This window comes from Ursus arctos, unplaced genomic scaffold, assembly GCF_023065955.2.
Source record: "Ursus arctos isolate Adak ecotype North America unplaced genomic scaffold, UrsArc2.0 scaffold_16, whole genome shotgun sequence".
NCBI lineage: Eukaryota > Metazoa > Chordata > Mammalia > Carnivora > Ursidae > Ursus > Ursus arctos.
Genome location: NW_026622830.1, coordinates 1,266,502 through 1,385,279, shown reverse-complemented (window position 1 = coordinate 1,385,279; position 118,778 = coordinate 1,266,502). Strand labels below are relative to the sequence as shown.

At 61.6% G+C, this 118,778-nt stretch overlaps 2 protein-coding genes across 2 annotated transcripts; both read left to right on the top strand.

Annotated features, from left to right (window-relative positions):
- Positions 1 to 14,948: 14,948 nt before the first annotated feature.
- On the top strand, positions 14,949 to 38,871 carry SLCO4A1 (solute carrier organic anion transporter family member 4A1). The gene is made up of 13 exons (XM_026503871.4): positions 14,949 to 15,008; positions 24,651 to 24,751; positions 25,432 to 26,315; positions 27,235 to 27,325; positions 28,038 to 28,159; positions 28,573 to 28,684; positions 31,831 to 31,985; positions 33,453 to 33,648; positions 34,656 to 34,821; positions 34,917 to 35,089; positions 35,354 to 35,418; positions 35,849 to 35,997; positions 37,721 to 38,871. The coding sequence occupies exons 2-13, from the start codon at positions 24,654 to 24,656 to the stop codon at positions 37,883 to 37,885; spliced, it is 2,376 nt and encodes a 791-aa protein (XP_026359656.3). The 5' UTR covers positions 14,949 to 15,008; positions 24,651 to 24,653; the 3' UTR covers positions 37,886 to 38,871.
- A 19,705-nt stretch (positions 38,872 to 58,576) lies between these two features.
- Positions 58,577 to 102,140, top strand: NTSR1 (neurotensin receptor 1). The gene is made up of 4 exons (XM_026502876.4): positions 58,577 to 59,290; positions 96,443 to 96,644; positions 98,311 to 98,401; positions 99,830 to 102,140. Exons 1-4 carry the CDS (start codon positions 58,577 to 58,579, stop codon positions 100,077 to 100,079), a joined length of 1,257 nt encoding a protein of 418 aa, XP_026358661.1. The 3' UTR covers positions 100,080 to 102,140.
- Positions 102,141 to 118,778: the final 16,638 nt, after the last annotated feature.

Sequence of the window (118,778 nt, the reverse complement as noted above, 5' to 3'; positions counted from 1 at the left end):
CACAGGTTGGGGACCGGCGGTGACAGAAACCCCACCAGCGTGCACCCACGTGGGCGAGCTTGTGAACAAGACAGGCCTCTGCCCACCGGGGCGCACGACCCACGTGCCAGAGGGAGGTGCCAGGAAAAGTGAGGGGAAAGCCGCCTTCTTTCTCATTTACCGGGTGTTGGGGCTGTGGGAAAGGCCGCCGGTGCCTCCCCGGGGCTTCCAGGGGCCAGCTGGCCTCCAGGGGGAGGCAGGGGGGCCGTGGCACCTCAGCGGACCCAGGACACGGGCACCATGTCCCGCACCAGCGCGTCCTGGCCGCTCTCTGGACGTGGCTCAGCCCTCACCCCTGGGTCCTCTTGCAGACTGTTCACTTGGAGCCTGTTCCAAGCCCAGGACAGCAGGCCCCATGCCTCAGTGTCCCCATCTGCCCCTGCCTGGCCACAGGCTGATGGGGTCAGAGGCCAGAGGTCTGACTATATGGCCGCCCCGCCAAGACCAGAGAGTTTCCCAGGAAAAGATTCACGGCTTATCAAATGTTTCCACTCCAGCTCCTGGTGACAGTCACGGTGAAACCACGGTGACCCCACATGACCTGCTGTTTCCTGAGCACAAAGGCATGCGCTCTGAGTCATGCTGGGGTCATGGTGCCCCCGGAAGTGGCCTTGATGTGAGGGCGACAAGGCCAAGCCCAGTTCCTTCCCCCGGCCCAGGGCCCACGTGGCACGGCCATGCCCCCCCGGAATTGCCCCACATGGTGGGGGGTGCTGCTGGCCCTGCAGGGGTGGCCCCCCACGCAGACTGGCCTTCCTGCCTCCCTGCGCTTGCCGGGCCACAAAGGAGGGGTTGGGGAAGTCCCCTCCACGCCAACTAGCCCCGGTCATGCCAGCCTTGCTGTTTACCTGGAATTCTCTTCGGGGTTTCGGGGTTTGAGGAAAGGCCTGCGGCCCCCCCCCCCCCAGGACCCACGGCCGCACTCGCACACAGACACGCGGACCGGCCAGCAAAGGCCACACGCTTCCACCAGGTGGCGCAGGAACGCCTCCAGGGTCGGGTTTAGTCTCCACAGTTTGGGGCGCCTGGAGTAGCCCCGGCCAATAAAAATAGAATGGAGCCAGGCGTGTTATTTTACATGAAATAGGCAAGATTAATCTCGAAAATACGTTCTATTTAATCCAGTATAGCCAAAATGTATCACTTTGCACGTCATCCACGTGAGGCATCGTTGATGAGATCCTTTCCGTTTCTCTGCTGTCTTCAAACTCCCGTGTCACACGCGCAGCACGCCTCAACTCACCCACTAAATTTATCTCAGAAATCATTGATTGTGCTTAAAGTTCATAAAACTTCAAGTCCGAAAAGGACAGTCCTTTACCTAAGTTCTTCCAAACGTTTTAAACGTTTTCAATAACTGAACTGAGTGGCATTAAAATTTTTTAAATCTAACTTAATTCAGGTTGGATTAAAGCACCTGTGGCTGCTGAATGGGACCAGGGTGTCAAGGCCATGTGGCCAACCCCCGCCTACAGGCAGCCCACCTGGGTTAACAGCCATGAGGTGACACTACTGGTGTTCTGAAGGATGAGCAAAGACACCAAGGCCTAGGAGACCTACTCTGATGGGGTGCCAAAGGACCTGACAAGTCCTGCAGGGAGGGGGCACGGCAGTCCAAGCCCCACCTGGCCCCAGGAGCCAGATTCTTCTCTTCTTTCTTCATCTCCTCTGCTTCTGTGGAGCATGACCCCACCCCAGGCCTCTGCCCCCAGACAAGGAAAGCGGCACCCCCAGGAGCCGGGACAGACAAGGACCTGGGTTCTCCCCCGGAGCCTCCAGTGGGGCCCCATCCTGTGGACACCTGCAGCCGGTGAGGCCCGGGCTGGACTTTGGCCCTGGGACGGTACGATGATGAGTGTGAGTCACTTTCAGCCCTGGGCTCGTGCTGATTCGTCACAACGGCAAGAGGACCCACCCACAGCCTCGCGGAGAGAAGTGTGGGTGCTCGGTGCGCCAAGGTCACCGGGACCGTGGAGCATTTGAAGCAGGGAAGAGATAACCGTCTAGCTGGTGCTCCCTAACTGAGCACACGCTGGGACGGTGGCCTCAGGGCAACCCAGGGCGCGCACGGCCCCAGCATGTGGTGGCACGGCTCTCACCGCGGCGCAGCTGGGCCCCATTTTACAGACGGGCAGACTGAGGCCCAGAGCGCCTCCTGCCTGCTGGCCCTTGGGGCGGGTGCCAGATCACTGAGCGGCACAGGCGTGGACGTGTCACCGCGTGGGCATACGCAGGAGCCGTGCGTGCCTCTGTCGGCAGTCGTGTTCTTTCAGGGGTCAAACTGGGCCGCGAAGCCCCTCGCTCGGGGTGGACCGGTAGGCCCGGGTGTCCGCAGCTCTGCTCAATCCACGCGCTCCGTCAGAGCTGAGCCACGCATGACTGGCTCTCTGGAGCGTTTGGAGCCTTCCCTGGCACCGCGTGCCGGTGACACCCACGTAGGCGGGACTGACACCCCAACCAGGACAGAGGGAGCTGGGTGGGGAGTAACGTTCCCTCCTTCATCAGAGAGAAGGAAGGGGGGGCCACGCATGTCCAGATCAGAGGTCCCTACAGACACGGATGGCATCACCCGTGCAGCCTGGCGCCCTGGGCAGTTCTGGGCCTGCCCCTCCCGGCACCTGCAGCCTGACCCGGGCTGCTCGGCAACTGCGGCTTCTGTTCCAATGATTGACCTCGTGTTCACCTGTCACCGATGTGTTCCCGACTTTCAGGTGCTTTCAGAAAGAAGTTTACCCAGGGAAGGGCTGGTCGGGGATGGGGCTCGGTGCGCGTTTCACTCATTTCAGGCAGTCACTGGGGTTTCCCAGGCTTTCTGGAAGGAGTCCGTGTATCTCTGAATACACGGCTTAGAGTCTCCACGTCTCACAAAACATGGAGTTTCGCCTGCACAAACTGGCCAGTGCCCACGAGGACAGTCTGGGACGCAGCCTTCCCGGCTACCAGCCAATAAGAAATTGATTCTAATAAAGTCACCAGCAGTCAATGCTTCTCCCCGTGGGCTGAGACCAGCCCGGGAAACTTCTCGCTCAGACTGCCCGGGGCAGAAACTTCCCTCGCTTCCTGGCCTGGTAATTTTCCAAAGCTGAAACTTTCCTGTCAAGAGGCAGGAAGGACATTCAGCCACTGACAACTCAACCAGAAACATTTCTGCCGGACCAGAAGTCACCACCGCCCAGCGCGGGATCCAGGACGTGACTCAGCAGCGTGAGGGAAGCCGGCAGAGCAGGGGCGGACGCAGCCCTCGATGCGGGGGGGCGGGGGGGGGCAGGGGGGACATGAGCTGCTGGAGTCACCAGCCCAGGTGCCTCTAGAGCCCTGGTGGGCAGGGTGCTGGGCGGTCTGGCCGTCCCCCACCTTCAGACCACGTGCATCCCTGGCCACACGTGAGCGTCCCTGACCAGGGACCGAACGTTCAGGGAGGAGGCCCAAGCGACCGAGGACTTAGGACCCTGGTCGAAGGTGGGCAAGAGGACAGCTGGATGTAACTCGTTCCCAGTTCCCAGTTGGTGGGAAGATCCAGGGGAAACAAGTGTCAGATGATACGGGATCTTTTCAGCCCGAAGGTCTCGGGACTCCAGCTCACTGTGCACGTTGGCAGGGGCCGTGTGGCTGAGCTCTGCCCCCGCCCCACACCAGACCAGGGCAGGTACGGTGTGCTAAGTGAGGTCATCCTTCTCTACCTTCAGACACGTGGCAGGTGGTCGCCTCCTGCCTGCGGTGGGAGGGCCCACGGGGAGAGGGACAGGAAGTGACAGTCTCTGGTTCAGGTGGCAGACCTCAGGACCCAGGGCGTGTAGCTCCTGGGCTGCTCTTCCTCCGGCCTGGCAGCCGGCAAGCTCAGCTTCCGCATGGCACCCACAGGGGCTGCCGGGCACGAAGCCTGGGCCCTGGCACCTGGGCGCTCAGGCCTGTGCTGAGCGCCCCACCTCAGAAGTAGGCTCAGCCCCAGAGGCGCCCCGAAGCGACCTTCCTCTTCTGTGAGACCTCCTGGCGAAGCTGTATTTGGATATTTCTTGTTTTGCATTTGGATATTTTTAAGGGAAGATCTTTATTATTATCCGAATAGGTCACTATCAAAAAAGGGAAATGCCCATCCAAACCACACTGTTTCTTTCCGGTTTCACCAGAAAGAGCAGATGGTGCCAGGACTGGGGTGGGGAGGGCACAGCGAGCCCTCACTCCAAATACGAGAAGAGCCTGTCCTCCTGCCCCCCGGAGACGGGCACGACGGCTCGCAGCCGCAACACGAGAGAGCAGGGCAGACTGCGTGCCGCCCCCCCGCTGAAAGCTACCAGCGGGTCTGCTCAGAATCCCATGGGCTCCACGTGGCTCAGCAGGGCCTGGGCACATGCTTGGGGTCACACATGTGGAGGCCCCAGCCTTTACTTCCTCCCCAGAAATGAGGTCACAGAACATTTAATGCAAATCCCATTGTATGAGCTCCGTTTTCCCATTTCCAGGTAACCGCCTGTGATACGGAGCAGAAATACAGAAGGCACATTCGTGGTGTGCACCCCATCCCGCGTGTGGAGCAGAGCCAGGCCATTGTCTGGGACCAGTGAGGGAGAGCAGGCCAGTCACTGAGGGGCAGTGACTAGGGCCAGCGAGCATTTGCCGCTCCACCATGCACAATGGAATCCCACTGTTTTCATCCTTCGGTTTACAGCTTAGCGTTCCCCTAAACCAAGACAGAACAAAACACAACAGTGAAAAGTCCGTCCTGGGGGGGCCACTTCCTGCCTACCCAGCCGCAGTGCCCAGGACGACAGCTGCTGGAATGCGTCTCTTTGTGCGGACTCTCCTGGCAAGGGTGTGGCTGGCACAGGAAAGCAGCGCCAAGGAAGGGAAGGAGGACCCCGGCCACCCTGCAGTGACGAGGCATACATGCGGCCAAGGGCACTCCAGGCTTGAGACACAGGATCATGAAGAGACTAGAAAGCCCATGTTGCAGACACCACGTCCTTCCCAGTCTCCTCCCTGCCATCCCCACACGGAGGGACCCCAGCCCTGGTCTCAGATAAACACTACCTAATTATCACAGGTAACATCCCATTTTTCACCTCCAGGCCTGACTATCCCCAAAACCCAGAGCTGTATGTTCAGCTTCTGACCTACCATCATCACCACCATCACCACCATCATCATCATCACCACCATCACCACCATCATCATCACCATCACCACCATCACCTTCATCACCATCACCACCACCATCATCATCGCCACCATCACCACCTTCATCACCATCACCATCATCATCACCACTACCATCACCTTCATCACCATCACCACCATCATCATCATCATCACCATCACCACCTTCATCACCATCACCACCATCACCATCACCATCACCATCATCATCGCCACCATCACCACCTTCACCATCACCACCTTCGCCATCACCAACTTCACCATCACCATCACCACCACCATCATCATCATAGTTTGTAAAGTGAGGGAGCATCTCCCTACAAGTAGGACCCAGGAAGCAGAGACATCCCCAGACAGTGTTTCTGTCCCTGTGGGTGAGACCTGGACAGAAGGAAATCAACATCTCCCAGGCCATGTAGAGACACAATTAATGAAGTGTATAAGGAAAATATTTATTAACACTCTTGGGGTTTTTCCATTTCCCTGATCTGAGGCAACCAGCTGTGAGTCACTCATCACTAGAAGTTGAGTTAAGCAGGCTGGGCAGCCCCAACCTCACTCAGCCAAGTATGCAGCCTGCCACCTGGAACCCCACCCAGCGCCACTGCCCCTTCCAGCTCCGAAGCCTGACTATCACACTGCATGGACATACACATCTTGTTCGTCCATATCCATCTGAGGATAGACTCTTGGGCCGCTTCCACCCGTGGGCTGCTGTGAATGGTACTGCTGTGAACGTGGGCATGCGAACATCTCTCTGAGCCCCTGCTTTCAGTTCTTTGGGGGACATACCCACAAATGGCAGTGCCAGGTCATATGGTAATTCCATTTCTAGTTTTCTGAGCAACCGCCATGTTATTTTCCACAGCAGCTGCACCATGTTACAGTCTTACTGACGGTGCTTGTGGTGTATTTTTCAGAAGCCCCTGGAGGTTAGAGGAGGGGTGGGTGTGCTCCTGAGAAATGCTGACACACAGCCTGAAAAACCAAGTCCGAGCAAAGGCAGTCCCCCGAGCAGCTCTGGCTGCTGCAGGAGCCAGGCTCCGCGGCACCCGCTCACGTGGACAGAACACCCCATAAGAGCAGGAGGCGAAGAATAAACCAGGATTCCACCTTGCCGGGGAAGGGCCTTCCAGGTGAAGGGGTTGACTCCTAGCACACCGGGGCAGCCAGGAGAAGGGGGCTTGTCCATGAAGAGCTGAGCCCAAAACGCCTGGTGGGCAGGCATCAGCCTCTCTGCACTCTCAACATGAAAGCTGGGGCCCCCAGCCCATCCGCTGATTTCCTTCCTAAAACCATGCTCTGTGTGAATTGAGCCTGACTGCCCACCTGGGGCAGCCCCTTTCCTGGGACTTATGCCTCCACCCATCCAGAAGCTGCCAGGGCCTTCCATAGGGGATGGGGTAAAGTGGGCACCTTCTCTGGGGATTCTTGGCCTGGGACTCAGGGAGGAGGGAGTACCCTCCTGGGGATGCAAAGGGGGACATCATGCAGCCTGTGTTGGAGTCGAGATGGCGGGAACATGTTCGAGGCTGTGGTCACGGGACATCAGGAGGCCTGAGCTGGGAGATAGAGATGTGGGTGGGGGTGGGGCACCAGCACACCTGGGGCAGAGCTCAAGTGACCCAGGTAAGGAGCCCTGTAGAGGGAGGGAGGAGGGAGGAGGAAGAGAAGAGGAAAGGTGGAGGACGGAGGGAGGGAGGAAGAGAGGTGGAGGAGGGAAGGAGGAGGGAGGTGGGATGAGCAGCTGGTTTGAGGAAGGGGCTAGAAGGAGGACGCCAGCCCCCCTCCCTCGTGGGTGGTGTGTTGACTGTGGACAGCGGCTGGCATAGCTCAGGACGGAGATGTGTGGGAGGGACTGAGGTGGTAATTGCTGGGTGCAAGGGGCCACCCAGGGAGCTGGCGCCAAGGTGGGGGACGGAGCCCACCCTCCGAAGCACAGTTTCACTGGCCTGGGCCGGGTGCCCTCCTGAGCTCAGCGGTTCACCAAGTTCCTTTCTCCTGGCTGCTCCCCGTGCGCCAGATTCGGGGCAGTTGGCTGGGGTGCCTGGGCCCCCAGCGCATTTCTTAAGACAAAGGAATACGTGCTCCGTGGACCAAGGTAGGGGTGTCCAGGAAAAGCCAGCACTTGCCCCTCTCCCTGCCACCTGCAGCCCCCAGTGCTGACGGCAGGCGCCCTTCCCCACCTCTCACTAAAGCACCTGCCATGTCGGAGGATGCAGCTGCCAGGCACCGTGCCCTCTAAGCATCAGCACACGAGGGGACCCTCGGGTGACAAAGACCTGGCTCCCGTGTGACGGCTGCGGGCCGCTGTCCCGTTATCTCCCTGTGCTCCTCTGTGCTGCGTCAGTCCAGGCCTCGGGAAGCGAGCTCCGCCGGGCCGGTCCCCCCACGGCTGTGGCAGGGAACCCACGGCCAGTGCTGATGTCCCCTGTGCCAGCTCCTTCGGGGACAGAGCAAAGCAGGTGACTGTGTGCGGTCTCTGCATCGACCAGCCTGGGACGACGGCCCAGCCCCTGTCTACACAGGCGTGAGGCCATCAGCGGGAGGATGGTGACAGCGCTGGGGACGAGGAGGGGTCAGCGTGGAAGATGTGGACACAGTGTGAGGAGAGGGTCCCGCTTGAGCTGTGCATCGCCCGTGACGTTGCCGGCCAAGGCCAGGAGGAAACAAAAAGTAGGGAAAGGCGCCACTGGGCTCAGGTTGTGGGGCTGGGAGCAAACTTTTCTCCTTTAAACATTTCCTGTAACGCTGTTGTAACATTGCTTTTGCAATAAATAAAATTCCTAAGCCAAAAGGAGGAGGCAGAGAGAGAGAGTTAGAAACAGAGATGGAGACACAGAGAGACAGAGACGGAGAAAGACAGAGAGACTGAGATGGAGAGAGACAGACAGACAGAGAGCAAGTCACAGAAGAAGGGGAGAAGGAAGCCTGGCAGGGAGGAAGGGAGGTGGGACCTGGGAGGGGGCAAACAGGGCTGGCCCTAAGGAGGCTGTGGGGTCTCCAAGGAGCCGTGGAGGTGGGACGCGGGGAAGGGACACAGACACGACCATGCACAAGGTGGGGACACGGCGCAGAGAGCAGTTGATCACCCTTCCCGACACGCTGAGGCGCGCAGGGGACTGTCTGCACGGGTGCCTAGCACGGCCCCTTGGACCAACATCGGGAAGGCGGGCGTTGCGCAAATACACAAAGATCCCCCAGGGGACCAGCGGGACAGCAGCGGGTGGGGGTGACAGGACATGGGGGACGTGCACAGGTGGGCCCACAGGTCATTGTGAAAGACGGGGACACTGGGAGGGAGCACGTCAGGGTCCAAGGAGGCGGCCCTGGGCCATGGCTGCGGTCGGGGTCTGGCAGGAAAGACCCACGTGGAGGCCTCCCGGGGGAACGTGGGGAGGCCAGTCGTGGGTCTTGGAAGGCAGAGCTGGGAGGACGCCCGGGGCAGACCCAGGTCTGGAGCCAGGGCCACAGTAAGCCTGCCTCACAGGCGGAGGGGACAGAGGGAGCAGAGGACATCAGGCGTGTCAGGTCTCGGGGGGCAGGGGGTTCCGTGTTCCCAGGAGGGGCAGGGATCAGCTCGGGGAGGGGCGGGGGGAGCCTGAGGGGTGGGGGCCAGGTTCAGAGGTGACCTCAGCGGGTCTGCTGGCCCAGCCCGGAGCCTGTGGGAGGGTTTGTGGGAAGCACGTCTGGGCAAGGTGGCCGGTGTGACCGCAGAGAGGGGTCCTGCAGGCCTGGCCTGGGGGGCTGGGAGGGAAGAGGAGCCGCCAGGGGAGGGGCGGGACCAGCGAGGGAGGCAGGGCACCCCTGGGGGCCGTGCAGAGCCTCAGGCCACCCACTTCCTGTGAGGGGACAAGCCGTCTAGGATCCGGAAATTAAGCCAGCTCTTCAAAGCCCCTCGGGGTCTCTGTGTTCCTGGGGTTGAAGAGAACATCCAGGCCTCTCGGCGAGCCAGAGACTGGTGTTTCTACCCCGGGATGGGGAAAGAGCTCAGCGGCTCTGCAGGGCCCTGGCCACCGGCCACCGAGTCTGGAATCTCGGAGACTCGGGAAGGATCTCCTCACCACTAAGTGGGCTCAGGAGTTGTCGCTCAGCTTCCCCGAGGACTCACGGAGCCCACCCAGCCCCCTGGTCCGGCCTGTCCGGGGTCAGGGCAAGAAGACACGAGCTGTCAGGGTCCTGCTGGACACCAGGGTGCTGGGGGAGGAAACTTGGGGACCAGAAGGCTCCCTCCCTACTTCCCCCCAGGGTCCTTCCAGGGGCCTCTCTGCTCACAGCCAGGCTGCTGGGAGAGGGCCACTGAGGCCACCGGTCCCTCTGCTCCCACGCGAGGGTCTCCTGGGACACACGTCCCCTCAGGAGGAGTCCCAAAGTCGGCTCGTCCCACGAGGCCCGAGGGTCGCTCTGGGCTGGAGGCCCCCCCTCGGGGTCTTCTCTCTGCCTACAGCACTTGCTCTCCTGGACTCAGGTCCAGCCAGCGCCAGACTCCACGGCCCTGTCTCCTTGCAAAGCTTGGCTCTCCGCTGTGTGACTGCAGCCCCTCCGCCCCTCCTCCACAGGGACCGCCCGGTTCCCACGGACAACTGCCTGCCGTCAGCCACCTGCGGTCACCCTGGCTCTCCCACCCGCCCCTGCCTGCTTTGCCCTTTCCCCAGCTCCCCCAGAGCCGTCTCACAGTGGGGCTGCAGGCTCCCCCCGCCGATGTGGCATCTCCCTCCTACCAACCTCTCAGCACGTGTGAGAACCACTGGTGGCAGCCGGCCGCCACCTTGTCGCCACTCCATCACTAAGTTACAGGCCCCTGGAGGTCGGCTTCTCTGCTGGGAGTTTGTCCCTCATTTTCCAGGAGGGTTGGTGGCCTCGCCGCTTACTTCAGGGAAGGGGCCTCTCGGGCCCCCGCAGCTCCTCTGCTGAGATGGAGTGTGTGGTCCGGGATGAAGTTTGAGAAGGTCACGGGTGGGGGAGGAAGGCAGCCCGAGGGCTCCGGTCACTGACTACCCTGGCTCAGGCAGACCCATGTCCTGGTGACTCAGTGAACAGAATCCCCGGCCGGAAGTAGTTCTGGGACCACGATGAGGCTGTGGTAAGCAGAGGGACCCTGGGGCTGGCACGTCCAGCATGTCTCCCAGGACTGGGGAAACTGAGGCAGCCCCATGCAATCATGTCTCATGAACATGTGTCCCCTCTTTCTCACCCCCGGTGCCTTGCTCTCAGCCCGGGGTGTCAGATGCTGGATGGCCAGATTGCTGGAAGTTTCTCCAGGGAGCATGCAACCTGGCAGGCACCAGGGCGAGGACAATGCCCACAGACAAAGACCTACAGAGCTCAGAGATCTGGCTTCCAGGGTCAGAGAGAGAGACATGGTCCTTGAGGACTTCCTGGAGGAGGTGGGATGGAGATGTTCATAGTCAGCAAAGAACACTGCAGTGTGTAAGGCATAGGAGCGGGACAACCGCGGGGTGTTTGTGGGGCAGGCGGGTCCCGGCTGGCTCAGAGAGGGCAGGGAGCCGGGTGCCAGGCAGGCGGTATGAGCTCCAGCCCAGGCCGGTGGGAGACACAGGACGAGGACACTGGACGAGGGAGGGCCAGGGCCAGAAGGGCATGGGGGCCTCCGGAGGCATGGGCACGGACCCCCCAGCTCCACGACAGACGTGGAGGCCCTGCCACCCTGCGTCCTGTGTCTTTCCCTTCCTCGGGTCTTTTGCTCCTTTTTGTTGATCGTCCGGAGGGGCAGCCAAGGCTTGAGTGGCTCAGGGATAAAGAGGCCAAAGGCAGGGCCTCGGAGTCCGGGAAAGCTCCCGCCCGCTCCGTTTGCGGCGGTTCCCAACAAAATAAAACACGAAGGAACACCCAAGCGGGCCTACAAATAATTGTCGATAATTTGAATGTTTGCTTTTAATGTTTGCAACACAAAAGCACCTTCGATGCAAACTAATCTTGCCAGTCAAGGCGAGGACCGGACCCCCCTGGGTGGGGGCGAGAGCAAGCTGGAAGGCCTGACCCTCCCGGGCCTCATCCTGGGGCCCCGCGTGCATGACTGTGAAGCTACCCACAATTGAGCTAACATGACGTCATTCCGGAACGGGAGGCCTCTGCCAGCTGGACCTTCCGACCCCATCTCCACCCCAGCCCGGCAGGGCAGGCCTGGGCAGTCCCGGGCAGTCCCGGATGCCCTCCAGCTGGCAAACACACTTGTGTTTTTAGAGAAGCCAGTGCAGAAAGACCACACAAGTGGATGCCCATGAAACTCAAACGATCCTTCCAGGGAACTGCTGGGCAGCCGGGCCCCGGGTCTGGATGAGGGCCAGGCTCTGCGGGCCCCGGGGGCCTGGCCCCTGTCTCCCCACAGCTCCGGAAACGCCTGAGTTATGGAGTGGCCGGCACAGAGGGGTCCCCCCACTCTGCAGGGTCTGCCGTTCCTGGAACTTAGGGTGCCGCACGTGTCCACAGCTGAGGTCCTCGGAGCTCAGGGCTGTGTGGTCCCTCTTTCTCCACCCAGACGCTCGTCTCTGTCGCCAGTCTCTGAGCAGTAACGGGTTTGTTGGCGGCTTCTGGAACATGGTGCCTCACCGGTCTGCCCGTGGCGTTCCAAACGTCCAGTCTGGCCATTAACTTGTCCCAAGACCTGGAGAAAGTTTCTCTCTCTCATCACTTAGCTTCTGATCTTGGGAGGAGATGTCTCTCCCGGACGTGGACGTGCGTCAAGTCATCGGACGTCCACGGAGAAAGGGTGTGTCAGCAGAAGCCTGCACATTTCAGGGTTTTGGGCTGCCTCGAGAGATGATGGCAGAGGAGAATGACTGACCATAAACATGCAACTGGCCTGTTCAGAGTCTCCCGGAGGTGGCCTGACACACGGCTGTGCGCCCTCCACGGGACCCCAGGGGAGCCGGCGGAACTTGGCTTCTTTCTTTCTTTTCCTTTTAAGTATTTCCTCTCCAGACAAAACCCTGCCAGGATAGACGTTATTGAGTTCAGAATGTTCCAGGACACAGTACCAGGCTGCCCTTGTTCTCAAAGGCTGCTGGGCTCCGTGGGTGACCTCTTGCCCCCTCCTCCCTGCCTCTCCTAATCCCTCCGCCACAGGACGAAGGGTTGGGGTGGCTGGTGGAGAGCAGGCCACAGCCCGCTCCCACAGCGCTAGGGCCTGGAGTCTGGGCCAGCACTTTCATCCCCCTGGACACCCACCCCAAGGCACCACCCCGTCCCTATGGGCAGTCTGCCCAGGGTGGGGTCTCGGGCACCAGTGCTCCCAGGGGCCTCTGGAGGTGCCTAGACACCGGTTAGCTTCTGAGAACCAACGCCCGCAGTTTGCATTAATCCGCCTGGAACGTTTGCTCCTGATTTACCTTTCAAATTGCGCCTGTCGATGAGCGCCTCCGAAGGATCCCCGGTGGAGAGCCTGTCCGGTGTGCCGCTCGGTCTGGTGGTGCCGACGGGGAAGGGCCGTGACCCCAAGCTCGGTGGGAGCCTGTGTTTCCCTGAGGTGGACGAGGGCCCTGTGGCATGGGTGATGGATGGCGACAGGACCCAAACAAAACCGCTCACGGCTTTGAATCACAGTGGGAGCCGGTCCTTTCCTCCAGGAGATGCGCTCCTGTCCGTTAGGAAGAGCCCATTCTCAACGCCTGTCTGACGCCAGCCCTTTGGCAAACAAAGAGGGAGCAGGTTCAAGGCTCAGAGCTCTCAGGGACGGTAGCGTTTGGCTAGAAGTGAACACCACTTTCTCTCTTCCTTTATCCATGTTGATGCTAGCCTCTCTAGGATAAAGACGCGGATTTACCTTTTTAAAAAGAAATGTACGGCTTTAGTTAATACATGAATTGTCAAAGGAAAAACACTGTGTAGATAACAGTCTCAGGGAATAAAATCCAAAAGGACGTTTGGAAACAGCAAGTCCAATGCTGCTTCTGACACGCAGCTTTCACGCCATCACTACCGGAAGATCAGCTGGCTCTGTTTACACACTTCCCGTGATGGGGGGCTCACTACCTACCAAAGGTCTCTCCGGTCAGCTCCACTGCGAAATGCTGCTCCCAGCGGGCTCCACCCCGAGGCCAGGTCTGCCTGGCAGCTCACCAGCCTCTCCTCAGAAGAGCGTGCTGCCGTCTCCCTCCAGGAGCCTCCTCTTCCAGGCAGACCAGTGAGGTCCTCCTACTGAGAGAGAACGTCTCCGGGGACACTGCTGGTGGTGTTTCCTCTTACATGGTGGGGCCAGGAATGGAGGCCGTGTTCCAGGAGTGGCCAGGCTTTACCCCAGCTTCTCGGTGTGGACGTGTGCATGGAGGGAAGGACAAAACCGGGGACCCCCAGGGCCTGGCACGAGTGGGCAGAAGCCGACCCTCTGAAGGCAGAGTGTTTCATAAATAACCGTGCGAATGTGGACACGTCCATAATCCCCAGCCCCGCGCCTCTCCGTCCCCACAGGAAGAGGTCAGCCCCACGTCCCCTCGGTGGCTGCGTGGGCCTCAGGCTCTCCGTGTGCTCCCGCACCAGCCCCAGGTCATGCTTTGGTCATTTCTCCCTTACCCAACAGACGTCAGGATTCAAACACACACACGGTTGACTTCTGTTGGCTTCTTTCCTTTCCTTTCCTTTTCTTTGTTTCTTCCCTTTGAGAGCAAGCGAGCACAGGCACGTGCACGAGCACGGTGGAGGGGCAGAGGGAGAGGGAGAGCGAATCCCAGGTAGGCTCCATGCTCAGCGAGGGGCCCCACTTGGGGCTTGGTCTCAGGACCCTGAGATCATGACCTTGAGCCGAAATCAAGAGTCTGTCGCTTAACCGCGGGAGCCCCCCGGTCACCCCCTAGACTTCTTTTAAAATGAATTCATTTTGTGGAAACTAAAAAGGAAAAGCTGTGGGGTGTCAGTGTGATCTGCTGTTTCTGTCCTAACCTGGCAGCCCCTGTGAGGCCTTCGAGCGTGGGCCCCATCCCCTCCCCTGGCTCATCCTTACTGCGTTCAAGGACCTCTGAGGAAGTGTTGTCATCACCCCCGTTTTACAGATGATGTAACTAGACTCAGAGAGATGAAGCAATGTGCTCGAGGTCACACAGGGGGGAAGAGTGGTGGAATTCCGACAGGACCTCCTTTTGGTGGCCTCGCAGCCGGTGCGCCCCTCACTCCTGACAGTGCCCACGTCAGAAAGAGGATCATTCTAGCAAGAAGGCTGTAGGCAGGAAAGACTGGATTCCGCAGGCGAGGGTGCTGGCCTCACCAAGAGCCAGGGTGAGGCCCCAGCCGGTGTCCCCCTCCCCAATTCCCCCAGGGGGGCGGAGCAGGAAGGGGGGGAGGTGCACACCGGCCCCCAGCCCAGGCCAAGACCGGCACCCCAGCGCCGCTGCCCGGCCCCCACCGGCCACGGTGGCCTTTCCGAAGGGCTGGGCGGGAAACTTCACTTCCTCTCGCGGCCTCTGCCACAGCCCGTCCCACACGCTGGCGTTCTGAGTCAGAGACCCAGTCGCCACAGGGCTGGGGACTTCACCGCCGGGCTCTGGTTTCCGGCCTGCAGCTTGGGGATGTCGAGTCTCTGGGGGCTGGGGAGGGGTCGTCAGGGGCCGGCGCGCTGCGCTGGGGGGCGACTGCGACCTGGGGAGCCCGAGTGGCACCGCGGTCCCCGCCCCGCCCCGCCCCCGCCGCGCGCTCCCGGGCTGTCACTTCAGGGGGCGGGCCCGGCCCAGCCAGCGCTGCGCAGCCATTGGCCGGGGTAGGTGGCCCCGCGGCCGGGCGGGCCGGGAGGGGATGAATGGAGCCGGAGCCGGCGGCGAGCAGCCGCCAGAGCGCGAGGCGCGGCGCGGCGGCCGGGTGTCGGGAAGGTGAGTGCTCCGGGGGCGGGGGGGGGGGGGCGCGGGCGCGGAGCTCGGGGCGCCATCGCTGGGCGCCGCCCGGGCGCGCCGGCCCCGGCCTGCTGACGTAAGGAGCGCGGCAGGTGCCCGCTGACGCCGGGCGGGGGCCAGCGGGCTCGAGGTGGCGCCGGCGCCAGCGGGGCGGGACGCGGGGCACGGGCGCTGCGCCCCACGGCCCGGCTGCCTCTGGGAAAGCCGAGGGAAACGCGCCCCTGTCGCTGCCAGCTGCCCAGGAGGAGGCGGGCCACGGGGAGGGCAAGGCAGGGAGGGAGCGGCCAGGCTGGTGACCAGGGCAGGTGGCTGGGCGCGCACGCAGGCGCAGGCCCCGCGGGTCAGGGCAGGGGCAGACGCGCCTGCCCCGGGTGCGGAGCGGCGGCCGTCCCTCCACCTGCGGCGGATACGGCTGCGGCTGAGTCCAGGAGGAAATAGTCAAGCGCAGAAGTTTCTCGCGGGCAGCCGGGCTTTGTTCGCGCCACAGCTGCGCCGCAGACACCTCGCGGCGGGGGCGCGGGCGGAGCTTTCCCCGCGCGCGGGGCTTTGGGGCGAGCGCGTGGGGGCCACGCCGGCCGGGCCCTATCCTAGCCCCATCGCAGGCAGCCGGCGCAGAGCGGGGCTGGGGGACCCCGGCGCCCCCTGCGGGCAGACGGCGGGGGAGGATGGAAACGAGGATGCGGACCCGCTTTAGGCGCCGGGTGGGCACACCTGGCCCCAGCCCGGGAAGCCCAAGGCAGATGCCGGGCTTCCACCTGGCCCGCGGGAGCCGGCCCCGCGGACCAGAGTGGAGAGAGGCCGCTGGGGCCCTGCGGGGGTCCGCGGCCCGGGGGCAGAGACAGGCAGCGTGGGTGCGCTCCCTCGTGTGTGGGGAACTCGGTGGCGGGGCCTGTTCTTCTCCGGAGGCGCGGGGGCGCCTCAGTAGTTTTCCACCTCAAGGAACCAGCTTCCTAGTCCCTGCGCCTCTGTGCTTTTTGGAGCCCTGGTTCCCTCCGCCCAATCAGAAACTGGCTCCGCTCGGTGTACCCAGGTTCTGCTGTGGGATTTCTTTCGGTGCAGGGTGGGGCCGGTGGGGTTCAGAGGAGAGGAAGCCTCTGGTTTTAGCGGGTCTGTGTGTGACCCTGAGGGTACCGATAGTAGGAGCAGAGGAGGAGCTGTTCACTGAGCAGGTAGAGCGCCAGGCGCCCGAACCAAGTGCTTTGAGCATTATCTCGGGTAAGCCTGGAGACAACGGGTGAGGTAGCCGCTGTTGTTCCCATTTTACAGGTGAGTAGACCAAGGCACTAAGAGGTTTGGTGACTTGCCCATGGGCACACAGCTAGTATGTGGTGGAGAGGTTTTAATCCAGCTTTGGGTGATTCCAGACATTTTGCAGCTCTGTTCCTGGTGGGAGAAGACAACCCAGGTGAGCCAGGCCTGACACAGAGCAGTGTCCCAACAGGCGGGCCCACGGCTAAGGAGACTGGGGCGGTTGGCAGGGAGAGCCAACGCCTATGGGGTGCAGGGAGAGAGCCCGCACAGCCAGCTTTCCCAGGTGTCCAGCAGCAAGAGGACAGAAGGTCCTCTAGGTCGGACCCCCATGGCGGCTCCTGCCTCTGTCCTGCTTTCCTGCTGGGCAGGGCTGGTGGACACGACCTGGACATTTTTATGGGGCTACTTCCCTCCTGGGTGGCTCTGGCCTAATCCGCCCTGGGTGTGGCCCCTCAAGCCGGTCCCTGAGCAGGTGCCAACCAAGTCCCTCCCCACTCCGTGGTGAGGTTGCTGGGTGCCTGGAGCTTGGGCTTGATGATGGCCGAGTGAATGGAGGTCTGGGGCTGACGTTCTCCTTGTCAGAGCACCCAGTTCTGAGTGACTCCGCTCAGAGAGTCTGGCTCTCCCTGGTCTCCCATGGACCCTTGCCTTGATAAGCCGCCGATGCAGCCTGAGCTCTGGGTCTCCATCTGGCTTCCAAACGATCCAGAACTCTCCGGGAGTGTTAATCCAGTTCCCAGGTCAGCACTGCTGAGCCAGTAGCAATTCATAGCTTTGTGGACTCATGCTTACTGTGGCAGTTTTGGTCCCCAAGGCCTCCCCGTGGTCGTGGGTTGTGGGCAGGACCTGGAGCTCATGGTCGGAAGGGAGTGGGGCAGCTGGCCCAGCAGGTACCCGGAGGGCTCGCCCAACAGTACTTCTGCTTTCTCCTTTGTGGACAGAGACCACAGAACTACTCCCTCCTGAGCCATGTGGCCTCCTGTTTTCAGGCGTGGCAAAGAGCCCATTGTCTGCTTCTGGAAGGGGGTGGACAATAACCCTCAGAAGCTCCCAGCTGCTCTCGTTCTGGGGCACTGAGCTGCTCGTCTGGCCTCAGCGTGAGGGTGGTGGTGGGAGCCCACTTTAGGGCAGGGCCCCGTCTCCACCTTGGCAGGTAATCGGCAGGCCCATCAGGACCCCGCCCCTGTGAGCAGGAAGGAGGCACCAGCTCGGTCTCTGGTCACCAGGGCTCTTGTGTGTGGGTGGACCCTGGGTCCTGTTAGCAGGGGAAGAAACTGGCGGGCTGGACCCCGGTTCACCTCCCCATCTTGGCTGGTCATGGGGACTCTTCGTGCTACAGGCCTTTAGCCTGCTGTCCTCAGACACCCCTCATTTCCCCTTGGTGGCCATGGTGCAGCCCCTTCGCACCAGCACGACACAGAATTAGCCTCTCGAACCACATTTCTGGGGCCAGTGGACTCTTCTCACAAACCACATGCCTTTTGAACAAGCTGCTCACAGTGAGGCCAGGCGAGGCCCACTGAGGACCAAGCACGGGGTCCGGACAGTCACAGCCTCCTGGGCCGGGGGGCTTCTCACACATCCCCTCCACCCAGGGTGTGCACCTTCTCTCAGTGGCTTTTTCTCCAGGAAGCCTGGGGGTACCCAAGGTGTTGTTCCTCGGCCCGACACCTTTTAGGGCTTGGGATCGCTGGGCTGAGTGGCACCCCATTCCCACCCCACGCTTATGTGCGGTCTGAGCGTTTCGTCATGGTGGTCTGCCTCTCCGCAGATGCCCCGGGGCGGTGCTTGGACCCACGGGCCTACCCCGGCAGGCCCATCATGGGGCAGAGCCCGAGCGCTGGCACCTCAAACCCTGTGTGGGCCCTTCTGCAAGGCTGCATTTCCCATGAGCCCCGCGTGGTGCCCAGACCCGCTCGGAGGAGAGGGGCCCCCTCCCTCCTCCCCAGGACGGCACACTTCTGTGGAGTGGAGAAGCGCACGCGCCGAGAGGCCCACCACCTGCCCGAGGTCGGAGCAGCCGCCTGGCTGCAAACACAGCTTCTCTCCGTCCTCTCCATGGATCAAACGTTATGAGTTGGGAAGACGAGTAAACTTGTACTTGCCACACGTCTGCCTGCTGGTGGAGACCGGGTGGGGAGCAGAGAGTCCGTGCAGGACACCCCAAGGGACAGGGCCCCCGGCTCTCTCTCAGACAGTCCTTCATTGTTGGCCTCCACGTAAAGTGGCTGGCTTCCTGCCCACTCACCTCTGTGTGGTCACTAGGTTTGCAAATTCAGGACCCAGGCACTGCGGCAGCCACCCCAGATCCTGCCATCTGGTGTCTGCTCTAGACATGGCTTTGAGCCCCCTCTTCAACAGGTGAAAGTCCCCGCCACTCCCTCCGTCACAGGAAGAGACACCAGGATGGACCTAGGAGGCAAGAGAAGAGGTCTGCCTGAAAGACCTCCACGGGTCACAGAGGGAAGGACCCTGGGTCACGGGGGTTGGGGCAGGACCCAGGGTGTGAGGAGGGCGGGGGCAGGAGAAGGGCCGAGGACAGGGTGGGGACCCGTGGAGCCGGAGCTCAGGCAGGGGCTGACACGTGGGGTGTGGCACATGTCACGGTGACTCGGGCTGTGCCTGTCAACCTCAGAGCGACCAGGTGCAGTGAGAAGAGGACCTAGTGGCTGGAGCATAGAGAGGAAGGAGAAACGAAACCTGTGTGTGCCCCCAGGTGCCACATCCCCCGTGAGCGGGGTTCAGCATGGAGCCTGGGAGCGCCCGGCCCTAACGTGGAAGAGCGCTACTCACCCACCCCGGGCCTCGGGCCCCCCAGGGCATTTGCTGGGCCAGAGCCAGACTCTCCCCAGGGTCTGGCAGAGGAGGACCAGGTGCTGGCGCTGAGGCTTCCAGTACCGCGCTGGGTGACCTGGTGCCCCTCCCCCCGCAAGATCTGCAGACAGCCCTGCGCGAGCAGCTAAGGGGTAGGCACGCGGAGGTGGGCTTGGGAGCACGACTGCAGCCCTGGACTGAGACGAGGCCCGGGCCCTGAGACAGGGCTATGGGAGCCACCCACAGGGGCCGCTGGCTCCTCACACAGAAGCTGTTAGAGCCTATGGGTGGGGGTGGGGGAGGAGGAAGTGGAACCTGGATTTCTTGGAGCCTAGTGGCTCAGACTCTGAGACGTGCGGCTGACAGCCAGGCCAGTGTAGACCTGTGGTCTCGTCCTGAGTGAGCCCGCAGGCGTGCACGCGGACGTGCACACACACACGTGAGTGCTCACACCCACCCCTGCCCCTCCCACCGCAGCCCCAGGTGCGGAGCGTCTGGCCTGAGGCTCCAGGGTACACATTATCCCGCCGCTAATCCTGGGCGCCTAATCCCAAAGGGCTCCTCTCCCCGTGCGAACAGACGGAGGGCTCCTGGCCGTGGTGGGGAGACACCCAAGGACCAGGGACAGGCCTGGAGGGTGAGATAAAGTCCCCACCACAGCGGGCTCCCTGGGAAGGAGCTGGAGGAAGAGGACGTTCGGTCTGCTCCTCTCAGGACTGGAAAGCCATCCAGGGTTTCCACAGAGCAGCTCGCAGCCTCAGATGTTCCCCACGAGGGGGAGGGCAGCAGAGTGCAGGGAGGGGCCACCCGGCGTGTGAGCGGGCACCCCAGACAGAGCCCCCAGTCCATGCTAATCACAGGGGGAGGGGGCTCCTTCCTGCTGCCGGCGCTCCCACGGAGGCTTTGTCCCTCATCCTGGGGCAGCACCCCTGGCTCTGGGGTGGGAGGACCCACCCCTGGGACTGGTGCAAGGCTAAGGGCTCGGCCACGACCAGGCCCACGTAATGCTTATGAACGGTGATGGTGGCAGGCGCCCTGGCCCTGAAGCCCTCCTGGGCCCCCGCAGGCCAGCTCCCAGCTGCATGCCTCTCGCCTCTGCTGGCTCCCCGCCGTCCGTGCTGTTCTCATGTGTAGCTGGGGCCGTTTGTAGCCGGCTCTAATGTGACTTCCCCGGGCATAGGGGGCTGGGAGCTCCTCACGGATAGGACAGTGTCTTGGCAGTCCCCAAACCCCACTGCCCGGCACAGGCCTCGCAGACAGCAGGTGTTGGTGTGAAACTGCCTGCGGTATCACTCAGGATTCTCCAGAGAAACAGCCAAGAGGAGAGAGAAAGATATATTTTTATGTATACCTTTTTATATATTATTTGTATATTATATATGCATATGCATATTTATATATAGACTTAATTATGTTTGTATATTACATATTAGATAAAGATTTATTATTAGAAACTCGGCCCATGCAATTACGGCACTTGGCAAGGCCCGAGTCTGCCGTGGGCGGGCTGGAAACTGGTGAGAGGAGAGGTGGAGGTGTGGTTCTGGCCTGAAGCTGAGGGCCGGCAGGGCAGGCTCAAGGACTAGGAAGAACAACGTCCCAGTTCAAAGGTAGCCAGGCAGGAGAGGTTCAGGGAAGGGCTAGCCCTTTCGCTCTATTCAGGGGTTCAACTGATTGGACGAGGCCCACCAGCCTTGAGTCCACCAATTCAAATACTCGTCTTCTAGAAACACCCTTGCAAACGCGCCTGGGATACTTGGCCGATGGGACACCTGCTGGCCCGCCAGACTGACGGGCGGAACCCGCCGTCATGCTGCATCAGGCAGCAGCTCCGGGTGGAGGAGGGGGAGGGGTCGCCAGGAGTGAGAGGCCCTGGGGATCTCATCGGTGAGGGTACCTGTGGACGGTACCTGGAGCCCCCGAGGGGTGGGGGCAGCCTCTCGGCCTTGTCTCCTGCTAAGTGCTCTCTCTGAGCCTCAGCTCCCCGTCGGCCCGCCTCCTGTCTGCCACGCACTCCTGTCCTCTGCCGTCCAGCTGCGTTGCCCGGCCCCCAGCTCCAGCACCTCAGCGCCAGCTGAACGTGACGTGGGTCCCCACGGAAGGTGCCCACGCCTCAGCTCTGCAGGCAGGCCTCATCAGCAGGTGGAGAGCAGGCACACATTTTGTTCAGACCGGTTCCCGGTGGACAGGCTCACAAGGCTCCAGGAGAAAGCACCGTGGGGCCCGGTCCTCCTCGGAGGGGCCAGTTTGCCTCCACATGGCGTGTCGCTGGGTCCTCCAGCCCCTGGCACCTTCTCCCCAGCTTGCCCGCAGGGGCCCAAGATACAAACAAAAGTCAGTAGCCACAGAGCTACCGGCCTTAATGTGGGTCAGCTGACACCGCCTGGGCCACCGGCATGAAGGGCAGCCGTGAAGTCACCTTCTCCTGGCTGACCACACTGACCACACTCAGCTCTGCCCATCTCGGGAGCAGATCCTGGAAAGAAAGTGCCCATGAGCGACCTGGGTCACACCCCCATATTCCAGCAGCATTGCCCACAAGGGAGCCAATGACCAGGAGAACGAGATGGAGCAGCTCTGTGCCCGTTCGACCTGCACCTCCCATCTGCGCCGCTGGGCCCGGCCACTGTGGCCACGGTGCTCTCGTGCAGTGCTGCTGGCTTCCCTGCAGGCCAGTCGCACTGCAGGCCTCTACAGTGCGATGGTGGGCCTCGGGCACACGTCCAGAGCTGTCTCCGGCACCCCACGCACATACCGGTGCCCAGATCGGCCCGAGATCCTGGTGCAAACTCGGAAATATCCCTTGGAAGTCCCAGGATACTCAGGGCCATCCTGGTGGCTGGAGACTCCAGGTGTCACAGGTCCCCAGACGCACTCAGGCTCCAGCCAGTGGATGGAGGGGACGATTCCAGGCACTTCCCGCTGCTTCCTCACACGGTAGCCCAGCCTCCCCCTGTCTGATCAAGAGCCTTGGTGAGGGTGAGAGCCTTCCAGACAGCGCAGGAAACCTGGGGCAGAACTCCAGGCGTGAGAAAAGTCGGCAGAGGCTCTGTGTCAGCGTGCCCCCTCAGCGCGCGGACAGCAAGGGGCGGCGGGGCGTGCCGCAGCTGGGGGAGGGCTCCCTGGAGGAGGCTCACGGGCCCTCAGCTCGGAGTGCTGCCCTCCAATTCTTATGTGCGGGCGGCGGCCACCAGTGGGTCATCTGGCTAATACCCCAGATTGGATTTTCAATTTGCTAATTTAAATAATGTGATGTGTATGATTTGGCTTGAGCTTCCCATGTTCACGGCCAAGATCCGCAACTGTTGGTTCAGGGAAACCTGCGCCACTGACCTGGAGCTCCATGTTGCTGTTCTCCTGTGGCTTTGGTTTCAAAAGGGAGAGCTCTTCCCTTGTGGCCCCCCCTAATCACAAAAGCTAGCTCTCCCGCCACCTCCTGAGCCAGGCTGTGGGCCTCGTCCTCCGTCACCTGCCCCCGCATCTCTCCTGCAGAGGCCAGGCCCAGGGCTACAGCCCAGCGAGCGAGGCAAGCCCAGAGCTGAGGCAGCAGGTGTCTGATGGCGCCCTGGGTCTTGATCACTTATTGGGGATACCGACCCATGCATCATTCCCGAGGGCCCGATACTGACCTTTCACTCCCCGCAGGCTGCTGGGGGCCTCCCTGAGCTCCCGTGGCCCCCCGGCCCCGTCCCAGCTGGTGGCCCCGCATCGTGTTTGTGCAAAGGTGTGGATGGCTGTGTGTGTACACATGTGCGTGCATCTAGGGGAAAACACACCAGGGCTCCAGTCAGCACACGGCGGCCCCTGGACCTTGGAATTTGGGGTAACGTCGAGCCTTCGTGGCGTTTCTCCGTGCGCCGATTCAGCGGCCTGTCTGAGCTGTGGGGCCGGGAGGTGGAGGCTCACATGGGCGGCTGTCTTCTGCGAGGCTCTGCCGTGGTCCGCGTGCAGGCGTTGCGTGTGCCGGAGGTGGTCTCCGCGACCACTGGCTCCAGCAGCCGGGCCGCCGTGCGTGTGGAGCTGCTGTCCATTCGAGCTCGGGAGCTGGCCCTCCTGGCTCTGCTCGTACTCAAGCCGGGCCTGCTGGCCTCACAGCTCTGTAAATAACGTGCTGGCCCTCGCGGCCGCCACGGGGAAGACTGCAGTGGAATTTTGCGGGACATGCACAGCCTCGGAGCACGGCTGCAGATAGCCTGGGGTACCCGTGTCCACAGTGAGCAGCCAGCTCCGGGCATGAATGACCAGTCACGGTTCTTTCACTACGGTGTTGGCGGGATGGCCGTGAGGCACACACGGGGTCCTTTAACTCAGCGGCCACCTCCCCTCAGGCCTGTGGCCTCCTGGAAACCGGGCCACACGTGACAGCGCCTGGCATCCCCAGGGGCTGCTCACTTTCCCACGGCTGCCTTAACCAATTCCACAAAGCGGGGGCTTAAAGCGACAGAACTTTATTTTCTCCCGGCTCTGCGGGCCACAGTCTGAAATCAGGGTGTCGGCGGGACCGCGCTCCCTCTGGAGACTCTGGCAAGGGTCCTTCCCGCCTCTTCCAGCTCCTGCCCCGTCCCCGGCTTCCTTGTGGCTATGTCTGTGCAGCTCGGCCTCTGTTGTCGCGTGACTTCTCTGTGTCTTGTCTTCTAAGGACACTTGTCACTGGATGAGGACTCACCCCAATCCAGATGACCTCATCTCAAACCATTAATCACATCGGCAAAGACACTTTTTTCCAAATAAGGTCGCAGTGTCTGGGTGCACCTGTCTTTCGGGGAGACCACCATTCGCCCCCCTCCAGGCCCCCAGTGCAGGGCCCAACAAAGCCGGCTCCATACTCGGCGGCTGAAGGAGCCTCTGACAACAGAATCCGACGGCGGGAGCCTCTCCCCGCGTCCACCCGACACCCTCAGCTCCGTGCGTGGGGGGCGGGGGCAGGGCGTCCCTGTGGGCTGGGAACCTGGGTCTGAGGACACTGCAGGGTCCCGAGTCACCACTAACGGGGCCCCAGCCCTGGGTGAGGCCGGCAGGCAGCTCCCCAAGCCTCCGAGCACAAGCCTGTGGTGTTTGCGTGCCTCCCACGGCCTGAGGCTCCCGGAAACCGCCGCACTTCAGACTCCCGGGCCTCGGACTACCAAGCGGCCCAGCCCAAAAGGTGAAGGGCGTGTGTCAGTGCTTGATGGTCTTAGTGCTGGGAGCAGGAAGCCTGAGAGGGAGGTGTGGCTGCGAGGGACGACCTGCTCCAGGCCTCTGTCCTTGCTGGCGGACAGTGTTCTCACGGGCTGCCCGCCTGTGTGAGCCCCTGTGCCCAGGTCTCCCCTTTCTCTACGACCCCAGTCACGGTGAATAGGGGCCCACGCTGACGGCCTCAGTCACCTCTCTAAAGCCGCTGTGTCCTAACACCCTCACGTCTGAGGTGCTGGGGTGACGGCTCCAACACGTCTCCTCTGGGGGCACACAGCTCAGCCCATAACCAGTGGGAAGTGCAGTGGGGTTTGCAGAAGACCCTCGGTGGAGGTGGCCCAGGAGCAGCTCGGCTGCAGTAACGTTGGATGCTTCCTCCCACAGCGCATGCGAGCGTTGATCTCCGGCGGGAGAACCAGCCGCGCGTCCGGTGCCGCCCGGAGTCCCAGCAGCCTGGGGCGTGCGGAAGCAGCCGCGTACCCACAGTAGGTGCTGCGCTTTCGGACGGGGGGGGGGGGCCGGGAGCCTCGCGAAGCAGGATTGCCCGACCCCAGCCCAGCCCCCTTGGGGTCGGGGGGAAGCAAGGGCCCAGGTAGGGACACAGGGCTGGACTGGGGAGCAGCAGACAGAGGGAGTGTTGGCGCTTTTCTTCCTAACTTGCCCACGTTGCTGCACACGTCTCGTGGTGACGTCTTGAAAACCTGCCGTGGCAGCGAGCACAGCGGCACAGAGCAGGCCACGCCAGCATGGCTGCCCTCCTGCAGGGCTCGACCCTGCTCTGACCCCCTCCCTCGCTGCCCTCCAAACACTGGACTAAAATGACTGCTGGGAGGCTGTGAGTTTAAGGAGGAACTGAGGCTGGACAGCGCGGAGACCGTGTCCACACGGGGCGGTCCCTCCAGAGGCAGCACAGCTCACGCCGGCCGAGCAGAGGCCGCGGGGGCAGGGTGGTCAGGGTGGTCCTCGACCATGGCCTCGTCCAGGGGTGTGGGTCCGGCACGCAGGAGGGGGCTGGGCCGGGAGGGTCAGCCCCATCAGACTGGGGAGCGGGCCACAGAGCCATCGGCCGCCCCAAGGGACCAGGCATGGTCAGGGGCATTCTCGCCGAGATGTCAGTGTGTTCGAGGGTCCATGTAAGTTTTCTAACCAGAAGCTCTTCTTGCAGAACGAACCCGCCCCTGGAGTACGGTGCGGCGGCTTCCGTAGCTGCCCCTGGCGCCCCCTGGGCGGCCATGCCTCAGCACTCGGTGGGGGACAAGCCCTTGGTCTCCGTGCCGCAGCTGGTCTTCCCAAGCCCACCCTCGGCCACGGATGGCGGGTGCAGCCACACGCCCTCCAGCAGGCGGGCATCCCTCGGCTCGCCCCTGAGCCATGGCGCCCTGTGTTCCGCCGCACACAGCCCCCTGGACTCCTGCAGCCAGCCGCTGTGCCCACCGCACGCTGAGAAGCATGGCCCCCGGGCCGCCCCCCAGATGCACTACGTGGCAGCCGGGCCACAGAGCGTGGCGTGTGGCTGGCGGGCCTTCGCGCCCAAGTGCCTGCAGGCCTTCAACACGCCCAGGGGCTTCCTGGCCTTCCTGTGCGCGGCGGCCTTCCTGCAGGGCATGACCGTGAACGGCTTCATCAACACGGTCATCACGTCCATCGAGCGCCGCTACGACCTGCACAGCTACCAGAGCGGCCTCATTGCCAGCGCCTACGACGTGGCCGCCTGCCTGTGTCTCACCTTCGTCAGCTACTTCGGGGGCAACGGGCACAAGCCCCGCTGGCTGGGCTGGGGCGTGCTGGTCATGGGCGCGGGCTCGCTGGTGTTCGCACTGCCCCACTTCACCGCGGGCGCCTACGAGGTGGAGGGGGCCGAGGGCGTCGGGACGTGCGGGGCCAACCGCAGCGTGGCGTGCAGGGACAGCGCCTCGGGCCTGTCCGGCTACCGGCTGGTCTTCATGCTGGGCCAGTTCCTCCACGGCGTCGGCGCCACGCCCCTCTACACGTTGGGCGTCACCTTCCTGGACGAGAACGTCAAGTCCAGCTACTCGCCTGTCTACATCGGTGAGTGGGGCCGCCGGGGGCACGGGGCGGGCGTGGCCACGCCCTTCCTCGTTGGCCACTCGTGGTCACGGGCGAGGGCGCAGGTGAGCGCGGGCCTTCCTCCGGGGCTGGGGTCGGCCAGGCGCTGCCCCACTGCCCGCAGGGGCTGGGCTCAAGCCTCATGCTCCCGCTGACATCCCCACGTTTACGGTGCTGAGATTTCTGGGTTTCAACCTCGTGCTCCCCACTTCCCCGCGTCCCTCCTGCCAGGCCAGGCTTTCCCAGGGAAAGGCGCTCAGGGACATTTGAGAGAGACTGGCTGGCGCTCCAGGGCTGGCCGGACCTTGTCCGCTGACTCCGGCCTCCTCCTCTCCACCTTGGGCTCTGTCCCTCTAAGTCGCTCAGTGGTGCCGACCCAGGGCGGCTGGGGTCCCCTCACTCCAGCGAGGCGCCAGTGGGCCCGTGGGGCTGAGTGGAGGCACCCTCATCCCACAAAACGAAGCCCTCGGGATCTTGGCCCTCTCGGGGGAGGAAGAGTCCACATGCTCCTGCGTTTGGCTTTGACCAAAGAACTGTGAAAGCACTCTCAAAACTTGACAGCAGGGGGCCTGGGTGGCTCCGTCGGTTGAGCGCCTGGCTCTTGATCTCAGCTCCGGTGTCGATCGATCTCAGGGTTGTGAGTTCAAGCCCTGCGTCGGCCCCTCACTGGGTGTGGAGCCTGCTTTAAAAAATAAAATAAAATAGAATAAGTAAATAAAGATAAAAAGTTGACAGCAGCCCGATCTCGGACACGGGGGGGCCACGTAGATGCGCTGTGCTGTGGGGGCAGAGGGCACAGAAGTGCGGAGTGGGGGGCTCTTCGCGGGGGGCGACGCGAGCCCCACAGGGCGGCGAGGGGCCAGGTGCGGCCGCGGCTCCACAGCTCCGCCTCTCTCCGCAGCCGTCTTCTACACGGCAGCCATCCTCGGCCCTGCTGCTGGTTACCTGCTCGGAGGAGCCTTGCTCAACATTTACACAGAAGTCGGCCGCCGGTGAGCTCCCGGGCTCCCCCTGCCCCTGGGGAACAGCACGCCACGGCAGGGGCGGGGAGGGGGGGCGACCGGGGTCCTGGGGGGTGGTCCCCTGAGTGCGGGCCTGGGGGCGGGGACAGTGTGCGGGGAGGGGGCAGCTCCCCGGAGCCAGGCGACACCAGGCCACTGTTTCTCTGACGCCCTTTGCGGAACGGACAGCGGATTTTCGTGCTGCCGTGTGGTTCTTGTGTGGGGTTTTCTGCACCAAGGGGGTCTCCGCTGATGCCAGTTGGGTGTCCTAAATTCAACCCAGTTCTGACAGACTTCCCAGCCCCAGGAGACCCCCGAGTCAGACGCCAGCCTCGGGTGCTGGGTCCCCTGCTTCCGTCCTGCCCGGCTACAAATCGGTGGTTCCGCGACCCCGTCCTCGGGCGTGATAACCGCTAGAACGGCTCACAGACCTCGGGAAGGCGCTTCACTCGCTCGATTGCCAGTTTATTAAAAGGATTACGAGCCTGGAGCCGCCGGCTGGAAGAGTCGCGAGGGCAAGCGTGGGAGCGGGTGCGGGTTTCCATGCTGGGCAGCGAGTCACCCCCACACCCCGCAGCCACCGCCTGGAGGCCCTCCAAGCCCCCGGTTAAGGTTTTCACGGACTAGCGTGCAGAAGGACGCCCGGCGTGGGTGCCCTGAATGCGTGTGGACAGGACGCTGACCCCACACGCTCTCCCCGCAGGACGGAGCTGACCACCGAGAGCCCTCTGTGGGTCGGTGCCTGGTGGGTGGGCTTCCTGGGCGCGGGAGCTGCCGCCTTCCTCATCGCCATCCCCATCCTCGGCTACCCCCGGCAGCTGCCAGGTGGGTGCGTCATTCTCTCCTCATCCGGGCTGGGGAGAGCCTGGGAAAGTCTGGGCCCGTCACCTGCTGGGGGGCCCACATCCTGCAGGCCCGGCCTGGCCCCTGTGCTGCTGACACAGGCACCGTCCTGCCCGTGGCTTCTCCCCGTCAGAGGCACGCAGGAGGGGCTTGTGGCAGCCGGAGCGTGCGCCCCTTCTGACTCCTTCCGTTCCCTCAGTCCCACGGTGTGTCCTGCCGCTGGCTCTCCCACCTCCCTCCTCTCTGCCAGCTGGTCAGCGGTCACCGTGCTGCAGCCCCGTACCCCATCTGTCCCCACGCCCTCCATCCAGGGGACCTTCCCACACCTGGGAGTGGGGCGAGGCCTCAAGCAGAGCCCTTGGTCCCTGGCTCTCCTGACATCTGTGTCCTTCCAGGCTCCCAACGCTACGTGGTGATGAGAGTGTCAGAAACACAGCAGCTAAAGGACAGCGGTCACAAGGCGGCCAGCAACCCTGACTTCGGGAAAACCATCAGAGATCTGCCCCTGTAAGGACCTGATGGGGGGTGGTGTGTGCCTCTCGCCTGTGTCCGTGTGTCCTGAGGACCCTTGGGGGTTCCCACACATGCTGCTCCTTGACCCCAAGCTAGGAGAGTCCATGTGGCCCCTCCAGGGCCATGTGGCCAGCGCACAACCCCTCAACCTCCCTCATGACCCAGGTGCTTCAGGTCTCGGCCCCAGAACTAGGAGACTAAGTATCAGCACCCAGAGCCCTTGGGCCTGGAGCTGCGGAGCGCTGGTCGCGATGGAGGGCCAGGACCCCAGCCCCTCCCTCCACTGTGCCCTCTGACCGTTGGACTAAGTGGCACCTGCATGGGCTCCAGGCTCGCGCCTCCTCTGTGCCTCGAGGTCGCTGAGGACCCTGGGAGGAGCGGGATTGTCTCCGGCCCTCTGCCCTCACTGCCCTGCACCAGCCCCTCCTCCTGTGCTCCCCTCTTTCTCCTTGTGTGTGAGCTGGCCTGGCTTTGTGCTCTTTACACAGTATTGGGACGAAAAGATCCCTGGCCTGCTCTGGTCTCAGAGAGCACGACCTCTTCACAGGGACGGGGCATTCCACAGGGGCCTCTGCCGGGAATGGGAAAGGAGACCGCTGGATGGTCGTCAGCCTGGGTCCTCGGCCTCACTGAGCTCCCACCTGCCCCTCCCAGACCCTGGGGCCTGAGCCAGGAATGGCCGTGTCTAACTGGCCTTATGGGGCTGGGAGCTATTAGTGGCGGGAAGGAGTCCCTGTTGCCGGTCTTCACCGCTGGAAGGATGAAGGGGTATCAGGGTCAAAGGTGGCCTCTGGGGAAGCCCCCGGGCCGTCCACTGTCCGTTGCTTTGTTTCCCCATGGAGGGGAAACACGGCTGTCATGCTAAGGGGGGGGGGGGGCGGCCCCCTGACCCATTTAGGGCTCTCTGTTCTCCTGCTTCCCACTTCCTGTGAGACCCCCAAAGCGCTGCCCACTCCTGAGGGTGCCCCCGAAGCAGGCTGAGCCGAACTTCCATTCTGTGCGCGCGCTAGGGACCCAGCACGTCAGCAGCACTGGGGCAGTGGCCGAGAGGAGGGTTGCGTCCGGGCTTAGCTCCCCAAATCCTGGAGCTGTGACCTCTGTTACGAGCACGACCAGTTCTCTGAGCAAATTCAACACAAGGATCTCAGCAGAGCAGCCTACAGCCTGGGATTAAGAAACGCACAAGTCTGCACACCACGGGCGAGGGTGGCCTCCTCTCCAGGCCTAGCCGAGTGCCCCAAGGCCTGGGCGGGTCTGAGCAGGGCCCAGGGAGGGGACCAGCCGGGCCCAGGGCATCTCCCCACCTGAGAGGCCGACAGAGGAGGTCCGGGGGAGGGGCAGGTGCAGAACCCAGCCGAGCGCCCGCCCGTCGGCAGGCACTCAGAGGGCATCGTCTTCCCCTCGTGAACGTGGGACCCGAGTAACGAGCCAAAGAGAATCGTGTTCAGTCTTCAGGCTTGAAAGTCAATTGTGTTGTGAACCAGGGTGGGGAATGGCGCCTGGGAGTCTGAGGCGCCGTGAGCCGAGGGGAGTGTCTGCCTTCTCTCCCTCCCGGCCGCCTGCTCCAGGCCCTGGTGCAGAGGCCGCACTGCACGTTCCGAAGTCCCAAAATCCAGTTTATTGTCGGCCTGTGTCCTCTAACGGCAGAGCATTTGAGTGTCCAGGTGTTGGCAGCTGCTGTGACGTGCTCAGAGATGTGAGCCCCCGGCTGGCGCGGGGATGACCAGCGGCATCTGTGCGAGCTAGGCCTCCGGGGCTGGGGCTCCCGTGTAGACAGCAGCTCTGAGCGGCAGACTGGAGAATGCCAGCCCAGGAGGGCTCTTCACAGCCGCCCCCCACGGCAGTCGGACGGTGGCCCTTTCCTGCCAGCACCTGCTTTCTCACAGGCGCAGGAGGGGGCGGGTCCGTCCTGCCAGGACCTGGGGCTGCCGCGAAAACTCTGCCCCCGGCCCACCCCACTCACCAGCCCCGGGGCCAGGGACAGCCACGGCCCTGAAACCTCGGTGCCCGGTGGCTGGATGGCTGGGGACGGCTCGGGGAATCGGGACACGCAGGCGGTAGAGCCTCACGTGGGGGCGACGGGCTGCCCCACACAGGCTGAGCCTCGTCACCTCCGGACCCCCCGTGGCTGCAGTTCCTGTATGCTTTCCGCTCTGACCCCTCCCGTCAGCAGCCCTGTGAACGCAGTTGGTTCTGTGCCACTCGTGACACTTAGCGGGCAGGTAGGGTCGGGCGTGTAATCAGCACACGGGCACTAGCCGTGCTCGGCCTGAACCCCTAACGAGACGCAGAACCCAGTTCAGCCAGAGCGAGTGGCCCTCAAAGAAACTGCTCATCCCAGTGGCAGGCAGTGTGGGGCAGGCTCGGTGTCCAGCCCGTCCCTCGGCGGAGACACAGGGGGACAGCAGCCAGAGCCCACGCCCGACACCCACAGAGTTGGCCGTAGTGAGACCGGAGGCCAAGTGTCCCCGAGGGCCCTGCAGGGCTCCCACTCCCAGTCCTCAGAGGGGAAGTAAGGCTGGCTTCACTGGGGAATCAGCCGGCCAGGTCCGGTGGGGCCGATGCCAAGACACTCCCTCGGGACCCGGCAGCACCACCCCCGCCAAGTACGCACCCAGAGAAACTGGGGGGCCAGCCACGCCCACCCAGAGCCTCCTTGGAGAGGCCCCCCTGTCCCCCCTTCTCCAGGGCTGGTGGTTGAGAAGGGACCCCACCTCCCGCTGCCCATTCCCCTTCTGTGGGGGCCTGGCCAGTCCTGGGCTTAGGGACAGCACCTTCCCCAGCCCCCGGCTCCTGGTTCAGGCCAGCTGCCCCCCAGGTGACTGAAGGGTGCCATGGGCGCTCAGGGTCTCCCTGTGCTGGAGAGGGGAAGGCTCTGAAAAGGCTCTTCCCCGGTTTACCAGCAGTCTTTCCCGGAGCTTGTTCTCCACCAGCCGAAGCCCAGCCTCACACCCTCTCTTGGTTTCTCTGGGAAGGACATGGAGCGACTGCAACACACCAGTCCACTCCCCATCCCTCCCTCCCCTCTCAGACCTGGGGCTCTGTGTACTCAGGTGGGGGACCGTGGCCCCAGGAACAGCGCTTTTGCATACCCAGCTAGGGCCCACTCTGACCCTCTGTCTCTTCTCTCCCCCATCCAGCTCCATCTGGCTCCTCCTGAAAAACCCCACATTCATCCTGCTCTGTCTGGCCGGGGCCACGGAGGCCACGCTCATCGCCGGCATGTCCACCTTTGGCCCCAAGTTTCTGGAGTCCCAGTTCAGCCTGAGCGCCTCGGAAGCTGCCACCTTGTTTGGTGAGAAAACTCGCTGAATCTTGAGGGTCCTCTGACTTTTTGTGAGTTCTCAGATGAGTGGGGGGTCTTTGGAGTATCTCTGAGACGTCCAAACTGCTGCTGTGCACGTGAGGGTTCGCGGGGCACGTGGTCCCTCAGGGAAGACCCCGGGAACAGGTGTGGGGCTGTTTGTCAATGTCGCGATATGGGTCCGATGCTCCTTGCCGAGAGGTGGGGAGCGCTGACCACAGCGTGCTGGCCAGTTCTCTCGGTGGACCCCTCCTGGTGGGGATGCGCCCTAGCTGGGAGGGTCCGGGTGGGCCCAGCTCCTCTGTGCTGCCTGCTGCCCACCCAGAACCTGGGCCTTCATCATCCCTGGCTTACTGCAGGAAGGGTTTGGGTGGCGGTGCCCCCCTGAGCACCTGGACGCTCGAGCTTGGCCATGCCCGTGAGCCAGGTGGCTGGTGTCCCAGGATTTCATGGGACCATGAGGTTGGGGTCCCTGGGCCTGCCTGACCAGAGCCATTCTGTGGCCAGAGGCGAGTCAGCCCGCTGAGGAGAATGAGGGGGCCCTCCTTGGGCCCTCCTGCTGCTGTCCACACCAGGCAGGAGGGGTGTGTGAGTGGTCACCCGACGTGGGGTCAATGCCAGGCAGGGTCCATGCCAGACGTGGGTGGACCCTAGCTGGAGGGGTCAACGCCGTGTGTGAAAGGTGGGGTGCATCTGGGTGGCACATGGGTCAATGCAGGCTGCGCCCCAGCCCTCAGGGGTCTGTCCCCGGCACGGGGCTTGGGTGTTCGATTAGGTACCCCATCCCCCCTTATCTAATGCCACCAGACACCCCTCCTTGCCTGGCCTCTCAGCTGACCTCCCATGCCCAGGCCTCTATCCACAACTGCCTCCCCTTCCCCAAAGTGGCCCCTCTCCCTGTGCCGACACCCCCCCCCGAAGAGCTGCATCCTCTGGGGCCCCAGGCTTAACCGCAAAGGTGTAAGGGGCCCACGCCAGAACCGGCCTTGGTCAGTGCTGGGAACACCGAGCCCCACGCGCACCTGCACTTTGTCCTGGGACAGCCTGGGAACCCTCATCCCACCTCCATATGAAATGGCCCTGGTCACGGGTTTCTCCAAAAGGGGCTCACAGTTGGACCCAGCAGAAGCCATGGCGGCCCAGGGGAGCACACTGGGGGCCTCCCCATCAGGGGGCAGGGCCATTGACCTCTCCTCCTCCCAGGCCCACCCTGCCCATGCGTCCTTCCACCTCTGGGCAGCCGTGTGTCCTTCCTGAAGGCCCCTGGACCCAGGCTGCCCCAGCAGCCCCCTGACCCATGGCCGAACACTCAGGTCAGAGCCAAGCACTGCCACATGGACAGACAGATGGCTCTGGGCCCCAGTCTCCCACCTGTAGCGTGGAGATGAGAAGACCCAGTGGGTTGCCGGCCCCACCCCTGCGCTCCTAGGGACCGCGCTGAGCCCCTCCCTCTTGCAGGGTACCTGGTGGTGCCGGCGGGCGGCGGGGGAACGTTTCTGGGCGGCTTCCTCGTGAACAAGTTCAAGCTCCGTGGCGCAGGCATCATTAAGTTGTGTCTGCTCTGCACCCTGACCAGCCTGCTGGCCGTCTTCGTGTTCTTCATCCACTGCCCCAACGTGCCCATGGCGGGCGTGACAGCCAACTACAGCGGCAGGTAAGCCGGCGGCGCCTGGATGGACGGGAGACCTCCAGCGCCCCCGTCGGGGGCCCCAGTGGCCCCGGGGATGGGGAAGGTGGGGTTGACCCTCGGTCACTGTCTGGAGAGGGTCGGAGCAGCAAGACACCAGCTCGTGGTCACTCACAGACAGCCCAGTGTCGGCCCTTAAGAAGCCCCAGGCTCCGCTTCAGCCCTGAGCCCAATGTTCTCATCTGGAAAATGAGACCATGATCACCCAGCTCCTCTCCACGTGTGGACGTGGAAAGTGGCCCAGGGTCAGCTCTCACATGTCACTGCATCATGGCGACGTGAGAGCAAAGGCCTCCAATGGCAGGTGGCGAGTGTCTAAGGCAGGTGCCAACCGCCTGCTCCTGGGCCGACAGGGCCCCTCCCGGGGTTCTCCGTGGAGCTGACAGGTCCCGATCCAGAGCTCGAAGATGCCGTGATGGCGCGGTCCTCTGACGGGGTTGGTGGGGAGGGGACAGGCGACGCTGCCGTGGTCCCGCCATGAGGGCTCTGCCACCACGGGCAGGAGGCGGGAGCTGGTCCTGGGGCCGGCTCCAGGCCATTGTGCTGAGGGCGAGCAGGAAGGACCGATGACGGTACAGAGTTTTCCATTTGAGCGGAAAAGAGAAGAGATCGTGTGCGTCTGTGAGCGTTGCCGTGTGGGCACACACGATCCGTGCAAATGTGCGGCCGCAACCTGAGGGGCTGGCGCCCTGGCGGAGGGCTGTGGCCCCCATCCTCTCGGCACTTCTGTGTTCTGAGCCTGTGCACACATTGCCTCTCCAATAACCGAGTCAGGGGAGCATGGCACACACGGTCGGGGAGCAGAACAGGGCGTGCGGTGCGTGGCGTGGGAGTTTCCAACGATCCTGCGAGTGGGAGGCACCTTCCTCGGGTGGAGCAGACGTGGCCGCTGGGGCCGAGTCCTGCGGCTGGGCGCTCCCCCCGCCCCCCGGCGCTGGCCCCGGTCCCACCGCCACCTCGTCTCCGGCCCACAGCCTCCTGCCCGAAGGCCACCTGGAGCTGACGGCCACCTGCAACGCCCAGTGCGCCTGCAGGCCCGAGCAGTACAGCCCCGTGTGCGGCTCCGACGGCCTCACGTACTACTCTCCCTGCCACGCGGGCTGCCACGGGGAGGCTGCGCCTGGCACGGGCGGCCAGAAGGTGAGTGCGGCTGCTGCCCTCGTGCCGTGCGCGCCCTGCACTGGGGGGCCCCCGTCCCTTCCTCCTGTAATCAGCGCTGTCATTGCGCCCCTCAGGTGTACCGAGACTGTAGCTGTGTCCCTCAGAATTTTTCCTCTGGTTCTGGCCATGCTACCGCAGGGAAATGCACTTCAACTTGTCAAAGAAAGCCCCTCCTTCTGGTTTTCATATTCGTTGTAATTCTCTTTACATTCCTCAGCAGCATTCCTGCGCTGACGGCAACGTTACGGTAAGCCCCGGGCCTGGGTTTCGCTCAGGTCCAGCGCCGTCCCTTGCAGCGCGCTGCGGCGGAGCCCTGCAGACCCTGCAGGGTACGTGCTGGGCCCCTGGAGCGCTGCGGCAGCAACGGGCTAACTGCCTCTGTGAGGTGCTTGCCACCTGGGGAGGCGGTGATGCAGCCTGGGGCTTGGCCAGGACCTGGCTGCTGGCGTGGGGTGTGACGTGGCGGACGCCACACTCTCCTGGCCGCTGACGCTGCTGTCTTCCATTTCAGGTGTGTCTGTGACCGGCAGAGATCCTTTGCGCTGGGAATCCAGTGGATTGTGGTTAGGACTCTAGGTACTGTGCCCTGGGTGGCATGGTGGCATGGTACAGTTGTGTAGTATGTTCACTGCACAAGGGCACCCGGCAGAAATCTCACCTGGCTGGTGTGCATCCCGGCACAGCTTGCGCCCGCGTTGGGGAAGGATGCCATTCCTGAACAGTCCACTAGAGGGACCCGTGGTCATTTATTCGCCCAGAGGGTGGCTTTTCCTTGTTAGCACAAAGGGTGTCAGAAGTCACGGAGATTCCCCGGCCTGACGCCAGGTCCCCCCAGAAAGGAACACTGATGTTCACTTTGCACCCCCTGAGATCACCAGTGACCAACACCACCGTTCTGAGAACCCGCACAGTCTGGGTCTTGGCGCTGCCCCTGCTCCCCCCCGCCCTGCCTGCCCTGTGCAGGCCGGGGCACCGTGCCGGGTGCTGACTGAGCCTCTCTCTGCAGGGGGCATCCCAGGGCCCATCGCCTTTGGCTGGGTGATTGACAAGGCGTGCCTGCTCTGGCAGGACCAGTGTGGCCAGCAGGGCTCCTGCTTCGTGTACCAGAACTCGGCCATGAGCCGGTACATGCTTACCTCCGGGCTGGTGTACAAGGTGGGTGAGGCGGCACTTGCCCCGCGCGGGAGGGAGGGAGCCCCAGAGTCGGCTCCGAAAGGCTGAGCATCTTCTCCAGCTAGCTCAGCGGTCCAGGCGCTCCACGGGGGCCCTCACAGCTCAGACCCTCCACTGGACCCTGGTGGCCCAGTGTCCAGGAGCAGCGTCCTTTCCAAGTTAGAGCCGTCGGGGTCGGGCCGGTGATGCTGCGATGGCCTCAGAGCCCCAGGGCCTCCAAGCCCAGCCGCTGGGGGTGCCTCTGGCACCCCGCCTGCCCAGGCCTTCACACTGCAGCTCGGCCGCTGGGCCTGGGGCTCTGGTCAGCTGGGGTTTTGCAGAAATGAAAACCAGCTCCTTTCTGTGAGCGTGGGTTCTGACAGGCCTGTTCCTGTCGGGGCCGGGTCGGCCTGATGGATCCATGCACCAGCAGCACCCTCTTCTTCCAGCCTTGCTGTGCCCAGGGCGCTGCCCCCTCCCCTAGCCCAACCCGTTAGGAGAAACTTCCTGCTGGACCACTTGGCTCACGTTGCGTGGGAAGAAGCACAGTATTTATAGTTTGAATTTTGCCTGATTGGAGGAAAAGGCACAAAACCTTCACAATGACATGAAATCCTGGGGCGTCTGTGAGAGGGTTCTGATTCCCTTCTCTGGGTGGGGTGCTCCGGGATTCCACCTCTTGCCTTGAGTTTTTCTGGAAGGGCCGGAGGTTGGAGGGTCCTCGGCCTGGGTTTACCTCCGCAACGGCTTAGCGTAAAAAGAGCCGGTGTGAGCAGGGATTGGGAGGCCCTGGAGGTCAGCGCCGGTCAGCTGTAGAGACACGCCCTTTCCAGGGCTTCTGTGTCCTACGGTCCCTCTGCCCAGAGCAGCTGGCCCGTGCGGGGACGTCTGTCTGCCCGGACCACCACCCCCGGCGTCGGCACGATGGTTAGGAGCGCGTCTAAGGACACGGTTAGTTTTAGCGGGAGGAGCAGACAGGTTCCAAACGCGTCCCATTCGGTCACCGTCCCGAAGTGGAAACGCTTCGGGCCCGTCAGGCCGGGGGTGTTCCTGCTAACGCAGCATTTACACGTCAAAATGCACGCGTGTCTCCAGAGCCCAGCTGGCGGGCCCAGTGTCCTCCCCGAGGCCGCGTGGGGGCCCTGCGGGCCGTGAGGTCCATGCCGCTGGCTGCGGGGTGCGGCCTCCGTAGCGCCGAGCAAGGACCACAAACCAGGAGGCTTAAAACTGCAGACACTTAGGTTTTCCTCGGCTCTAGACGCCAGAGGCCCCAAATGCACGTGGGGCAGGCCGGTTCCCTCTGGGAGCTCTGCCAGGGGCCTGGGGCCTGCGTCTCCATTGCTGCCGCCGGGTCACATGGCCTCTCCCTGTGTCTCTAAAACTGCTTTCTCCTTGCTCGGGTAAGGACCCCCGGCATGGCAGGACGAGTTCATCTCGAGATCCTTAACTGAGTGACATCTGCAAAGACCTATTTTCAGCTGCAGGTTCTGGGGGTCAGGGCTGGCGTGTCTCTTTTGGGGGGACGCTGTTCAGCCCTGAAGCCCTCCACCTCCCCTGGGGCCTGGTTTTAGTCAAATGGTGTTTTTTGTTCCCTCACAAACAGTATTGGTGTCCACGCTAGGGTTCTGCAGGAAAGAAGGGTCTTCTCGCCGGAGCAGGGGTCCTCAGGGACCGGGGCCGGTGGGCAGCTCTGGGTGTGGTCCAGCGAGCGCCTCTTTCTCCCTAGGTGCTGGGTTTCCTGTTCTTCGCCACCGCCTGCCTCCTGTACAAACCACCCTCGGAGTCTCCCAACGGACTGGAAGCTTCTCTGCCCAGCCAGTCCTCGGCCTCCGACACCCCCATGGACCTCCGGGATGCCCCCACAGCCCTCCAGCTCCAGAGTGACGTCTGACGCCCTTCTGTCCACCCAGGGGCACTTCCTGAGACTCTGTCTGATTTCTCCCCAGAGGGGCTGACCCCTCGCCGGTTGATACCCCCGTGCTGAAGACCCTCCAGAAATCTCCCATTGGATCCGAGGGTCTCGAGCGGGCGGAGGACGCATGTGGGTCTCTGACACCAGGGAGAGAGAAAGCAAGGCACATCGACAATGGGTGCAGCTCCTTCCTGCCCCTGGGGACCAGGGTGATGGTCTCTCCGGCTCAGAGAGCACGAGGCCTAGCTGCCGTTCCCTTCCTGCTTCACACTCCATGAGTGGACATAGCCACACAGCACTGAATTCTCCTCGGGGGCCCCAAGAGCCCTGGACGCGTTAACAGCCGTGCTTTTAAAATGAACTACGCAATCCTGACTGTGCTGTTAGTGCTAGAAAGTGCAAAGCCACCTGCAGGCCTGGGTGTGGGGCCCGCAGCTTCCAGGAGGCCTGTCGGTTACAGTCCTGCCCGGGACCCTGGGGAGGGCCCGCCACCGCCCTCCACGCGCACACAGGTCTTTATGCACGGCCCCGTCGAAACCACTGGATGAAAGCAGAAGGCACTGCCCCCACCACCCCGAGGGGATGTCTGCGGGCCGTGCTTCTGAACGGTTCCGTTCACTGCATCCTGCGGACCAGCCTGCCCTGACTCCCGGTGTTTCCTCTGAGGACGGGAAGCAGGTGTGAGGCGGTCCCCAGGGGCGCGGTCCTGGTGAAGCCGCCTTCTCGGTGTTCAGAGCAGCAGCTGGACGGGAGCCGCGTGCATGAGCAGAATTTATGAATCAGTATGTTGCATAGACTTATTTATAGGATTTGTTTTTTACCCGATAGTGAGGGGCACGTCGTAACACGCTTAGCAAGCACGTGTGACTTGTACCGCGAGGCCAGCGGGACTTCATGGAATGTCTGTCGGCGGGTGTCCTCTGCTAAAATGATGTGTATATAAATATATTTTAATATTTAAAACCTATCTCTCTGTCCAATGTGTTTTGTTTCTATGAATTTGCAGAGTTCGATGGTTTCATACGTCCTTCCTGTGGGTTTCTGAGTTTGAGTCTCAAAGTTTGTGGCAGGCTGGCCCCGGATGAGCACTTTCTTGGCCCTGAACCCGCCTGGGCAGGCATCTCCCCTCCCCCATTGCGACCCCAGAGTCCAGCCCCCGGGTGGGTGGGCCTGAGTCCTCAGCCCAGGGCCCCACTTCCTGCCCTTTCCTGAATGACCCGACGTCAGGACTCAGACCAGGATGGCTGGACACAGAACTGGTGCTGGAGGAATGTGTGTGTGTGTGGGAGGTGGGGAGACCCAGCACTGCCTAGGTCGCTTTGCCCCGGGCGTCCGATCTGATGGAGCAGCGACCACGCTGGGCGATGGCCTGTCTGCGTCGCCCCTGGAGGGCCGGAACTTGGCCACCGTAGTGATCAGCGGACAAATGATCCAGTCCCCGGAGCTCCCAGCTGGAGGTTCTGAGCGGCACCAGGCCCCGAGTCCCTGCAATGCCCAGGGCAGGTGTCCTTCCTATCGGGGCACCTCTGCCTCCTTGTCCTGTGGGGATGGTCTGTGACAGCTGGAGGACCGAGGCCACAGGGGTCCTGGGGTGTGCCCTGCCTTCCCCTGGTTGAATTCAGGCCCCCCAGGCACCAGCTCTGGCTGTGACTTCTGACCCCAACTGCAGCCCCTCCCAGGTGGGCGCCAGGGACCCCAGAGTCCACAACTATGGCCGGTGGGCACCGGGGAGCCAGCTCAGAGGTGTCCTGGGGTCCAAGACCCCAGACAGGGCTCTCTCTTCCTTCCACTCCCACGTTTCTGTGAATGTGAGCAGGACGTCGGTCCCCCCTCGGACCCCGACCCGCCCACTTCCATTTGCCAGGACCAGGGGCCTGGTCCAAGTGCGGAGCAGGAACAAACAGGCTCCCTGGCCGTCGGGACCACACTTGAGAACTGAGCACTGCGGCATGCCAGACGCTGTGCTGAGCGGCAGGGAACAGGGGAGGCGCTGCCCGGAGAGCTCCCGGCAGCAAACCCAGGCCGGCCGGAGGGCAGCAGGGGCCTGGGACGGACAGCTCAGCCAGGGCGCTGGGGTTCACCCCGGGCGGTGCCCCCGATGCCCCCTCCTGGGGGGAGGCCCTCAGACCCCCTTCACGGGGAGGGGCCCCAGGCACCGGCTGCTTTTGGATCCCTTCCATCCTGTCTCTGCCCTTGGAAAGGGTCTAGACGGGAGTGGGTACTTCTTTCAGCTCAAACATTTTTTAAAGCAGCTTTATTGAAATAGGAATCACACCCCACGTCACTCACGCATTTAAAGCGCAACTCAGTGGGTTTTCGTCTATTCAGAGCCATACGACCATCCCTGCGAGCAGCTAGGACGTTTTCATTGTGGCAACAAGAACGCCCCCCTTTGCTGCCACCCCCAGCTCCCCCCCCCGCCCCCGGCAACCACGAATCCACGTTCCTCTCTAGCTGTCCGTTCGGGGCATTTGCTGTAGGGTGGACCATACATGATGTGGTCCTTCCGTGTCTGCTGCAGCCGCTGGGCTCCTCGACGCGGACTCTGTGTCCTGTCTAAGGTGGAAGCTAGTCCGCTGCGTGGGTGGACCCCTTGTGTGGGTTGTATTAGTTAAAGAGGAGACAGAGGTCCTTGGCCCCTCCCAGCCATTCCCAGGCTGAAACACAAAATCTGGACCACTTCGGTGCTGGAATCAGGATGATGTCCTCTAGCAGGACTCTGGCCACGAGCCACACGGCAGCGTTCGGAGGGGACACAGGCACGCTCTGCACACAGCCCCTGAACGCGGGCGGGCCCGACAGCAGCATCCACGCTGGTCCACATCTGCTGCACCCCCAGGCCATGAGGTCCCCAGGAGGGGGTCTGCCGAGCTCACCTATGTGACCCCTGTGCCAAACTGGCCAGGGAAGGGCGTCTGGGGGGCACAGAGTGTGGAGGAGTCAAATTGCAAGGGCAGGTTTGGGGGGCGGGCAGAAGCTCCCGGGGGAGGCGATGTCTGCCCCCATCTCACAGGGGAAGGAGGGAGCAGGGTGCCCAGGAGGTGAGCAGCCACCCGGGACCAAACAGGAGGCAGGGCTTTGGGCTGGAGGTGAGGCTGGCCGCGTCGTGCTGGAGACCCTGGCGTTGTCCAGGCGGCAGGCAAGATGGAGAGGAGAGGCTGGAGGGGCATCGCCAACGCGGGAGCCTCCGGAGGGTCCAGCACTGCCAGGCCAGGCTCTGTGGCCCACCCCTCCCACCCCGTGTTCCCGCAGCCAGCTGTTCAAGAAGCCGGACCGAGGACGGAAGGACAGAGTCGAGGCGGAGGGCAGGAGGTCAGCTGAGTCCACAGGCTCACATCCCATGGTATGAGCCAAGTCCCCGGCCCCACTGCAGAAGGAGGTGGGCAAGCCGGCCGCTTGGAGGTGGGCAGAAGGAGGTGGGCAAGCCTCCCTGCTGGAGGCTACACCAGCCCCTGCCTGAGCCGCGTGGCATCAAAGCTCCTGCGTGTGTCCTGTGAAGGAGGGATGAGTCCCGGGACCCAGGCCTGGCGGGCAGCAGGAAGGAGCTCCTAGGGCGTGGCTGGGGGGAACGAGGGGTGGGGTGAGAGTCAGAAGAAGGGGACAGTGGGGGAACGTGGCACCTGGCTCCCCAGGCTGTGCACACGCACATGGTGCTCAGACTAGTGTCTCCATCTGCTTGGGATTGTCCCTGTTTGATGGATGGGGAGCCTGAGGTCTGGAATCCCCACGACGTTCCTGGGGGCCCCATAGCGATAACGTGGCCGAGGCAAGTGTCGTCAACTGAATGTTGTGCCCCCTCCCCCCGTTCTTATGCTGAAGGCCTGGCCCCAGTGGAACGGTATTTGGAGGTGGGGCCCCTCTCTCCCCACCACGGGAGGACACCACAACAGAGTAGCAGTCTGCAAATCAGGACAACAATCCTCACCAGGACCCGACCACACGGTACCCAGGCCCTGGACTCGCAGCCTCCGGAGCCCGGGGCAATTGGTGCCCGTCATTTCCGGTTACGGCAGATTTCAAGCCCTGTATCCTGGCTCTGAGGAGGGTCCGGGTCCAATGCACACCACACGGCCCACCCGGTCCCTGCAGGGAGAACACAGGGAGGGAGGGACGGGCGCAAATATCAGATGTCCATGCCTGAAATGCCACCAAAGGACGTGGCCGCACAAAGTATGGGGAAAGTGGAAACCTCCCGCTGTCCTTTCACACGGGACCATCAAAAACATCACGATGGAAGTCTCTATAGTGAAAACGTACAAGGTAAGCCTGTGAATGGACAGGGACACCAGCCGCGGACATGAGATGGGTGAGGACGGCAGGTCAGGGCATGTAAAGTAGAGGCCTGGGGGAACGGGGGGCGGGCTCATGGGCCACCAGGGCTGGAGCAGCACCCCGTCTTCCAGGAGGGTCTCCACACTTCCATAGTCACGTTTGGCCACGGCCTGGGAGAGCTGGCACCTCGCAGCACTCTGGGGTCGCCCCATCACCAGCCACGTTGGCCAGAGCTCTAGGCAGGAGAGAAGCTGCCCACAGTGCCCGGTGTGAGCCCTGGGTAGAGGGGAGGCTGCCCGCAGCACCCAGTGTGAGCCCTGGGCAGGGGGGAGGCTGCCCGCAGCACCAGAGAGGGTGGGCAGGGCTCCTGGGTCCTGAGCACGACACCCACCCATCCTTCCCCATATTCTTGACATCCAGCCGGGGGATGGCGGGAAGCTACAGGAGTTGGCAGGACTCAGACCTCTGCTGAAATCCGGGGCCTTATCCCATTGAACGGCATGTATGTTTATGTGCACGTGTGTGCTCACAGGTCTGTGTGCGTGCATGACCGTGCACACGTGTGCACAGACACACACTCACTTCTAAAGTTCTGGCCCCGTGGACGGTGGCCCCCAACCTAATCCTGGTTCCAATCCCAGCTCTGGCACTTACAGGGGGTGTGACCTTGAGCAAGTGATCCCGAGTCCTGCCTCAGTGTTCCCATCTGCAAATGGGGCCCAGATAGGGTCCCGCCTCTCAGAGCGAGGCGAGGAAGAACTGAGCCATCTGGGCAGAGCTCCAGGGACGCCCGGCCACTCCGTGCTGGTTGCTCCTGGACCCCCGGCGGCCCCCTTCTGCTCTGGTCGGAGGCTGGTGGCCGCGGAGGCCTGGCTGCGCTGGCGGCCGGGACTCCTGGCTTCGCGCATCCTGTGCCGTCCCCCGCATCCTGTGCCGTCCCCTGGGGCACAGGCACGACGTGTGGAGAGCAATTACTCCAAGCCGTCATTTACGCTCGGATTTATTTTAATTGGCAGCCCATTAGAAATGCGCGAGCGCTGGCCGTGGACGCCCGTTATGTGTATGATCCGTGGTGTCCGCAGCTGGCTCCGCGGTAATTGCATTCTGCTGTGGTTAATTCCTAGCTCGATTGTTTACTGCACGTCGTCGTGCGGGGCTGCCCCAGGCGTGCGGGGGCTGTGCTGCGGGGGCCGCCCTCTGCCGGGCGAGCGCGGACAGCCCGACTCTGGGCCGGGGCAGAAGCCGGTGCAGGAGGCTTTGGGGGCGGCAGGAACGGCCACGATGGCCACGATGAGGATGGTAATGGCAGTATGACCTCGGCTACATTATTAACCATAATTGAGTGATTCAGCCTGGGACGCATGCGCACTCCTAGCTCCCAGCGCACCGCGAGGCAGGGCTGGCCGCGAAGCGTGAATTAAACGGGTAGCAGGCCTGGGGCAGACCCGGTGCGTTCGGAGAGGTGCGGTCCTGGGGTGTCACTTAACCTTTCCGTGCCCTGGTGTCCCCACCTCTGAATGGGCATGATGCCACTGTATGGGTTTACTGGGGTTTAGGAAGACGAGGGTCCCTGGGTCGGGACTGATCGCAGTGGACGTGTTCATCGGGTGACTGAGGTAGTCCTCATCCTTGCTCAGCGGGTAGCAGTCGGAGCAGGAGAGCTGGATAGCCAGCCCGTGCCAGCCGGGGTCCCCAGAGACAGACGCAAGGGAAGTGGAGGTGGGAGGGGTCCCACGATCCGCCAGCTGCTAGCGCGGGCCCCGGCCCAGGAAGCTGGTAACACCCAGGAGATCGCCAGGTCACACGTGAAGTGAAAGGTCGCACACGCCTGCCCGGCTGTGCCCTTTCTCCCTGGAGCCTCACATCCCCCCAGAACACCTGCCCGCTGAGCCGGGCTTGCGACCCCAACAAGTCCACCAGAGCCAGGTGGGCACCTGCTTTGAAAGGCAGAGCCGCCGCCCTTGCGCCCACTGGCTCCGTGTCTGGGGAGGGTCCAGGCAGCTGGGCTGTCCTCACGGTCGGGCCACCGGTGTGAGGTCTGTCCGTGCCAACCCTGCCCTCAAACTGCCTGAGCCTGACCCAGGAGTCACTCATTTGCACGAGAGCAATGACCGTGGTCAGGCCATCACTGCCCCGGAAGGCACTCATCAGGAGCCTGCTGGGCCCCAGCCACTGTGCTCCACGTGGCCCATCTCGGATTTGTCCTTCTAATGACCAGCCTTCACAACAGACGCAGTCCTGAGGGCCACTCCGTGTATCTACCTCCCGCTTTCCCAGGAAAAGCAAGCTCGGCCCCTGGGGGCCCTGCAGCCCCCTCCAAGGCCAGCGGGTAATCAGGCTGGGGCTCCCAGGTCGGGGCCTCCCCCACCCTGCAACACGCAGGAGCGGATGGTGGAGACCCCTCAGAGGCAGGTGGGGACAGAAGGGGCCCCAGAGGTGGGATGGCGGGCGTGGGGCACCTGGCGGCTCACCCCAGCCTGCTGCCACGGAGATGGCCCGCAGGGCAGCTTCGAACACAGTCCCTCTCTGCCGTCTGCGGTGGCCTCACGCGGGGCGTCATCTTGTTGGGTCGCAAGGACACAGGGAAGGGACTCAGGCAGCCCTGAGACCCAGTGTGCACCTCGCAAATACCTCGACCCTCGAGCCACAGGGGTTTGAAGTGCGCGGGTCCCCTCGTGCACGGGCTTGGACAGGACAGGACCGCGAGTGTGTTTTGTCTCCTTTTGATTTTCTTAATGACATTTTCTTCCGTCCAGCTTCCTTCCTGGTAAGAACACGGGGCCTGGCGCCGTCCCCAGCGGCTGTGAGCAGGGGAGCTCGCGGGAGGCAGAAGTTACCCTCGGATTTTCAGGGTGCAGCAGCTCCTTCGAGGGTCAAGGGGGTCACTGGGATTCCCTCTCCGCGGAGCTGCACCAGGGCGCCAGGGGCGGGGCTTTCCACCTCGCCTTCCCGCACCGGCTCTGGAGGCGATCTGCCTGCCTTCCCCACCAGACATTAATGCCCTTCCTCCACCCCTCACTCTCCGTCACCCCATGCCCAGGGTACAGACACGTGGGGTACAGGCACAGGGGGCGAAGCAGAGTCCTCATCCTGGGAAACCCCAGGACCAGCTTACAGTTAAGGGTTTATGATGAAGCCTGCTCCATCCCAAGGACACAGCCTCCCACAGTTGCAGGGAGGGGTCCTCCAGGACACCCTTCCCCCTCCTCCCCTTCCACCTCCTCCCCCTCCCCACTCCTCCTCCCCTTCCCTTTCTCCTCCACCCCTCCTCTCCTCCTCCCATTCCCTCCTCCCCCTTCTCCCCACCCTTCCATCCCTCCTCCCCTCCTGCCCCCATCCTCTCCCCTCCTCCCCCTCCTCTCCCCTCTACCGTCCCCTTCCCCCTCCACTCCTGCCTATCCCCTCCTCCTCATCCTCCCCTCTCCTCCTCCCTCTCCTCACTTCCCTCCTCCCCCTTCTTTCCACCTTTCCAACCCTCCTCCCCTCCACCTCCCTCACCCTCCCTTCCTCCTCCTCCCTCCTTCCCCTCTTCCCCACCTGCTTCTCCTTCCTCCCTCCCCTTCTTCTGTCCCTGCCTCCCCCACCTCTCCTCCTCCCATTCCCTCCACCCTCCTCCCCTACCCCTACCCCACCACTCCTCCACCCCTCCTCCCCTCCTTTCCCTTCGCCCCTCCCCCCACACACCCTTCTTTCTCTCCCCTCCTCTCCTACCATTTCCTTCCCTCCTCCTTCCTCCTTCCCTCCTCCCCATCTTCCCCCATCCCTTCTCCCCTCCTGCCACCACACCCTCCCCTCCTCCACCTCCTTCTTTCCCTCCTCCCTTCTGCTTCCCCCTCCCCCTTCCTGTCTCCTTCTCCCCCACCTCTCATCCTCCCATTCCCTCCACCCTCCTCCCCAGCCCCTATCCCTCCACCCTTCTTCCCCTCCTCCACTGCCTGCCCCTTCTCCCCACCCTTCCCCCTCTTCCCCTTCCTCTTCCTCTTCCCTCTTTCCCCTCCTTCTCCATCCCTTCCTCTCCTCTCCTCCTCCCTCTCCCCCAGGCTGTAGTTGTGGGGCTGGCAAGCAGGCAGCTGGGCCGCCCCCTTCTTGGCCACCTCCGATCTCTGAGACCGTGCACACACACACATACACACACACACACACACACACACACACACACACACACAATGAGCAGGAACAACTGAGTGAAGACAGAGCCCTGTAGTGGATGGTGTCCTTCAGGCCATCGCCCAGTCAGCTCCACCAAATGCATCTGGCAGAGCGGGCTTTGTGCTTGGGGAGCAGAGTCCCGGCTGAGCGGCTGAGCGGGGAGACAGTGTCCCAGGCTCAGGATGACAGGTGACGCCTGAATAGCTCTTGACTTGACTGATCTCCAAGCACCCAGCTTAAACGGGCCTTTTCGAGCCTTTCCTCTCCTGCAGCTCAGAAGCACGGCAGACGCCTCCCCTGTTGACCACAGACCACAGCTGACTGCGGAGCTTCTTCCTCTTCTGATCTTCTGACGTCCCAGTTGTGACTGAAGTCATGTTCCACAGCCTTAGAATGAGGAAATCTCCGTAGTGCCGGGGGGTGGGGGGTGGAAGAGCTGGTGCCGAGTCCACCAGCTGCCAGATGGACAGACGGACACCAGCTGCCGGAAAAGCAAGCCCCACCCCTGGGCCGTGGGCGCTCCAGCCCGGGCACACCTTCGCTGCCTCCCAGACATCACTCACAAGTTTTTGTGTACTTTTTTTTAAAAAAATACCTTATTAGAAGATAGAAAGGAAAAGGCCACATTAAGCCGTACCAGTCATTTACCCTTTAGTCTGAATTAGTATCAGCTATTCTCCAAGGGCAGCTTTGGATGATGTGGGGGAGGGAGAGGGTGGCCGGGTACACAGGGCCACAGAGGGCGGGCAGGAGGAGAGGTTATCGGCTGCACAAAAAGTCCCCGCAACAGGCTAGGAACCTCTGAAGACAAATGTCTTCATTTTACTTCCTAATCTGGGTGGCCTCGGGCTCAGACTCCCGAGGCTCCAAAGGTCCATGAGGGCGGCTGAAGGCCAGGCAGCCACACAAAGCCGAGTGCCTTGGTGCCCATCGTCATGTGCAAACACCTGCCAAGCCTCCTGCCGAGCCTGGGCTGCTGCTGTGGACAGAGCTGTGGGCAACGCAGGGGGGCCCCGGGCCCCCAGTGGTCCTCCCCCCAACATGGGGTGCATGCGGACACCTGCCGAGAGGGGGGCTGCGGAGGGGGTGCACCGTGGGCATCAGGGGGCCTGTGGAGAACGTGAGTTTGAGCGGAGACCTAGGGAGGAGGCAGCAGGCAAAGGGGGAGCGCAGTGATGGCCGAGGGCCACGACCCCGGTGGGGGTTCATCTAGAGAGCGGCAGGCAGCCCTCCACCATCCATCCTGGGAGCCAGGCCGGGGCAGGCGGCAGACGAGGAGGCAGAGTCAGAACCACGGGCAGACCCGGCAGAAAGGAGGACCCTCCCTCCACCCCAGGCCACACCCTCCGGGACCCTGGGGATGTGGCCGCCTCTCTAGCCAGACTCCGTACCCCAAGGGCAGGCCTGGTCCAAGCCACATGCACCTGGGGGGCACGGAACACGCCTGGGGGCCTGGATCTGAAAGGAGGACACACCAGAGGCTGAGCTGCCATATGGAAGGGCCTACCTGACTGACAGCAATAGCCAGGAAGCCCCCGTGCTCAAAGCCGAAGGGCCCAGCGGAGCAGAGGAGAAACTGCCGGGGTCTTTGGGGAGCCAGGCTGGCAGAGAAAGAGGCCTATAATTTCCTGAGAAACCCGCTCCTTTCAGAAAACCAAAGGAGCCCACAGCTAAGCACGAAAGCACGTCTGCATAGAAGTTCGGAAAATCAGATCCATCACAGGGCATGAAATTCATTTCTCGCGAAGACTTGACTGACTTCCCTCTTGCAGACAGTCCTCGCGGTCCCGTCCAGGCACTGGAGGCCCCCGCTCCTCCCATAAGAGGACCGAGCCTGCCATCAAAAACCAAGCCAGACCCTGGTTCTCTGCAGCTTCAGCCTCTCCCTCCCTGAACCCTGGACGCCTTGGGACTGTGGCTCCCGGGGAGGTCGGCGGGGCGGGGGGACTCACACACCAGCGTCTTCCTTTCCTGTGCAACTTTCGCTTCATTGAAGGAGGGTTTGTAGAGAAGTCCAAACACGGCAGACGCCGTCCTGGGCGCCAAGGATGCCAGCCACGCAGACAGACAGTGGAGGCTCAGAGCACGGGACGTGGTCAAGGGGCTCCCCGGCCCCAACCCCGCAGGGCCAGGCGAGCTGGGGTCCCCGGCTCAGCAGTCACTCTCGAGAAACATCTGCATCCCACACCTTCTGCTCCTCTGGGGTCAAGTCCTCTCCAAAGACTTCCTGGGGTCTTAGAACCCCAGGACTTTGCAGAAAGTCCTGGAAACCCTTGGGAAGTCTCAGAGGCTGAAGAGGGGGAGCTGACACTTGCCCGTCTCAGGGACTCCTGTTGTGCTCCAAGCAGAGCTAGCCTGCACCATCGGCGCCCCAACAGCTGTGTGCAGCCACCTGGCGCGGGCTGGTCAGGTGACGGCACCTTGCGCAGGGGCAGCCCCCCCCCCCCCCCCCCCCCCCGGCCCAGGGAGAGGGCGGAGCTGAAGGACGCCTCCGTGGTGCCATTGCCGAGGTACCTGCATTCCTCCATCACACCACGTGTCCCACTTCCGGTGCTCCCGCCAGTCCTGGAGGGAGAGCTGCTCCAGGCCGATTCACCTGCCGCACAGGTGAAAGCAGGTGTGTGACAGAGGAGTGCAGGTGTCCCGCCTCACCTTTCTGTCCCCCAGCACCGCCTCCTCATCTCCTCCCCCCTACACCCTGCCTGGGACTCCCTGTCCCACATCTGCTTGAGGGTCCCCAACAGCAGCACGACTCCGCGGGCGCCCCGGTGTCTCATCGATTCCCGCCATGGCCCTATGAGGGGCATGGAGCTCAGGAGGGGGTGTTACCTGCTCTGCTCCCGGGCCACCTGCTGGAAAGGCAGGAGCGGACCCCAGGCCATCTGCCCCTCTGTCCCCTCCTCCGCCTGGGAAGGGCTTTGCAGGAGCAGCAAGAGCCCCAACAGGAAGACAGCAAGGGAGGTGCACGCCCTCCAAACGTGACCCGGGATGCCGCCCAGGGACCCTGCATGCTGCCTCCTCGATCCTCACTCCGAGTCACCGCTTGGGTTCACTGCTCATCCCACAGACAGAGAGACTGGTGGGAAACGTGCATCTCCGTGTGGGGGGCTCCCTTGGGTGTATTTCCCGACAGTGGAGAGGACCCACCCTACTGGCGTCCAGCCCAGCGACGGCAGCCGGCCCTTCACAGGCAGAGGACGGCCATTCGATAAACGCTTTTATTTTACCCCAGACTGTTCTGTTCACCTTGTGTAGGAGCAGAGGGAGAACGGTGCGCGACCCCTGTGCACCCCCCGCCCGCCTCCGTGATTTCCAGCACACAGACAATCCCACTTCAACCACTCGGCAGCTCGGCCTCCTGCCCCAAATTCCTTTTTTAACATTTTTCGACAGGGTCAGAAGTCCCTTGTCAATGCACTGGCGGGTTTGGAAGGGGGTGCCTTGCTGGCCTCGGGTGACTCCCCTGCGCTTCCTCAAGGGACATCCGCAGAAGAGCAGACGGCCCGGCGCCGCCCGGCCCCGGAGGACGAGCCTGGCCGGGGAGGACGGCGCCGGGGAGGACGGTGCCCCCCGAGTCCCGGCGGGGAGGACCCGAACCTGGGCCACTCAGGGCCACTCGGAGAGGGCCGCGCGGAGCCGAGGTTCTGGTGCGCTCGGAAAGAAGAAGCAGTAAGGCCCTAGAATTCTGTTTTCTCAAAAACGTGTTTTTCTGCAATAACTTGGCTGTGGAGGCGAATCAGTCCGAGCCGGCGGCGTGCTGTCACGAAGCTAATCATTAGCTGTCACAGGAAGAAGCAAATTATCTCACTGCGCTCTCGGCAGACCGAGGCGTCTCAGGAGCTCACGTCTCTGTCTTCAAGCCTTGAAATTTCTGGAGAAGACGAGAGTCCACCAGGCGTGACGCCGCCAGCGTTTTCCCACTGGGTGCGTGGAACCAGGGGCTTGGTGTGGCGGCATCCCGGCCCCCTCACCGACGTCGCGCATGAAGGACTCAGGAATCAAGGGGCACGAGAACCCGCAAGTGACATCAGAAGTGCCCGTGGGCGTGAAGCTTGGCTGCCGGTGCTGGAAACCGAGTCAAACCTGCTTGAGGAAAACCGGGCTGGGCGGGGCGGGCTGCCGGCACTGTGGGAGTCAGGGCTTCGAGCAAAGCCGCCAGGCCACCTTCCGTCCCCAGCCCTGCCTGGAACCAGCTCAGCCACCAGCGAGCGGGGGTTGTCCGCTCTCCCCAAAAAGTGGGAGGGCTTCTGAGTGTCCACCCTGTGCCTCCAGGGCCGTGGGAAGGGGGTCTCTGGTTTTTCTGGAAGCAGGACAGGGCTGGGCAGCCCTCCCGAGGCCACCCGGTGGGCTCGAGGCCCCGAGACCCCAGTGACTCAGCAGCAGGGGCGGGGCTGGGGCCGGGGATGCGTGGGTCTGGACAAGCAACACCAACAGATGTCCGCTCTGGTCGGCGCCAGCTGTCCACAGCAGAGCCGCACCATTCGCCTGTTGTGAGGACGGACAAAGGGGCGGCAGACTTGCCGTCCAGAGAACCAGCCTGCCACACAAGCGTGGTATTTGAAAACGGATGACAGAAGCCGGACTCTGAGATGTGGACAGCGAGTGTTCCCTCGGTAACATCTAGCAGCCTCAGCCCTTTAAAAAGAAAGAGGGAGCAAGTCCTCCTGTCCCTCGGCCGTCACTCTCAGCCACGGGAGTCCGTGTCAGGGACAGTGTAGGGCTGTGTGTGCGGGCGGGGAGCCGATTTGGCGAGGACGCCAGAACAGCACCTAGAACAAAGCAGGCACGGAGCGTCCTGCAGGGCCGGGCTATCGTGTGTGAGGACAAGAACGCAGTGCACGTGTGTGCGTGTGCACGTGTGTGTGCATGTGTGCGCACCCGTGAGGCCTGCAGAATCAGAGCGTGGTGTCATTGCTCATTACACGAGAACGCATTTCCTTACACACCCTCACACTCCTTTTCTCCCCCAGTGATGATGTTTTAAAACCAGGTTGCAGAACCCTGCTGGTGCGCTAACCAACGAACACATCTTTCGAGGGAAAAACTCGCGGCTGGCCCTCGGAGCCCTGACACCGCACACGCCTCGCGGACTCACACCCACGGGGGATGGACGCGGTCTGCAGAGCCCTCGATCCGGCCGAGGAGAAGCTCCATGCCGCCCCGGCCGGCAGGGATGCCCTCGAGCAGGGACGAGAGTGACCGTGTGTTGCCACTGGCCTGCATGCAGCCCCGGGAGGAAGGGGTGGCTTCGTGCACCTGTGTTCGCTGACTGAGAAAGTACGGCCCCCCCCCCACGCTGTGGTCATGGGTTACGGCAGCCCCTAGATGCTCACGGCCCACGTGAAGAAGAGCCGGAGGTCCACAGTTAACAAGGAAGCCCCCGTGAGCCCCCTGGGCCGGGTGCTGGCCTGAGGACCCTGCGGGCGTCTGCACTGCGCTCTATCTCCGCCTGAAAATCTCCTTAAAATCTTGCAGCTCTTCAGACGTTGTGATTCAAGCCAACAAAACAGTGAATTCCTCACCTCACTCTTGTCACCCCGTGAGTGGGCGCCCGTCATGCCGCTGAGTGAGGCCCCGGGGCAGCTTCCCGGGACCGCCGTGTCTCAGCTCTGGTCCCCAGAAGCAGAGCGCAAGTGGGCGCCCGCAGGGGGCCACTGCCCGGCCCCGCGGGAGCTCGGGGTGCACGTTGCGGCTCAGACGCGGTCTCCTCTTGGGGGACAGGCAGGTCCCAGCCGATCTGCCCCAAGTGCGAGAGCCCCGGGTGCTGGTGCTCTGGGCGCGGGGCCTGCACGGACGGCTCTCTGAAGGCCTCGAGCGGAAACCCTGCATCCGGCCCCTGGAGCTTGTGAGGACACGGGCACACCAGGCGAGGGGGCCTTGCAGACGGGACAAAGGGAGGGTGCCCGTCCCAGACCCTAGGGTGGGCCATCTGGCCAAGGAGTCCTTGAAAGTGGGGAAACGTGCTCTGCCTGCCGTCAGGAAGCGGCACGAGCAGAAGTCGGGAGACAGACATGAGGCGTCGCATAGCGCAGCTGCTGGCTCAGAGGCCTAGGCCTCCGTCGGGGGAACGGGGAGGCCTCCAGGAGCTGGGGTAGCCTGCCTGACCGCCAGCCAGGACTCATGCCGCAGGCCTGCAGCCACAGGGACCCTGCGAGCCAGGAGGCTCTCCCCAGAGCCCCTGTCAAGAGCCTGCGGGCCGACGCCTCGGCCAGCCGACTGGACTTCCTGCCGAGGCTGCTGGCGGCACATGGTAATTCCTGGGCAGCCCTGGGAGTCAGGGAGGCCCGGCCGCCTTCCCTACGGGAGCATGTGGTCCAGCGGGCAAGGCCACCGTGCTCAAACATGTGACACCGGTGACAGGGGCTCACGGGCTGCCTGAGGAGAGTGCCTGGCATCTAAGTGGGGAGGGGGAGAGCAGGGGGGGGTCACCGGGCTGCATCCGGGCCTCCCACACAGCCCCCTCAGGGCTTCTGTCCCTGAGGCTGACCCCACATGGCCCGGGCTGGTTCTGCCCTGCCGGCTCCAGACTCCCCCCACTCAATTTCCCCTGAGAGGGGACTGGTTCCCTCGGTAGCCCCCTCCCAGATCTCCAAGCGCCCTCATCCTGTAGCAGGGGGATAAATGATGAACCGTCTTCTAGGGTCACAGTTGGCTATCCTGGGGCACCTGGGGGAAGTAGCAAAGACCTCTAGGGGGTGTGGGGTCCCAGGGAGGGGGCTTCCCAGGGAGAGGGATTCCAGCACCTTCTCTTTTGCTGCTGGGCATCTCCCCCAAAAGCTTCCGACCCAGGGTCCCACTGCCATGAACCCATGCCGGGCGGTAGAAGCCAGAGGAGGACGTAGCGGGAGTGGGCGCCCCTCTGTGCACACCTGCTGGCCGGAGCACACACCGGCACACCTGCAGGGCAGGCTCACTGTGTCGACAGGGAAGACTCAAGGCAGAGGGATGAGGAACACGGGGAAGCCTGCTGACGCCCCCTCGGCTGGGCCCCCGCAGCCATGGCTCTCCAGCATCCCAGACATGCCGCGGGGGGGCCACACGGGAATCCGCAGGCTGCCCTGCCTGCTGCCGCGCCTCTGTGGGACCCCGGGTTGGGGTCCCTGAGGTCACTTGCCCCAGCCCCCCTGGCTGTGTTTGGCATGGGTGTGCCCTTGAACAGGCCACCGGAGCTCCAAGCCAGAATGACAAGAGAGCCTCTGCTTCAGGGTTTATTTTTGGAACTTGTATGAAGTCACTGGAAGATGAGAGACATTTCTTCTATTTAAATATTTCTAGGCAACTAGAACTCCTGATTACAGACAAAGGGATCGTGCTTCAGATCCGCAGAGAAAGAGCTGGAACCCTCGGCATCATGTTTATGCAAACGCATGTCCTCCCGCCAAGGAGGAGAGAAGTTGGGGAGATGGGGGAAAGAGACACCGAGGCCCACCTGCCCCTGCCCCCCTCGCCCCGGGGCCGCCGGCTCACGGAGGGAGGTGCCTGGGGTGGGAGGCTGTGGGGAGGGGTCCCCACCCCTGCTGTCCAACAGCCAGCACGCTATCGAATCCGAGAACTCCTATTGAGAACTCCCAGTCCCCCTTCTTCCTGGTCCCCCTTCCTCCAGATAATAGATGGAAGCCTCATATTAACCGAAAGGGGCACTATCAACTTTAAATTGCCTGTTATGTTCAGAACCATGCCTGGGAAATTCAACCACAAATTGGTAAATTTATAACAGGCATAAAAACTCTCCGTCTCCTCGGGTGCGAGCTGACAACATACTGCTTTTCTTTGCACACCGAGCAGATGGGATTGTTTGTCCTTCTGTGTTAGACGTGCTGCGTGTGTGTGTGTGTGTGTGTGTGTGTGTGTTTTACCCAAGAGCAAATTAGGGACCCTCCTCCCAGCAAGGCCCGGAGGCATGAGCGGGAGGCAGCAGTCCCACTAGAAGGGTCACTCCGTCCATTGCAAGCCTGGTCCAGAGAAGTCGGTGTGTCGCTTCCGCGGTAATTCTAACAAGCCTCCCCTGTGCCCGTGCCTGACACGACCCCGAAGAAAGCCTTCCCAGGACGCTTACAGGGAACGGGGCTGCAATGAACATGTCTTGGAAGTGGGATTTTCTTTCTCCTTAGGAGATGACCTGACGCGGCCCCTTTCCCCCCAAACACCAGCTTTCTTGCGTGGCTCCTTGCAAACGCCATCAACGTCCCAGATGGGGCTCACGCTGGCGCGGCTCCACCCAGCTCAGCCGCCCGCGTCTGCCGGAAGGGCCAGGAGCTGCCATCAAGACGTTCTGCTTAACAAACCTCCAGGACTGGTTAGGAGGAGGGGCTGGCTTCTGGGTGGGGTGATGACTGAGACGTGGAGGGCAAGGGTCCCAGAGGGACCGGCCCCAGCCTGCAGCCAGAGCACAGCCTTCCCGGCATGACCGGAGGGAATAAACACCCCGGGTCGGGCAGGGAGCTGAGCCCCTCTGGCCTCGCCCCTCCATCCTCGCCTCTGGCCTCGCCCCATGCCGGCCAGGTCCCTCAGCCCGCCTCCCCTCACACCCCATACTCTCCACCTGCAAACACTTCTGCACGCAATGCTCTCCACGCGGTGTGCTGTGAGCCATGGGCAGGCGGCCCCGTGTCCCCAGGTGCTGACCACACTCGGTTGGTGCTGGATAGAGGGACAAATGGACAGCGGATGCAGGGGAAGCCCTAGGGAGAGGGCCTGCGGCTGATGGAAACTAAGTCTCTGCCAGCATTTGTCCGCAGAGATCCAGGGATGAGGGGCCCCGGGGCCCGGGCACAGCCCTTCTCTGAAGGCGTCCACCGCGGCTCTAGCGCACATTGGGCCGAGAACCTGCCCCAATCAAGATTGTCAGCAGCTCCGTGGGAGGGGTGAGGCTGGACGCATGCTCCCCCCTCCCCACTGCACTCACCCAGCCCAGGGGCAGAGGCAGGCGATGGGCTTGCCAGTGAAGATCTCTGAGCCCCTGTGCCCGGGTGCCCAACATACACGTGATGGTTCACACGCACACACGCACACAGACCAGGGAAGGGCGTGCAGGTCACCAGCAGGACGGACAGCAAGGATGAGACAGCGGAACTCCACGGCCCGGAGCAGACCTCTGGGCTCTGCCAACGGCCCGCACGCGCCACGAGCCCGCGGGGGGCCCCAGCAGAGCGAGGCTCTGCCCGCCCCTCCGGCCGCTCACACTCACACTTCACTTACATTTGCACATGTGTTGCTCTATTTTTAAAATTTTCCTTGGAATGCTGTACATTCGGGAACGTGTGCGATTTCCATGGCGTGGATGAGAAAATCCACAGTGAAAACTCTGCAAATATGCATATTACATTTCCTCAATTTACATTCCTCATATTACATTTCCAGATAAGCGCTCACTCCCCCCGCCCCCAGCCTTGCAGGAAACATCATCATGATGTCCTGATACCGGTATTGCTGTTAACTTATTATTTCTGCTACTTTAGGAAGATGTCTCTTGCTGGCAAGAACTGCCCTACAGCGGATGGGACCCAGAGGAAAGAGAGGGACCTCCAGTGCAGAGGGGAGCCCATGGCTCTGCTAACTCCAGGGACTGGATTCCTGCGTCTTCACAACCTGGATCTTCATTCCTGAGATGAGTGAATGCCCCCGACTCCTCCCACAGCTGCAGGGCTGGGGCAGCATGGGGACCAGCCCAGCGGGCTGAATGCATGAAGCTCAGCCTTCAGTGCACGTGGGACGAGCCAGCTCCCCCCACCCCCCCCCCCACACATGCAGCATCTGGAGCCTGGGGTCAGGGCAACAGGTCCTGAGGCTCTCGGGGCAGCCGGAAGCAGCTCACACTCAGGGCTCTACTTCCCCGATGCCGGCCAAGTGCCGAGCTTTGCGTGTCAGTCTGGGGGCTGGGCACCCACCAAGGGCACAGCCCGTCACCCACAGACGCAGCCAGACCCAGGAGCAGTCCTCCCCGCACCTTGCCAACACTTTGTTTAAAGGGTCTCAGCTGTTCAGGACGTGTTCGCGGCAGGGGAAGTCAGAGAGATAAAGAGCCAAACGAGTAGGAAGGTTCTGGCCTCTGCGCCGTCCAGGCTCTCAGGACACAGGAGACAGTTCCAAGTGGGCCGCCAGGGAGCCCCCGACAAGGGCCCACCGCCCACTTTGTAGACCAAGGCCTTCCAAGTGACATTTCCTCCGTGGTTTCAAGCAAATGCCTTGTCCAATATTTGTGCTAAGTTGACTTTTATGATTTTTAAGCTCCTAGGCTAGCTCAGAAAGAAATCTTTGAAAAGAAGACCAGCTTAGCAGAAAGGTCAGGGTTTGAAAACCAAACAGTGAGCTTAAGCAGCTGGGCCAGAGTGCACTTTCACCAGCGTCGTCCCGAGCACCTTCAGCTACCGGCCGACAAAGGGACAGGCCCCTGTGGCCACCGGCTGGTGCCTTCCCCCGGGGAGGGTCCTGAGAGCGGTGACCAGGCACCGCCATCCATGGTAAGACCCAGGGCCACCTGTGAGCCGAGATGGCAGCGAGCCCCTGGGGCTGCGACTTGGCCTGGCACCATCACCCCCTTCCGGCACACCCAGGGCCCCACCCCACGAGCCTTTTACTTACTTGGTGGACTCGCCTTCCAGAGAGCAAGCTGGTCTGATCCGCTGGGGTTTAATGGCACTTTTTTTGGCCTGGGCCTTCACCTTCACACCCGCTGAAGCCGCTGCACAATCCTGCCCGCAAGCGCGCTCCGCAGGTGTTCGCCGAGCGCCTACCACATGCCCACACTGACAGTGTCTGTGACAGCCCTGGCCCCGGGGGCCATCCCTTCAACCACCATGCCCATTTTACAGATGACAAACTGAGGCACAGAGACGCTAAAGCAGTTGCCTAAATGCGAAGCAGCAAGGCCAGGACGAGGCCTTGCCGGTCGCCTCCGAGCCTCTCTGCTGGCTCCCAGCAAAGGGATGTTTGTGTTGTCTTTGAAGGCTGAATTTTTAAGCACATATTTTTCTGTGCTAGGATCCCCTGATGAGCACATCAGGTCTGCGGAACAGTCAAGCCCAAAGCCAGCTGAAAAGAGGAATAAATACGGACCCATTCCAGCCACTCACAGTGAACAGGTCTGGGCCAGGGTCGGGGGTCCGGGCAAGCTTCTTAGGCCTCACCGATTTCTCCAACACCCCCAACCCCCCCTCCCAAGCCTACTCCAGGTTTCTATTCTCAGCACAGCAGGTACAACCAGTCAGGTCCACACTGGGACAAGGCCGGCCCTTGAGGCTGGGACCAGGGCCACCCTTCCCAACCCTGCTGGGCCTGGGCTCTTACGGTGACTTCTGATGATCAAATCCAGGTGATGATAAAGGGGTGGCGTGCCCACTCGCACCCACGGTGGGACAAAGCCGCCACAGGGTGCCAGGTGCAGGAACCCAGCCTGCCTGGGGAGGGGCGCTGCGCTGCTCCCTGCCCCCCCTCATTCACTGTTCCCACCTGGTTGTGCGACAGCCCGCGGGGCACCCAGCTGCTGGCACCATGCGGGCTGTCCAGCCAGCTGGGCAGCACCCCGCCATCCCAACGGGCTTTGGGCCCTGTCCCGCCTTACATCCCTCAGCCCCCTGAGAGCGCTGCCAACGACCTGGGGGCAGTTCCCTTCCTGGGGTGGGTGGGGGGCATGAGAGGTTGGGAAGACCCCGAACGAGGGGCGTGCTCCTGGGAGAGGGTGTGGGGAAAGAACCAATATCCCCTACTCACCCCCGGCAGTGCGCGGGGACCGACCCGCCAGCGCGCGGGGACCGACCCGCCAGCTCTACACTCGGGCTGGGCGGGGACAGAGGCTGGGGCCGCCCCCGCCGCCGCCACCGCCCCCCACGGCTGGGCGCGCCGCGCCGCCGCCAGCTGAGTGGAGGCGCGGAGCCGGGAGCCCGGGAGAGCGCGGGCGCGGCGGGCGGTGTGCGGAGCGGGAGTGCGCGGAGAGCGCGAGGGAGGACAGCGCAGGCGAGGGAGTGAGCGTGCCCAGGCGGCCGTGCGTGCGCTCCGCTGGGCGCCACAGGCTCGCCCCGCGCCGAGTACCCGCGGGGGTCTGAAGCCGGTAGCCCGCACAGCCGCGGAGGCTAGAGATCGGAGGAAGCCGGGCCGGCCGGGAGCCGGCAGCCCCCGGTGAGCACGCCTCGAGCGCTCCGGGGAGGCGCGGGCCGGGTAGGGAGCTCCCCGGCTGGACGGCGCACCCGCTCGCACTGTTGCGCCCTCCCCGCCGGCTCCCTCCGCTAGGTCCCCGCCGGAGCCGCGCCCACCATGCGCCTCAACAGCTCGGCGCCGGGTCCCCGGGGCGCGCCGGGCGCCAAAGCCTTCCCGCTGCCGTCCTCGGGGCTGGAGGCGGCGCTCCTGGTGCCCGGCTTCGGGAACGGCACGGGCAACGAGTCCGAGCGCCTGCGAGGGGCGCCCAGCAGCGACCTGGACGTGAACACGGACATCTACTCCAAGGTGCTGGTGACGGCGGTGTACCTGGCACTCTTCGTGGTGGGCACGGTGGGCAACTCGGTGACAGCGTTCACGCTGGGCCGCAAGAAGTCGCTGCAGAACCTGCAGAGCACGGTGCACTACCACCTGGGCAGCCTGGCGCTGTCCGACCTGCTCACCCTGCTGCTCGCCATGCCCGTGGAGCTGTACAACTTCATCTGGGTGCACCACCCCTGGGCCTTCGGCGACGCCGTCTGCCGCGGCTACTACTTCCTGCGCGACGCCTGCACCTATGCCACGGCCCTCAATGTGGCCAGCCTCAGTGTGGAGCGCTACCTGGCCATCTGCCACCCCTTCAGGGCCAAGACGCTCATGTCTCGCAGCCGCACCAAGAAGTTCATCGGGGCCATCTGGCTGGCCTCAGGCCTCTTGGCCGTGCCCATGCCCTTCACCATGGGCCAGCAGAACCGCAGCGCCGATGGCCATCACCCCGGCGGCCTGGTGTGCACGCCCGTAGTGGGCACCGCCACGATCAAGGTCGTCATCCAGGTGAGCAGCCATGTCCGGGGAGAAGGGCGAGGGAGAAACGGGGACTGGCCCGGGGGCAGGGTCAGCAGACACTCCTAGGGGGCGCCTCCTGCTTCTCTTTCCCTCGCCTCAAAAGTCCTTTCCAGCCTGTGTGCCCTCTGGGACACGGAGCTAGAGGGTGTCACCAGGAAATATTACTCCTGCACAGCCGGGAAGGGCATGAGGGGCAGGCGGCTGGGCGCTCAGGAGCAGCCTGACCCCCTTCTCCCACCTTTCACTCCAGAGCTGCCAGATCTCACCCTCCATCTCATCCCCTCCTACCAAAGGGGGCTGGGCCCTCAGATCAGTGACGTCTCTGAGGGTCCGTAGATGGGCCTCAGCTGTCCCCAAACTCCCTGAGATTTAACGTAAACATGTGTGCTGGAGGCGGCCCCTTTCGTCGGCTTCCCCAAAGGCTTTGTGGTTCCAGGAGGCCAGGTCTGTCTCCTCTGCAGCAGAGCCCCCAGGCCAGCACTGACCTCCCCCAACCACCCAGTGCCTCCTGGCCGCCCTGCCCCCACTCACACTTGGGAGGTGGAACCGAACCTGATGCCGCCTTGGGCTGGTTCCCTAGTTAAGCCTCAGTATTGCCATCTGTGAAGCAGGTAATCACAGCCCCGATCTCAGGTGGTAGAGGGTTCGGGAGAAAGCGCGTGGGAAGTGCTTAAATAGTTCCCGGCACATGGAAACGCTCAGAAGCACTATTTTGGTGGTGGTGATGACAAAGTTGCTTCTGCTGGGAGGATCTTAATGTATTTGGGCATGGTGGCAGGTGGGGGACCTGTGTGAGGCAGTCAGTCAGCCCCGGAGCCGAGTGACCAACAGCCCTCCGAGGGTCTAAGCTAGGTGCTACGGGAGCCCAGGTGGGGGCCCTCCCTGGGAATCGACTAGGATGAGGCGTCCTGGCAGGGTGCAGTACTCTGGCCCGGGCTTCTCAGTCAGGGACCACCTGGGCAAGGGGCCTGAGTGGGAGGAAGTCTACGCAGACATGCCACTTGGGATGGCATCATGGCCCCAGGACCTGGTAGCCATGGAGGTGCAGGGTGAGATGGGAACGAAGGGTCTGGACGGGGCCTGCAGGTGCTCAGCAGAGCCAGAGGAGGGGACCAGGGCGCCCCTGTCCCCATCTGGCTGTCCTTTCACACCTCCCAGCGGGGCTCATGCTGGAATAGGACGGTGTGCTGGGGTGGGGAGGCAGCCATGCGGGGCAGGAGCTGTCGTCTACGCATCACTCCCTGGGCTGTGGCTGACCTTCCACAAGCCACCACCCCGTGGGCCCTGACGCCTGTGCTGAGTGCTTGCGGCTACAGGGTCCCCTGAGTGCCGAGGGACCCCCCGCCCAGCCGCATGCCGCAGGGAGGTCAGTAGGGCCCAGCTGCCTGTCTGCGACGCCGTCCTGCACTGCAGCCAAAGCCACACGGGGTCGTGTGCGATGAACAGTGGGAAACTGTCTTCCCGAGGCCTCAGAGGACCCGCGTTGTCTCCCTAGCTCTTGTCTTTGATCGGCTGTGCCCAGGGCCTCTCCCAGCCTGCGCCGGGGCGCTGGGGGCGTAGCAGCCACGCCGCCTGCCTTCAAAGGAACGATGTGGCAGGTTCGGGTCAGCAGCTCAGGTCGCCAGCACTCACTGCCCACCCGGGAGCCGCCGCCACTCAGACCCCCACCCCTCCCACTCCCAGGGCTCGGCGGGAGCAGGCGGGTTTGAATCATCAAAAACAAGCAGCAGAGCGCGCACAGTCCCCCCGAAGCCGCCTATCCCCACTCCTGCCTCCTCTCCGGTGGCCCTATGCAATCAGATGCCTCGGTGACACCACTCCACCTCCCGAAGGGCCGTTCCCCCGCGTCCCTGTGCTCGGAGGCTGCGACACCTGCACCACCCAGCGCGCGTCCTGGCAGCTGTCTGCTGAGCGTTGGCTGCGGACAGGCCCCCTTCTGTGCCCACAGGCACAGGGCTGCCCCAGCATTCACGAAATGCCTGCTGGCTTCCTGACACCCTCAGGGACTGGACGGTCCGTCTTCCCCTGAAGGCCCCAGACTCCAGGTGCCCTTCCCTCCAAACCGACCGTTACGGTGGCCCCCAGGAGTGTGGCCGGGCCTCGCCGCCATCCCACTCCCTCCCGCACGCCCTGCTCCATCTCAGGACGGTGCCCCGGGCTCGCGTTCCCCGCTCGGGCTTCGGGGCCACTGGGTGGGTCGGGGCGAACATCCGCTGTTTTTAAGCAGTGATGCCTGACGAGGAGGGGCTGGTGCCTGTGTCCGCGTGTCTCCCTCTCACCGGCCATGTTGGAAGCGTGGAGCTGTCGGCCAATCAAATGGACCCTCTTTTCAGAACAGGAAAGCCCGCACGTCTCCGTGAGGCCGCCAGCCCCCCTCATCCACAGGAGCCCATCCTGGGCACTTGCATGCAGCAGTCATAGTTAGAAATGAGGGGGCTTGGGATCAGATTCTGAGCAACTTTGAATAGTCGTTGCTGAACAGCTGGGCATTTTCTGAGTGTGTCACTTGGAGCTGGGCTGAGCGGAGCTCGTTCACAGGGCAGGGCAAGGGCCAGGCCGGCAGAGGCCCCAGACCCTGGGCCCCAAGCTGACAGGGTGGCTGGGAGGAGGAGCCCATAGAGCCTGCTGCTTCCCTAATCCGGTCCCTCCTCTGACCCCAGGAGGGCACGGATTCGGTCTTTCCAACAGCCTGTGGGTCGCAGTGAAGCCTTCCTGCCGTTGAGGGGTCTTCCCACTAGAAAGTCCCCCTAAGAAACAATACCGCCTCCACTGTTCACTCAGTGCACCGTCTCCCGGGGTGCACAGCAGTCCCCACGGGTGCCCTGCCTGTGTGGGTCAGCCCACGTGGGTCATGCCTGAGCCCCCTGCAGTCCTGCCTGGTCCCCTGCTCTGACCTCAGGCACCGTGTGGACCCTGCTGCCCCGGGCTCTCTGGCTGGCTTCGGGAGGGGCACGGCCTATGTCCATCCCTCCAGTCAATGTGCGCTGTGGCCAGGACGGCAGAGACCTGGGGGGTTTGAGGATCTGGTTCAGATCTGACCTGGCCAGGGGCTTGCCCGGTTTCGTGATCCCTGTGGCCCCCCAGCCCTGACCCAGGACTCAGTGGTTAATATGCTGCCTGTCCCAAGGCAGTTGCTAACCTGGGGGCCGGCTCTGGCCCGGTTCCAGCCACAGCTCCCAGACCCATGCCGTCCCCAGGTGTGTTCTCGTCTTCCCAGGTAAAGAAGGAGGGGAGGGGAGGGGCTGACCCCCTCCAGCCCAGTGTTCTAAAGCCTGGGGTCTGTGTCCATGCACACACACAGATGCACACGCAGAAACCCAGACACGGACATACACGTACGAACGTGGAGACACAGAGACACGCGGAGATGGAACACGTGCACGTAGGCACAGGACACACATACGTGTGCACACACAGCCCATGCGAGACCGGGTTCCCATGCAGCATCCATCCATGTTGCAGGCTGTCTCTGCCACTCAGTTCACAGAAGGGGATCTGGGAGGTCGCATCTTTTCCATTGAAAGTACGTTTGTACTGCTCAGGGCATGGGATGTGGAGGACGGACGCATGCAGTGGGCAGGTGACGGAAGCTCGGAGCCCAGACTTCTCAAGCAGGTGCCCTGAGCACTGACCCCCAGATTCAGGGTCACCCCCAGCCCTCGGTGCCAAGGGACATGGCTGGGCAGAATCCCAGGGCCCCACGCTAGTCCTCAAGTGGTGCCCAGTCCTTGGCACACGTCCGCGGGGACAGTAGGGCTTCTCTGCTGAGACCTGGACCTGCCGTTTTCTTAGTAAATTTAGTCTTTGTGATGCTCAAACCAGCAGTAAAGTATTTCTGCGCCAGGAGCACACGAGCTCTGTGAGCAGGGGCAGAGGGACCCTAGGAGCCTCCCCAGGGCAAAACGGCCCCTCCACGCACCAGTGGTGCCCAGGTGAGGGCAGGGGCGGGGGATCCGAGGGCAGGGGCAGGGGAGCCTCAAGCCACCACGAAGGGCAGGAGCTTGGACTGGCAGTAGCTGAAGGCTCTCTGTGCCAACACTTCCTAGTTGCTGATTTCGGGCCCCAAGGGCCTCCCAGCAGCTCCATGGCTGGAGGACCCCACGCCTGGGGCCCCTGCTTCTGTCCACCTTGTCAGACAGAAGTGCTCCTGTTGGGGGCTGGGCCGACCTTGGAGGGAGCTGGCCACCCTGGGTGGGGGTGCGTCCTTTCGCCCTCGGAGCCCAGCTGGATCGTGGGGGTGGGGAGGAGCTGGTGCCCCACGCCCACCTGCCCCGGGTCTGCAGCCTCTGCGACACGTGGCCCGTACAGCCTGGTATGACTCCACAGTGGGGGCAGGGGCAGCAGGACCCGTCTCCACTAAGTGGAGGAAAATTGGTTCCAATAGAGTCAGGCCGTGAGTCATTTTCTCAGGGTTTCCGTCCTGTGGCACCTTGATTCTCTGTTCCTTCCCCTGCGCGGGGAGCGGACTGGCCTCAGTGACGCCGGCACTCGTCAGTAACGCTCGGCGAGGCACAGGGTCCCCACAGAAGTGCCATTTTAGAGGGGAAACATGGCAGCCACGCACTGACCGGCTCCCCGCTGCGCCATTGCGTGTCCCCCGCTCCGCGCCCCGAGGACAGCGTGTCCCTGCCCAGAGCACAGACCCTCCCTCCTGTCCCTTAGCCTCCCAGCTTGAGGGGCCTTCTGAAGTCACGGCGTGCCCTACCCTGAGAGCCGAGCCCATGCGGAGCTGCTCCGTGTCCCGGGGATTAGAGACAGCGCCGAGCAACACGCGTGCTTTCCCGTCAGACGCCCAGAAAGGGAAGTGGCTGTAAAGTCCACGCTTGGGACAGTCACCACACCCGGGCACCGTCCGCGGTGAGACGGTGAGGCTGCACCCCTGCGAGGTGCTGATTTGGACCGTCATGCGGCACCTCTGTCCGAGGACGTCCTCGTCCGCAGCGCGGGGTGGGTCCGGCCTGGCGCCCGTGGGCCGTCCTCCCTCCCAGGGAGAGTCCACGCTCCAGGAGGACGGCGCTGGCCCACAGCACCACGGGACAGGCGGGCCCTGCTGCGGGCCTCGGGGAGCCTTTGTTTCTCTCCGCCAGAGAAAGAGCAGCCAGGCGCCCATCTGGTCTCCTCGTGGTTTGTGTTGGGAACAGAAAAAGGGATCCGAAGCCTTTCTGTCTTGGTGTCTATTGTGGTAAAAGATACATACATGAAATTCACCATTTCAACCATCTTTCAGCTCAACCAACCCCTACCACCTGTCCCCAGAACAGGGCCATCGTTCGTGAAGGGGAGCTCTGTCCCCCATTACACCCTGACTGTCCCTCCCGCCCCCGCCCCTGCACCCACTCCCGCCCCCGTCTAGACTCTTCGCTCTGCCCGGCGGGCTCCCCAGCCTGTCTGCGGTCTTCTCCGAGAGCCGGAGTCCACGAATGAACAGTGCGTGGAGCGAGGGCCGCAGCCTCAGAAGACTGCCCGCGACACACTTGCCCCTGCGGGACATTCCAGAAAAGGCACAGGGACAGGGACAGATGAGAGGCTGACGGGCTGGGGGCGGGGTGGACGTGGGGCGATAAACGTTCGGCGTCTTGACTGGCGGTGCTTACACGGCTGGGCGGTTAGGAAGACTCACGGAGCTGGGGACTGAGGGGTAATTTTAGTGAATGTAAACGATTACGTCCCAGTGAGTCTGTCGGAAACGAGCATGAAGCACCCCGAGGCCTCGTCCTGTAAAGGCTCCGGGGCGCGGCCAGGTCCTCTCTCTGATGGCCTCTGGGCACTGCCCCGTCCTCCTGCAGGCTCGGTGGCCCACAAGGACAAGAGCGGCCCTGGGAACGTTCATGGGGAGCTCAAAGCCCACAGTGCTCTCTCCCCACCACTCACCACCCAGGAGAGGACGATGTTGCTGAGCTCACAGCTGCAGGCTCTGCCCGGCGCCCCGCACCCCTGCTGTTCCCCAGCGGCACCCCGCACTCTGCTTGGCTGAGGCCGGCAGAGTGCAGCCCCCTGGAGGCCGCCAGGAAGCCGCGGCCCAGAGAGGGCAGGGCGCTCGAGCCGCACCCAGTGCCCAGTGGTGGGGCTGCTCCCCTGTAGCCTCCTTCTGCCTGCTTTGGGGACTTCACACGGGAACGCCTGCGGGGCTATGCCACCAGCGCTCCGGGCTGGGGTGGGTCAGGGAAGGCGGCAGGGGCGCTCCCACCCTGCGGGGGAGGGGAAGTGCGGGTTGTGTCATCAGCTGCCGGACCCTGGGCAAGCCTCACGACTCGTGCCCCCCACTTCCTCGCCGGCCAACCGCGGGTAGCAATGACGCTGTGGCTTGGTGACTTAACGCGCCCGACGTGCCTGGCACGGCTCCGGGCGCCCAGTGAGGGCTCTGCGACCCACACACAGGAGTAGTGCGGCCACGTGTGTGGGGACACCCGGCCCTCTGATTTGGGGAACCCCCCTCCTGGGGCTGGGAGCGGTTCCCTGTCATCCATGTGCAGGGTCCTGCAGGAAACCCTTATTTTAAAATTTCTACCTGGTAAAAGTCACTTTTCTCGTGTTGACTTCTGAGTTTTGGCAAACGCGTAGAGCCACGTAACCACCGCCCCAGACGAGATCGAGGCCCGTCTTGTCGCCCCAAAGCTTTGTCTGGTGCTATTGCTTTGGGTCAGCCACGCCCCACCCCGGCCCCTGGAGACCAGGATCTGCTCTCCCGGCCTCGCGCCTTCCCCAGGACGTCGTGTAAGTGGAGGCTCTGGGGTGTCCCCTCCTGAGTCTGGCACGTAGAATTCATCCGTGCTGTTGCCGCGGCAATCGCGTGTGCCTTTGTTCCTGGAGGGCGCCATTGCTGGTTCATCCGTTCGGCAGGTGAGGGGCATTCAGGTGGTTTCCAGTTTTGAGCAATTTACAAATAAAGCTGCTACGAACGTTCAGGTACAGGATTCTGCGAGAACGTGCATTTTCGTGTCTCCCAAGTGAACACTTAGGAGTCGGTTTGCGGGGTCGTACAGAAACATGTTCCGCCTTCTAGGAAACTGCCAAGCCGTTCCAAGGTGGGGTGCCGTGCCGCACGACCACAGCCCACGGAAGGGTGAGCGCTCTGCACCCTGGCCACGCCGGTGCCGGTCAGTTCCAGGTGTGGGTTTACTTTCACTGAGCCGTCCAGGGCGTGTGCCGTGGGATCCTGCCGTGGCTCGATGCGCGTTCCCCCCATGCCTGGTGACGTGGGGCACCTGCCCATATGCTGTTGGCAGCTGTGGACCTTCCTGCCAAACCGTCTGCCTGAGCAGTTGGCCCATTGTTAAACTGACTTGCTTTCTGATGGCTGAATTTTGAGAGTTTTTAAAATGCATTCTGCCTCCGAGTCCTTTGTCCAGATACGTGACCTGCAGATACTTTCCCCCCTTCTGTGACTTCTCTTTGCATTTGCCTGACATTGCACGTCACCGAGCAGACAGCTATGGTTCTGACGGAGTCCAGCCTAGCGGACGTTCTCACGGATCCTGCTTTTGGTGAAATCTAGATTTCACGAAGATCTTCTTTCCTGCTATCTTCCGTCATCTTTATAGTTTCATGTTTCATATTTGGGTTTATGATGTGTTTTGAGTTCATTTTTCTATGGGGTGAGATACGGGTGCCTCTGTTTTTCTGCACATCCCCACGTGGTCAGTACTGCCCATGACAAGATGATCTTCTCCGCACAGAAGTTTTTTGGCATCTTAATCAAAAGTCGCCCGACCTCCGGTGCGGGGCTCTACCCGGAACCCCTCCGTCTGCGTGTCTGCGCCGTCCCTGTCCCCACACCGTCTCCAGCACCGGGGTTTACAGCAAGCGTCCCACACGGCGTGCGTCCTCCAGCTGGGCTCGTTTCCAACGCCGCTTGGCTACTCTCGGCCCTTTGCTTTCTTCGTAAATCTTAGGATCAGCTTTTTAATATCTACAACAAAGCACGAGGTGGTTTTGATTGAAATCAGGTCAATGTGTCAATTGTGATGGGGAGACTTGGTGTCTTCACACGGAGACATCCAGTCCCGAGGACAAAGCATCCCTCCGTGGAGTTGGGTCCCCTTTGCCATCATGAGCGCTGGCTTCCAGCACACAGATCCGAGCGTGTTTTCTTAGATTTAGAGCTAAGTGTTCATGTTCTGGGAATTATTTTCTATTTCCAGTTTTTCGTGGGTAGCACACGGAAGCGTGGTTGGGTTTTGTATGTTGCCGTTGTGTCTTGCGACCGTGATGAGCACACTTAGGAATTCTAGAAATTATTTTGTGGGTTCGCCGGGATCTTCTCTGTAGACAGTCATGTTGTCTGTGAATAGAGAAAGTCGTATTTCTTCCTTTCCAATCTGGATACCTTTAATTCCCTTTTATTGCCTTACTGTGCTGGCTCTGACTTCCAGGACGATATGTAATCAGAGCGGAAGAGAAAACTTCCCGGCCTTGTTCCCCATCTTAGAGAGAAAGTCTTTACACTTTACAATCAAGGACCAGCCTTTAGCTTACTTACGTTTTTAGTAGAGGCCCTTTATCCGATTAAGAAATCATGAATGGATGTTGAATTCCGTTCAGTGCTTTTCCTGCCTCTGGTGGTAGGGTCACGTGGATTTTCTTCCTTAGGTAATATAGTGCATTACATTCATTAATTTTTTTTATTGTGGCAAAATATATAGAGCATGCAGTTTCCCGTTTTAGCCATTTTTCAGGGTGGAGTCAGCGGCACAAGCATGCTCACATCGCTGCGCGACCATCCCCCCACCCGTGGCTGGCACTCCTTCCCCTCCCGGTGGGAATTCTGTCCCCACCAAACAGCCCCTCCCCGGCCCCCTCCCCCTGCCCCGGAGACCACCACTCTGCCTCTGTCTCCGTGGACTTGACGACTCCGGGGACCTGGTACCGGTGGGAAATGTTGCTGGTTTTCACTGTTGAACCAGCCTTGTCTTTCTGCTACGGGCCCCACCTGGCCACACGCTGTCCTTTGTACGTGTGGCTGGACTTGATTTACTATTTTGTGGGGAATTTTTGTGTCTATGCTCATGAGAAATATTGGTCTGTGGTTTTCTTTTCTTGTGCATCTTCGTCTGGTTTCGGTCTCGGGGTCACGTCGGCCTCACAGAATGACTTGGGAAGTACTTGCTCCTCTTCTGTTTTCTGGAAGCGATCGTCTGCTCTTTAAAGGGTCAGTAGAGTTCCTCGGTGACCCCGTCTGGGCCGGGAGTTTTGTCGGATGGTTTCCAGCCACGAATCCCGTCCCTTCCGTGGGCGTAGAGAGAGTCCGGGGTCGCACTTCTGCCTGAGCAAGTTTTGGCGACTGTGTCTTTCAAGGAGTTGGTGCATTTTATCCAAGCTGCACATTTGGGGTGATGGGGCTTGTGGTACTCCTGGCACCTGTACGCGGCCTGCGGGGCCTGTGGCCACCTCGTCCCTCTCACGCCTGGTGCCGCTGACCCATGCACCCTCTTTCCCCTGGTCCGTACGGCTGGGAGTTTATCAATATTATTACTCTTTTTTGAATAACCAGCTTTCAGTTTCATGAATTTTTTCTGTTGTCTTCCTGCTTCCGTTTTTATGTATTAATGCTCCCTTCTTCATTTCCTTTTCATGCTTGGTTTGGATTTAATTTGTTCTGAGCTTTCCTAGATTTCTTAAGGTGGAAGCTTGGATTATTGACTCAGGGCCTTTATTCCTTTGTAGTTTAAACACTGAATGCTATAAATTCCCTCCTAAATGCTGCTTTAGTGCCATTTCAAAATGTTTGAAACGTATTCTAATTCGGTTCGAGATACTCTCTTATTTCTCCTCAGACTCTCCTTCTAGTCTGTGGGCCCTTTAGAGTCGTGTTTAATTTCCAAATGTTGACAACATCTGTCGTTCATCTGTAATTCCATGTGCTTAGACAACATACCCACGTGATTTCAGTTCCCTGAAGGACTTCAGGTTGGTCTGGCGGCCCAGAGTCGCGGTGCTGGTGAATGACACGCGCTCGCTCTGTGGGGTATGTGGCTCCCTGGCGTCAGTTTGGTTAACAGCATTTCATCATTTAGTCTAAGACTTCCATTGGTTCTTCAATGTGGTTTCATCTGTTAAGAACTTGTATCTTTCCATTCGTTTCAAGAGCGTTGCCTGTATCTCAAGGAGCTTGGTGCTTGTACCGCCCCAAAGCCCTCGTCTGGAGGTCCCCCATCTGAGTCTTCCTGAGAGCAGTCTCTACTGTCTCTTCCGTGAGAGTTCGTCATAGTTTCCTGGTTCTTTCCATATCAAGTGCTTGGGGTTACTTTCTGAACACCTTGAACACTGCTGTGCTGTTTTGGGTTCTCTGGAACCCTCTGCAGAATGTCGATGTTTTCGGTGGGTTCTTTCCTTTGCGCAGGGAGCCCAGAGCGGGCAGCTCTGCCTCACCGCGTGTGGCGGTGGCTCCAGCGTCAGTCCCGTTGGCACGCCCTGCACTGCGCTGTCCTGCTCTTCCCCACGAACACACCACTCAGGGTTTCGTCCTTGTTCCAGACGCAAGTTTTGGCGACTTGTGTCTTTCAAGGAATTGGTGCATTTTATCCAAGCTGTGCGAGAAGGACGAGGTGGCCACAGGCCCTGCAGGCCGCGTACGGGTGCCAGGAGTACCACAAGCCCCGTCTGTTTATGTTGCAGTGCAGTTCTCAGATCCTTCCTTTACTCCGGTTCTTTAGGTGTGTTCCACGCATGTGCAGGGCAAGGGTGAGCCCAGGATTTGTGTCAATTCATGCACAGAATTGAGGGGTCCCCTTTCCAGCTCTCTCCTTGCTGAGATTCCCTCCCACACTCACCAGTTCCAGAGATCTTTTTCTTAGTCCTCTGACGGGGAAGCCAGGGTATTCCATTTTATTTCCTCGACTAACATTTTTAGGCATACCTGTCTATTTGTCCTTGGCTGCTCCGGGGCTGTAAACTTGCATCCTTAAGTTACAGAGTCCGATAAGAATTCACATTGTCCCCATTCCCACCTGATATTTCCCACTTCTCATTGCTCACCTGGAGGGCTGTTCTAATTGATTGCTTTTTTTTTTCTTATCAATGGGTCACATTTTCCTGTTTCTTTGCATAGCTAGTAATTTTTTGTTTATACTGAATGTTGTAGATGATGCATTGAAGACACTCTGCGTTCTGTTATCTTCCTTTGAAGAGTGTCGATTCCTGCATTTTAGGCCATTTGTTTGCAGACTCATCATCTGGCTTACACCTCATCCATGCAGCTTTGCAGAAGCCCGAGCCTTCTACTTTGGGAGGACTCAACTCTGGGCTCAGTGTCCCCGTGGACTTCGGGGTTTGTTTGGGGGCTCAGGTAGGTGGGTCTGGAGTAGGCCGCCCTCTAGGGCACAGTGCTCATTCCTCAGGTGTGGGCCTCCCGGCATCTCAGCAGGACACTCGGCGTGTTCATGAGGCCTCTGCCCTCCAGCCCTGCCAGAATGCCAGCCACCGGCCATAAGCCTATCAAGGTTTCAGTCCGTGTACACAGCCCAGCCAGCACAGAGGCCATGGAGAGCCCCTCACAGGCTCTGAGGGCCCCCACCACGGGGGCCCCCCTTTCAAGTGCCTTCTCTGCATGTTCAGACTGCTCTGTGGCCGCAGTCTCTGAGTTCTGCCTCCTCCGCCGGGATAGCCATGCTGTGTCCGGACCCCAGCTCCCAGTGATGCAATCCGGAAAACGTCCGCTAGGAGAGAAACAGGTGATGGTGGGGCTCACTCGTGAGTCTCCCCGCTCTCGGCCACCGCGGTCTTACACTGTAGCTTGTCCCGTGTCTGAGAACAACTGGGTGACGTGCTGTGTACAATTCTGTAGTTGTTTATGACAGGAGAGCTAGTCCAGTACCCCAAGTGGGAGTCAGCCCTGGATTTTAAACACTGCCTACTTTCAAAAATATCTGAGACGGTTTATGATAGAAGACTGGTTCAAAGGAACTATTAAAACAAAGTCGCAACAGAATACCCAACAAAGAAACAGAGCTATCCTAGAAACGGGAAGTCGGAGATAGCCACTGTGTTTGAGTAAATCTTATACTGAAGCTTATGAAAAGCAGTGACATTATTTGGACTTAAACATTTTTAGCTCGTTGTCTGTTAAAAGGTGAATTTACCGTAGAGCTCAGTACCTCTCCCTTGACACAGTTAAAGGTTAAGTGCATTCTTCAGCGAGTTTTGTGTTCTTATGACTAAAAACACTTCCTCTATTAAAAAAGAAAAAAAAAAAAAAAACCACGCCATTTCAACCTCCTGAAGTCCCAAGAGTCCTGGGCTGTTTGGGACTCGCCCCTATTCAGGAGTGACGACGTTGGACTGCTCCCGGCAGGCCGTGGGACGCTGCTGTCCCGAGTCTGATTTCGCTGCTGTTTGGCTGGACCGGGGACCTCCAGCTCGAGAGGGTCCGGCGGGAGTGGAAGTGCATCTGGGTCGTGTCACCCGGGAGCGCCGTGCGCCGGGACATCCAGCACTTGCTGGTACGGAGTCAAAATCAAAGACTGTCCATGTGTAAGTCCATCTGCTTCAGGCCCCGGGCCCAACAGGATGTGCGCGGTCGGAAGCTGCCGAGGGTCACTATTTATTGCCTGGGGCTGAGGGAGAAGCGATCACATCTGTCCCGACTCGGCTCCCAGGATCTCTGGATCTGCAGCACCAGCTGCTCCTGGAAAGCCTGACCAGGAAGGAGCACCGAGTGGGGGCAGGGAGCTTTCCAGCCCAGGGAGAGTCCTGCCCATGCAGCTTAGAGACCCCTTTCCGGACTGTCCTCTGTGTGGGGAGCCCTGTCACCTCCCTGCTTTATCTTCCCCACTCCGGGGAGGGGCCCGGGGGCGGGGGCAGGCCCAGCCACCGAACGGCGTTGACACGTCTGTGAAACCAGCTTCTGGCGCACACTCGCTGTCTGGTGGCTCCAGGAGGTCAGCCCGTCTTCCCGAGACAGCAGGCCGGCAGCACAGGCACCAGGGTCCAGGGCAGGAGACGGGATGGTGAGGCAATGCAGACAGGAGCCCGTGTGAGCAGGGCGTTGAGCCGCTGGGGCTGGCCAGTCCCGTGCGGTGCTTGCTGTGATGCCCACATGAGGCAGGAAGGAAGGTGGTCAGCCCAAAGTCCCCTCTGTCCCCCACAGACTGGCAAATGCCTGGGCCCTAGGCTCTGCCCTGCCCCGAGGCCCGTTGGCTGCAGTGAGCTGTCCTCTGGGGACTCGAGCCCACCTGGGGGACACCTGCTCTGCCTTGGTGCCGGGTGCAGTTTGAGGAGGGAGCAGGGCACTTGCCAGGCCGGGGGCTGGGAAGGGTACAGGTCCCAGGGGGCCCGTTCCACCCTCAGAGGCTCCGAAGACTGGGGAAAGCACGAGCCAGCTGCGGCAGGCTGCCGGACAGATGCTTGAGCGGGGGTCGGGGGTCGGGAAGCGTGCCCCAGCCGCAGGAGGCTTTTCCGGAGCAGCGAGGCGCCTGCGAGGCACCCCCGTCACACTTGCCCGCACACTAGACCCAGATAATTGCAGGGCACTCAGACAAGGTTCACACCCGTTCAACTTCCTGCAGTTCATTTTCCTGACAGCTTGTTTAAAAGACGCCCGTCTCGTGTATTAAAATACCTACATTTATGTCAGATCTGGAGATCCGATTAAAACCGCCGGGCCGACACTCGTGTTTGGAGAAGGCTCTACCCAAGCGCCTCTTCTGCTTCTGTCTGTCGAGAGGGTCTCCTGAGCCCTGGGGCCATGGTAACGAAGGACCACAGACCACGCTACTCACACTGCGGAAGCCTAGCCCCTCACAGCTCTGGAGGCCAGAAGTCTGAAACCAAGGTGTGGGCAGGGCCGCGCTTTCTCGTGGCCCGCCCTAGAGGAGGGTCCTTCCCGCTGCTGCCAGCTTCCCGTGGCCCCGGGCGTCCCTCCGGTCTCTGCCTGTCTTCACGTGGCGTCTCCTCTGTCTGTGTCTCCTCTTCTATTATAAGGACACCTGTCGTTGGATGTAGGGCCACCCTAATTCAGCATGACCTCATCTCGGTGTCCTTAACTGCATCTGTAAAGACCCTTTTTCCAAGTCAGGCTACACTCACATGTTCTGGGGGTGGGACCTGGACATATGTTTTGGTGTAATGACTCCACCAGACCACAGTTCAGGACAGAAGCAGAAGGTGGGACTGGGGCTGCCAGTCCAGGGGACCCTGGTCGGGAGGTTGCTCTGGCTGAGGGCAAGCTGGAAACGGGGGCAACAGGCAGTGAGGCCGGGGTGTGGTCAGGATCCCCGGCTCTCTTCAGCCCGGTGCATACATGCCCCCACCACCCGCCTGAGCTCCCCGCCCCAGGCATGGGAGGGCTTCTGGTGGCTCTGCCTCCAGCCCCAAACCCCTGCCCCATCCCCTGCCTGCGCCCAGTGGTTCCCAAAAGAGCCAAGGGATCTCGTACCCTGTCCCGACCCCAGCGCTTGACCAGGCGGGAGCTGAAAGGAGCCACAGTCCACCAAGTCTCAGCTGGGTCAGCAGCGTGGGGGCTGCGGTCACGGGCAACCTCATCCCAGCCCCAAGGGGGAGCTTCTTAGTTGGCATTTAAAGCATTCAGAACCTCTTCCAGCCCTTTCTGGAGGACCTCCTGCTGAGTTTTAATGGAATCCTTCCCTGACCTTATTAACTAATTCACAAGATAGATGGGGCATCCCTGGGTCAACTGCCCAGCCCCTTCCATGACATTGTGAGCTGGAGTCACCAGGGTTACGACCCAAGCGCATGCCAGGACGCGAGCAGAACGGCTCTCCAGGGGGTCCCAGCAGCTTGGCCCCCACACTCGGGGATTTTCACTTCCATCAGCAGTAAATTAAATGTGTTTTCATTCCTCCTGCCCTAGAGAAACGGCCACTGCGGGAGAGGGGAGCCCAGAAGGACAGGCTCTTTATGAAGGAAACCCTAGAGGTGCCTGGTCTGGGGGGCTGGAGGCGACAGGCCCAGACCACCCCTCACTCTCATCCCGTGTCCCGCCTGCTGTCCCCTGCCACCTGCATGCTGGGCCCTGGAGAGGCCAGCTGTGCCATGCAGTGCGGCCGCTAGAGCCCAGCCAAGTGCTTCCCAAGCGTCGAGAGCTCTCTTCATTGCTATTATTCATTATTGATTACTGATTTGGGGGTCAAGTGGTACCATTCTCCCCCAATAATGGGGCCACCTAAGTGCAGCCAGGAGGCCAGCTTGTCCCTTCCTGCCGAGAGAGGCCGCAGTGCTGCCAGATACCTGTGAGCGGCACAGAGATGGCCTGCAAGCCAGAGGCCATGCGTGGGTCCCTCCCGCCGCTCCTTCGGAGTCCAGACAGGAAACGGTGACGCTGACGGGCTGGAGGGTGGTCTCCGGTGCTCCTGAGGAGTACGTGGCAGGAACAAGGGTCACAGCCTCACCTGTGCTCCCTGGTCCCGGAGGTGCTCCTCGAGTCCCAGAGAGACCATCTGATCTGGTTGGGAAATGAGGTCCGGTCACGTCCTTCCCCTCACGAGGCCCCGTGAAGGCCCCCTGGTCCCCCCACAGCCCCTCAGACTCGTCACTGTGGGCGGGCATCTCTCCATCGGCCACCCCTGGGGTCTCCCCGAGCCGCCCGTCAGCACAGTCCTGGAACGCCAGACGGCAGCGATCAGCAGGGGCTAGGAGGACGGGGTCCAGCCAGCCCCGGCCACGGTTCCAGGAACAGGTAGGTCCGAGTGCCGGAGCACGGTGAGACACCAACGGCTTGCCTCTGCCACCGAAAAGAAACAAGGTTGTCCCTGCCGGGAACCACAGCCTCCCTCCCTGAGACAGAGCCCATCCAGCAGGCAGGTCTGGGGCCAACTTCTGCGCTCTGGGAGGCCACTGGCGCTCAGCGGAAGGGCTCTGATGAGTGTCACCGCTCGTGGCCGCTGGCCCACAGCTCTGAGCCCCGGGCTGGCGCTGGAGAGACTGTTGCAAGCAGCACAGATGGGGCAGCTGCACGTGCATTTCTACAAGGACACGTATCCAGGGAGGCTGGAGGGAGAGGCTTGGGCTAGAAGTAGTGGACCCTGCAAGTCTTCATAGCAAACGGCCCCAGGCCCGGGAATCCACAGCCCCGGGCCTCGGTCTGCAGGAGCTTCCCGAGGGCCACGGTGGAGCTGAGAGGCACCACCCCAGGGCAGGCAGGCATGGGTGCCCAAGAAGCCACCCCAAGTTAATTCTAAAGAGGCCTGGATCCTTCCTCAGGGTCCAAGGAGAGATGTTGCCCGGACCAGCTGGGTCTGGCTCCTGGGCAAGGCCAGCAGTGTGGGCCAGGGGACAGACAGCCACGTTTGTGTCCTGGGCCCCTGGTTCTGTGGCCAGTGCAGGGCAACCCAGCACCCAACCCCCTGTGTTGCTCACTGGGCAGCATCCAGTGGTCCCCGCACAGCCCTGGGGTTGCCCAAAGCCCCCAGCACATAAAGAGCCCACACGGGACCAGTCCGGCTCTTTGCACCCCTCCCAGGGCTCCCTACAAGGACAAGGAAGAGCAACATTGACTTATGAGTGGTGTGAGGTGGAGCAGCAGGGAGAACTTCCTGGAGGAAGGGGTAAGCGGCTTTCAAGTCTGGGAAAGTGGGTGGATCACCGCGCCCTGTATTCTCCCAGTGCCCACACTTTAATCCAGTGGAAAGGAGGTTCGGGCTCCTTAACATTTGTGCTCTCACCTCCCTCTAGATGCCCATGTTCCCCCACTTGCTCAGCTGGGCCCAGAGTCGCCTCGTCCATGAAGCCCTCCATCCGTCAACCTCGCGGCTCCTGTGCACCCATCCCTGTGCTCTGCTCCCTCAGTGAGTCATAAGGGCAGAGCCAGACAAGGCAGCTCTGACTGCCGAGTGGGGTCAGCAAGTTGCCAAAGTTCACCTGGGGGACGGCCCCTCGGACAACCCACCCGCGGGTGAGCGGAGCTTCCGTTTCCAACAGTCCGCTCACAAGTTTTTGCTGTCTGGTTTCTAAAAATGGCAGAGGGCTCATTTCTCAACATCCCCTCTGCAGAGCTGTTTGCATCTCAGTAAGAATTGAAGCCGTTTGTGGCTTTAACTGCCCACCAGTGCTTGGCCGCATTTCCACACTGGGCCGGATGAGAGCCCTGCTGCAGATAACGTTGCTCCTCAGATCGGCTCTGTGTGTGAGCCCGGGGCCGGGGGCGACTCAGGTCAGACGCGGCACGGCCTGCAGGAGGGCTGGCGTGAGCCCTCCGCAGCGGGGAGGCCTCCGCGTCCCCAGGGACCCCTCTGTCCGGGTGCCCACCCAGGCACAGCCCAGGGATCAGGCCCTGCCCAAGTCCAGCCACGGGGAGCAGCGCTCAGCAGCCCGGGCAGAGCTAGGGTGACCAGCCGGGAGACGGGGTGGCCATGCATCCAGGGGGAGGGGGAGGGCAGGTGAGTCAGGGAAGGGATATGTGGTGACGCCTGAGGGAAGGAGAGCACCGCTCACCACGCGAGCGGTCCTGGACACCCTGGCGTCCCAGCCTGTGGGCCTCGAATGTCCAGCCTCCCTGCCCTGGTCCCGTGGATCCGAGGACAAGTGTCGTTGAGGGCCCAAGAGCCTCGAGCGTCCACCCTAGGCCTCAGCCCGGCAGCCAAGCCCTCAGCTTCCTCCCCTATGGGGGGAGGGGCAGTGCTCACGCACCCACTGGGGCCCGGGCCTTGGTGTGAGGCTGGGAGGCTGTGGGGAAGAAGCCACAGGGACAGCTGAAGGGGCCCGAGAGCTCGGCCTGAGGGCACCACTGCCTCGGCCACCTGCACCAAGCTGACGAGCGCTGGGACGTCCGTGAGCCCCGTGTGGGACCTGAGCTCAGCCCGAGGGCCATGCACGGGGCAAGGGCGACAGCGGGAGCTCAGCCCCAGTGGCCTGGAGGAGGGTGACCAGCCCCCCTGGGCCTGGGACTGAGGGCTCCCAGATGTGCATCTCAGACACACTGGGCAGGGGGCCCCCTGAGTGCCAGGTGGGGGGCCCTGGTACTCCCAAACTTATTGAGCAGACATTTAGGGTTTAGGTCCTAGTTGGTTTGGGACCATTTCCCTGGCAGGCTGTGAGGCATGGTGACACAGGCTGAGACCCCCCCCCCAAGGACTGTCCCCAACATCAGGCCCCCACCCTTGGGCCCGGGAGGAGGGCTCCTGGTGATGCTGCGTGCAGGTGTGGGGGCACCGCCTGCCCAGCCCCACTGCCCCCACCCCCGGCGGCTGCTGAGGCCCACACCACAGGACTGTCCCCGTCCTAGGGCCTCGGGGGGCAGGTTCCGCTCCCCCAGCAATGGGCGTCTTTGGGGGAGGTCCCGGTGCTCAGCTTGGGGTGGGTCAGTGTGGGCAGCGGCAGGCAGGGTGAAGGTGAGGCCTCAGGGATGAAGGGTGAGAGCTCTCCGGTGGCTGGCCAGCAGAGGTGAGGGCAGCACCTGCAAGGAGCGGGGTAGGCAGCCTCTCCCGCAACTCGGTCAGAGGCCTCTGGTCCCCTCAGGGGCCTCAGGAACCATTAGCCCAGACACAGCTGATCCTGCACCGTCTGGCCTGGGGCTGCGCCCTGGGGTGGAGGAAGGACCCCTGCCCGCCCCAGGCAGGCGGACGTGGTGGGTAGGGCTGTTCTGCATCACCAGGGAGAGACTGAGCCCAGGTCGAGGGGCTGGGGAGAGGAGCCCTGTGCCCACCGAGGACAGCGGCTCCCGGTGTCTGTCTGGTCAGGGCTGGGCGGGCACACCTGTTCACCAGGGGCAACTGGCAGCTCCTGGCTTAGCTCTTAATCCTCTAATGTGCCCGTTTTAAATGCAACTGGGTGTGTCCTGAGGAGGGTAACCCTGGGGGGGTTAGGACAGCAGTGGGAACGAGGAGCTAAGGCACCCCAGTAGCTGTTTCCAAACATCTGAAGAGTGCGGTGGAGTTGCACCCAGAAGCCAGTCGTGTTTTCACCATTTCCAGAGTCGTGCCAGGATGTCACGGAGTTGGCATCAAGCCGCGTGTGGCCTGTGCAGAGGGTTTCTCTCACTCGCTCATCCCTCCTGGGTTTTCATGAGTGGGCAGCTCATTTCTCGCTAGCCCTGAATAGTGCTCCGCAGTCTGGGGGGTCCACAGTTTACCCTCACCTGCTGACGGGCATCTTGGTTGCTTCTGGGTTTTGGCGATTCTGGAATCAGCTGCCGTAAACACCCGTGGGCAGGTTTTTGTGTGGACGGATGTCGTCTGCGCATCTGGGTGAATAGGAGACGGGTTGCTGGATCGTGTGGTGGCCGTACGTTTCGTTTTGTGAGAAACCACCACACTGCCTTCCGGAGAGGCCGTGCCGTGTGGCGCTCCCGCCAGTGACGCGTGAGAGCACCTGCTGCCCGCGTCCCGGCCTGCGTCTGGTGTCATCGGTTCTTATTTCAGCCACACAGATTATATCTCATTGTTGGGGTTTTTTAATATTTTGTTTATTTATTAGAGAGAGAGCATAAGGCAGGGGGAGCAGGAGAGACAGAGGGAGAAGCGGACTCCCGGCTGAGCAGGGAGCCCGACGTGGGGCTCGATCCCAGGACCCCGAGGCCATGACCCGAGCGGAAGGCAGACGCTTCCCCGCCGGAGCCGCCGGGCGCCGGGTCTCGCTGTCGTTTTAATGAGGGGTCCCCTAACGACGTACGACGTGAAGCCTGTTAATTCTGTCATCTGTTTATCTTCTTTGACGAGGTGTCTGTTCACATCCTTCACCCACTTTTTGAGATATTTGCTTTCTTGTTGGGTTTTAAGAGATCTTCATATATTTTGGAGTTTTCTTCCAATTTTTTAATGTGATAAAATGCACATGAAAGTTACCCTCTTAACCGTCCTTAAGAGCGCAGTTCAGGGCTACTAAGCACGTTCACACGGTTGGTGGCCACTGCCGTCATCCGTCTCCAGGACTCCCTTCGTGTTGCAGAACTGACTCTGTCCCCATGGAGCAGGCACTCCCGCCTGCCTCCCCCGGTGCCTGGCGGCCACTGTCTCTGTCTCTTTGAATTTGGCTCCTCCAGGAACCCCTGTAAGGAGAAGCGAGTGTTCGTGCTGCTGTGACTGGCCCCCTTCCTTCAGCACAGCGTCACCGTGTGGGAGCAGGAGTCAGAACTCCTTCCTTTTTCAGGCTGAATCCCACCCCGCCATGTGGATGCTGCACTTTGCTCACGCATCCGTCTGCGGACGGACCCTTGGGCTGTTGTGAATGGCGCTGCTGTGAACGTGGGCGTGCAAACATCTCTCTGAGCCCCTGCTTTCAGTTCCTTGGGGGACATACCCAGATTGGCAGTGCTGGGCCACATGGTAGTTCTTTTTGTTTATTATACTGTTGAGGAACTGCCAAGCTGTTCTGCCCAGAGGCCCCGTGGGCAGGAAGGGACGGGGCCCACCATCGTGCTGATCAGCCTCAGGCTGGCTGAGTCATGCAGCCACCACAGAAGGTCAGACGTGGCCGGGGGTGTGGCCCCAGGCTCACAGGTGGGGCACCATGGCCCTGGGTCAGCGCCCATGGCCACTGGGGAGAGCCTCCCCGAGGCTGTCTGCTCCACGTCGGGTGATGGACGAGAAGGGCCTAGAGTGTTTTGGGGGAGCCCATAGCTTGTCCTGCTCCCAGGGGCCCAGCCACGGCCGAGGTCAGGGGAGCCCCGGGTCTGTGCCGAAGCCCTTCACAGCCTCCTGTGGTTGAAGAAAAGCAGGTCAAACAGAGGCCTGAGCAGTCCACTCCTGTCCACCCCGGCTCTGCTCCTGCATTCCCCCCTCCTGCCCTTCCTGAACTCCGTCTCCCAGCCTGTAGGGATAACCATGGGGCGGCCCTGGGGACTGCGTTGACAGCCACGTGGAAAGGACCTTGGTGGCGTTCAGGTTCCAGAACATTCTCTGATAAGAAGCCACCACAGGGTCAGGAGGACCTGTCACATCACTGCGGAGAGGCGTGGCACCCGAGGCGGACTGTGTCCTGGGAGCCTCGGAGAAGAGAACCCGCGAGGGTAACACAGCCATGAATATTCATGCCGGCATTGGACTTGCAAATTCCGAGTAATTTAAATGTCACAAACAGCGCGTGAATATCTTTCGGGGAGAAGATCTGTCAGAGAAAATGAGTCTGATCACCAGTCATAACAGAAGCAGCCTCCTCAGTCCTCAGGAAGGCGGCCAGAGGCCCTTTCAGAGTCACAGCTCTGGGGGGACGTCGTTAACGCTAATTAGGGGGAGGGAAGCAGCTGGTTCCGGGGAGGCCGTTGGCTGACGCGCGCCCACGCCCCTCTCTGCGACCGCGAGCAGACACCCTGCCGGAGGACCCCCCCCCCCCCCGTGGTCCTCGGTCCCTCGTTCCGTTCCAGCACCCCAGGCTGGGAAGAGAAGCTCTGGGAAGGCAGGCCACGGGGGCCACCGAGGACGCAGGTGGGCAGCTCCGGGGTGGGGGGCCACCGCCCTCAGACAGCCTCTCTTGACTTGGGGCCTCAGTGGCGAGGGGAGCTCTGAGCGGGCTGAGCAGACGTGATGGTGGCAAACGTGTCACGGACATATTACCTCAGCAAAGCCCTGCGACCCCCCACCCGGCGTGGCTCACACCACTGATGTCAGCTTTAAGAGCCAACTCTGACCCTCATGGCCTCCTTCTGGCTCCTGGGACTGTCCCCACTTACGGATCGGGAGACGTCCCGGGTGGGGACGCCATTGGGCAGACACACAGCCGTGAGGGGCTGTGAATCAGGTCTGTCTGAGTCACGTCTGTGCTTATCCCTGGTGCCCCCCAGCACCCTGTCCTCGGGGCTTAGCTCCTTGGCGTAACTCTGGTTCATTAATGAGACTGGGGGGGTGATGGGGCAAGAGAGGAGGGTGCCGTCCCTGGCGCACGCCCTGTGGGCCTCCCACCCCCATGAAACCTCTGTCACCTCTGGCCCTGGTCACTCACGCTCCGGTGCGAGCTTCATGGGGGGTGCAGAGAAGGCCAGCGCTGTTTCCAGAAGGCGTGGCCCAAGCACAGGCTTCCGGGGGCCCCTGACATGCTTACCGTGTTTCGCGAAGGGGCTTCCTGCCCCTTTGTTCTTACAGGAGGGCTTCAGTTCCTGGCACGACTCTTTCATGGGTTGTTTTGAATGTCCCGTGCACACGTCCTGTTTTGGGGGTGACCTGGGGGCTGCGCTTCTCTCTCCCCCATCCTCGAAATCCTGTGTTGAAACTCTAACCCCCACCCTGGGGGGATGGTATCAGGAGGTGGGGCCTCTGGGAGGTGATCAGGCCACGGGGGTGGAGCCCCTGTGATGGGGTTAGTGCCCCCATACGAAGAGGCCAGAGAGTCCCCTCGTCCCCTTCCAGCCCTGGGAGGACCCAAGCAGGGGGCCATCTATAACCAGAGCCCTCATCTCAGACCCCAGCATCCAGAGCTGTGAGAAATAGATCTATGTTGTTCGTAAGCCACTCGGGCCGCGCCCTTCGTCACAGGGGCCCGAGCGGACGGCCCCTCATCTCCTTGCTCATTCACACGGGAAGCCCTTCAGGGGCTCGCGGGGGCCGGGCTCTGTCCTCACGCAGTGAACTCCGGGTGCGGGCAGCAACACACGCATGTCCGTCGTAACAGCCACGTGCCGACCAGAAGAATCAGGAGTTCTCACTCCAGCCTGCCCCACTCCTACCTGCCCGGGGAAAGGATGAGCCCAGCTCCGTCCGTGCCAGAGAGGTCAGCCTGTACCCACGTGGTCCTGTCCACACCCGGAGCTTAAACAGTCCTGCACCCCGGCCAGCCCTGGTCAGTTACGCAGATCACCATCACGGCCGCAGGTGCAGGAGGTGGCCACACGGGGCAGCGCCAGGCGGGGGACAGAGCCGATGCCTCTTTGCTTCCCACGGAGGCCGGTCGTGGTTCAGCTAGACCCCCACTTGGCAACAAAGACCCCAATGTCACTTGAAGCCCTCCAAGTGTAACAAATGCACCAATTATGTCTTTGTGACAAACACCTTATTAGAAAGGAGATAAGACTCCCTTCACGGGTGGAGGGATGATGCAGGGGGAGTGGCCCCAGGATGAGATGCCGGCTCAGGGAACAGCCTCCCCACGAGGCCGAGTGGCCTCCATGGGCGGCCTCCATCCTGCACGGAGGACAGTGGCCCCCCATGCCCCGTGCTTCCTCGGCAGGCAGGCACTGAGACAGCTCCGTTGGCAGGCGCACAGCCACTTGGAGCTGTCTCCTTCTGCTCTAGCTGCTCTGTCCATCTGCTCCGTCCGTCCACTCCGTCCATCTGCTCTGGCCACCCATCCATCCACTCCGTCTGTCCACTCTAGCCACTCCGTCCGTCCGCTCTGTCCGTCCACTCCAACAGAGACCAGGGGCTTCTTGACAAGGGACATATGTACCTCCCCATTCTGGAGGCTGAGGTCCAAGACGAGGACACTGGTGGACCTGGTGTCTGGTGAGACCCCAACTCCCTGATCGTGATGGCAACTTCTTGCCATGTCTTCACGTGGTGGAAGGGGCGCGGGAGCTCTCTGGGGTCTCTGTTATAAGGGCGCCCATCCCATCGTGCAGGCTTCACCCTTGTGACCTAATCACCCCTGAAGACCTCACCTCCTTACAGTATGTCCTCGGGAGCTAGATTGCAGCTATGAACCTGGGGGACACAGGATAGCTCCCCTCTGGGTCACGTGAGGCGAGTGCACGCCTAGGGCTGGTGTCAGAGGGTGAAAGAGGAAATGCACGGGATGGACAGGGGGCAGAACGCCAGGCAGGGGCCTGTGAGGCTGTGAGAGGAGCCGGGTGGCCCCCAGCCAGGAGCACGAATCGGGGAGGGGTTGCCTGAGAACTGGGGCTCCAGCCAATTCCTGTTTCGGGGTCAGTTTTCTTCAAGGGGGTCTGGTCTGCACACCAGATTTGGACCCCGTGTTCGACCGCTCTCCTAACCGCAGAGCCTGATCTTCAGAGCCTTGCCCTTACCCCCTCCATCTGCAGGTTTTCATCCCTCAGCAGAAACCAGCATGATTACGAAGGCCCAGTATTCACTAGGGGAAAGTTTGTTCTGAAACACGTGCCTTTGGCGGCAGCCGGTCCAGGAGGCAGGGGCTCTGCTCAGAACCCGCAGGGCAACAGGGCAAAGGTGGGAGGCCGAGGCCCCCAGGCCCCTCACCATCGGGAGACATTTCCATGTTCAAGTGACTTCCCTGGTTCTGCATGAGCCGAAGCAAAACAGGAACACGTATGGCAGCTAAGTTCACACACGCTCACACACGGGCACGGAGACACACGCTCACACACGGGCACGGAGACACACGCTCACACACGGGCACGGAGACACACGCTCACACACGCTCACACACGCTCACACACGGGCACACATGCTCACACACGGGCACGGAGACACACGCTCACACACGGGCATGGAGACACACGCTCACACACGCTCACACACGGGCACACATGCTCACACACGGGCACGGAGACACAAGCTCACACACGCTCACACACGGGCACGGAGACACACGCTCACACATGCTCACACACGGGCACGGAGACACACGCTCACACACGCTCACACACGGGCACGGAGACACATGCTCACACATGGGCACGGAGACACACGCTCACACACGCTCACACACGGGCACGGAGACACATGCTCACACATGGGCACGGAGACACACGCTCACACACGCTCACACACGGGCACACATGCTCACACACGGGCACAGAGACACACGCTCACACACGCTCAAACATGAGCACGGAGACACACGCTCACACACGCTCACACACGGGCACGGAGACACATGCTCACACACGGGCACGGAGACACACGCTCACACACGGGCACACATGCTCACACACGGGCACGGAGACACACGCTCACACACGCTCACACACGGGCACGGAGACACATGCTCACACATGGGCATGGAGACACACGCTCACACACGCTCACACACGGGCACACATGCTCACACACGGGCACGGAGACACACGCTCACACACGCTCACACACGGGCACGGAGACACAAGCTCACACACGCTCACACACGGGCATGGAGACACATGCTCACACACGGGCACGGAGACACACGCTCACACACGCTCACACACGGGCACGGAGACACACGCTCACACACGCTCACACACGGGCACGGAGACACATGCTCACACACGGGCACGGAGACACACGCTCACACACGCTCACACACGGGCACGGAGACACACGCTCACACACGCTCACACACGGGCACGGAGACACATGCTCACACACGGGCACGGAGACACACGCTCACACATGCTCACACACGGGCACACATGCTCACACACGGGCACGGAGACACACGCTCACACACGGGCACGGAGACACATGCTCACACACGCTCACACACGGGCACACAGAGACACGCACACACACGTAGTCCCAGCACGTGCATGCACACGTGTGTACACACACAGAAACACTCAGATATCCATGACAAGGAGCCGAGTGCAGCATGAACATTTGCTGATTGTAGGGATGGAGGGAAGATCCCCCTTAGACATCCGCAAACCCCATCCATCCCCCCGGCCGGGCTTGGCTGCCCGGGGCTCACGCGTGTTTGACTTTGCACTTGAGTCCGACCCGGCAGCACGGAGCTGGCTGTCCTCCCTCAAGGGTTAGTGATGTGCTGCTGCTTTGCGACGTCAGAGCCGTGGGCCAGCCTCTCTCCACGGGAACAAAAACGAAAGAAAACCGTCTCCTGCCTCCTTCGTGCCCCTCACCTGGCTGGCTCTGTGGCACCGCCGGGGGGACGCACTGCAGGTGCCGTGAGTCGTCTTTACAAAACCAGCCCCAGATCCTGGGGTAGGACAGCCCAGTGAGCCACACACAATGCTCCCACTGCCTCCTCGGGCCTCCTGTCAGCGCCTGGGGCGTGAATTTTACTGACACAAGGGGTGTTTCTCTCCAAAGAGAAAATGCAGCGGTGGGGCTGGTAAATCGGAAAGCGCAGGACTCCGTCTGTGAGGCAGCGTATCAGCCAGCTCCGCTGCGTGAGGAAACAGCCCCACGCCTGCGGGCTCCAGCAACGACGCTGCCTGCGCTGCTGCGGATGCCCGTGCAGCTGGCTCCCTCCCGTGGCTGCTGTCGTCTGGGGGCTCCACGGGCCTGGATGAGTCCGAGACAGCCTCACTCACCGGTCTGCAGGGTGGGCTCCTCTTGCCCAGGCCTCGCTGTCCAGGAGACAAATCCGGGTTTCCTCACGTTGTGGTAGCCACGTTCTGAGGGAATGAGAGTGGGAAACGTGAGGCCTGGCTCAGAAGACAGCACTTCCGCTGCATGCCCCAGGTCAGAGCCAGGCCAGTGGGGGGTGGGCCACAGACTCCGTGTCTTTGTGGGAGGGGTGGCCGACCACATTGCAAAAGGTGTGTGTCCAGGGTGCTGGAAACCGTCAGCCGTCTTGGAGGGCCCTCATCCACGGGCCACCAGCTGGCGAGTTCATGGCACAGTCTTGTTAGTGGAGGGACCCGTGACAGTTGCCTCATGGCCTGGGATGTCTAGGGGAGTGCCTGGCCCCAAGTGGACACCACAAGGCCAGGGCTGCCCATGACAATTAGGAAGGCCAGCTCTCAGGACCCCAGGAGGTCCTGAGGATGGCAAAGACGCAGGGGGGCAAACATGCCACCGTGGGGCATGTGGGGGCAGGTGGCAGCTGGTCTGGGGCCAGAGCAGGCACAGAGGGCCAGAACCAGCCGTGGGGCTTGTCCAGAAGCAGCCACGTTGACCAGATGTCTCGCAGCCCAGAGGGTAGCCTCCGAGTTGTTTTTCCAGTTGTAGGAATGCTCTGTCTCCACTCAGTCCCCGTAGAGCTGTGGGTTTTTCCCTGTAGCTTGTGTTGGTGAGACTGTGTCTCCCTGTGGCTGAGTTCGTGGATAACAACAGACTGGCCACGAGGAGCTGAGACATCCAGTGCTGACCACTCCACAGTGACCACATCAGCACCTTTGAATGCGATCTGCCCACCGGCCCAGCCGGCACAGGGAGCAGGTGCACCGGGAGGCCAAGGCCGTTTCAGAGCCGTCAGAGAAAACTCATCTCACCGTGTAGGGGCCGGGATCTGCAGGGCAGTAGAAGATCGCCCCGAAGGAGCCTGGGTAAATGCCCCCAGACGGCTGCACGCCTGGAACAGACCTCCCAGAAGTCGCGGTTTGCGCCTGGGTCAATAGTGGGAGGTGTGTGTCAGCAACAGCGGGAGCGAGGACTGGGTCCATCGCGGCCGCAGCCTGGCCGGCGTCCGGCGCATCGCAGTGGCCGATGGAGGCAGTGAGCTCGCGCCCTTTGCCCACCTCTGCCCGCATCCTGCCGCTCGTCCAGGCTTGGCTGGGGGAAGAGCTCCGAGACCCCGCGCTGCGGTTTTCTCCGACTCCACCAAAGCAGAACAAATCCTACTTCGCGAACGCCTCGTCTGGGAGTCGCTGCGGGGATGCACACTGACGGCGGCAGGCGGCTCGGAGGAAAGGCTCCGGGAAGACCCGCTCGTCAGATGCCAGGGGAAGCCTCTCTGCTGACACGTTTGCACAAGAAAGAGACTCATCTTGTTGGAGGAGGCCGTGGGGGGGCCTCTAACCTGGGAGGGCGTTAGAGCACAGACGCCGCGTGGGGGGTCAGTAAGGCAGGAGATGCGCCTCCGAGGCCGAGAGTCTCACTGGGTCCCCTCCTGGCCTCACGCTGATTGCCTCCTGCCTGCCACCGCCCCCGCATCCACCCAACCCTGGGTCCGGCCTCAGCCCCCCAGTTTCCCCCAACCGTCTGCTGCATCCATCCCCATGGGCACCACCCCAACGCAGGCCACCATGGCAGCTCCCCGGGCCCAGGCCCCTGCTTGCCCCCAGGCTCTACCCACCTTCTTCACCCCCTCCCCTTGCTTCTGCGATGGACTTCTGCGATGTGACCCCCGCCCAACCCCCACAGGCTCCTGAGGCCCCTCTCCTTTCTCCCACCCATTCGTGCCCCTCATCTCTCAGGACTCTGCATAAAGATTCCTCCTCCAGAAAATGGCCCCTTGTCCCCACCAGACTGCCTCACGCTCACCACTGAGTCGTGTGTGTTCGCCTGTCCTCCACGCTCACCTCAGTCTGTGCAGACTGCCCTGCACACAGCAGACGCTCTGTCAATGCCCGCGAAGGTCAGACAAAGTGGGCCTGGGCACCTGGTGCAATCAGAGGATGGAGGACATGGGGGACACGAGGGACGGTACAGCCCGACGTACTGAGACACCCGAGGGGAGACGCCGGGGCGGGACGTGTCGCTGCTTCAGCCTGTGAGCCCCAAACCGGGGAGAAACCGCTGTCCCGGGCCTGTGTCCAGCTGACAGCCTGAGTCACAGGGAGGCCCAGGCACAGCCTGGTCCCCTCGCACCGCCTCAGCTGCCACTGCGCTCCTGCAAGAGAGACGAGGGCTGCTGGTGCCCGAGTGGGATGCCGGGGAGATCTCGGCAATGCCTCCCGCCGCTTGTCTGGGCTCTCGGGACCGCGAGGCTTCCCGGAGTCAATCAGCCCCTCTGGCTCATGGGCTTGGAGCTCCAACCGCACCAGGCATCCAGCCCCAGGGCAGTGGGGTCCTGCCGGCAAACCACCCTTGTGCCACAGGCCGTGTTTGTCCTGGTCCTCAAGCCGTGCCCGTTCCTGAGGACCAGGTCTTCAAGATGGACCAGCCCACCCCCTTCTTTACAGACAAGAAGCAGGCCCAGCCCGAGAATGGACGTGCTCAGGCCGTTTGGCACGGCCCAAATCCTGGCTGCCTTGCTCTTCTGCATCTAGAAACGGAAAGCTGGACCCTTCTCGCCACAGTGGCCATCTCTTGCACAGAGGACGGCATGTCTCAGGTCCGCCAGGCCTGTTTACTGTTTCAGAGTCCGTGGCTGAAAGGGGGAAGCAGAGTGGGGCCCCATTGGTCACATGGCCATGTTCTCTTGGGGATGGAAGGAAGAATGGTCATCCGGGAGTCTGCTTTGGGGAAACTGGGCAGTCAGCGTTCCTGCTTACTTAGCTGAGAACTACAGCCAGGCCTCTCGTTGAGTGGGGCTGGGTGGGAGCCGTGGCAGGGGACCCCGGCACTGTTCCTGAGGTCACAGCCATCCCGGGTGGAGGCCCCAGAGGAAGCCTGGCTGGAGTATCGCTGCTGGGTGTGAAGCCAGAGCACGGGGTCCCCGCAGGCCTGGAGCTGGCCAGCTTGGGGAGAAAGCAGAGCCACGTGCAGCCCTAGGTAGGCTTGGGGGTGCGGGCGGCCACTCCCCGCCCTCCTCCCTCACACCGGCCACCGCACTCCAGGTCCACCATAATCAGATTCACCTAAAGCAGGGACGGAGCACTAATTCTATTGAAAGGAGCAGAGACTCTGGGTACAGAGCCAGATGTCCACGGGAGCCCAGTGACCAACTCTGCCAGGGGACGGTAATTTGAAATTGGGAAGGACAGGATATTTGCTGAACTGCCCACACAATGACGTGGCAAGAAAACACTGAAGGTCTCGGGTTCACCTGCTGGCGATGCCGGGAGCATGGAGAACAGGGCGGAGGAGGAGGACGGTCCCCAGCCGAGCCCTGGCTCCCCACCACTCTCCTGACCACGCTGCTCAAGTGCCCTCAATGCCTGCTCCTGCTTGGGCTTGGACTCTCCACCCTACAGCACATGAGCTCCCCGTCTCACCGAGCCCCAGTGTCAGGCACGGCCGAGGGATCTCTGAACTCCCTGGAACCCCACCCCCCGGCGTCCGGGTGTGGCCCCCCACCCCACCCGGGGTCTTGATCAAGACCAGGTCCCCATGTTTTCCTGGCGTGGAGCAGAGCTTTGATGTCTTGAACTCTATCAAAGGCACCTGCAAAATCTCTAGAACGTTCTGTGCTGAGTTGGCACCACGTGTCACCCCTCAGAGTCACGTTAATTCCCTGCACATCAGGAAAATGCAAATGCTTAGCAGACCTGATCAAATTCAGCTCCTATTTGAGTTCTAAAAAATGGGAGCCACCGTGCGGGACAGACGTCATCACAGCGAGGAAACAGTCGCTGTCACGGCGTGAGGTGCGGGTGGAGACAAGAGCTGGGCACACCCCACGTGGACTGTGGTCTCCGTGTGTTAGGGGACCACGGAGGCACCTTCCTGCCTTTCTGTCGGGCACAAAAGCGGGGGCCGCGCCCCAGGGTCAGACAGCCACGCACCGCTCACTGTTCTGCCGCCTGTCCTCGTCAGGGATTTTTAAAACCCGTGTGTTGCTACTTAGCAGATGATCTGAACATTCTCATGGGCTTTTCAGCCAGCAGATATTTGAAAACATGGCGAACAGACCTTCAGCCCGCACCCCTGACGGCTTGCTGCACCGCACAGATGGCCTCCGTGTGGTTTCGAGAGGCGGCGGCATGACCGAGAGGCAGCTCGCCACCCCAGCTGCTGTGGAGGCTAATGAGCCAGGCCCCCGGTGCCCCTCCTGGGTGCTGCCCGGGGGAGGGCCCTCCTGCTCATTCTGGAGCCTCCCCTGTCCACAGGAAGGGACCGGCATACTGGGAAGGCTGTTTCCCTAATCCGATTGAGGGTCTCCCGGCAGCCCAGCTGGTGCCAGCGTGGCAGCACGGCCAGGAACAGACAGGATGTGGCTCCGGGGGGCTTCTGTTTCTTCAGGTCCGTTCTCAGACAGCAGGGCTGCTGGCCGCAGGAGCAGCGGGCGGGGTGGGGGAGCGCCTCCCACAGGGGGTTACAGGAGCTCACCTGCCCCTCATCAGGACAGGAAGGGTCTAGAGATGGCGTGTTGTGTTCCCAATGGTGCCTGCTCCTAGCTGGCTTGGGGACCCCCCACCCAGGTCGCCCCCCACCCCAGCCCAGCCCAGGTCCACCCACTGCAGCCCAGGTCCCCAGTGCAGCCACAAACTTGGTGTCACTGTCCATGGTGCTGAACCCCCAGCTTCCTGGGCTGGATCCTTCCCTCCCTTTGAGGCCCCAGTAACTCTGGTCCAGCGTCTCCCAGAAGATCCAAGCCCTAGAGGAGCGTGGGGACCATGGCGGAGCAGACGGGAGATAGAAGAAAGGAGAGAGAAATGGACAGAGGTTCAGTTGTTCTCAGAAATTTGCAGTCACCCCAAAACTGTGTCCTCTCTGGGCAGTTGGGGGCAGGGCACGCACCCAGCAGAGCTTCACTGGTGAGGATGTGGTCCCGCACCGGGTCCGACTCTTGCCCGTACCCAGTGGATGCATGTTCCTTTCATCCACTCCCGGCCTGCAAACCGGCCCCGTGACGTGGGAAGCGGGCGCTCCTGCTGTGGGTCGGACTGGGTCCGGGCTCATAGGTGGGTCTGGGTTGCTTCGTCTATAAAGTGAGCGTGCCGATAGCTTCCACCTCATGAATTCCACGTGCGTGTTCGATGGAGCGCCTGCAGAGCGCTGAGCATGCTGCCCGGCTCATGACAAGCGCTGCGTTCATGCTTAGCCACAGGCTGAGTTTCAGCTAGAAAGGGGGGGTTAGAGGTGCTCAGAAGGTCCTTTTTATATTGCACCAACATCTGCTTGTTCGAGCGAGCAGTGGTGGGACCGATGGTGTTGGGTCGAGAGCGAGAGCCGGAAGCAGGCGCCCTTCCCATGGAGTCCTCCTCCCTGCGGCAGCCTTTCAGACACTAAATATGACTCACATGGCCTCTCCAGGTCACGTACCCCATCCTGTCCCTGGTCTCCCACCTGTTGGTTCAGAAATGTCAGCCGTTCCTCCCCAGAAGCCCAGGCCGGTGGCCAGCGCTGACCCACAGAGCAGTGTGCAGCTGGGCGTTGGTCTGTCTGGTTTTCCGGACGGGTATCCCCGAGTAATGTCCCCTGCTGGGTGGCAGATCCCAGCAGCGTCTGGAGCGTCAAGGAGCTTGTTAGATGAGGAATGGGAAATTCTGGGCTGTGTCAGCTCGAAAGACTCTTTTCTTATCTTTGGCCCCCTCCTGAAATGAGGACATAGCCCTGAGATCTGGCCCCTTATGCCTCTGGCCCTTCCCAGTCCTGGGGGTGCAGGGAGGCCTGTGTGATTTTCATGTGGCCACAGGAGCAAGGGCCCCGGCCCCTGTCACGGGGCACATACATAGAAGCAAACCACGTGTCCCACGTATTCCAGTTCTGTGTGCTCAGTTCAGGAGGGCGTGACAGCAGCCTCCCAGCCTCCTAGCCCTCCCGCCGTCAGCCCGTGCTGGCCTCGGTTGGGGTTCCCTCCTGGGCACGGTCTCCTTACTTCGCACCAGCCGCTCTGCGCTTGCTTTCTTCACTCATCCAGAGCCCTGGCACGCCCGGTCATGCTCATTCCTGATACCAGCAGAGTGGCTCGTGGTGCGGGTGTGCCGTGGCTTACCAGCCAGCCCGAAGGGTGGCCCCTGGAGCTGTGTCCGGGGTCTTGCTGTACAACCGAGTCTGCTCTGAGGGAGGGTGACACACCACACTCTGGAACGACTGGCACCGCCGTCCCTGCTCTCAGCAGTGGCCGACGAGGGCAGAGCGTGCTGGGCGTTGGCTCCTTCACGCTCGCTGGGTCTGACGAGGTTCTGTCCCCCCTGGAGTCTGACCTGGAGTCTGGAGGCGGCCACCTCTGTGAGCCTGGGCCTGGCTGGGCCAGCCGAGGAGGTCCCAGCAGTCTCTCCTTGGGGAGTTCGAACAAGAAGCTGAACCCAGCCGTGTTTTGTGCTTTCCCACTCACCACAGCTGGGTTCTTGAGCCTTGAAGCAGGGTGAGCCCAGGGCCCAACTCTTTATTTAAACACATGGGATTGGGGTGCTGGGGGGCTCAGTCGGTGAAGCGTCTGCCTTTGGCTGAGGTCACGATCACGGGATCCCGGGATCGAGTCCCGCATCGGGCTTCTTGTTCGGCAGGGAGCCTGCTTCTCCCTCTCCCTCTGCTTAACTCCCCTCCTACTCGTACTCGCTCTCTCGCGCGCGCTAGCTCTCTCTCTCTCTCTCTCTAATAAATAAAATCTTAAAAAATAAATTAAATAAAATAAAAAATAAACACATGGGATGAAGTAGAGAGAAAAGGGCTACAGCACAAAACAAGATGGTTCTTCAGAGGAACTGAGCAGTGGGAGGAGGCCCTTTGAAGGCGGAAGGTGAGGGCTCTCAGTGGAGAACCCCTCGCGGACTGGGGGCCCGGGGCCGGGCGAGGCTCCCTGCACCCACAGTGGTGTCAGTCACCTGCTTGCCAGCCTGCCGCGTGCATCCCCCGGTACTGGGGCAGCTCCCGTTCCAGGCGGACCCGCTGTCCGTAAACGTGCCTCCTCTTTATTGCTTCACGGTTCCCCTCCATCCCCTCATGAGATGACCGATGCTGGAGTCGGAGCCCAGCCCCGAGTCCTCAGACAGGACTGGCCATCCCAGCGGCTCAGAGCATCCTGACGCAATCCCCACGCTGAAGCCCCCCGCCTGCTTCCTCGGCTCTCCCAGTAGTGTCCTGGGCACCACTGAATTCGAACCACGTCACAGCCCTGAGCTGAGCGCCCATACTGTCCTGCTTTCAGGAATGAGAAAGCCGAGCCTGACGGACCATTCTGGAACGACCCAAAGCCACAGCTCGAGGCCAGTGCACAGCCAGGGCTGTCTGAGGCCAAGGTCCACACCCCAGCACCCCCCAACCCGTACCCAACCAGGCGCCCTCGCTTCCTGGGGGCCCCCCTGCCCCAGGAGTTTCCAGCTCTGGCCTCAGCTGCAGAGCCCAGAGGCGGGGGAGGGAAGGAGGGGGGAGGGAGGCATCCGAACGCGTGGCTTTGTGCTCGGAAGACCTGTCCTCCCCCAGGCAGCCTGCCCGCTGTGGTCAGAGCTCGCCCATCGGTCAGTCGGGGCCACGGGAGATGGAGGACAGGCTCTGGGACGGAGGCGTTGGGCCGACAAAGCCCGACCTGGGTCTCTGCTGGCTCCGGGTCTGGAATCCGCCTCCTGCCGGGCCATCTGGGTCCACCTCGAAGCCGCATGGCCTAAACGGACAGTGAGGCGGGGGACCAGGGTCTTGGGAATATTTGGAGGTGAGGTAAGACAGGAATTTCTCCCAGGGATGAGAAAATTGATTTTTTTTCCCCAGCGTTGATTTTTTTTTACAGCAAAACTTTATAGTAGTGGCTGAACGACTTTATTTCTCTAATTCCAAAAGCTTAATATGTGTGATGAAAAGCAGGATTTCCACGATTCTTCTAGTAATTTTCTGGCCTTAATTTCTAGATTTTAATCTTTGCTCCATCCGAATTTTTTTGGTGTGGGATCTCTGTGCGTTAGGGTACAAGTTTCGGGAACCAATTCAGATTGTCCCAAGAGGAATAAAGAACCCTTTATTTTGCTCTATAAAAACTGCAAGTCTGGGAACCGCGTCTGCGAACGGCTGGGACCCAGGAGCTCATGCACCCTCCTCCCACTTGGGCTGGCTTTGTTCTGGGCAGGTCTCCCCACCAGGTGGGAAAACCGTCCCAAAGGTTACAAAGGCACCTTCCCCACCCCTGCGGGCTCAGCAGGATAAAAAGGTCACGTCTTTTTCCTGAATAAAAGGCCTGCTGGAGGGTGGGCCCCTGGGGGGGGGCAGTTTCAAGGAGGCAGAGGGAAGTCCTGGGAAGGGGGCAGAGGCCGCAGGCCCTGGCTTTGCAGGTGGTCACCCACCTTCTCCCTCTTGCTTAGAGGGACTTTGCGTCGCTGGGCGCCATTCCTGGCCTCTCTCTGTGCACCCACCTCTCTGTCCATCCATTTGTCGTGCCAAACGGTTCTCACAAAGTCTCTTGTGTGTGTCGGGTCGTTGGTAAGTGGGCGGCAAATTCATGTCTCCCCATCTGGTACTGACCCATCGCTCCTCCTTTCCAGGACTTTCCTGGCTATTCTTACATTATTTGTTTCTAGGTGAGTTTTAGAATCAGCCTGTCTGTTCGCAGGTCTTATGTGTTATTGGGACAAATGCGTGAACCAGGCACGGCGCCCACACCTGCACCTGTCTGTCTGGGGAGGCCCTGGCTTCCCGCACCAAGCTTTCCTGCCTCCTGTGGCAGCATCTGCACATTTCCGGAGCTTGTGCACGAGGCTCAGGAGATGTGGTCCTGTTTGCTCCTTGGGAGAGGGCGGGCTGATCCCCTGTTCCCAGAAGTGGGGGGTAGAGTGCAGGAAGGAGCCCCCATCCATGCTGTGAGCTTTGGCAAGAGAAGGCAAGCCCTCAGAGTCAGGTGTGCCCCGGGGGGCCCCCACAATCCAGATTCTGTCCCGGTCTCCCGGCCGGACGGGCAGGGGATGTGGAGGAAAGACAGTCCGCCCTCTGGCAGCCAGTGCTGGCCCAAGCCTGCGATCAGGGCAGCGGGGTGAGGCCTCTCCTCACTCCGGACTCCAGCACAAGGGCCTGGACTTCTTCCAATGGGGCAACCACTGGGGCCTCAGACCACACCCCACAGGCCACCGAGCTGGGCCGTGGCCCACGGCTTACAGCCCCCACCGGCCCTCAGAGGCAGCGATCTTCACTGCCCGTGCTCGGCGAGGTACGGATCTTAAGTGTTTTGACATTTAAAATCTGTGTTGGATACATTTGTTCTGTTTCAATTCTGCGGGGCTGAGGTGACTCACAGGGAGTTAGTCTGTCTCCCGGGCCCTGGCCCAGCGTTCTGCTGCGCCCTGCCCAGCCTCCAGCCCAGCAACAGCCTCAGAAACCTTCCCCAAGCGGCCTCTCTGCCGGTGCCAGCTCTCACCGCCGTGCGGAAGGTGGGCTCCGAACGGCAGTGAAACCAAGGGAGGTGGGAAGGGGCCCCATCCGGGACCTGCCTCCCACGCTCAGTGGACACAGGATAGAAGGGTGCCTGGCAGGGGCGACTGTCAGAAACCCGTGCAGGCAGGCAGTGAGCGATGGGCGCTGGGGCCAGCAGGTGTGGGAAGGCCCCCTCCCGAGGCCCTCAGTGGCCTTTTTCTGGCCTGTGCGTCCTCCCATTTAGCAGAGCCTTGTTCAGATGGAACCAAAGACCATCCTCAGGCCACCACCTCCAGGAAGGTCTCCCGATCTCCCAGGCGGGGCCTGCAGCACTGTGAGGGGACAGGACCTCTGGAGCTCTCAGCTGGCGCCCTCAAGGGAGCGGGCATGTGAGTCTGCCCTGTTCTGGACAGACGCCCGACCGCCAAGACGGCCGCAGAACAGACCTGCCCGCAACCTTGGAGGCTGCTGGGGCTCGCCGTGCTGGGGCTGTGCTCTGCCTGTGTGAGCAGGACGGGGGTGCGCTCGTCCTTACCCTGGTGAGACCGTCTCTGTCGTACGATTGAGGACGCTCGGGCCGCAGGCAGACCGGGTCAGGGGCTGGCAGGAGGGGCCGCCTGGGGCCCAGGGAACCCCAGGTGCAGACCCCTGGAACTTTGCAGGGGAGTCACAGCGTCCAGGCCGGAGCCAGCACAGGCGGCCTCTCCAAGTACAACCAAAAGCCTTTGCAAAGTGAGGTTCAGGACGAACACGTGGAGAAGCCCAGCAGGGGCAGCGACGAGCTGCTGCTGCCTCCTCGCGCAGGGGAGGCCACGCTGCACCAGCCAGGGAGCAAGGGCGCCAGACAGCAGAATGTTCAGGATGAACAAACAGCCAACCAAGGCTTTAGGCCACTTGACGCCGTTACCCCACTGCCCTGGGAGGTGATGTCAGTTTTAGCACCGGCCCCCTGAGAGACCTGATCCCCATCGCCCATCAGGGCACCCCTGCAAAGGGACTCCAGGGATTGGTCTCTGCCGGGTGACCTGGCAGGGCCAGGTCAAGTGTCGTCCGGCCCCTCGGCCTGTCTAAGGCTCAGTTTCCCCAGATGCAAGTGACGTGGAAGTTAGAGGTGCTTGTAAGAAGCTCTTTTCAGTGAGCCGAGAGGCAGTGGAGTGGGGCAGGAGGAAGGGTCTTCTATATTTGTCCAAACACGAACTGTCTGCATGCATGAGGGATGCTGGGCTTGGCTGTGCTGGAGGAGAGCCCAGGGCTCAGGGACTGCAACCATGACACGTCATGTCCAGACCTGGGAACAAAGAGCACAGCCCTTCCCCGCAGCTAGGACACACCAGAGTTTGTACTCCACACTGTCTGTAGGCTGAACCCTGTGCAGAGGGCCTGCTGAGGTGGCAGAGAGTCTGTGAACCCCTTCTAAGCCAGGGGTGGGTGGCAAGCAGGCAGCAGGTGGAGTGTGTGTCTGCCAGTCTGCTCCAAAAGACCAAGCACTTTCCATACTCCAGACCCCAGCCTGGTGGGGCCGGCAGCAGGGTGATGTCCCCTCACCTCAGCCTGACAGCTGTCCTTCTCTGTCTCTCTGCAGATTAATACCTTCATGTCCTTTGTGTTTCCCATGGTGGTCATCTCCATCCTGAACACCATCATCGCCAACAAGCTGACCATCATGGTCCGCCAGGCAGCGGAGCAGGGCCAGGTGTGCACAGTTGGGGACCAGCACAGCTCATTCAGCATGTCCATCGAGCCTGGCAGGGTCCAAGCCCTGCGGCATGGCGTCCGGGTCTTACGTACGTAACCTCTGGGCCCTCAGGGGCGGGTGGCAGGCAGGGGCCAGTAGAGCAGTGAGCTTCACACCACCAAAAAGGGCAAAGTATGAGACCCAGGAAATTAGAGCAGTCCCAGCAGAGACTCAGAAGGCTGGCTCCACCCAGGGATCAGTGCTCTTTACTCTACCCACTCATCTTTCCATCCACCCGTCCTTTCATCCATCTCCATCCATCTATCCACCCAACAACCCATCCTGCCATCCACTCATCCATCCACCTATCCGTCCATCCATCCATCCACCCATTGACCCATCCACCCATCCATCCTTCCATCCAACCACTCATCCATCCATCCATCCGTCCATCCATCCATCATCCATCCATCCGTCCGTCCATCCATCCATCATCCATCCATCCATCCATCCATCTTATCATTCATCCATTCACTGATTCAGCAAGTCTCCTGGGCATGGACTCTGGGTCAGGCAGCTTCCTCACAGCCATGAGCAGCAGAGGTGAGTGTTACCGTATGTGCCAGGCAGTCAGATGCCAGCTGGAGAGGCATGAAGTGCAGCCCCTGCATAGTGACCCACATTCCCGTGAGGAATCCTGAAGACCAGCCCTTACAAAGATCACAAGCCAGCCCCCATCGCAGGAGAGCGTGGGGTGGAGCCTGTGCCCGTGTGGGTTGTGGCACTCCGTGTGTGGGCCCGGGGGCCGGGCTTGTGCCCAGAGACGCCATCCTGGAGGAGGGCTCTTTCTCAGAACACCCTGCCCCTACTGCTGAGGGCAGTCCCGCCCGGCCCAGCCCCTCCCCAACCCCAACCACCTACCTTGTGCCTCCCAGCAGCCCTCCCGTTGCTGTCACCCTCACCCCTGCAAACAGGCCTCTGGACCTCTGCCCCAGGCCACCTGTCCCTCAGCAGCCACTGCTTCTTGGAAGAAAGAGGTCCAGAGCGGCACTATCCAACAGGAATACCACAGGGTGGGAGATGGTGTCTTACTGTGGCTGGGTTCTCATTTATCACATGATGAGTGACGTTGAGCACTTTTTCATGTGCTGATTGACCATTTGTGTATCTTCTTTGGAGAAATGTCTGTTCGAGTCCTTTGCCCATTTTTAAATGTGTAATTTGGTTGTTTGATTTTTGCTGTTGAACGTTCATTCTCTGTGTGTCCTGGATATTAATCCCTGGTCAGATGTGTGACGCACATACTGTCTCCTGTTCCGTGTGTTACCTTCTCGCTCTGTTGACTGTGTCCTTCGATGCACAGTTGCTCATTTTTACGTGGTCCGGGGCGTCTACTTTTCCTTCTATTGTCTGTGCCTTTGGCCCTGTGTCCAAGAAGTCCCTGCCAGATCCAGTGCTGTCAAGTTGGTGCCCGTCATTTTCCTCTAAGGAGTTTGTACTCTTAGCTCCTACGTTAGATTCTGATTCACTTTGAGCTAGTTCTGTACATGGTGTGAGGTAGGGGTCCAGCTTCCTTCTTCTGCACGTGGCCGTCCTGTTTTCCTAGTGCTGTGTCCAGTACAATGGTCTGGCACCTTGTAGGAAATCATGTGCCCGTATCTATGAGGGTTATTTCTGGGCTCTCTGTCCCATGGTCCCTGTGTCTGTCTTTAGGCCAACGTTTAGGGTTAAGTCTTCTGTTCACAGAACAGGACCCTTGTCTCTCTGTGTCTCAGGGGCTGTGGTCATCGCCTTCGTGGTCTGCTGGCTGCCCTATCATGTGCGGCGCCTCATGTTCTGCTACGTTTCCGATAAGCAGTGGACCCCGTGAGTACCAGGAGCCTGGGGCAGAGGGGGGAGGCTCGGGCTGGGAGAAGCTCCCCAAAACAGATAGGTGTGGGACGTGGGGGCTCTGAACAGAGCAGCTCGGGGCAAGGGTGCCAGTCAGAGGTCCCCGTGTGTTCCTGGTGTGGCTGTGAATGGACTGGGGAAGGAAGGAAGAAGGCCACGGAGGGACAAACGCTACGGGGCAGGTTACAGCAGAAAAGGAAGGCAGCCCCTAAGACAGTGGGAACGAGACAAGTTTAGAGACCTCTAGAGAGCGACAAGGAAGGGCTGACCCTGCTGGATGTTGAGGTGGGAGTGTGGCAGCTGTCTGGGCACCCTAGACCACCCCCAGGCTGGGGGAGTCGCTAGGTGCCCTCCAGGCCTAGGAGAGCCACACCCAGGCTGTGCCCTATCCCAGCCCAAGGACACACAGCAAAATCAAAAAGGAAAAGCCTGGGGAGGAGTTCGGGAGACCAGGCACGGCTTCCAGAACCCTCTCCCAGGCTAATTGCCCCAGAATGAGCTGAGGCCACATGTGAAATGCTGTCTCCCGGGAAGCTGGCCAGAGGCCCAGCGCCCAGGGCTTCTGCTGGGGGCCAGCCACGTAGGCACCCCTGGCTGGCAAGCGCCCGAATTCCAGACTCCCAGGAGGAAGGAGCTGCTCAGCGTAACCACATTGTTTGCACAAACAGTTTAAGCCCAGGGAGCCTCTCCGCTCAGGGGACAGCGAGTCCCTGAGATCCAAGCTCCCAGACAGCAGCGAGGCCTGCCGGGCCAGGAGGCCCTTCCCAGATGGCAGCCCGGGGCCCACTGTGCGAGCTTTTCTCTGCATAGCTCAGGGCCTGGGCTGCCAGGTTCTTCACAGTGACGGAGAAGCACCGGGGCGGGCAAACCTAGGACGGAGGAGGACAAGGTGCAGGCAGCAGAGCTCAGCCCCAAGTACAGGCCTTCTGAAACTCAGCGCTGCCTGCTGGTAAAGTGAGCTGCCTGGTGACAGAGTGAGGTCCCTGTGAGTAGAGGCAAGCAAGCTGAGGGGGTTACACAAATGTCCAGGAGGCAAGGAAGGGGTTTCTGCCCTGGCTGTTCGGTGGAGGCCAGGGACCAGTCGCGCCCTGCAGCCCTGGCACGCTGGGATTCTGCACAGGGAAGGGCAGGCCAGGTGTCCCGCAGGGAGAGGTGGAGACGGGCCAGGCAGGGCAGCCACAACCTAGCTCCGCTGACCGGTACCAGCTGGAATGTGGGCAGAACTTCCAACGTCTCCAGAGAAGCGAGAACGCGGAGTTTATTATGAAATACCCCCATGTCAAAAAATTTACAAGTAGTTTTTACAGTTTTTGTCCCAAGCCAGCGAGCGCGAGCGTCCGCGGCCGCAGGCCAGGCGCTGCAGGGTCCGCGCGGGTCTGAGCGCCCCTCCCTCGCCCCTCCCAGGCTCCTCTACGACTTCTACCACTATTTCTACATGCTGACCAACACGCTCTTCTACGTCAGCTCCGCCATCAACCCCGTCCTCTACAACCTGGTCTCCGCCAATTTCCGCCAGGCCTTTCTGTCCACCCTGGCCTGCCTCTGTCCCCTGTGGGGGCGCAGGAGGAAGAGGCCAGCCTTCTCCAGGAAGACCAACAGCGTGTCCAGCAACCACACCTTCTCCAGCAACGTCACTCGGGAGACCCTGTATTAGAGCCGGGCGGGGGGCCTGGGGGGGCCGGGAGGGCAGGGGAGGGGGCTGCCGCTTGGTCCCCACCGCCCCGCTCCGCAGCCCCCCACCCCCGGAGCAGGAATGGGGCTCAGCAGAGGCCTGGGACCCGGCGCCCACCTCCAGAGGCCCCCATTTCTCTCAGCGTCTCCCTCAGCCCCCCCACCCCTCGCTCAGCACCTCTTTGAAAGCCAGGGAGAGAGCGCTCCTCTCCCAGATCCAGAAAGGCCTTTAATGAGAAGAAATTAGCGGTGGGTGAAAGGCAGACTTCTTTGTTCCCACACCACCGGGTGTTTCGAGAGGACAGAAATGAAAGGCACAGGCCGGGCTGGGCAGGCGTGAGGAGCCGGCCGCCCCGAGAGGCGGGGGCGCTGGGAGGAGTCCGGCTGGCAGGGCTGCCGCGGTCCTCGGGGTGAGGAGAGGGCCTCGACCCTCGTCTGAGATGACAGGCACCCAGGCTCCCACCTCGGCAAGGGCGATCCCCAGGAAGCTTCGAGGTACCCCGAAGGACAGCTGGGGGTTGGGTGGGTCAGGCACCAGCCAGACCCAGGCCTCCCCCTCCTCCTCGCCAAGATGGCCAGCCTCTACAGGGACGCCGGCCGTTGGGAGCTCGGCCTGGGTATCCTCTTGGCTTGGCAGAGGCAAGGCCAGGTCAGCGGAGTCTTGCCTCCTCACCCCCGCCCGGCGGCCCAAGCCAGGCCGGGGACGTCCCCGTGCTCGCTCTCGTTTCTGCTGCGCGGGTGACCTTCCTGAAGGGAAGGGAGGGCTCCCTGAAGCGCAGAGGCGATGGCCAGGTCGCAGAGAGATGCTGTTTGTGGGGGCTCACAGGTGAGGAGAAGGAACCATGGGTACAGGCAGCCCTCGGGCCAGCGGCCAGGCCGAGGCCCAGCGTCGTTTGTCACGGCCGCGGGCAGCAGCCCCGGGCACCAGCCCCGGGCACCCGGAAAGGCAGGCACCTCCTTGATCTGTAAGAGCCGGTCTCCAGACAGGATGGCCTGGTCCTGGCTTGGCCCTAGAAGGTCCCCTGAGCCAGGGGAAGACGGATTCCAGATGAGCGGAGGCTGGGAGCAGCAGAAGGGCCCGGAAAATGAAGGGCAGGCTTTTTTTAAAGTAAGTTCTCACCGTCCTGAAAGGAGACCGTCAGACAGGCTGACGGCTCTGAGCCGCTCTGACTCTGGACCCAGGGGGTGGCAGGACTCGACCCCCTCCCATAAAGATGACAAGCTGGAGAGTCCAGTCTCCACGGCGGCTTTGGCTCTGGGCCTTCCTTGAACCCCACAGGACCCTTCTCCAAGCCACAGGACTTTCCGTTCACCAGGGACAGCCCCGGGCAGCCGGCCCACCACCGGTCCGTGGCCAGGCAACCCTCCCATGACCCAGGGGCCCCCACATGGGGATGGGCCAGCCCAGAGCTCACGGACAGGCACCTGCTCTGGGCGGGTGAGCGGGACAGCAGGGCCCCGCCAGGCAGGCAGCGAGCGGGCATCAGTTCGGCAAAGGCTGAGGCGAGGCCCAGGCAGTGGGCATTGGAGCCAGGGCCTGGACACCTCTTGAGAGGCCCTCAGACCCCCGCCCTGGGCGCTCTGGCACCAGGGGCACCCCAGAGCCTCGGAGCTTTGGCTCTGCCCCCCGACAAGTGCACGTGGTCAATCTACCTTCTCGGCTGGGCCGGATGGCGCCGGTCCTGAAGGACCCAACCCGGAATGGACGGAAGAGACAGTTCCCCGGGAGGGGGAGCAGAATCGACGCCGGATGGCGACGCCCTACCAGCCCACACCCTCCTAGATGCAGCTGGGACAGGGTCTGCACTACGGCCCCAAGCCCACTTTCCTGTTGTGGCCCCCACGTTCCCGTGTGCGCACTGCGTGCAGCTAGAGACACATAGCCCCGCAGGGTCAGCGGCTGCCCGCGTCCCGCCGTAGGTCCTGAAGCCGGTCTCGGCGGCCTGTGTGGCTGGTCAGTAGTGATGCTGAAAGCCCTTGTGTCTCTCACACAGACGAGCCCCCAGCCCTCACCGTGACATCCCGCCGTCGGCAAGAACAAAGCCCTGAGTCTCTCAATAAAGGAGACTGTGGCCCCTGCAGTTGGAGTCGTATGTCGGGGGCCAGAGGGCCTGCACGCACCCGCTCACTTTCTCACTCGTTTACTCAGCGGGCGTTTATGGACACGGCGGACAGCCCTGCCCTGGGGCCCTTTTACCAAAACCACGTGGGCTTTGGTCACATCTCCCAAAGCCTGGGGGACTGGGGCCCCGGATCCCCCCAGCTCAGGTCCTGCCCCCACTGGAGCGCCAAGAAGCAGCAGAAGAGGAAGGAACTGGTGCAGAAGAAGACCCCATACGCCATGGGGTCCCCTCGAGGCCTGGAGTCAGGGAGACCTGGGTCCACGCTGGCTGAGTGGCCAACATCCTGTCCTCCTTGAGCCCGTTGCCCATTCCGTGGGCTGGGCACACAGGAGGCCTCATGACGGGCGTGCAGGGTCCAGCCAGTGTTGAACTCTGGTCTCCACGGTCTCTCTAGCCAGCCTAGAAAACTGAAGGAAGCAAGTCAGCTTCCCGCCAGGGGTCCGCGGATGGGGGGACGCCCTGGGGACCTGACCCCTGACACAGCCGCCCCCCTTGTGTCCTCTCTGACCTCCCCTGCTATGCCTTTGCCTCTTGCTGGCATTGTCCCCGTGGAGGCCAGCCTGGGGGACAAGTGGCATTTCCCAGGCTGCGGGGCTCAAGGGAGGGCCCTCTGTCCTGCCCCCTGGAGTGTCCTCGGCCAGAGGGACTGGCTGGCATCAGAACCACCACGCGCCTGGAGTGCCAGCTGGCCAGGCCCCAGCCTGCCCCACGTGCATGTGCAGAACCTCCAGGACGCGGGGTCGGCCCCTGCAGCAGCTTCTGTCCCAGAGCCCCGCACCCGCCCTTCACTCACTCGCTCACTCATTCATTCATTCACTCACTCACGCATGCATTCATTCATTCATTCATTCACCTGCTGGGTGCAGAGTCCCATGCCCGCCCTCCCCTTCACTCATTCATTCCCTCCCTCACTCGTTCACCTGCCGGGTGCTCCTCAAGGCCTGGCTTCTTCAAAGCTGACTTGCTGCTCCATTCGGAGTGGCACAGAGTTGAGGTGTGAGGCTGTGGGTCCTCCCACCTCTGCAGCAGGAGTCACCCACCCCTCGTCAGCCGGGGAGGCTCAGGACTCCCCTTCACTCCCAGGCTGCGGGGCTCACTGGCCAGCTCCAACAGGCGCACTGACGTCTCACAAGAGTATCCAAAGGAATGAAACTCTAATGGTAGAATTTCAGGCCGGCCAAGGAGAAGAAAGTTGGGGGACAGTGGGCAGGCAGTCTGCAGCCCTGACCACACGTTGGTGCCACTGTCCCATGAGGCCAGAGCCCTAGACAAGCCCCTCTGCATGTTTTCTGAGCTTGGATCGCCGTTCCCCCCATGCACAGGAGAGGAGCCCAGCCTCCCGGTTCTCCTCGAGGCACCCTGGCCTATTACCATCGCTAGGCAACAGGAGGAGGGCTTGGGAGAGAATTCTATGCATTTAAATAGACACTTGGAAGGAAAAGACGGCCATCAGCCTGGGCCTGCCACTGGAGCTGAGGGCAGGACAAGCTCCCCCCCACACCCTCCCCTTCCTCCCACTGCACCCCATCACTGCCCCAATGATGATTTGAATTCCAGTTTTTATCCGAACTCCATGGAAACCACGTCCAGGCTGAATTTATGAAGGGAATGACGGTGTAGAGATGGGGACAAGGGGAGGCCAGGAGCCAGAGTCTGGAAGCGAGGAGCCCACCACGCTGCACGTTGTGGGGGGGCACACGCATGGGCACGTGCGCACCACACGCAAGGGCACAGGCCCTTTGCCCATTGGGCCTCCTCCGGCGGCTCTGAGAGGCCGCAGTCTCAGCCCGAGGCCCAGCTCCCAAGGTGCGGACGGCTGGGCTCTCGGCTCCCACCTTCCCCACCCCCTTCAGGATGGAGAGCGACGTGGGGGCCTCGCGCTGCTTTAGGAAGCCCCTGGGGAACGCCCAGCCAGGCCCAGACCACGGCAAGACCGTCAGCTTAGCCCCTGCCACCCCGACCTATCAACTCTGACAGGGCCCCTCGGGGGAGCGGCGGCGGGGTGGGCGCCGGGCCTCACTCACCCCACGCGCCTGGGTCTCGGCAGTGGCAGCCGGCTCACACAGAGGCCCCGAGGCCCACGCCCCAGAGAGTCTTTTTTTTTTTTTAAGATTTTATTTATTTATTAGAGAGAGAGGGAGCATGAGCAGGGGGGAGTAGCAGAGGGAGAGGGAGAAGCAGGCTCCCCGCAGAGCAGGGAACCCAATGCAGGGCTCGATCCCAGGACCCTGAGATCATGACCTGAGCGGAAGGCAGACGCTTAACCGACTAACCCCCTTGCCAGGCGCCCAGGGAGTCTTGTTCTCATCCCCAAGCAGGGTTCTTGCTCTCTCCGGAGTTGACCAGGAGGCCCTGGGGCTGTCGCTCGGGACACAGTGAGAAACGCTAACCCTACCAGCTGGGTTTCAGTCAGACCCCAGCCCTCGCAGGCTCATCTTTGCCCCCACGGAGCTGGTGCTTAATAGATGCTCAGAAAATCTAATGAGTGTACCAACAAGCAAACGTCCACATCCCTCCCCAGTCCTTGCTGGGGGATGCAGGGCCCTCCCTCCGCGCAGGGGCAGGAGTCGTGTCACCGAAACATGGCACCCGGGACATCAGACACACAAGGTAAATGCTGGCCCCACTGTGGCGTCCCCAGGAATGACACTGCCCCAGGGCTGCAGCCTCCTGCACAGCTCAGCAAACCTCCCTCCAAGTGGAGGGCGAGCGGCCAGCACGGCCGCCTTCCGCGGCACAGCCTGGAGCCAGGCGAACACGCACAGAACATTCCAGCAAGCATTCCTGTGAGGAAGCAGTCCGTAGGTGAGGATGGATGGGAGCCAAGGGGGCCGTGGCGGGTCTGGACGCTGCTTGGCATGGCATGAGTGCAGAAGGGGGGGGGAGAGCATGCAGGCACAAGCCCTCCACTCCCGGGTGTCCCCTCGGGGCCCTGCAGGTTGACCAGAAGACCTGAGGGGTCCCAGGCCCCCTGTCTCTCAGGAAGCGAGAAGTTCCTCAGGGCTCTGCCTCCCAATGTCCCGTCTGAACAAAACTCCATGAAGGACATTTGCTTGCGGTCTGTTGCCAACTGATCCCCGGGGTTTAAAGACTCAAGGCTCGACCTCATTTGCCTCCCAAGACCCACAGACACTCTGCACCGGGTGCCAGTGGGCATCCCAGGTTGGGGGCTCCACCCGCCATCACCATGCTGGGAGGGAAGTCAGTCCCCAGGAGCCTCCCACCCCTGCAGCAGAGGCGGCCCGGACGAGCACATTCCTCCGGGTCCCAGGGCGCCAGACAGGAGGAGGGCTCCGGGTGCCACGTGCAGGCTGGTACCTCCCTTCCCCACCCTGCTGGCACCCCGGGATTGCCTCTGACCAGTGACTGGGACCCCGTCCCTTGTCTCAGGGTAGATGGGACTTGGAGACGGGGTCACAAGGGCCCTGCTACTGGCTGTCCATGAGGCCAGAGCTGGGGAATGAGGGAGGCGTCCCTCCGGCAACTCACAGCTGCCCCGTGCACAGTCCTTGGGCTTTGCTCTTTGCTTTCCATCCAGCGTTTTTGGCTTTTAGCAATCCGTGGGGCAGAAAGCCTACCTCCGGCTTTTTCTGTCTCACTTGCAGCTGTCCACGTGCAGCTTGCTTTCAGACTTCTGGCATCTTAGAGACCGTTCCGAATATGCTCGCAGAGGCACATCCTTCTTTCCACAACTGCAGGTGTCCTTCTGACAGGACACACGGGAGCATTGAGGACGGACATTGAGACCATTTCCAGCCCCTCCCTCTCCCCAGGAAGCGCAGAAGCCTGGCCCGGCTCTCACTTTGCGCCCGCGCACCTTCACCGTCCATTCCTACGGTGTGGTCAGAATTTCTGAGCCGCAGGGTGTGTGCATTTTTAATTTCATTGCTACAGCCGAACGCCTTCTGCAGAACCATGTCAGAGCACATCCCCGCCGGTGCCCAGGGGCTCGCGATGAAACTCTTCAGGCCCTTCAAAAGAAGGTTCTGGCAGAGTGTTCCATGACATTCTCTCTGCCACCGGGAGTTGAGAGGAAAACGTCAGCCTCACTGACCCTTCAGGCTGAGCCATTTCCTGTAATGTGTGCAGGGAGCCCGGCCACCCAGGGGTGACTGCCACGCACACTCAAGCCCCCAGGCCAGGCCAGCTTGGCTACCGCACCTCCCATCTCTGCTGGGGGGGCTTTCGGGGGCAGAACTGCTTCGGGGACAAAAGCACCAGAGTGCTGCTTATTTGCCAGGTGAGGGGACCTACAACCCCAACCCAACCTTCTGGCCCCACTGGAAATGCATCTCCTGACTCGCCCCTTCCAAGCAGAGCCCCACCCCCCTCCCCAGCAGCGATTTCCTGTCTTGGGCCCTAGACACCCACCCAGAGGGTCTTCGGGAGACCACGCTGATCCCCTTGGAGTGTTTGTGTGTCTTGGCTCAGAAATACTAAGTGATAATAATTATAAAATAAAATAAAATCCTCCACAGCTGGCCAAACCCTGAAATGCTGACGTTTCAAGGAAGTTTCCAGAAAGCTGCCCCCCCCCGCCCCCACAGGGGCAGCAATGGGCAGAGGGTGCCCGAGGCCGTCCCGGGAACAGCAGCCGCACCGGCCGGTCTGCTGGGTGTACGACGCCCACGGCACCGTTCTGTCATGTCACTGCTTTGCTCGACAGAGAGCTTCCTGCAGGGCTGCCCTATGCCCCGCCTGCTGCCCGCACACCCGCCCGTCTGTCCGCCTCTCTACTGTTGGGGGAGCGTGGGCTCCGCCTCTCAGGCGGGACAAGACCTGGAGCAGGAGTGGAACAGGGGAGACAGGCTGAGGTGCGTCCCCACACTCCCTGCCCGTCCAGCTGGCTGGGCGCACATTAGCTTTCAAGGTACGAGACCTTTTCCTTCGTGATAAAGGGATCCGTTCTCTCGTGGAAAATGTAAATGACATGAAAGAGACCGGTACAGAGTGCCGTGGCCGCTTAGTGCCCCTCGGAGATGATCCCTGCTGGCCGACGGGGGCAGCCCTGCCCGTGGCAGTGCCGGCCGCCATACCAACACAGCGGTCCCTGGACGGCGGGCGCGCCCTCACGCATGGGCACCTGATGACCACGCGGGGCAGCCACCCAGCCACACAGCATCCTCTCCCTGTGCACACCTGCGAAGCCATTTTTAGACACAAAGTTGAATTTCTGATACTGAGATGTTTCCAAAAGTAAAACGGCCTGTCTGATGCAGAGTGAGGTCCCTGTCCCCGGAGTGCCCAGAGCGCTTGCCGCGTCCCAACGTGCCTCAGCGGAGCCGTGGGCGCTCAGGCATGAGAATGGCCTCCCAGGTGTCCTGGGAGGTGGGACGGGGGCCCTTCCCTGTGTAGCCACGACTGAGGGCAGCACAGGTGAGGCCAACGGACCCAGCAGGAGAGGGACAGGCCCAGTGAGGAGGGGGTGGGCAGCAGAGAAAGGATGCGAAAACCCCTGCTGCGCTCTGGTCCGTCGGGCGGCCTCGCTGTGGTCACTAAGCAGGAAGGGGACCGTTCCTGTTACTGGTGAGGAAGTGGAGCTGGTCTCCCAGCCCGGCCCAGGCCTTTCCACCCTCCCGTGCCCCGCCCCACATTCAGCCCACCTGCTCCCACAGGTGTCACTTTACTGTCCTTTCCTCTGCCAGGTGTGCTTTTCCCTGGATGGCCAGTGAGCACACAGTTCGTGGCTTCTCCAGCCCCAGGTCATCTGGGGGGCCTGATGGAGACACGGAAACCCCATTTCTTTTTTTTTTTTTTAAGATTTTATTTATTTATTTATTTATTTATTTATTTATTTATTTATTTATTCGACAGAGAGAGATAGCCAGCGAGAGAGGGAACACAAGCAGGGGGAGTGGGAGAGGAAGAAGCAGGCTCACAGCGGAGGAGCCTGATGTGGGGTTCGATCCCAGAACGCCGGGATCACGCCCTGAGCCAAAGGCAGACGCTTAACCGCTGTGCCACCCAGATGCCCTGGAAACCCCATTTCAAAATCATCTGTATCGCCTTGGGTGCCTCAGGGGCACCCAAGAAAACATCAAATTCCCACCCAAACCCCCACCTCCCAGAGTCCTCCAGGGAGTCCTACCCACACTGGGCCACCCATGGGGGATAAAGCCTCCAGCTCAGCAAGGAAGCGGAGCCCCCCACACCCTAGGCAGGTTGGTGGCTCTAATCCAGGGAGGCTGCTTGGAGGAGGCAGTGGAGGGGGCAGCCTCACCGTGCTCCCCCAGAGCCCACCGAGTACGTGGAGGTTCCCATGGACAGGTTTACCTGAGCCCCTCCTGAGAGCCAGACCCAGGCTGTGTGGGGACCCTGAGTTGAGCAGGGTGGGCCCTGGGGCTTCCAAGGAGGACGGATGGGAATCAGGAAAACAGAAGAGGAGATGAAGAGACTGGGGTGGGCAGTGAGGAGCAGACAGAGTGGCTGGGAGGAACGTGCTGCCCCGGGGTGGGGACAGTGACCCGTGATAGCAGAAGGGGAGCCAAGGGCCGTGGGAGGACAGGTAGACAGGGCTGCACGACGCAGCTGGGGGTATCGTTCTGAGCTTCTCGGGACCGCGTGGGTGGGGTGGCATTGCAGCCCTCCCAGAGCCACCCCCATCCAGCCGCTGGCCCAGCCCTGCCGATGGGACCCTGGCATCCGACGGAGAGTGGGTCAGCAGGGGCCAGCACCACCGTCTCTGTCTGTCCACATCAATCACTTCTCTTGGGCCCAAATTACCCTAATCACGTTCCTCCTCCCGGCAGTCAGGCTCCTCCGGGCATCCCTGTCATCCGTTTATATTAGAAAGTGACACGGCAGTGGGGCCTTGGAGGGGGAGGGGCTCTGCCCAGGTCCAGCCACACCCGATCCCCCCCCCCTCCCCCGGCAGAGCGGAGCCCCACCTCCCCGGCCGTGGGCAAAGCCCCTCCTGTCCTGTGGGGTGGACCCACCTCCTGTCTGACCCCGGCCCACCTGAGGGGACCCCTCTAGGCCCTGAGCATCACAGGCTCCCCCATATCTGACTCTGGTGCCCTGGGGCCTCCCACCTGACCCCGTGGGCCGCTCTGCCAGTCAGCAGGTTTGTTCCCATTGCCCAGTACATTTCAGGGGCATCTACTCTAAGTGCCACACCAGGGAAGGAGCTCAGATCAGGGGGCCGTGGTGGGAGGCCCTGGCAGCCCGGAACATCAGGCTGTCTCTCTGGTTTGGGACCCCTCCGTCAGGGTCCAGGAGAGTCCGGGAAGCCTCGAACGGACTGGCCCCTTCGGAGCCTCCCCGCAGCCCTGGGGGACTCCCCCTCCTCACTGTCCATTTACAGGGGAGGAGGGGCTGAGAAGGAGTCTGTCACCCCTGCCCCTGCTGCTCTGGGAATCCAGCCTTGGTGGGAGTGAGCAGGAAATGAATTTCAAGGCCCTCTTTCCACCCTGGGTCCTGACCCCCCCTTCCCTGCCCAGATCCCAACCTGACCTCACCCAGCAGAGCACCAAGAAGGGCAGGACGTGGATCCCTGCATGATGACGTGGGGTCTGTGATCGGGAGCCTGTGTCCGTCTAGGCCACCTCACAATGGTGACCGTGATGGACCCTGAATCCTGGGGGGGGTCCTTGCCGCGCCTAGGATACCCTGTTCCTGCTGCTCCCCTGCTCCCAAAACCTGCCTTCTCACCCCCCATCTCCCCGGCCGCTCCCCCTCAGAGGGGCAGTCTCTGTCTGCAGCCCCCGCACGGCCACTTCCCCAGAAGCACGGGCCGGGTTTTCGCCCCGTGATCGGCTCACCAACCATGAGGAAAATGACCGAGAGCTGCATCTCTCAGCGTGACATCTGTGCTCACCGATCTCCTGCAATTTCCCCATCCTTCTGCGGCCCCAGAGAAGGAATCAGCACAGCCACGTCCCGGGGGCACTGAGGCTCCAGGGTATCGGGCAGTCTGCATGGGGTGGCCAGGCTGGGGCCTGGACCCAGGACCACCTGTGCCCCAGCGGCCAAGGCCCCGGCCGGTCACACGCCCCGCTCCAGCTCCCGGCGGGGCAGCGCTGGCTGTACAAACCCAACCTGGAGTCCCTGCTGCTGCGAGGGCAAGAGACTCCCTCCCCTTCCCTTCCAGCCTCCACTTCAGAAAACTGGGAACTGTGAATTCTTTCTCAAAAGAAGCGTACGTGCCTTTGAGAGGTATATAAATCTTTCTAAAAGCTAAAAAAACCTCTCACCACCTTAGAACCCAGGACCGTTTCTCAAGGACCTGAGAGCCTCTTCTCTGAAATGGATCCTCAGAGAAGGTGGCCCCTCCCCCGGCCTGGAGGCGGGAGCCTGACCCCAAACTCCCTCCTGCCGGAAAGATGCAAGAGTTTGTTTTTCCTTCGATAAAACCAATTAGCTGACACAAGTGGTCACCCCCGTTACCGGGTGGGTTGAGGTTGAACGGCCTGGGACGGACGGAACTGTGGCGCCCACCCCCCTTGAGAACTAGCCGGCCAGCTGCGGAGCGTGGGTGCGATGGGCTGTATGTTCTTGGCTCTAGAGAATGGTGCGATTTCCTTCTGTCTTTGGCACCTCCTGGCAGGTGGCCTGTGTCGCACACTGCACTCTGGTTTAGTGCTCATTCGAAAACACCGTTCTCTTTCTCTTCTACCTTGGTGAAGAGGAGTGCCCGGCTGGCAGATGTCGTTTTTAGTTCTGTTTCCCCAACAGGCCGTGAGTCACTCGGACGCTGCGGGCCTGGCCTCCGTCCCTCCTCACATCACGCATCCGCTTTCCAGTTTGAAGCTACTCAGTTGTGGGTCTTTGACTTTCTCACACACTGTAGACACGGCATCTTCTCCAAGAGGACCCCACATGCCCCCAAGAGACTGGATGTGCTGTTCCCCAAGATGCTGACACCCTAAACGCAAAGGGAAGCCCGGCACAGTCCCCGGGGTGGGGGCCAAGCCAGCACAGCACGCACATAATCACGGTCAGCCACCCAGAAAGCAAGCACCATACGTAGTCCGAGGAATCATGACAACAGCCGGTCACCTGCAAACCAGCGAAGCTGGCTGTGCTTCAAAGGCAATGTCTGTAGGTGACTTCGTGACTTTCCATTAGTTACTTGCCAGGGAGCCCAAAACAGCTTCCCAGTCTGCAGATGTCCGTGCGAGCCCCCCGCCCCGGGACCTGCTGCACCGAAGAGAGAAATGCCCTTCTCCCGCCACCCCCGAGGCCTCCCCAGGGGCAGCCCACAAGGGTGTTTCCGCCCCCCTAAAGGGAGAAGCCACCAGAACGTGGGCCGCCTTCTGGCAGCCCCGAGACCTGCTCATCTCGCGGCAGCGTCGGACGCTTCTCCGTCAGCCTCGGACGCACCTCAGTCTGGCGAAAGCTGGAAGCCTGGAAGTGCGTGTGCACCGCTGGCAGGGCACAGGGGCCTCGCAGATGGGATGAAGGCTGCAACGTTAAGCTAGGGAGAATACCCTGAACTTCCCGGGGGGCCCAAAATCGTCACCTGAACCCTTGAAGCCGAGAAACTTTTGAGCATCTCCAGAGGCAGGATGGGAAGTCTCAGAGATGCAGAGTGTGGGAAAGACCCCGCCGCTTTTGCTGGCTTTGGAGATGGAGACAGAGGCCCAAGCCAGAGAGGCTGGGGACAACCTCCGACCACGGCCGGCAGGGACCAGGCCGGCGAGGACCGGGGACTGAGTCCTGCGGTCGCAAGGACCTGGCCCCTGAGCACAGCCTGGGTGAGCAGGCAACGCCATCTTCCAGGAGTCTCCCGATATGAGCCCAGCTGGAGACACCACAATTTCAACATGGGGACCCTGAGCAGAAGACCCAGCTGAGCCCCCCGGCCCGCTGACCTGCAGAACCTGAGACGGTAACTGGCGCTCTTGGACTCCGCTGTGTCTGCGGGGCCTGCGCGGCAGTAGGAGATGGAAACAGTGTCCGCTGTGCAGCTTTGCTATGACTCTGCAAATAGGGCCCTACCGATGCCAGTGCAAGCTATTTTCAGTCTTTTGCTGTTGAGAAAGCTTTGTCCCAGTACATCTGTCTGCGTGCACATGTAGGAAGAATCAACCTGCTCGTGAACCCCGAGCTCAGTTCCTCCCCTGGCCCAGGGCGGAGGCTGCATCCGCACATCACCATTCCTGGGACCGCCAGACCCAGGGAGGCCCCAGCGCCCTCCCTGCAGGTGCACTCCAATTCTGGGAGCTCTGCAGCCATCCCCTGCCTGGTCCTAAGCAAGCTCATCCTGGATCTGAGTTGGGGGCCATGGGTCACATGGGGAGGGGCCTTGGATCCCTATCTCCAAGGCGTGGACAGGTCTGAGCTCCCGAACCAGCAGGTCCTGCTCTCCATGGCATTCTGAGCACTGTTCTTGAGCAAGATGGCTGGAGGGCAAGATGGGCCAGGACGGCGTGGTCACTGGTGAGTGGACAGGGAAGGCAGCAGGCAGACACAGGAGGACAGACGCTCTAAGCTGAATGAGCCCTGGCTGGGGCCCGTGCCTGCCAGCCGCCTCCCTCTGCGGCTTCACACTGCGGCTGCCGGCTGCCCTTGTCTGCTCCGGTGGTCACTCCTGCGGAGACTCTGGCTTTCCCAGAAGTGTCCTTCGTGACCCCCAGGGTCCAGCTGTGACACAGGCCCAGCATTGAAGTCACTGGAAAGATTGTGTATGGATGGGCTGAATGTTCTGGGTCCATTTCTGACGCAAGTCCAGGGGGAAATGCTCCAGGTGATTTCTCAACAACACAGAGGGAGACTGACGCCTCTGGGGGGTACGCCAGCTCTCTGAGTCCTGGAATTGAGCCGGTTATGTCAAAAATGCACAGGAAACAGTTTGGTCCAACATCTTGGCTTGGCCTGTGTCCACCCTGTGAGGTTGGATGGCTTCCCTCCGTCAGTCAGGGTTTCCCGGACGTGCCGCACGGAGGCCGCTGAGCTGTCTAACTTGGACACGGGTGGAGCCCCACACCCCACAGAGACCACCATTCCTGGCCTCACAATCAGGTGGAGGAAAGAGAAGGCTTCAGGGGAAATCAAGTGTCGATTTTTACGGGAAACAGAATTTTCAGTGGCTGAGAATTAGGATGTTGGGAAACAATGAAACACAGACAGAAAAGTATTTGTGTCATTGAGCACGATGCTGCAGCAAGCAGGGCAAAGTGGGCTGGGACGCACAGCTCCAAGGGGGAGGAACAGCTGTCAGATATGTGGAAAGATGGTCCTGAAGAAGAACCCCATGTGAGCACCCTGGGGCCTCAGGGCAGTGGGGCCTCCCACTGCTGCTGACACACCGGCCTCAGCCTTGTTAGGCTTTTCTTCACTACCAATGTATTATGTTTTCTTATCACCTTTCTCTCTTCTCTCCAGGGTGAGCTGTGTGCAATCCTCAGTGACTGGCACATAGAGAGTGAGCACCTCTTCAATGTTTGTGGGATGGATGGATGGATGATGGACAGATAATGGACAGGTGGATGGATGGATAGTGGTTGGGGGATGGGTGGATGGGGAATAGATGGATGGTGGATAGATGGTGGATGGATGGATGGATGGATGGTTGGATGGATGGATGGATGGATGGATGGGGGATGGATAGTTGGGTGGATGGATGGATGGATGGATGGTTGGATGGATGGTTGGTTGGGTGGATGGGGGATGGATGGATGGTGGATAGATGGTAGATGGATGGACGGATGGTTGGATGGGTGGATGGATGGATAGTTGGATGGATGGATGGATGGATGGATGGATGGATGGATGGATGGTTGGGTGGATGGATGGGCAATGGTTGGATGGTGAAGGGGTTGTGCAGGACACTACAGGAAAAAGCCACTGCTCTTCCCATTGATTGTCTTGTCCCTCTCTCTGCAGAGAGGCAACATGAGGAAGCTTCTTGCCTGTAGAGCCAAAACAGCAGCTAATAACAAGGCCAGGACCTGCCAAACTTTGCCAAGGAAATTTCCATTTGGAAATGGGGACTGTGCTGAGTGTGGCAGCTGCACCACGGAGATGGACTGAAAGGGTCTGGTACTTGAGCACACACATCACAGTTAGAACTTCCTGCCAGCAGCTTCAAGTGGGAGTGGGACGGCGATATGGCCGCAGAACGTGAGCATGGAAAATCAGCCATGGACCAAGCCCCGGACCCCATGCTGTCAGCCATAACAGGGAACCCCAGGCAGGCCCGGCCCAGAGGCTGGACAGCCAAGCCCTTCCCACCACTCCGTTGGCCTGCTGCTCCTAGATGGTTCCTCCCTCAGTTAGGGGCTTCACGTAGGAGGGACCTCCCACCCACAGGCCATCCTAGTGGGGGAGACTATGCACCTCAGGGTGATGACGGGGGCAAGGCAGGAGCATGGCCTCAGAGAACAAGGGTGTATTCCTCATCACTACAGTGGGAGGGAGTTGGCAGGAAGGAGAAGGAGGAAGGATAGGGGTGTGGGATGACGAGGATGGCAGCAGCCCCCCAGCACCCCAGGCCAGGACCAGGTGAGGAAGCAAGCAGCCCACACCCAGTTCTGGGCAGCATCCTCCTCACTTCTTCAGGAGAAGCTCCCGAACTAGGAAATAAAGGACCCCCCCCCCCAACTGAAGCCCGGGGCCTCCGGGTGAGGACATGTCTGCTGATGGGACAGTGTGATACGGCCAGATCCTTGCCTGTAACCTCTCCCTGACAGCGGGGAGGGAAGAGGCTCTGTGTCCCACACTGGGAGTTTCGGGGAGGGGTGGGGGCCTGCGAGTAACACATCCCAAGCCTGCAAGGGCTGCTGGCGGGAGTGGGCTTCTTCCCCGAATCCTCCCCTCTGACGCAGACAGAGGCCCCGACAGCCCAGTGCACTCCAAGGAACCTGGGCCAGGCTCCTTCGGGGCTTGTCAACAATCACGTTCCGGCCCAGAGACTGTGGCAGAAGGTTCGCCTGCCGTGCTCAGACCGGGGTGGCCCCAGGGAGAGGCCGGTGGTGACTCCCGGAGGAAGCATGCAAATTTCTGTCCACCTGCCAAGCCTCCCTAGATAAAACCCAAGAGCTTTACCAAAGCCAGAGGCGTCAGCAATGCCAGCGTGGCTCTCCAGCCTGGATTTTACCGGAAAACAAATTCTGCTCAGGTCCTAGCCAGGGGCACAAGCAATGCCTTCCTGTAGCTCCCCAGCGAGCAGATTGTCACACGCTCAGGGGGCCTGTGCATGGCAGCTGGGAGCTCTGGAATGACCCCGGGGCTCTGGGGATCAGCTCACCAGGCTGAGGCAGGCCAGGCCCCAACTGGCACTCCTAGGTTTTGGCTTAAGCAGCCTGCTGTTTTGCTCCAGCTTGCAGCCCTCCACCCAGCCTGGAACACGGGTGGCTGAGGACAGCTCTCAGCTTTGGCTAGCCACCATCCGTACCAGAAGGGGTGCTTGGCTCTGAGCCCAATTTGCGTCATCCCGAGACTGGAGTCTGTCTCGGGGAGGTCCAGCATTTCCAGTTTAACCCCGCATGAGCACGAGCTGGCCACTGGGACCTAGCCTGATTCACCAGCCTCAGAGATGAGCCAGCAGGAGAACTTGGCCCAGGCCCAGGCGGGTGCCCTGTGTCGAGACGGAGCATGGGGCCCAGGGACCCGGTGTACAGAGCTCCAGGACAGGGAACCCAGGTGGGAGGCCCCAGCCGGAGATGCCTGCTCCATGTACGGATTGTAGGGCCTGCTTAGCTCTCCTGTTTCCCCTGCCCTTCAAACCCCAGTGAGACAGTGGGATGCTCATTCTCACATGACCTGAAGTCACAGCCTCTCTCCCAGCACCTCAGCTTTCCTTAAGAAAAGGCCTTCTTCCCACCAAGACCCACCCAGCAGGGTGCCAATCAGCGTGAGCGCCCAGACTAGAGGAGCAGAGTCAGAGAACGGGGACCTTACCTGCCGCAGGGCACCCCCGCTTCCCCTCAGCTCTGCGAGCCCAGGGCACTCTGTCATTCTCCACCCCCTATGCCAGTCAGGGTCCCTTCTGCTGCTTGCCACCCCACGCGTCTCTGAAAAGAGGCGCGAGGAAGATGCCCTCCAGCCGCGACAGGACGGGAGCCCAGGGCACACACGGGGGTGTGTGGAAGCAGTGACTATCGAAAAGAACTTACGGCCAACACCTGCCATGCCAGGGCCGTCCTGGGTCATCACCTCATCTGCCTCCCCAAACTCATCCTGGGCAAGAGCTGCCCTGCGATGTATTACAGATGCCGGCAGGAGCTGAGTGCCCAGAGGTAGACCAGACCCACGGCCATCACGGCTGACCACAGAGGATGCATGTCCATCTGGGGGCAGCTCTCTGCAAATACTCCATCCTGGGACAGAGCACATAGTGGCCAGGACTGTGGTGGCTCCAGGGGGGACCAGCGGCACATGATCACATGGTCGTTTCTGCTACTGCTGGAAGCCACAGGGGGTTCTCGGCTGCCCTGTAACAGGGCAAGGGGAGGCTCGCCCTCCTGTCTAAAACCAGGGGGGGCGGTGCCTGGGTGGCCCAGTCGTTGGGCCTCTGCCTTCGGCTCAGGGTGTGATCCCAGGGTCCTGGGATCAAGCCCCACATCGGACTCTCTACTCCGCTATGAGCCTGCTTCTTCCTCTCCCACTCCCCCTGCTTGTGTTCCCTCTCTCGCTGGCTGTCTCTCTCTGTCAAATAAATAAATAAAATCTTTTTTAAAAATTAAAAAATAAAAAATAAAACCAAGGGGCAGCTGGCCCTCTGGAGTGCGTTTCCTCCAACCAGTGCTGGAACCTTTCTCTGCACGAGTCCCAGGAGCTCAGAGCAACGTCCTCCCCAAAGGCCCTCCATCCCCCGTCTTTGAATCTGTGTGGTCCTGGCAGAAACACCCCATCGCCCAGGGAAGGGTGTACGTGTATGCACGCGCTCAACACACTGACCACCACCTCCATCTATCAACACTGGACTTCAAGTGAGATGAAGGTGATTTCATTCCAAGAAGTAGGTTTGGGATTCGTTTGGCCAGAAATGCTTGCCCTGGGGCACCGAGAAAGCCAGGATTCCAGAATGAATCATACGAAATTAGACAAATGCTATTGTAAAAAGCTGCCATTGGGGTAGGTCTCCTTCATGGGCCTGTTTCCCTTTCCAATCTTTACGTATTTGAAGTTTTACTTTAAAATACTTTGGAGCTGAGCAAAAGCACTTGTGTGTCTTAGGCAAGAGCCCCATGTGCCCCCAGGCTCACGTCTTGCCTTATTTGCTTTCTCTCTCTCTGTGAATACTTTTTCTGGATCATTTGAGATGATTCTCTTTGTGTATTTTCATTTTTTTTTAGTAAAAGTGAAAACCGAGTGGGTGGGGAAGGTTAGACAGTGGAGCAGTCTTCTGGCTGTGTACCAGACTCCGCCTGAGCCGCGAGCCCCATTCACCCATTCACCCTGGCCCCGTTCCCCCCGCCACCTGCCCCACTCCTCTGGGGCTCCATTGATGGCTTCCTCCTAATCCTTCTGGGTGCTATGGCCTGAATGCCTGTGTCCCCGTGAAGTTCCTGTGTTGAGAACCTCACGCCCAGGAGGACGGTGTCAGGACGCGGGTCTCTGGGGGGGGGGTGAGGTCGTGAGTGTGGAGCACCCGTGATGGGATCGGAGGCCTCATGAAGAAGCGGGAGGGAGCCCCCCACCCCCGCACCCGGGGAGGACACAGCCTGGGCAGAGACGGCACCCTGACCTCGGGGCTCCGGCCGGCACAGCGTGAGACAGAGCTGTGTGTGTCAGCCCTCGCTCCGCTGTCCGGGCACCAGTGCCCCAGCGGCATGGGGCCGTTCCTCGGGAGTGTTCCATCTGTGGCCCTTTACGTCCTGGTCTCAGTGTATCCACGCTCTGAGAGAGCTGTGCCCGGGGCACCGATCTCCTTCCTAACCCCCTCCCTCCCCAGCTTCCCTCAGTTGCAGCATTATTCTTCATCTTCCGGTGGGACACCTGCCGTGACCTCTGCCCGCCCTGCTGCCTTAAGGGACGCCTGCCCTCTGCTCCGCGGCAAGCCCAGGACACCTCGTTCCCTCTGGGGAGGGACTGTAAGTGGGCATAATTGCTGTGCAATTAAATCAGCATTTAATGTTGTGACCAAGCGTGAGGTGTTGTGCTTGGGCCCCTGGGGGAGGGAATTCTGTCCCCGAGCCCTTCCACAGAACCACGGGAGTGGTGCGCCAGCTCCCGCACTCCCTTCGCTCGGCTTGGGCCGCTCGCACATCTCCCTCTGGTGAGCTGTGCACCTGCGCCCGTGACACTGTGTCCTCGAACTAGACCAGGATACAGGCTGGCAGGGGCTCTGAGCCCAGCAGGTGGGCCCTTCTGCCTCAGTGCACGTCTCCTCCGTGGTCCGTCCCACCCAGGGCTCCAGCTGACGGCCCTCAAACCCTGCCCCCACCCCCTCCCAGGGCACAGAAGCTGCACCAAAGCCAGGAGGCGGCAGAGCCTGGCTCGGGGAAAGCGCAGGGCACAGGGGGCATTCTGGAGGTCGGCATTGTCCCAGGGCTCCCGGAGATCCAAGGAGGTGGGGGCAAGTCAGAAATGCTGCAAGACACTTACCATCAGATGGCCGGCAAATGCCTTCATTTCAAAAAAACAGAGGGTGTTGGGGTTCCATGGGACAGGAG

Coding starts and splice junctions, on each gene's coding strand:
- SLCO4A1 (XM_026503871.4), top strand. CDS start 24,654: ATGCGAGCGTTGATCTCCGGCGGGAGAACCAGCCGCGCGTCCGGTGCC. Junction 27,326..28,037: donor TACACAGAAGTCGGCCGCCG/GTGAGCTCCCGG, acceptor CTCTCCCCGCAG/GACGGAGCTGACCACCGAGA. Junction 33,649..34,655: donor ACAGCCAACTACAGCGGCAG/GTAAGCCGGCGG, acceptor TCCGGCCCACAG/CCTCCTGCCCGAAGGCCACC.
- NTSR1 (XM_026502876.4), top strand. CDS start 58,577: ATGCGCCTCAACAGCTCGGCGCCGGGTCCCCGGGGCGCGCCGGGCGCC. Junction 59,291..96,442: donor CGATCAAGGTCGTCATCCAG/GTGAGCAGCCAT, acceptor GTCTCTCTGCAG/ATTAATACCTTCATGTCCTT. Junction 98,402..99,829: donor TCCGATAAGCAGTGGACCCC/GTGAGTACCAGG, acceptor CGCCCCTCCCAG/GCTCCTCTACGACTTCTACC.